Here is a 144,179-nt window from a genome sequence, read left to right as displayed (position 1 = left end):
GGGGATAGGACTGTCTTTTTTCATCAGACAGATAGAGAGCTCACTGTGCCCTCTGGATGAAATAGATAGGGGATAGGACTGTATTTTTTCATCAGACAGATACAGAGCTCACGGGGGCCTCTGGATGAAATGGATAGGGGATAGGACTGTCTTTTTTCATCAGACAGATAGAGAGCTCACGGGGGCCTCTGGATGAAATGGATAGGCCTGTCTTTTTTCATCAGACAGAGAGCTCACGGTACCCTCTGGATGAAATGGATAGGGGATAGGACTGACCTGGATAAAGTTGAGCAGGAATCTGACAGACTTCAAACATGTCCTGGATTCCAGGAGAATCCAGCCGTGGGTGACTGTGCTAATTAGACTGCAATGTGAAAAGAACTACAGTAATGTAGTGATTAGTATCAATCACATAATGCATTCTGTAAGCAACAGTATTATTCACTTCCTTTGGTGGGCGAAGGAAGACTAATTTCCATACATGAGTGCTACTTCCAATTACTGAGTGGTGCTTTCATTTACTTGGTTCAAAATAACATTTTGAACCAAGCCCTCTAACTCAATACTAGTCTCCTGTGACTGACGAAAACATCTGGTTCAGGTTGCCGAGATTAACCAAACAATAACCTAATTGTTATGATTTGAATGTCACTGCATTAACACAGTTCTTTCATCAGAATATAAAAGACAAATGCCGACACCATGCTGTCATCAACCATGTCATCCTGTTGGTGCTCTCCTAGGCCCACAATGACTGGTATCAGACCAGGGCAGAGTGATCAACTGCTGCCATAGTAAAGATACCTTAATAGAAAATGACTTAAGTTTAAGACACTCAGTAAAATACTACTTGAGTAAAAGTCTAAAAGTATGATTGTTTTAAATATACTTAAGTATCAAAAGTAAATGTAATTGCAAACACATACTTAAATATCAAAAGTAAAAGTATAAATAATTTCAAATTCTGTGTATAAAGCAATCCAGACGGCATCACTTTCTTGTATTTTTTATTTACAGTGGGGCAAAAAAGTATTTAGTCAGACACCAATTGTGCCAGTTCTCCCACTTAAAAAGATGAGAGGCCTGTAATTTTCATCATATGTACACTTCAACTATGACAGACAAAATGAGAAAAGAAAATCCAGAAAATCAAATTGTAGGATTTTTAATGAATTTATTTGCAAATTATGGTGGAAAATAAGTATTTGGTCACCTACAAACAAGCAAGATCTCTGGCTCTCACAGACCTGCAACTTCTTCTTTAAGAGGCTCCTGTGTCCTCCACTCGTTACCTGTATTAATGGCACCTGTTTGAACTTGTTATCAGTATAAACGACACCTGTCCACAACCTCAAACAGTCACACTCCAAACTCCACTATGGCCAGGACCAAAGAGCTGTCAAAGGACATCAGAAACAAAATTGTAGACCTGCACCAGGCTGGGAAGACTGAATCTCCAATAGGTAAGCAGCTTGGTTTGAAGAAATCAACTGTGGGAGCAATTATTAGGAAATGGAAGACATACAAGACCACTGATAATCTCGCTCGATCTGGGGCTCCACGCAATCTCACCCCGTGGGGTCAAAATGATCACAAGAACGGTGAGCAAAAATCCCAGAACCACACGGGGGGACCTAGTGAATGACCTGCAGAGAGCTGGGACCAAAGTAACAAAGCCTACCATCAGTAACACACTACACCGCCAGGGACTCAAATCCTGCAGTGCCAGACGTGTCCCCCTGCTTAAGCCAGTACATGTCCAGGCCCGTCTGAAGTTTGCTAGAGAGCATTTGGATGATCCAGAAGAAGATTGGGAGAATGTCATATGGTCAGATGAAACCAAAATATAACTTTTTCGTAAAAACTCAACTCGTCGGGTTTGGAGGACAAAGAATGCTGAGTTGCATCCAAAGAACACCATACCTACTGTGAAGCATGGGGGTGGAAACATCATGCTTTGGGGCTGTTTTTCTGCAAAGGGACCAGGACGACTAATCCGTGTAAAGGAAAGAATGAATGGGGCCATGTATCGTGAGATTTTGAGTGAAAACCACCTTCCATCAGCAAGGGCATTGAATATGAAACGTTGCTGGGTCTTTCAGCGTGACAATGATCCCAAACACACCGCCCGGGCAACGAAGGAGTGGCTTCGTAAGAAGCATTTCAAGGTCCTGAAGTGGCCTAGCCAGTCTCCAGATCTCAACCCCATAGAAAATCTTTGGAGGGAGTTGAAAGTCCGTGTTGCCCAGATACAGCCCCAAAACATCACTGCTCTAAAGGAGATCTGCATGGAGGAATGGGCCAAAATACCAGCAACAGTGTGTGAAAACCTTGTGAAGACTTACAGAAAACGTTTGACCTCTGTCATTGCCAACAAAGGGTAAATAACAAGTAATAAGTATTGAGATAAACCTTTGTTATGACCAAATACTTATTTTCCACCATAATTTGCAAATAAATTCATTAAAAATCCTACAATGTGATTTTCTGGATTTTTTTTTTCTCATTTTGTCTGTCATAGTTGAAGTGTACCTATGATGAACATTACAGGCCTCTCATCTTTTTAAGTGGGAGAACTTGCACAATTGGTGGCTGACTAAATACTTTTCTGCCCCACTGTATATGCGGATAGCCAGGGACATGCTCCATGTGTTTAGTGAGTCTGTCAGATCAGGGCCAGTAGGAATAACCAGGGATGTTCTCTTGATAAGTGTGGGCATTAGGTAATTTTCCTGTCCTGCTAAGCATTCAAAATGTGAAGAGTACTTTTGGGTGTCAGGGAAAATGTATGGAATAAAATGTACATAATCTTCTTTAGGAATGTAGTGAAGTAAAAGTAAAAGTAGTCAAAAATATTAATAGTAAAGCACAGATACCCCAAATAACTACTTAACTAGTACTTTACACCACTGTACTGCAGTCTCACACACCAGAAATCCCCCCAATTATCCTCAATACAGACAGTCTAATCCTAGATTATTTTTACAGAAACTCTGGCATTTAATCAATGATCTGGGTTCACAATGGTTTAACCCCCATTACTGTAATTTCACACGAAGCATATTTAAACGGCCAAACATGACTATGGAATCTACTTAGCCAGCAGTGGAGTTCGTTAGTCTTGGTACGTTTGGTTTTATCTCCTTTTGCAAATCTGTTTAGAGAGGTCCCTGAACACCTGTTTCAAGCCGTAAATAGAGTATCCCATGCATTTTTTTCTAAAGACAAGGTCTAACATAAGGTGTGAGTGATGAGGGCAGTTTGGATCCTCTGCTGTCTGGAGGATGACATTTCAGGACATTTTGTGCACAGAGGCCCTCAGACCAGTGGTGGCAAACACTAAAAAGCCCAAAGTGCCACATATTCAACCTCCTGCCTGCAAAGACATGTACTACAGTAAAGAGATGTAATGCTCAGCGCTACGATAAATACTTGATTCACAATCAGGATCTGTCTGGCCCAACTTTTTAAACAATCATGAATCGGGTCCTTGGTGTGCAATTGCGGCAGCTGTGGATTGTCAATGGAGTGAAGGAGGGCAGGAATCAATGTGTTACTGTCTAGGACACAGACAAATAGAGAGACAGACAAACAGACATCTCAGCTAGCCATGGAACCGCTGGGACACTATGTGATTGATATAAGTGATGATGTGATAAACCACACCCCCTTGTAGAAAAGCAAATGGCATGAAAAGGCTTTAACCCCAAAATAGAATCCAAATAACAGTGAGACCACCGGGCTATGCACAGGACAGAGACAAATAATGAATCTAAAATGAAGGATGTAACAGGATAAACATCTAGCATAATTCATGTTTTAAGATTGCCAATCTGTTGTACTGTATCTAATCAATTATTAACGTATCTTATTAAAATACCAACTACTGACCATCAAGCATCAGGTTAGGTATTTACAACAATCACATTTATTTACAATAACAACAAAAATGGTAACACACTCAAGGTCGTGGCATATTATGGATATTCGGCTTGAGGGAGTTGAATATTGGCACAGAAACCCATGGATAAGCCATGACAATATCTATAATATAGCATGGCCTTGAGGGCATTGTCAGTTCTATAAAACAGACCCACTGTCACATCCTGACCTTAGTTCCTTTTTTTTATGTCTCTATATTCGTTTTGTCAGGGTGTGAGTTGGGGTGGGCATTCTATGTTTTGTATTTCCTGTTTTGGCCTGGTATGGTTCCCAATCAGAGGCAGCTGTCGATCGTTGTCTCTGATTGAGAACCATACTTAGGCAGCCTGTTTTCCCACTATGGGTTGTGGGTAGTTGTTTTCTGTTTTGTGTTGCTGCACCTTACAGGACTGTTTTGTTTTCGTTTCACTCTCTTTGTTATTTTGTTTAGTGTTTCTGTTCCAATAAAATAACATGAACACTTACCACGCTGTGCATTGGTCTGATCCTTCATACTCCTCGTCAGAAGAGGAAGAGGAAGAAAACCGTTACACCCACCAATACATATTAATCGTGCCAATTTATTCAATTTTTATTTTTTTTGTTTTGTTTGTTTGCAAATTTATTGAAAATGAAATACAAAAATATCTCATTTACATACACTACCGCTCAAAAGTTTGGGGTCACTTAGAAATGTCCTTGTTTTTTTGTCCATTAAAATAACATGAAATTGATAAGAAATACAGTGTAGACATTGTTAATGTTGTAAAGACTATTGTAGCTGGAAACAGCTGATTTTTAAAGGAATGCTTACATAGGAGTACAAAGGCCCATTATCAGCAACCATCACTCCTGTGTTCCAATGGCACGTTGTGTTAGCTAATCCAAGTTTATAATTTTAAAAAGGTTAATTGATCATTAGAAAACCCTTTTGCAATTATGTTAGCACAGCTGAAAACTGTTGTACTGATTAAAGAAGTAATAAAACAAGTCTTCTTTAGACTAGTTGAGTATCTGGAGCATCAGCATTTGTGGGTTTGATTACAGGCTCAAAATGGCCAGAAACAAAGAACTTTCTTCTGAAACTCGTCTGTCTATTCTTATTCTGAGAAATGAAGGCTATTCCATGCAAGAAATTGCAAAGAAACTAAAGATCTCATACAACGCTGTGTACTACTCCTTTCACAGAGCAGAGCAAACTGGCTCTAACTAGAATAGAAAGAGGAGTGGGAGGCCCTGGTACACAACTGAGCAAGAGGACAAGTACATTAGAGTGTCTAGTTTGAGAAACAAGTCCTCAACTGGCAGTTTCATTAAAGAGTACCCGCAAAACACCAGTCTCAACGTCAACAGTGAAGAGGCGACACCGGGATGCTGAGAGTTCCTCTGTCCAGTGTCTGTGTTCTTTTGCCCATCTTAATCTTTTATTTTTATAAGCTAGTCTGAGATATGTCTTTTTCTTAGCAACTTTGCCTAGAGTTAAATTGTTTGGATATGATTTAGAAATAAACACACCTGCTTATATAAGGCCCTACAGTTGAGAGTACATGTCAGAGCAGAAACTATACCATGAAGTCCAAGGAACTGTCCATAGATCGAGATTGAATTGTGATGAGGCATATACTGTATTTGAGGAAGGGTATACATTTTTTGTAGTGTTGAAAGTTTCCAGGAGCACAATGGTCTCCATCATTGGGAAATTGAAAAAATATGGAACTACCTAGACATGACCATCTGACCAAACTGAGCAACCTGGCAAGAAGGACCTTGGTCAGGGAGGTGACCAAAAACCCAATGACTGACTGAACTACAGAGTTCCTTAGCTGAGATGGGAGAACCTGCCAGAAGGACAACAGTCTCTAGAGAATATTACCAATCTGGGCTTTATGGAAGAGTGGCCAGATGGAAGCCACTCCTGAGAAAAAGGCACATGACAGCACACCTGGAGATGGCAAAAAGGCACATGAAAGACTCAAGAGCATAAGGCAAAAAATGTACTCTTTGGCCTGAATGCAAAGAGCTGTGTCTAGAAAAAAACATGAATGGAACTAAATGCAGGCAAATCCTTGATGAGAATCTCCTTCGAGTGCAAACGACCTTAGACTGGGGGCGAAGATTTACGTTCCAACAGGACAATGACCCCAAGCATACAGCCAAAGCAAGGTGGCAATTGCTTCAGAACAAGAATGTGAAAGTCCTTGAGTGTCCCCAGCAAAAGCCCAGACTTGAATCGCATTAAAAATCTGTGGAAAGACTTGAAGATTGCTGTTGACCACCGCTTCCCATCTAACTTAAGAGCTTGAGAAAATCTGCAAAGAAGAATGGAGAAAATCCCCAAATCCCGATGTGCAAAGCTGATACAGACATACCCAGGATGACTCAAAGCTGTAATCGCCGCCAAAGGTGCTTCTACATAGTATTGACTCAGGGGTGTGAATACCTATTTAAATGACATATTACAATTTCAATACATTTTCAAAAAAAATCTAAACATGTTTTCACTTTGTCATTATGGGGTATTCTGTGTAGATGGTTGAGAAAAAAACACATATTTAACCCATTTTGAATACAGGCTGTAACACAACAAAATGTGGAATTAGTCAAGGGGTATGAATACTTTCCGAAGGCACTGTGTATGAAGAGACTCTAGTATTACCAAACCCTGGAGAGGAGTAGAGAAGAAGAAGACAGAACAAACACAGGAAACAGGATCACACTTCACCTGAGAGAGACCAAGAGAAACAAGTCAGATACATCTCCATAACATGGCAATCACAACCCTCTGAAAAAAGCAAAAATGGAGGGGAAAGATAAGACCAGAATTAAAAGCGACATGACAGTAGGTCTCAAAGGCCCGAGCGATTATCAGCAAAAGGCCCATTGTCGACAGCCAGACTCAGACAGACAGAGCTAGTCCTCCTCATTTGAGCTCACAGACACTTTCTTCTGTGCTCAGTGCTCGGGTCTCTTCATTGCTCTCAGGAGTTTGAAGCCATTTTGCATTGTCGAAGTCATTACATTCTGCAACTTCTGCGCCCTGTACATTATGACTAGGCTCCAGGCTCATCTAGATGGTTCTAAAATAACCCCAAATCAAACTAATCCCAATTGATGGGTAAAACAAGTCCTGTTACAAATGTAACCTTGTTTCTCTGAAGGAATGGAAGAGAATCAACCCTAAGACTGGTAATTGCCTACCTTCATGCCAAAACAATGAAAGTATGCCATGTAATCCACAGCTTGTTCAACAGGAAGGCCCTCTAGTCATTCAATATACGGTTTGTTTTTATAAGTAGTGGGGATCTACTGTTCACAAACAAAGTCACATTTGGAATGAAAGACAAAAGTGTTGGACTGTGTTGCACAGCTACATCATGTGGGAATCAGAGAGCTGAGTCATGAGCTAGTTTGCAACACAACACCCTGTCTGAATCTGTGAAGCCCAGTGCTTTATATAGGACACAGCTCGCACACAACGCCCACCGCAATCCTACATGCTCCATGGTTTCTCCTGAGCTCAGCACGCCAGGTGACATCTTAGCTTTTCTGTTAACATAGAGGGATTTCCTGCTGTATCACATTTACCAGCTAATTTGTCTTACAATAACATGGAACCTGAAGAAAAAAAACATCTATACAACAGTTTAGCCTAATGCAGCCCTAGAGTATGCATGGACATTTTATGGTAAATAGGTTTGCTTAATTTAGCTCTCTGGGTTTCTATCGAAATAGCAACTAGGTTAATTAATAAGTGTGCGCTGTTTTGTATGGTCAAGGTGAAGCTTCATTCAGGTTTATCGTCAAGAGGAACAGAGCAGGCCTTTTAGAATAGGCTGACATTCCATAATCAACCTGCTCAGGATAACCGTCTGTAGAAGCTGTGAATCGGGTAACTTCCACATGAAAGAGTGCAGGGGGTAATTTTCACATGAAAGAGAATGAAAAAGTGGACGGAGTACAACATCAAATCAAAGGTCAATCAAAAGGATGTCTGTCAGTGGCTGAATAGCTCTTGACAAGTCCAACTGACAGCAGCTTGGAATCATGGGATATCATAACAACTGTCCTGTTTTTGAAAAGTCAGGACTGAAATCAGGTGGTAGCTACCACTCATGGACTATTTAGGACATGCATAAACAGGGTAACTCGTACACACACAGACAGACAGACAGACAGACAGACAGACAGACAGAGAGACAGACAGACACACACCATATCACTTTCATGCTCTAAAAAGCTGTCTTTGAAGGTTGAGGCGTTATATAGGTTTCTCCTCATGCATTTCAATATCACTGATAGTAGAAAGAGCCCGGGGCAAATTACATTAGTCTTGAAAGAAGAAAGGATGAAGTGTGGGGAAGTCATTAAATATTCAGGCCAATAGGCAGGAGAAGATCAGAACCTGCTGCACACCTCTCTGTACCCCGTATTTTCTTGGTATTGGTACGACCGTGAAAATATGACCCTGTTGTTTTTTAACCACATGAGACCCCTGATGTGAAACCAGTTGAACTGAGCACGGAGAAGAGCATGAAAGGAGAGAATCAATCTAGCTATTCAAAAGGAGACACCCGGGCATTGATATTGTTAAGTTCAGGTCAAGATTGTGAAGTTGAAGCTTTTAAAAAAACAGGTTTTTCACTACTCCCTAGCTCAGACAAAAAGAATGCAGGTGCTCAGTTGCGAAAAGTAGCCTCCTCCCAGCTACCTGAAACGCTGCTACAAAAATACAGCCACTTCCTTCGGGGAGTAATTTTATTTTAAACTCAGTTTTTTACTGCCCGTCTCCTCCTGACAAGTTAAAAAAAGACAGGCGCACCGGGAAAAAGCCACAGTGAAGAACTGTTGCTTGTTAATAAAACCAGATGCAAGTGTGTCAAAGGCACAAAAGAAAATGACATAGTTCATAGCACAGCTATTTCTGGAGCCATATGTGCCCAGCTATAACAGGTATTTTTCTAGACCCCAGTGTCATCCTTAATTGTTGTGAACTGTGTGAATGTATAGCTATCTACACAATAAGAAACATCATACTGCTGTTGGAATACTGGTCGGGTCATGTACTGTATGCCTATGCTATTTCAACACCTTACCTTGAGCCGTCAAAACTCATGGGCCTCATGCTAATTTTGACATCCATGAAAATCATCTTTGTAACCCAAGATGTACACAAGAGGATTCATCATAAACATAAGCGTTACTCCGACGAATTGAATGGTGTTTTGATGATTGGGATTTATTTTGCAAAAGGAGTGTCATATAAACATGACAAAACTGAAAAACTTCATCAGATACCTTGATGTAGAAATACAAAAATGCAATATTATCCAGGAATTATAGGGATCTACCAATAGCTGACATGTGAAGCTCAAGCAGCAGATAAAAACCTTCACCACAGTTGTTTTTCAGATGTCATGTGAAGCAAATGTGTAAGAGAAGGCTTCCTGCTATACTCTTAGATCCCTGTGCTGTCCCATCTCCCAGTGTGTGTCAAATAGCACTGTGTGAGTCTCTGTGACACCAGGCCTGACAGTAGGCCTGACACCAGGCCTCCCAGGGTGCATTTGTGCAGGAATCAGAGGGCATGGAGCCTTTGAAGGGCTCCGGCTGGCTGGGCCGGCCGTTGTGCAGCCCATCGGCAGTCATGCAGAGCTGGTCCCCTTTATCTCATTATCTGAGCTCCTGCTGTGCACCTGAAGGGAGGTCAAATCAAAAACCCAAAAGCGTGGAGCCAAGCCTCTTTGCTGCACAGCTATACACTGATTTAATAACCTCAGCCAATGACAGTATAGACATTCACACAGCATACAGGCTTGGACTTAAATAATACCCTGGGTAACATTGGACAAATTATAATAGGAAGAGCTGGGAGCAGGTAGAAATTCAAAGACATAAGGAGCACAGAAGTATTCTTCCATTGTAAACCCATTGCTGAGACACATTTGTTGCTCGGGGGTCTCTAAGGTGTATGTGTCACGCCCTGATCTTAGAGAGCCTTTTTTATTCTCTATTTGGTTAGGTCAGGGTGTGACTTGTGTGGTCAAATCTATGTTTCTATTTCTTTGTTGGCCTAGTATGGTTCCCAATCAGAGGCAGCTGTTTATCGTTGTCTCTGATTGGGGATCATACTTAGGCAGCCTTTTTTCCCACCTTAGATTGTGGGATCTTGTTTGTGTATAGTTGCTTTCTGCACTGCATGTAGAGTTACGTTCGTTTTTGTAATTTGTTGTTTAAAATGTACGCCTACCACGCTACACCTTGGTCCAATCTCTCTCTAAACGATCGTGACAGTATGGACTAACAGACATGATCAGAATAAAAGTTAATGTAGCTGCTACAAATGCATAATCCAGAAAATGCATTTATTAAGAATCGTTGGAATAAAGAGGGTATGCAAGAGAGATTATATGATCATGTGCAATGTTTTTATTCCATCAACATCAACTAAAATGTACACCCAGTATGACACTGGTAACAGTGTCAGTCTCGCTCAGTGTCTCAGGTTGCTTGGCAAGTGCTGTAGCCTGTAATGTAAGGTGTATTTCACACATCCTACATGTTGTGAGACAATGTGGAGAGACAGACTGTAAGAAACCCCTCAATTAGAGCTCCATGTGTTAGTGAATCAGTTTCCATTGCTCTGCAATGAGTCTGGATCTGAGTCCTTCCCTGACGATTTCTAGAACGCAAACACATTCTAACCGTTCTGATTGGTCCCAGAAACCAAAGGGTTAGGTCAGACATCAACACAAACGACTTCAGCAATGGTAGTCTCAGACTGAAGTACGTAGCGAACATAAAGCTGTGGAAGAATTCAGTTTGAGTAGTCAGGCAACTACTCCACATCAGACAGCGCAATCATCTTTCTTATTTCCTGTCCCTGAGCCCAAACACAAGTCCAAAACAACCACAAGCCACTCTTTGAAGAGTCACATTAGTGCTTCTGAAATTCCAGGGAATCTTCATTTAATGTTCTTACATGTTGCTCTAGGCACACTCAAAAACGTAGAAAGTACTCACTAACTCCTTTGCAAAAGCCCTATGGCTGAAATGCCTACTGTTACATTTAAGAATGCACTTTTAAGTGAAGGGGAAGGGGGGGGGGGGGGGGGGGGGCTCAAACTGCATGCATTTTTTGCACAGCCTAAGGTGAACAAAATACTGTATCACAATGTCTCGTAATTATTCCAGTTTTCAAAGTGAGAAACAAATAGGTTTCCATCAGCAGAACAGCAGCATTGAAGCCCTGGACCAGTTAGCCTGGGTCTTGATTAAAGAGCCAGATGAAAAGGGTAGAGGGGGTGGACGTGGGGTCCCCGGAGTTCTGTAACCATCTGAAAGCACATTAAAGTCCTATTCATTGATAATGAGCAGACAGAACCCAGTGAATCCCTCTGTGGAAACGTGATACCAGCCTGACCTGTGATCTTTCTTGCTCTCGCAGATAATACACATATTCTGTTGAGATGCACAACTAAAGGTTACAGCACACGCTTGAACCCACCCACCCACTCACTCACACACACGCATGCACAGACACACGCACAATTAAAAGTACCCTGTAAAAAGTAGTTTTGGCAGTTGCATGTCTTGGATGATGGGGTAAAGGCTTTATGCCTAAACAGAGGAAAGCTTACCATGTGTCCATAGGAAGATTCGTTTTTTTTCTGGGGGACAGACGACTGATTCCAAGACTGAATCCCACAGCATCTGTTCTGTTCCCCCTCAGAAACACTGCAGTACAACTTATTTGGTTACAATGCCAGTGCATTCGTCATCATTTAGGTTTTAGGCATTCTTACCATTTTGAGTTGAATGATCTCTAAAACGTAGACCTACCCTGCTAAAAATGGTAACGCCTTTTCTTTAGCCTCTCCAACAAAGATGAACGGAGAGCTGTAAAATCTCAAAGGACAGGTGTGTTGAGTCATTTGGCATTAGGCAGTCTAATTTAGGCTTAATATTTTGTACATCCTATAACAGAGTGAGACAGCCAGGTGCCTCTTGTGACGCTCTGTTGACAGTCTTTCTTATTTTCCATTTTGCTTGTCAAGTTGGGCAGAGTCTAAACTCATGCAGCTTATAACAAATTTGACCCTCTTAAGAGCTACATTCACTCAGTCAATGCGCTCACAGCTCTGACGTTCTTACCTCGACCACTTTCACACACCTACCTTGAGCAAAAATCCTTACATGCATTTTCCCACACATTCAACTTGGCAGGGAAAGTTTTGAGATTGGTATTTGTTTACATCTAGGGACAAAAATCAAAGAAAACACTACCATAGAACTTGATGATTAAAGTAGAAACAATCCTCTCTCTTTTTGGTAACAACAAACACAGAAGCAGAGCACACACGGTCTTCCAGGTCATCCACTGGCAACGTACACTAACTATTACCCCATCTTAGTTTTTTTTAATTGAAAGCATCCAATCAATCCATGCCATCTGAACTCAACCATCCGTGCCATCTGAATGTACTGTGCAGACTCTACATGGCAAGCTTCTAGCTCTATCATGGATCTCATGGCCCACGTTGCGTTCTGTGTGTTTATTTTCACCCCGTTCCTCTCAGCTTATCCCTCAGCAGATGGGCGCTAGGCGGATGAGGAGATTTGCTCCCACACTGACTCATCACACCTGCCGCCCGGCGAGGCGCCTGCCTGATACACACAGATGACACCATACGTTGTACCATGGGCGTCTCCCGCCCTAGCTGGGAGTATGACTCTCCTGGCTCCACGTCCATAATAACATACAGAACATATAGAATTAGGCCTATTCATAGGTTGCACCTCCGTCACCCGGTCGCGTCATGCCATTGTTCTGAACGTTCTCAAGCCGCCCTAAAGTCGTGACAAGACCAGTCATTCTGGACGGAAGCTAACTACTGTTTAGTCTAAATTACACTATAGTGCTTGGAAATACAATGACATTGATAAAGTAGTCGAATGTTTAGTACGGAAAACTTTTCCAGCATTATCATGTTGTCAAATTTACTTTAGACAGATGGCAATGTTGTCATTAGCTAGCTAAGTTCGTCAAAAATAGCTACCAAGGCTAAAGGTAGCTAACTAAAATTCGGTGTCCTCCCCTCAAACTTAGCTAACACTATACTGCATCTAAAGTCAATCTGGCAACATCAAAATTATGACAAAAGGTTTTCCTTCTAATTATTTGCCTCCTTTTGAATGGCATTGTATTTCCAAGCCACTGTAATGCAATTTTGATGAAATCTTCATCAGCGCTCATTGACGATGCATTGAGTAGAATGCTCAGTTGGGCATCAGTCCAAAATGAATATTCAAAACAATATTGTGACAAAGCATGCAACCCATGAATAGGATCTCTGTGACCACACCTCCCTCTTGTCCCAGAACTTTCTGGAACTCCGACCTAAAAGACACAACCCAGGATCTACAAGTTAAGGGCTCACACACCAATATCGTTTGCTGGCCGAGAGTACTTAACACATCTGAATGTAATTTGCGAACCAAGTGTGCACAGATTTTATATGTAGAATCGCATCAAAAATGTCGGCAGTCAGACATCTACAGTGGGTGGTCCAGCGTGCTGAACGATCGGCAGACGAACACTAGATCCACATTCGGTGAGATATGTGTGAGCCTTAAGAGAATTTTGAGATTAGTTTGGGATCCAAACTGACATATATAATCTTGTCTAAAATGACTAGATAACATCAAAGACCACTCTTCTCAAGTCTCTCTCACAATTGTTGTCCATGTCAAACATCACCCTTTGATCTTACAGTTGTAGGATCTTAATTTGAGCCAGTTTTCTACAGCAGGAAAATAATCCTGCAGCAACAGGAAATGTGGACATTGGTGTAGGGTTTGATACATTTTTCGTAAGGGAAACGAAGTCTGAAATGTCAAAGGGGAAATTACAAACTTCAGAAGCTTTTTTAAACTTCAAATACACTACTACATTGCAGGAAAGTTTTCCTGCAACACACTGATCAAATTAAAATCCTACATATGTATGAAGATCAAAGCCAGCTGGCAAAAAAAGATTCTGCCTTGGTGCACAATTTTGAAAATATGTTCCTAGAAATGTTCTCTACACCATTTGAAAGCCCCGAGCCTGCAATGTTCATCAAGGCAGTGAGAGTTGGGGACCGTACGAAACTGTCTGACTGAATCTGTTCCCCACAGCATACGAACCAGTCATAACCACTGACTCTTGCTTAACATCACAATATCTATCCATCAGGGATATCCACCAGTAGGTAGAGGGAAAGATGGTGACCCTGACAAGTGGTCCCCTTAGGGGTGTGATTGGCTAATATCCCCTGATAAGCACTTGTAGCCCCGGGAGGCTTAGTGGGTGCAAGTGGCTCCAGTCTGGCTGCAGATCCCCAGGTGAACTCTGATTGGAGAGTGGAGACCACAAGCTGCCAGCCCTGGGAAGAAAAGTCTCTCTGCTCATTAAATGGAATGACTAATGAGACTCACAGCTAGACAGTGACAGAGTAGCAGCTATCGCCTGCCACTCTCAATTTCTCTCTCTTTCTTGCCTCCTAGTGCCAGAGAATGAGCCTGATAAACAATCCTTGACTTCAGCCTGGCAAGTAGTCTAAACAAGGCCCCCAACCTGCATTTGACACTGACAGTAAATTGTGTATGTGTGTCTGTGTGTGTGTGTGTGTCTCAGCAGAGTGAGATACACAACACAGAGATAAAATATTTCTTCACTCTACAATTATACAGTATCGCTGTTGAATCATTTCCCCACCTGTTCCTCTCAATCACTACTTTGATGATTGTTGGATTAAGTTCAATCATGAGTCACAGTGATTACATACTTCAATTCACAAGTGTTTTCATACACTGGCGCTGTGGTTGACTCCAATAATACAAATGTCAAGAGCAACCTTTTGAAATAAGGGATGTATTCATGACCTGTAATCTCCCCCCAAGTAGAACACAGCTTTCCTGACAATGCCACCTTGGTAACCGGCATGTGTTATCATCTAGCTCGACTGATGGGGCTTTTTGATTATCAGTAGCAAACTCAGTGAGTGGACATCTGCAGTTGCTGGCTGCTCGGTGGGTGACATATCACGTCTCCTGCTCCTCCTACACACGCCCTCCTTAATGGCACTACGACAACATCTGCTTACCTCACACTCACACACTGACGCATACACTTAGACAACACTGAGACAATACTGCCATTCTGCCCCCAGGCAAACCACAGGCACTATCCCCATAGGAGGGACGGTGTTGGGGAGGAGAGATCCAACTTCTAGCTAGCCTACTAGTTCAACAAAACGGTTTGTTTATAACCACAGCACTGGACCCAATTTTATTTAAATAGGTCACATCAGGGCACCAGATTTGCTAAATGAGGCAAAAAGATGGAATCCATTTGGAGAGTTGCTATTAGGAAGTCCAATGGCTGCATCTGTCATAAGGGGGACGGAGGTGACGAGGGGGGGGGGGGGGTCAGGAGTCAGGATCAGATCCACAGCTGCAGCTGGACTGTATGGAGTCACTCCTCTGATACTGTGGTGCTGGTGGTAAGGGATGAGAAGAGTTGGAGGGACGAAACGAGAACATTTGGGCCTAGATATGTTTTTATATTGCTGTATGCTTTCCTGATTTACAACATCAGCAGTGGAAACAGCATTGTCAAATATATCTACAGTTTAAATGAGCATTTTAGACAATCTTACAAAATAAAATGCAGGCAGCTGTTTCCTCTAATGAATAATTAGAATAATGTATTTGATCGTGTTAAAGTCAAAGACTGCTTTCATGTTTAGGGCTCATATCGTTCTCTCCTCTAATGTTCCAGACAATAACCAGATCCCCTGAGATGCTCCAAAATACCTACGGACTGTCTGGATAGAACTAGATCAGGTTACAACGTCTGAAAATCAAGAGTTAAACTCTAGGTTAAGTGCCAACGCAGTCGAGTAATAGTATAATAACCTGTTAATAGATTTAACATTCACAAAATAATAACTTAAACCATACATGTACAGTCCCAGTAAAACATTTGGACACAGCTACTCATTCAAGGGGTTTTCTTAATTTTTTACTGTTTTCTACATTGGAGAATAATAGTGAAGACATCAAAACTATGAAATAACACATTTGTAATCATGTTGTAACCAAAAAAGTGTTAAACAGATTCTTCAAAGTAGCCACCCTTTCCCTTGATGAGAGCTTTGCACGCGTTTTGGCATTCTCTCAACCAGCTTCATGAGGTAGATAATTTGTGGAATTTCTATCCTTCTTAATGCATTTGAGCCAATCAGCTGTGTTGTGACAAGGGAGGGGTAGTATACAAAAGATAGCCCTATTTTGTAAAAGACCAAGTCCATAATATGGCAAGAAGAGCTCAAATAAGCAAAGAGAAAACGACAGTTCATCATTACTTTAAGACATGAAAGTCAGTCAATGCGGAACATTTGAAGAACTTTGAAGCACCATGAGGACCACCACACAAAAGGAAGACATAGAGCCTCTGCTGCAGAGGATAAGTTCATTAGATCTCAGAAGTTGCAACCCAAATCAACTCTTTACAGAGTTATAAAGAAAAGCCCTTGAATGAGTAGGTGTGTCCAAACTTTTAACTGGTACTGGTATGGCAGGGTATCCTAGTGGTTAGAGCGTTGGACTAGTAACCGGAAGGTTGCAAATCCCCGAGCTGACAAGGTACAAATCTGTCATTCTGCCCCTGAACAGGCAGTTAACCCACTGTTCCTAGGCCGTCATTGAAAATAAGAATTTGTTCTTAACTGACTTGCCTAGTTAAATAAAAAAAATTAAAAAATATGTACGGAGCCTAACATTAGCAGGGTGAATAACACCTTGGGGAAAAGGGATCTCTAAGAGGTCAAATCACAGGCGTCAGGCATCATGTCACCAGGGACGGCTAGATAAGATGTTGGTGGAAGATGAATATATAAATGGTTCATTTGAAATTCTAACAGGATACAAATGTTCACGGTAACTAAAATCAACCTGCAAGGAATTGCTTACAGCCCGCTGCCATCTCACCTCAACACCACTCTCATTCAGCAGACATTAAATTGCAGGCATACTCACTCCATTTGTGCCACCACCAGCAAGTTGACAAATATAACGAGCACCATCTCAACCCTGATTACTGCAACACCCTCAACCCCCGCTGAGTCCTGCTAACTGTATCTCCAGGAACGTCTGTTTCTATTACATATTCAGACGGTGACCTCTACACACATGCACACTTTCTGACTTGACAGGCGAAGGATGCCGTCTGAAGATAAGTGTACACAACAATCACCTTGATGATTCTTCACGGGACTAGACCATGAAGAAAACCCCGAGAGAGGAAGGAGAAGGAGAGTAAACAAACCCAGAAAGAAAAGCAACATCATTAGCCCTGGAAATGAAACAGTGGGAAGAAGTGTTTACAGGGATTTACCTGGAAGGGAGGCACTTGGCTCAGCTTCCTCAACAGATAATCTGGAATAGATCGGTTTGGGGAAATGATCAATATGGTACAAGATACTGGGGATTGCCAATCTGTGTGAAGGTTTTGAGGTGTTTAGCTCTTTCCCTAACCACATGTGGGAGGAAACAGGAAATGAGAACAAACTCTCTGTATTTAGCCTTTCATCAAACACATGCACATTGTAATAACCAAGGAAGGGGAGAAAATCACTTGATTTGTGACTTTTATAGACTGAGAAAGGGGAGAAAAGCACATCATAGTCTACATTGGAAATATACCCATCAATCTGTGCCGTACATACACTGATGCTCTGTTCTAACTAAAGAGTCCCTTAGAAAGCAGGTGCTGATGAATATTCTGAAGCCACTACCTGCTCAGTTCCGATTGTGATCTGATTGGCCATTGATGACTGCCGACCATGAATATTTATAGAATCAGACACAATAAAGGATGAAGTCTTCAGCCAAGCTCCTTTGTACTAAGAGACAGGAAATAATTGCAAAGAAAGTAAGATCAATCAGACTTCATATTGTCTACAGATGTAAAACACATACAAAAAGGACAAAAGGCAAGAATTGTCTAATATTGACTTGATGCAGAACCAGTGGAAAAGGATGCAGCATAAGATGGAAGTGAGAGTTTTACTCTTTAGCGAAGTTCTGAAAGCACACCAATTTAAACATCTACAAATATGTGCAATTCCGACTTGTCACAGTTCCCCCAAACATATTTCCCAGTTATTTGTCTTCAACAAACTCTTAACCCCCCAAAATATAATTTTTCTATCAGCCTCGTATCTAGCCTCCTCACTCAAAAAAATCATAAATAGGTGATTCACCTCTGAAAAGCTGCAACCACCGAGGTCAGATACCATGCAACAGCAGCACGCACTGACGAATACACAAGACAGGTACACACCACCATTCAATATTCAGACTGAACTGTACTATAGTATGGCTCTTGTACCAGAGTCTACTACGTGGACCATCCCCAGCACATCTCATACAGTATCTGACACATTGAGAGTCCATGAAAATACAGTTTTCAACAAAGTAACCCATTGAGTCTATTTATGGTGTGACTTTGAAACAAGACTATCGAAAAATGGGGAATTCATTATAAGCATGAACGAAGCTAATGAAATGGGGGACGAGAGAGCTAATCAGTTTGTTACTCCCACTCCCGTCTGATTTATTGGCACGCGTTGTATCTACAGGAAGTGTTTAGGTCACAAGACACTGCTACTCTGTGTCTCTGAGAATGGAAAAGGCAGTGTTTATTCACTCTCCATTCTATTCCTTCATAGTGCCTTATCTACTCGATTTATTTTCAACAAATTAGCCTTGCTGCAACGTGTACTTATCATTCGCAACCACAAAGTGCAACAACATTGGTGATTTCCCACGAAATGCAGTCTATTGTTTCCTTTTGAAATGATGTGATGTTAGGTATTGTGTAGCACGGGAGTAAGGAATCACACTTACAATACTATTAATTAAAAATGAACTATTCTATCATAACAAATGTTACTTTTGTGACTTTCTTTTACACACAACCCAAAGTATACAGTAATTTCAAAAGTATACTGTCTAACTACTGACTGATGTTAAAGGGTTGAAAGAGAAATATAGGGGAAGGTTACTTAATCTTCTATATCGTCAGTAGCTACTGTTCCTCACGCAGAGAAAAGGCACTTACATTTAGTAACAGGGGGTGGTAATGTTCCTCTTGTGCAGACACAGCTGAGCTACATTTGGAAATAAAGAAAGCTGTAATTATTGTCATTCTCTAATGTAGCTCCCCCTTAGCTAAACCTCCCGACCCACACAGCAGTAGGGAACACTCGTAAAAAGAAATATACAAAAATAACAGTAGCTTTCCACTGGCTATGTTTCTTGCATTATTCCTTACACTTCACTTCCTGAACTACATGAAGAGATAACTTCACTTTAATATTTCATCATTATATACCACAATGCACAACACACAAAAAAAAACCTGCCTAGAAATGCAACTTAATGGCACGTACTATAGATCTGATTTACCCTTTGAGAAGCAGTCTCTTCCTGGACGATGTACTTGAGCAGTTTAAAGTGAATGCAAGTTAACTATTCAACTAGACTAGAAAGAGGAGCCATTTTGTTCTCAATGTTACTTTCGTTATTGTCAGAAATCTGTACACATACATGGATACACTTAGTGGCCAGTTTATTAGGAACATCGTGGCTTGCTATATAAAGCAGGCATACAGGCATCCAGTTACTGTTCGATTGAATGTTAGTGAAAGATTAGTGGAATCTGTGTGGGTAGTTGGACAGGTAGGATGACTGACAGTGAAGGTGAACAGGTGGTCGGTCACGTGTCAGGTGACAGAGGAATGGATGAGACTGAGGCAGGAATTCCTTTAACCATAAAGTGGTATATTTACTGAGTAGTCTTCATGGACGCACAGAACTTCTGGATCAGATGGAGTTAAGGAAGAGAAAGCAGCGAGATCAGATGGAGTTGAGATCTTAGGGCATTTCCACCTGACCTAATTTAAGTGCCACTGGCCCAGCTGAGTAAGTGGCAATGAATTAAAGGATTATCGTCAAAATTAGTGACCTAAGCGACTTTGAGTGTAGTATGGTCATCAGTGCCAGGCGCGCCGGTTCCAGTATTTCAGAAAAAGCCGGCCTCTTGGGCTTTTCACGCACGACAGTGTCTAGGGTTTACAGAGAATGGTGCAACACACAAAAAACATCCAGTCAGCGGCATTCCTTTTGCAAAACAGCTTGTTGATGAGAGAGGTCGAAGGAGAATGTCAAGAATCGTGCAAGCTAACAGGCTGGCCACAAACAGGCAAATAACGTTGCAGCACAACAGGCATCTCGGAATGCACAACTCGTCAGTCCTTGTCACGGACGGGCTATTGCAGCAGACGACCACACCCGGTTTCACTCCGATCAGCTAAAAACAAGAAGAAGCGGCTCTAGTGGGCATGCAATCACAAACACTGAACAATTGAGGAGTGGAAAAACATTGCATGGTCCTTCGAATCCCGGTTCCTGTTGCGTCATGCTGATGGCAGCGTCAGGATATGGTGTAAGCAGCATGAGTCCATGGCCCCATCCTGCCTGGTGTCAACGGTACAGACTGGTGGTGGTGGTGTAATGGTGTGGGAAATGTTTTCCTGGCACACGTTAGGTCCCATGATACCAATTGAGCAACGTTTCCATGCATCAAAGAATTTGGGTTGTTCTGGAGGCAAAGGGGGGTCCGACCCCATACTAGATGGGTGTACCTAATAAACTGGCATAATTGACACCATATACCCATAATTCAAACACATTGACTAATAAAGGATGGGATTGCATCAACAGGTCATTTGCTGTAGTTTTAGTTTCACGTCCCCTGCTACTTGTACCGTCAGACTCCCTCTTTGATCCATCTCAGTGAAACTCTCTTTCCTTCCCGAATTCTGCTGAGGTGGGCTTCCTGGGAATGAAAACAGTCTTCTAAGCCGAAACAGCAGCATGCAGGATGACTGGCGTTATGATCGACATCAGTGGGAGCGTGGGGAGAGGGTGATCCTGTAGGATGGTTTTAAATGGGCAAGCTACATTCTGGGGTGGCAGGGTAGCCTAGTGGTTAGAGCGTTGGACTAGTAACTGGAAGGTTGCAAGTTCAAACCCCCGAGCTGACGAGGTACAAATCTGACGTTCTGCCCCTGAACAGGCAGTTAACCCACTGTTTCTAGGCCGTCATTGAAAATAATAATTTTACCTTAAATAAAGGTAAAAAAAAAAAAAAAATCTAGAGAGTGTCACACTATTGTTGTGAGGGCCTTGAAGGAAGAAAACAACAATAGTACCACAGAGGGCGGGTTGTTTCTCTATTAATTGGCCCTATGATGGGGCTGACGTGTGATCATCATCACCGTGATAACTTCATGCTTTAGTTTTGGGCATGCCAGCCAAATAACTGACACTGTAATTACATTAACATAATCATGACTCAAGGATTGAGGTAGAAGGAAAGGTGAGGTAGGAGGAAAGGGACGAGGAGGATTTGATTGATTCTTGGATGAACATATCTGAATGGATAGTGTGAATGAGTGACAAAGTGACATACTGTATTTACTTCTAAATAAATATTATCCATTACACAAGCCCTGTGATTTCTAGCATGATTAGGTCTTCTTTATATGTTAAAGCTGCAATATGCAACTTTTTGGGAAACCCAAACAAAATCACATAAAAATGTGAGTTATAGATCTGTCATTCTCATTGAAAACAAGTCAAGATCTGTTCTGTGTGAGCTATTTCTTTGCTTCCGTGCTTAAGTTCCATTTTGCGTCCTTTACTTTATGTTTTGTACACCAGCTTCAAACAGCTGAAAATACAAAGTGTTTGGTTATGGAAAATATATTTCACAGTGATTTAGATGGTACAATGATTTTCTACACTATAAATGTTTGTTTTGTCACATAAACTGAAATTAGGCGAACTACTTGAATTTTTGCAACCAGGAAATGGCGCAGGTAGACAATTGGGTCTTAAGGTAGAAGATTGGGTCTTTCTATGTTTAAAAGCTTTGGACTCAATATAAATGGGTTACAGAATCATAATAACAGTCTGTGTTTTATGTCATCCAGGGGGGGGGTCGACTCAGTAAAAACATAATGTAATGTTATTCATCACCCTGGGCAACGAGTTGACGGGGGGTGTACGGAGGGGGGTGTTGCGTTTGATATACAGGCTAAGAAAGTAAATCATTTTCCAGCTCGCTATGGCATTAATTATAACCCTTCCAGCTCATTCAAGTGCATCCCTCTCCATACACAGCGGTGGCCCTGAATATTCATACTGTTCATAGAACAGCCTGCCTGATCATTGTGTTGGGCTGCCAAAGACAACACACCACATCAGGTCTGATGGTAGGATATTAGGATGCACTCCAGCCAAGGCAGGCACTGGGCCCTGCCACTTTCTAGGGGCCTACAGGCCTTACGACTCTCACTACTGCCATCTCTTAACTTACACCCCAACTTGACTATGTTTCAACTGAGGATCTGCCAATATGACATTACAAACAAGATCCTTCCTTATTCCATTGCACATCTTCATGTGTAGCCAGTGTAGCATCAGATAGATATAATGATGAAGGTTTCCATGATCACTGTACCTTCTTCCACTACACATTAATGTGCCTGTCTGCCTGAAGCAACCCAATAGGGCTGCCAGGACAAGAGGAGTAATACAGTGAGTATGTAGGGAGAGCATATGTTCAGACAAGCCGAGCCACGGTACCACACGGCCCTGCCGTAGCCACAAGGGATGCAGGGATATTCATTATCATGGTTGGAGGTTTCGGAGTCGCTTGCTGGGATGCTAATAAGCCAAGAGATCAAAGAGAGGATGCTCAGTGAGAGCGGCTCCCGCAGAACTCTGTGGCCCATATTGCTGCTCTGTTCTGGGCTCCCACCTGCTCCTCTCTCCCTCCACCTGGTCCCCCCAGCCCACCACACACACCCAGGCTACCAGCCAGGATAGAGACAGCCATGCCAAGGGCACCCATCAACAACCAATCGCTAATTCCCTGTGTTAACAGGGTAACCTGCGCTGGAAACACAACCCATTTCCACATGAATAATTGCGCATTTGAGGTGGTTTTAGCTCTCGTTTGAGGGATGAATATTGACCCATAAAGTACTATGTTTAATACCTTGTAATGTGCCTTGTGTACCCAAGGCCATTTGTGAAGTTAGAGGCACTTCACAGTTTTCTTACACTTGTGTTCTGAAGAGCTACAGCACTTGCCTAACGACAGGAAGAGGTCTACACATTTCCAGATAGAAGAGGTCTACACATTTCCAGATAGAAGAGGTCTACACATTTCCAGATAGCCTACAAACATATGTTTATCCACCAAAGCTTTCATCAAGCACTTGCACCCTCTGGTGAGGGGATTAGACTTTTTCTGACAACAAAACAACATTTATATAAATAGCATGAGAAAGTGAACACAGGCGACTGGAAAGTGCCAGAAATCAACTGGAAATAAACTTTAATGATACATTGTAAGATTCAATTTGTTCAAAGTTTAATCTGGATCAAAACCACTGAGTTACTGCACTTAAGCGAGACAGAACCAATTTTCTGGGATGTGGGCCTTGGATGAGACTTTGTCAGATCAATGCGCCTTTAAACAAATCAATGCTCTGCTGACTTAGACATGAAAGGTGTAATATAAAAGCCTGTGTGTGTGTGTGTGTGTGTGTGTACGTATGTGCGTGTGTGTGTGCATATTGATGGGGGTTAAAGATAGAACGGTTCAGCTGGTTGCATTTCACTTGAACTTTGTTATCAGCAACATCAATGGCAACTTTCCCTTTCCCATGGTCATCCATCTGTCTCTTTGGAAATGACTTAGCATTTTCAAAACTGACTGTTAGCGAGACAAAAGACCGGCTCTAAATAGAACTGACGTCAGCACTGAACATGATGAAAACAAATACTAGGCTAACTAGTGAGGGAGCGAAGAATGCAGAAAAATCTGTAGCAAGATTTAACTCTGATACAGCCCAAAAACTTGGGTGGAAACAGCACACCCCTTTGGAGGGCAGGGCTGATTGTGTATAGGCTAGTAGACATAAGTAACGTCGGTCTAAGCAATGTTTCATTACTGAAGAATTGAGACTCAAAATGTCATACTCCAATTGTATATTTTTTCCCTCTAGCAGGTCCGTCATCATAATGAGGGTCTGGGACAAGGAATGACCCTGGCTTTCCTCTAACATCCTCATTTGCATTAGGCCAATTTCTGAAGTATTCCTTGTCTGTGATTTGACCTATTCAGACATGACTCCCTAGTGTCCCTAGTTCCCTAACACATTAGTGAGTGTGTCTCTCTGTGACTCCTCAGAGGTCCCTTTCTCACTGACAGGACAAGCGTGTTAAGTGATTCGACAGCTCGGTGCATATGCATATCAGATGAACTTCAGTACACGGGGCTAAAAGGGGATAAAATGGTCTTACAGGTGAGCTAAACGAGTTTCCATTTCTCTGTGTAAGTCAGCCAATCTTTCACCGTGAGTGAATAATTGTTAGCGTTAAAAATAAAAATGTGTTTATTTGTTGCATTTCCTCATGTCCTGAATGAACTGGAAATGGTTTAGAGCAGTCAGACCCTTACTGGCTACAGTAACATGACACATTTACTTGGTTGGCTGCCTCGCTTGGCTGGGTGCCAATCATAGAGGAACGCCACATGTAAACTAAGTGTTTGTGACATGAATCAGATAACCCTGTCACACAGACACCCTCGTCATTTTACAACTCAAGTCAGCCAGGGTTGCAAGCCAGAGGGATACTCACTCCAGGAATATATCTCCAACTGTCAGAACCTATTATCGGCATGTATGAACAAGATCGATTCTGACGTAAGATATGACACTGGCTTAAGCTGAAGGACAGGAGACAAGTGAATGCAAGGACTGGTATGAAATTACTGTGCGACGTGTGTCACACCAGATAGTGGGAAATTCACATTCACCCACGGTCTCCCTAACTTTTTAAATGTATCCTGAATGGTAAGCAATCTTCCCCATAGAGAATATTCCAAATGGCATCTAGGAGTGGCTCTTTATTGAGAAAAGAGAGGAAATAATGTCAACCTTTTAAGCACGCACACTCATTTACTCATTAATTTAATAAACAGCTGGCTTAATAATGGCCATACGTCTGGGTACACTCATCAGACACGCTTCACTTGGTAGATAAAGAAGGATGAGCGATTTCTGAAATTGCTCTACACACCTTGGGATGCTTCAAATAGGCCTACCCTACCCATAATGCAAATGTCCTTCCAGAACTCTTGGAGATAACTCGTCTGAATAAATGTATGACTGAACTGGAATTGATTCCTGTCCTATTTTATTCTGTTCTATTTCAATCTAAAAATAGTGTGTAGACAACGTTTTATGAATCAGGTCCTCTCTCAGGACTGATTTGAATAAGAATAGTCCCCTTGCCTGTGTGGGTTGATTGGAAATCCAAGACGTTCAGGTCACTCGTAGTGATAACAGACTCAGAGAGAGCTGAAACCTGGAATTACTTAGCAAGAGCGGTAAATATGAGAGGGGAACTTCAACCATAGGTATCTGAAAACAGCCTGTGACCAAATTCAATTTCATGAAACACTTTTTCTAAATTGTCCTGCACACCCTACATTCAAAATATATTTGAAGGGAAGTTGTTCCCTGAACCCTGTGTAATTTCAAAGTCTAAAGTAAAAACCTTCTTATCTTTACTGGTAATTAATTTCCCTCTTTGAAGTGAAAAAAATGACATATTTTCAGAGACTCACTCCTATAAGAAAAATGTGTGAAGAGATGTACAAACTGAGACAAGCATCTATAAAGTGCACAAAAAAAATACAGTCACAGATTGAACATTCAAACTATAGCCTAGTACCGTAACTATCATCAGAATAGCCTTTCAATTTTGGGGGGGGAAAACGTGTTCCATATATTCGATGACAGGAGGACACATTTTAGATACTAAAAGAAACACTATATAGGAGGATCTTAATTTGAGCCAGTTTTCTACAGGAAAAAATAAATAAAAATAGAAGTAAAATAATCCTCCTGGGGGAGCTGAGGAGTATTTTGTCCTCTCTGCTGACCAGTATTTTTCTCCGCTCATGAGTAATAAAGGCCTAGATCACACCCCAGTAATCTCAGCTAAACATTGTCATAAGGCCCGTGCTTGAGTGTTCATAAACCGATAGCAAATGGTAAAGCATCAATATTTTTGCAAATCCTCAGTCAACTGTAATCTTAAATCAGTATTGCGTTGACTTACAAATGTAGGGTATAGGCTAATCATTACTGACGTAAACCTTATATCACTTGTGACCATAGCAACATCTGCATAATGGATTATCTGCTAACATCTGCCCACTGCACTGAAATAGTCCTCTACTGTAAAATTGAATGAAACTACTGGCCCTGTTAGGTATGGAAGCCCCATCCTGCAAAGCAGATACTCCACTGGGGATAGAGCACAGTACAGTACATCACAGCCCTACCAAGACCAGCCTGAGGGTGGAACAGGGGGAAGAGAGCTACTCTCTCTATGTATTAGTCTCATCTCAAGTGTGTTACACCAGAAAGTAGCACCACAGGAAACAGTGTCTATCAAGTCAGATGTGGAGAGCGTAACAAAGTTCCACCACTGAATGGACCATGATGAGGCTTGGAGCCTCTGGGCAGGCATAACTTTTTATCTTCCTGCTGCGTAAGCAAGCTCTGAAATAGTCTGATCAGAGTCTGTGCCTTCTTTGACAGATTTCTTTAGGATGTATAGGTGTTGACATAATTCCAAGGTACTTCCAGATCAGAAAGGGAGATGCAAATAAGATGCTCTATTCTAGGTGGTGCCCAAACTGCTTATTATTGATATTAACATATACTTTACTTTTTGTCCTGGTCAATTGCATTATGTAGGATATGCTTTGAAACATAACACAGAAGTAAGAATGATTTAATTAGGGGTTTCTACTTTCCAATGATGCAAATTAAATCCATGTACTGCCCATCTCCTGGGGTCTGAGAGCAGGAAGAGATGTCAGGGATGCATCCTCTCCCACACAGCTAATTGACCGATTCAAGGGGCCTAATTGGGTCATCAGCTGCGTTGATTTGCTGTGGTTACAACGATCTGAACGGCTGAGTTCCGGTGCCTTCCAGATGTCAAGACAAAGCCAACGCACATCTCTCATTTCCTGGAGCTATCCTCACCAGGGCTGGAAGGGGGGCTGAGACGGGGTATTTATAGCTGGGTGACACCGCTGCAGGGGCGGCCGGAGGGAAAGGAGGGGGGTCTTTAACTGTCATCAGGACTGAGGTGGTACTGAATGCCAGGGTTTAGACCAGTTCTCCTTAACACGATATTGGAGCGAGAGTCACTTAGATGGTATTCTAATCTAAAATACCTCCTAACAGTGGATGGCACTGTTAACCTGGTGGTGGTGTTGCATAACAAAAGAAAGAGAAATGGGTAAATGGGCTATGGGGGCATTCAAAGTCAACACTGACAGAACGGAGAGGACTCAGAGCAGGAGAAGTTTCCCCCCATGGTTTTACATTGGTTTTGCTGTCTCCTCGTGTCTCAGAGCCCTGTGTAGGCTGTAACTGTTTTGCATTTCCTATTACTCGTTCTTTGAAGTTAATTTTAGCTAAATTGACATAGGGGAGATTTTAGTAAGTTTAGCCATTTTTTACATTTAGCATCACTCAGTCAACTATAGTATTCTTTACAACAAAGATATCTACATATGTTTCAGGATGTTGTGTATCCCAGGAAATGATCAGAATTCATGTAAACATTAGAGTTTAAAAACATAGCTTGTCCAAGAAAAGTGGTCTCTTGGCAAAACTTACCCCGCCTTGCATTATGCCTGGGAAGAAAAGGTTTCAATTTGCTCAACTTCCCATTGTCTCAACATCTTAAAATGATCTACTTTGATTTAGATACAAGCAATAAATTCATTTGGCTTGGAGAAAATCAAGCTTAACACTTTTTCCATAAGGTTTCTTCCTTCACAGACTCCATGAAATGATGACCTCATCCTAAATATTTGGTCAAATTATTCATTTTGTGTATGGTTTCCTAGACACAATGGTGGCTGCTCAACAAGCAGCAGCAACAGACAAGAACTAAACTCAAAAGAGTGCAAAAGAAAGAACAAATAAAACATTTATCATATATAGGCCTCTTCCTTGTTGAATGCCATGACATGACTCCGACTCTTCTGTGTCTTCCACAAAGGCTTCATTCTACTGGTGAAACGACAGCGTTTCCTTCACACTTTTATGACAGCGCAAGGACAGAAGAAAACAATTCAATTAAATCCAACCGCGAAATAACAGTGTCAAGGGAAAAAAAACAGGTCCTCTTTGTTTCGTCAGGGGAGGGGTGATTTCTATGTGGTGGGCATCCTTTTGCTGATGTGGAAGAGAGAGAGACAGCATCCCTCGGGCTCTCTCCTAGCTGTGACTGTCCCCAGGGCTGGGCACAACTGCTGTGCTGTGTCCCCCATGCTCATAGCACATCATGCAATAAATTAGTCCAACAGGAGGGTCTGACAGCATTTATGCCCCAAAGGCCCACTGCACCAAATACAGAAGGTGGGAAGCTATATAGTCTGTAGTGTTATTGCTCTGTCAGGCTGTTATCAGCCTATAAAACACTTAATTCCAAGGTTCTGTTAAACACATGCAGCTGTTCGGTTTTATGTGGATGCTTAGTGTTCACAAGGGACAGTGGTACATCTCTGGAATCTGGTTATGGGGAAGGGTTGACTAGGGTTATCAGACTGAGTAAAATCTGTAGACAACATGCTCTTAATGGATCCCCAAGCACTGTCTGCTTATCACATGGTGATTTAATGACTGACAAAAGGGGAAGTGGCTGTCATGGGTCCCACAGAATAATTGTTGCTCATTACTTATGGTAACACACACAATCCAGGGTTTCATTAGACCTGCCAACAGCAACAGTGTCCGTGAGGCTCTGTCTGCTCCATCGGTCTCTTAGAAACTCTGAGCTTTAAGGGGCCGTTAGTAGTTTGGAAATGTGAATGCCCCCTCCTTTTTCAATATAGGCAGTATGCAAATTCATACTGTAGGCTACTATGTGCACTCATATGGCCTTATGAAAAACCTTCTGGGGACTCAATATTACATTGACAAATTAATCTCATCAAGAAGCAAAATACTGTAATAAAAAAGGATCTGAAAACAGAGACTGAAAGGGAAATGTAACACTCCATGTTGCAGTTCAATCTGTAACACCAGGGGCTTGTGTTTAGAACACTGAAGTCATATGTTGTAAGCAGAGGGTGGATGCCAATCAACCAAATGGTGGCTGGTTGTATCTATGAGGGTGCACCTCAAGCATGCCTACTTAATAATGTGTGAAAGTATGTAAATTAGTCTAAAATGGGAAATGTCTGCCTATATGAAGTTTTGCAAATTCATTCTTCAGAATATTACATTTTCCTAATAATTATCTCCCATTGTCCTGTACAGCATACTAATGTGGGATTCTGTGTTTTACATTATAGCCATTACCATATATATATATATATATATATATATATATATATATATATATATATATATATATATATATATGATTAAATATTATTTGATGTTGGTTGTGTGAAGTATCTGCATTTGTGCACTTGAGCATCATCATGAGATTAAACAACTGCTTGCTACATCTATTTGCCTGTTTGTGTGTGTGACAAGAACTGAGTAACATTGTGTGACCTGCATGTTGTAAAACTGTATATAACAGCCCAGCAGATGCTTTGTCCTTGTGTTTGTATGTAACAATATTGAGCACATGGTGTGACTTGCTGTATCTTACAAAGTTGTGGTTAATCAGGTATAGGGAGGGGGGGTCATCACGAGGTTTAACTGAGATGTAAAAATACTGAACAACACAATAGCAGGAACTGAGCAACTGTTATAATTAGTCTGCGATACCAGAACAGTAAGAATCTATACATCGACGGAGGGAGGACTCCAAGAAGTGCCAAGAGGCAGGGACCAGCCTGAGCGCCTGCGATAGGCTGAGCAAGTCTAAACCACGCTCAGCCTCTACTGTGATAGACATAGTTCCAACCCGTCTGTTGGCCTATCACAATATAAGAACACTGTTTACGTACATCCTGTCAGTTCCCTGTTCTGCCCTGCATGGTATTACAGTGAGCCCGTATGTACGAAAGTTGCATTTGCCATTTATTGCTTAATTAATAAAAAATATATAGTATACAATCGGTGACTCATTGTCATATTTATCCTGATACCAGATTCGAATTAACGCAACTCTAACACTAATCAGGTAAATAAGTGGGATGTATCAGGTCAACTGTAGCTCAGTTGGTAAAGCATGGCGTTTTGGGTTCGATTCCCGGACCACCCATATGTAAAATGTATGCACACATGACTGTAAGTCACTTTGGATAAAAGTGCCAGCTAAACTACATATATTATGATATTCTGTATATTATATACACTAGTATTATACTATATAGTATTATTATATTAAATGGGAGATGGCTATTGTGGACAATGAAATGTCCTGAATGTGCTGTAATGTAAAAGCTTTTTCCATGAACTCTGCAGCACCATGACAGAGGTAAGATAAGAACACTGTTATTAGGGGCTATTAGAGGTTAGATTCTCACAAAACGAATGACTCTCTAATGGACTATTATCAAAGGCCAAAAAGAGGTTGCTTATACTTGGCCTGTTTCACTACATGTACAGGTGGGTAACCTGTACGAGTGTGAAATGTGTTTTTTGCATATCCCAACTACCCCTGAGACACATACCTTGCTTGCCAACCCATGTACCATACCCAGCAGTGCTATAACATATGTCCATTTAACATAGAACACAGCTTGTCCACAATTTACGTCATGGCCTATGAGCATAGAACACTACTGAATAAAAGGACATAAATTGGTCTTGCAATTTTACAGTCTAATTGGTCTGCGTATCTAAGCATAACATTTTGTGTTTTATGCACCCAACAAGCAGAGAGCAACGAAGCCTCCTGTACTCAACAGACATTCTGGGTATTGAAGAGTGGAGGTACAGTATGAGTAATCATGGGCATACCCTGACTAGTGGGTCTGGGGGGATTCAGATAGGAGGCTTAAAGATCAAATCAGCTGCTAATGTGCTAATGAACATTTCAATCAGTCTAGCCTACTTATAAAAACACATTTTAATACCAACCCTCAATGCTTTGTACAGATAGGGCTGTCTCCCATCATGCATTGGTTGAGTTTGCATTGTGTGGAAAGGTTTTTTGTCAAGGGTGGATGAATGCCTAGGAAACCGTTAGAGGGTATAAAACCTTATATGAAAGGCAGATTTATTTTTTTCTCTAACAATCAGACAGACTCCATACCATTCAGCGTCAATGTAAAATAATCACACCTCAGATTTGGGTTATTTGTTGCTCTCTGAATCATGCCTCTATCAACGCTTGATTGATTGCCTAATGGTTTAGAGGCACAGGTTACAGCATGTGACAAGGGTTAAAATCATCCAGGGATATGAAAGTGTATGTGAGAAATGTATTAGCTAAGGCTTACATGGATTCAAAGTGGGCTACATTTGACCAATTCATTTTACAAACCCATGTACCATACCCAGCAGTGCTATAACATAGGTCCATTTAACATAGAACACAGCTTGTCCACAATTATGTATCTATTAATTTCCCAAATGAATTGGGTTCCTAATTGAATAGGGTTGTGTGGATCTCCTTTCTAATCTGACCAGCAATCCGCTTGTCGTGGTACCAACACAGGGAAACCATGAAAGAGAGAGCATACATAGAGTCACAATCATTTTCATCACACCATGATCTACCTCCCAAGCCGAGTATGAGGCTGAATGGCATGATTTCAGTCACTAATGTTTCAAATGGCTTTGGCTCACACAGCTGGACATTTCAGAGCTCTTGAATGGATATGTCTCTGTCAGACGTTTTCATACCGAAAACCGGGAGTCAATTTGATTGTGTAAACTTGCCTCCATCCAGTTAGATGGAATTAATTGGTGCCAATCAATGTTCCCTTTAAACTGCGCGTGTGCCAGGCCGCACAGAGACTCAAGAGAGTGAACTTCACTGAGTTCGCCCCATTTGTTTAGACTATATAGATCAACACCTGGGAGTGTGTTTTCTGTGATCGAATCAACATTATATCAGCAAAACAAAACAAATCTAACTTTGGAAGATGTAGTCTTTGATTTTGTTGTAGGTAGAGCCAGAGCGCAAAGGAGTAAAATTCTATTGGCGGGGGTAGGCCACGAGCGGTCTTTCAATCACCCGCGATTGAATGCCCTTTTCAGATCAGAGCGCCGAGCCGCGCATGTGCACAGTTGTTGATATTCTTTGCTAGTTAGCGAGTTATTAGGTCAGCCATGGGGAGCTACTGCTTCCTACAAGAGCACAAAACATGTAGGCTACATTTCAAGTAGTCTTTGAAAAGCTTACGTCTTAATTAAAGGGGCAGTGTTGTATTTGACGCAGGCTTGAATGTGCAAATAAGCCAATAGGCAGAGAGGTAGCCTACATTGTCTAATTCGCTACATGGTAATAATAATTACTGTTATTTTGCAAAGTGGTTTCTTGCATCATACAGTACAATGCAATTTACAGTCACCTATTTGGCCCATAGTGTTACAGACCCTAGTAAAAAAAATCATGAATCAATGTCAAGCCCTTCATATTGTAAAAACGTTCTTAAAAGTCTCATACAATGTAGGCCTGCATTGAATACCAAATATAGGCTACATTATAGAAATTAAAAGCTATTTCCATGTAAAACATGTTATGTGATTTGCTCCATTGGTTTTGTTGGTAGGCTTACATTATGCTTAAATAGCTACAATAACCTATTGGCTACTGTCTAAAACTGTAAGGGTACAGCCTCAGTGTTCACTGTAAATGCGCGCCAGAATTTGCATAAAATTTCCGCTCACAAGAAAGTTTCCGCTCACAAGACCTAAAATTTGCTCAGTGCCCCAAAACATTAGAGGGAACATTGGTGCCAATAAGTCATTTTGCTTGAGATTGAGGCCTGCAGGTTTCATCTAATGCCTATAGGCCTAGTGGGATGTACCCAACAGACGGCGTGTGATATGGACTCATCTCAACAGCAGACCAGTGGGTCAAAGTAATGTTTACTGATTCAAGCGTTTAAAATCACACAGGTTAGTTCATTCCTACAAAGTATTTTCTGTGCTACAGCTTCATTATGCTTTACCTTTGATTCAGATGGGAATCATGGCCCTTTCTGACAGTTTCTCTCCATTTTGAGACGGGTTGGGGCATCATTTTCAATTTTACAGGAACATCCTTTTCAAGTGAATAATCTTACGTCTTCAGGGAAGATTAGTTTTATCTTGAGGGCAGAAGAATCTTGCCTTTCGAGGGGATTATTTCATGTTCTGAGTCGATTAAAATACTTTTTTTTGTAACAAGATAATACAATTAATCCCTGAAATAATGAAAAAGTTCCATGGTTATTTCATATTACCTTGAGGTAAACTCATCTTAGCCTATGTCTCCCACGGCTCCACACAAAGCCACTAGCCTAACTTTTATTCAGTACTGTCCTATCACTGTGAAATAGAAATAACATTGTTCCACTTCACCTGTGTAGCTGTAGAACAATCTACTGCAAACCAACTTTTTACGACACATTCCTGGACTTTAGCCCCTCTACATACGTAGCCTGTATAAAGAGAAAGGAAATGACTGTAAGCTTCCATGCCCCCTCTCACTCGTCAATGGATTGGGTTTGATGTCATCTCTTATAATAATCATCAAAAGTACCTGGCGGAATGGTAATGTTATTTTATGAAATTATACCTATTATCTGCTCCCTACATCTGGAGAATCCAATATGCCAGCAGCATATGTAATCCCAGGGAAGACGACATGCTATATTTCATACAATATGGCTGTCACGTGATCTTAAATGACTTGTGCCATTAGGCTACCTTCAACAGCCCTGCACTATACAAAACCCCCACATATAATGTATTTAGTTAGCCTACAATCTGTATAAGAAGGCAGCTGTAAAAAAAAAAAATATGTCTGTGCAACTGGCAAAAAATAATATTTTCCCTATTATTGTAAAATATAACATAGCTTTGCTCCAAAACCAGCGATCAAAACAGTGTCAGCCTGCACGATTACAACAGTTAGCCTAACAGAGGTAGGCAGTATTCTCTACTATTGGGATAGAATTTGGAAGGCAGTAGAGTGCACTTGCCCCTCTGGGCATTCATTCTCTGACAGACAGTCATGAGCAGCAGAAGGAATAACAAAAAGATAAGGAAGATGCAGTATTGTAGCTATCAGCACGGATTCTCCAACACACACCGACACGGTGCCCTTCAGGTCTGTTCACCACTGCTGAGGAAGTTCTCAACTTTTCCACTGCTAGTTATGTGACTGAGGAGTTTATCTATTCCTCCTGTATATAAACACTGACTCCCAGCAGAGCCCGAGACATTGCTCTACATTCACTGCCACTGCAGCTGGGGCTCTGTCACTTACTATGAAGCCTCCTGTTCTCCCGGTGCTGACAGACCTGGGAAGGGAACCTGTGTGCTGGTTGAGAGCAGGGGAGTGAGCCAATTAGAGATGTTTGTCTGGGGAGCAGGAATTGTTAAAGACGCACTATGGGAGATTTCCCTCCGGTACAGGGATTTACACTCCTTCATGAGACCCATTCCCTTCATTTCTTAAAAATAGGATACTTAAATAAGCTGGTATATCTTTTTGCGACGGCTCATTAATCATTCTAACAGCATAAAACTCAACAATGTTTTTCCATGTTATTCTAATTTGACACCACGCTGTAGCAAACAAGGGCCTCCTCTGCTAGAGCAGAAATGGAAGCGCTGAATCAAACTTGAATGAAACATTGCCATGACAGAGTGTATGTGATAAGGTGGCTAACTTATTGGACTAATTCAAAGTAAAACAATATCTCAAAACATGTAAACACCTGCAAACAGATTGGGATAACTGGATTGTATGCTGAAGGGTCTTTTCTTTCAGAGAAAGTGAGCTTTTGGATTCCTTCGACATGTCTCATATGCCTAGGTAACAGAGCAGCAGTGTTCTCTAGTGGTGAAAGAAGTGAATAGCACCACCAATTATAAACATTAAACACACTGCTTAAATATTAGGGATGCTTTATCTTTCTAACAACCTTCGGGCAAGTCTCATGTTGTTCACTATCATGGAACAATCACATTGTGAAAGGAGAAACTTGTTGAGTTCTGTGACAAAATGATGACTTTGTGTCTTAAAACCCTGATATACCTACTTAAGTCTAGGTTTAGGATATAATTGAGCAACTAAAATGTTCAGAGTGACAAAACTATGTAATTCAATACCTGCCAGTATTAGAGAAGCCATTGCACAACATACCCATGTCTTTTCTTAACCGCCAGTCTGTCAAAGTCCAGGACTGTCCAGCCAATGGTCACGTTTTCTGTTAGATTTGATTGAATTTGGACGTCCTTAGGCACACGTCCGGTTCTGGGTAGTCCAGTAAGTTCACGAAACCAAGCTACAGAGAAAGAGAATAAAGTGAAAGTCAACCCACGTTTAACATCAGAGTCTGTTTGCTGGTCAATGTGTGTGCTGTGAGATAAGAAACAGCTACATTTCCCTTTACCTGGGATAATGATTGGCTAAAGTGCACTGAAAATAAATACTGGGCTTTTACACACAATGCAAGTACAAACTTGAATCTCTTTTTGTAATACATTTCAAAATGCCAGGTTCATTGCACCAGGTTTGTCTTATCTCTCAGCCATGCTGTCTGTATCAGTCAGAATCTACAGTAAATGTACTCAGAGACAGGACCCTGGCTTTAGTAAACAGCAAAAGGCTACTTGAAAGTCAGACCACCAGACCATATGTACAGTAGACATTCCTATAATATGAATTTTAGGGGTATTAATGATGTTATGTACTATGACAACTGAGGTCATGGGAAAAAATGCATTTTGTTTATTAAATTCTTGAACATCAAATAGTTAAGAATGTTCACTCAAAATGTACTTATAAAGATACTGATAGGTTGGCATAGGTATAAAAAAAAAAAGAAGTATAATTGAGAGAGATAAGACCATAGTCTCATTGAAAGACTGATGATGATGCTGGTCATAGGGTATGAACAGGTTAATTCTGAGAGTTCAGTGGGTCTGACTTTTTCTAGAAAGACTAGGTAGGGTTTCCCTTTCCAAACACAAATACACACGTCCTTCGTTTAGTGGGTGGCTGTCTGTCGGTCTACCTCAGTCAGAATTGCTGAAATATAAGGTAGGGGAAACTATTCTGAATCATTGAACGTTCATCTTTTAAAATTGCACATAATAGAAATGAATGTACACTTCATAGTAGATTTGCATATTTTAGTCATGAATGTTTGCAGTAAATATTTTTTTGTATTTGTAGTATTGAAAATAGGCCTAGGCATTGTCTATAATATTGATCTTAAATTGGTTCATGTAAAATCTGAATAATCTGAGTACAGAGGTTAATTGATTGGCTTACAGGGAGGACTTAATATGTGAGAAAATACATGTTTATTACAAAGAGAATAAGCATATTAAGTAGTTTTAGATAAGGAGCACCAACATTGAGCTTACTTCCTCTGCTCTCTACCCCCAGCTGTTACTGGTGTTGTGGGTACTGGGGACATCACTGGTGTTGCCAGACCCTGACACAGGGGGAGAGAAACCTACTGAGGAGCCCATTCCTTGTTCCAAGGGCTGCACCTGTCTACATGACGACTAGAGTCTAGAGCTCATTGTCTACTGCAGTGCACGCAACTACACCCAGGCCCCCTCTGACGTGCCTGTCTCCACTCGCTCCCTCTGGCTGGATGGAAACCTGTTCACCACTCTGCCTGCCACCGCTTTCAAGGATCTCAGCAACTTGGATTTTCTGAATCTACAGAGCGGTCAGCTGGTGTCCCTTGACTCCCAGGTGTTCAGAGGGCTTAAGTCGCTAGCTCACATCCACCTGGAGCGCAACCGCATCCGTTCGTTGCCAGGCACTGTCTTCCAGAACACGCCTAACCTCGCCTCGCTTAGTCTCCATAACAACCAACTGTCCCGCATTGAGGAGAAGTTGTTTGCTGGCCTCTCACATATGTGGCTTCTCAACTTGGGGTGGAATTCAATAGCAGTATTGCCTGAGACTGGGTTCCATGACCTGCATGGCCTGAGGGAGCTGGTGCTGGCTGGGAATAGGCTGGCTTACTTACAGCCACAACTCTTCCAAGGTCTTACCGAGCTGAAGGAGTTGGACCTCACTGGAAATTACCTGAAGGTCATTAAGGCTAATGTGTTTATGAAGCTCCCCAAACTGCAAAAGCTTTACCTGGCCAAGAATCAGATAGTGACGGTGGTACCCAGAGCCTTTGTGGGTATGAAGTCCCTCAGTTGGCTGGATCTCACAAACAATAAACTTTCAGCGCTCCACGATGAGACTTTCCTTGGTCTTCACAGCCTCCATGTGCTGCGGCTCTCCAACAACTCCATCAGTGGACTAAGGCCCAGAACATTCCGTGACTTGCAGTATCTTGAAGAACTGTGTCTGAGCTACAACCGGATCCAGGCCTTGGGGGACAGGATCTTTGACGGGCTTGGGCACCTGGAGGTTCTGGAGCTGGAGCACAACCAGGTGCAGGAGGCCCGGATGGGCACCTTCATGGGCCTCTCTCACCTGGCTGTCATTAACCTGTCTGGCAGCTGTTTCCGCAGTCTTCCAGACCAAGTGTTCAAAGGTCTCGCCAAGCTCCACAGTCTTCACCTGGATAAGGGCTGTCTGACCAGGGTCACGACCCAAGCTTTCATTGGACTATCGGGTCTGCGACGGCTCTTCCTTCAAAACAACAACATCTCTGTGGTGGAGCGCCAGAGCTTCATGGAACTCTTAGACCTACAACAACTAGACCTGAGATTCAACAAGCTCGAGGTCTTAACCTCCCACACCTTCTACGGCCTGAAGAACCTGGACTATCTGCTGCTGTCCAGCAACCTGTTCCGTCAACTTCCCTCTGAGGCCCTCATGCCCTTGAAGCATCTCTCGTGGCTGGACCTCTCAGCCAACAGGCTGGAGATCCTGCACAATGGTACCATGCAGCTGCTGCCCAGGCTACGCTATCTAAACCTGAAAGATAACACTCTTAGCAGCATTCCACCAGATATCCCAGACACCCTACACCAACTGTGGCTGACAGGGAACCGTTGGAAGTGTGACTGCAGTGTCCTTCCCCTTAGAGACTACAGCTTGAGGAGACAGCAGACGGTGCCCCGGCAAGTGGAAACCCTGGCTGAGGGAGAGGAACCCCACACTGTTGTCACCATCTACAACAATATAACATGCAACAGCCCTCCAGGCTTGGTTGGCCATGACCTGAGGGATATCAGCAACGAACATTTCAAGAACTGCTGAAGGGGTCAAAGACGCCAGACATTTGGAAGACAATAATTTCGAAATAATTGTTATTAGCCTACAATTTTCCCTGTACATTCAATGATTTAGGTTATATTAATAATGTCTCAAAATATGTAATGTAACAAATTATTTTTGCTACTGTGGTAATTATGCCCTACATGTTTCAAGTATGTATCTTTTGCATCATACACTTTTAGTTAGTTTCATATTTCATGAAATCAGACGCACACAAAAAAAATGCAAGTAAGCCTACTAGAATACACAGTGTACAGTACAGTACTCTTTTAGGACATGTTTCAAAGCAGTCCAACTTTGAATGGGTGACTATTAAACGCATCCGTTGAATAAACACAAGTCATGTTTGTTTTTGTCCTCTGAATAAATATTTAAGAGACAGATTTGCTCAACAAGGAATTGGTCACACAACCAAATATAGATATAGGCCCTATGTAAACAATATCCGCCTTTACAAATTAAAGGTGCAGAGGCCCAGCTATTGAGGTGGGCCATATGTGTACACAAGGCAAACACTTCCTCCTGTACCACAATGGGCCAGAACTCTAAGCAGAGGGAGAAGTAAACTTTCAGGGCCTACATTAAACGACACTGTAACATTTTCATTTTGAAAAAGCGGGCAGGAGCAATTTTACAGCAGCCCATTTCCAACACAGCTCTGACTGCAGGATTCATAGACCGCAGAACTTGAACGGTTCATACATTACTTAACTCGCAGTCGATCACCGATGTTGACATGTTCATGTTGACCATCTTTCCCCAGGTCCCATCCCTTCTGCACTGCAACACGTGCTCCTCCATAATTTATATGAGCTCCTCACTCTCGTAGTTCAGTTGTTATGGTAACCAACAGTTCGCTAGTTGTTGTTAGCAGCTATTTAATTTTAGCTAACTTAGTGTAGCTGACTGCTACTGCTTTCACATAAGAGTGGTCTATCTTGATGATTATAGATGCATTAGTTTATGTCAATATGGACACGGATCCTTCAACGCGTTGGAATGCTCTTTTTGACAGCTTCAAACCCGTCAATTGATTCAGATGAGTTTGATTACTGCACTTAGTTTTAACTAACAACAAGTGCAGCAGTAAGACAACGTTAGCTAGCTAGCCCTATGAAAAGCCCTTAATTTGTATGAACTTTGCTACTTACTTGCTGTTCTACTAGAGTTGTTTATTTGTTTTTGAATTGTGTTTGCCAGAGTAAATGTAGATAAATGTGTCAAACGTTAGCTGAAATTTGGCTAACCTTACAGTTTAAAAATTAAGAAGACATATCCATCTTTCGGCGACCAGTAGCCCTTCTTCCTAAACACACAGAGGGCCTAGAGTGTCTTGTCATTGGAGTACTCTGAAAGAGAGGTAACTTTAAGTAGCTAGGTAGCTGAGCAAGTTTACACCAATTGCTGAAGAGTCCTTCGCAAGGTTACTGTGTGTATATGTGTGTATCCAAAACAGGAGCTTCAAATATCTGTGGCACAGTCACAACTGTGTTGGACAGAGGAGACCGTTTGCCCACATAGAGAGCCTACAACTGAACCCCATGGAGTTTATCAAGCCACTGAATTAGCCCAGCAGGGCACACACCAGGAGCCCAGTCCCATAGGTAATAAGGTAAATGAGATATGCAGCCATGACTCTATTAGAAATGCAGCTTGGGCAGGAGGCCATCCATGCAGCAACGATCCCGTGGAGATGAAAGGGGACACCTCAGCGCACCACGGCCATGGCACACTAAACAGACAAAAACCAACTGAGTCCACATCGCCACACCCTTCACATAACACAGCTTGTGAAGACAACACATTGGAGTCACTCAATGCTTTGAGAAAGACACAGAGAACAGATCCAAATGGCTCTATGAAAAAGCCACTACAAGATAGTCAAACTATTTTGTCTTTTGAGGTGAGTTTAAGTTTCCTGTTATAAATTGAGAAGGTACTACATAATAGCTAATGTATTTGTTGACCTCTGGACATTTTCATTCTACAGTTAGATAGATACTGATGAAGTTTTATGTCCTACAAATCAGTACCTTTGTGTTTTTACCAGCCACTGGCGCACTGGGATCTGGACCAGATTCTTCTGACTCTTCAAACAGATAGACTCTTTTTAGGAGGCAGTGTGTCTGACGAACCTATGGAAGTACAACCAGGTAGACAATAGGGTAACTCTAAGGTATCACTGATATAGCTACTGCTGAACAACTAGTAGATGTAGAGTAACCAGTGTGCACCTAGCTTGTCATTCACACTCAATGGTATTATCATAATGATGTCATCAATTCATTCTCAATTTGGTCACAGATGGAGACAATGTAAGGTCACAGGATACTATATTGGAGAGGCTGGCTGCTTTCTGTAGGACACAGTCATGTGGAGATGCTGAAGAGAAAAGAGAAACTGCCACAGATAAAACTTCTGGTGTGCCTCAGAAAGCACCTGTCCAACATCCTACCAATTTCAGGTAAAATATATCATCAAGTTGTGTGGGTTTCACATGATTATGAATAATGTAATTAATTAACATGAACGTTTTGTTTACTGTCCAGACAAAATGGTGGATGGAGAAAGTCTTTCAAAAGGATGGCATTTGAGTTAAAGCCAAGCCAAGCCATTCATATATCCTTATGTACATATTCTTTATCCCCTTACACTGTGTACAAGACAGTAGTTTTGGAATTGTTAGTTAGATTACTTGTTATTACTGCATTGTCGGAACTAGAAGCACAAGCATTTCGCTACACTCGCATTAACATCTGCTAACCATGTGTATGTGACAAATAAAATTTGATTTGATTTGATTTGAAGCCGCCAGGAAGCGCCCCACCATTTATATTGATTTACGTAACCCTGAGCCTCCCGCGAACACAACCAGACCATGTAACAGCACTTCATCACAATCCATGAAATGGACCAACCTCAACCTACACGACAAAAACCAATCTGATGAGAAAACAGACAGAAATATACGGTCTGGTTTACTGAATGGAAAAGAGTAAATATTGCCTTGAATAACTGACCCATTGTAAAGCTCTAAACATTATTACATAGGGTTGTAAATATACTATAATGGCTCTGTGGCTGTGAACTATGAATTCAGTTTAACTCCTTCCTGAGTTCATGTTGTTTTTTCTTCTCCCAGGGAAGTAACTGGAAAGAGCCTGTTACTCAGAATGTTACGCGAGGCGAACAGAAACAGGAGAGAGCCGGACTGGAAAGATCTAGTTCCAGCAGATTCTACATGCAGAACCCCCAGAAGAGTGGCCTTGAAGGACAAGCTGCCTGAGGCTAACAATGAGATAACATCTCTGCTTCCAGAGGTGGACAACCAAACCACATCTCCCACAATGAAGCGTGTCCAAAACTGTCCGCCAGTTGAGAGAACACCTGCTATTCAGCAGAGTGCTACTTACCGGGCAGCCAAAGAAACAAAGGTAGATACGATATTCATTTTAGGAGACTTTGTCTCAGATACTGTATCTTGAATCTTAGTCACAGTAGCTCACACAGGAGGTTGGTGGCACCTTAATTGGGGAGGATGGGCTCGTGCTAAAGGCTGGCGTGGAAAAGTATCAAATACTGTACATCAAACACATGGTTTGATGCCATTTCATTCGTTCCGTTCCAGCCATTATTATGAGCTGTCCTCCCCTCAGCAGCCTCCACTGGTGGCTGAACACCTGTTTTGTGACCTGTCAGTGACCGAAACAGAGAGCACAGCGCCAGCAACAGCTCCAGAAACAGCTGGAAAGCTTTAGACCAACAAGGTCTGCCGGAGACAGGGAGACTGCCGCTTGAGAAGACTGATGTTCTTTATGATACTGTAAGTCCATCTGGAACAGAGACTCAGTGCTCACAATTCAATAGATCTCCACTCCGTCTTCTTTGGCATTGTCATAAATTGAGCGCTACCCCTACATGTATAATCTTTTTCATTTTTTTTTTTTCAGGAGGCCTCTCACCTACAATCAGTTAACACTCTGCCTGCTGATATGGAGGATAAGGAGTGCTTGCTGCTGACTGTATGCCTCTCCAGTCCAGGCCTGGTAGCCAGCAGCAGTCATCATTGGAAAGCACCAACAGTGGAGTCAGCCACAACCAAATCCCGTATATACAATGCTCTGGTTGCTTGGTTTTTGTCTTTGGTGAATATTTATTTGACTAGTCCTTGACAGCGTCATTCAACTGAGATCATCTGATTATTTTTACTCTGTTTGAGATCGAGTCCATGTTTTACTGAGGCCTCTAACTTGTTAGGTTGGAGCACCAGGCCCTCAAGGTGGTGATGATAGGGCTGCTGTACCTTTTTGGGTGGCTGGCCTACAGCAGCTGTGGACAGAGGATGGACTGGCTCTACACATCTGTGCTGTGTCCCACGGAGAGGGCCTACAACTTGTCCGAAAACCCCGGGTGAGAGGAATAAACATTGAGATCCTGTCTCAATGACTTATTTTTAGTAGTAGTAGTATTCAAATTCCTAATTCTATGTGAATCCTCTTTTCCTCCACCACCTTTTCTGCAGTTAAGTGATTTTCCCTTTTCTTCTTCATAGATGGGTGTGGATAAGGGTCATAGTGTGTTCCAGCAGCGTGTCTGCAGGTTCCTCTCTCAGACCCCCCTCAGAGCCATCACCCATTGGCTGCCGCAGCTCTGGAGCCTATTAGACCAACAGGCCTATCCCCCAACCATCCACATACCTGTCTCCTGCCTGGACAGATTTATCTCTGTCAACTCTGACAAAATGGTTGGTAGTAGGTACAGGTGAATGCTTAGAATCTGAGATTGACTTGATGATGTGGATGTGTTCCCTGTAATGTGCTGTATCTTTGTCCTGTGTCTCAGGCTGTGAAGAGGAACTTCGGTCTGAACCCAGGCTTCTACTGGCAGACTGTGGAGACTCAGGAACTCAGCTGTCAGAGGCCTGAGACCATGTGCACTCAGCTGCTACACACAGAGGTAAGAACATGTTATGTCTCAGCTGTTCCAAAGCTCCTTGGTATCATCTAACCTCAGTGTTAATACCCCATGATCATGACTGTTGGTATAGGATGAGGAAATCAACCATACAGTTTTTTTCTTCTTCTCCTCACAGATAGCTGTTGCCCTGGGATACACTTATTTGTTCCTGCATCCCCTGGTGGTTCACCACACCCTCCAGCTTCTCCACAACTCAGGGTTGGATGTTTGTGGCCTCCGCCTCCTTTACTCCTTCTGGCCTTCTGACCAACAGCGCCGGTAAACGTCTATCGACTAATGAACTTCTATTCTGTTATATTCTTATCTATTTTGCAGATCTTCAGTGGCCTAGACTGGAATAATTCAGTAAGTTATAGTAAGTCTGTCTCTGATTCAGGCAGGGTATCCTACGGGCAGGGAGATAATGGGGTCGATCAGCCCGTCCTTGCCCTGGCTGTCCGAGAGCCTCACGCCCACACCGTGTGGCCGAATGTAACAGGCCCTTCAGACCCCCTGCTGGCTAGGAAGACAGCCCCGGCATCCATCAACGCCCTGCACTACATCAGCAAGAACTTGCCCCTCCTCTACTTCCCTCGCCTGGCCAGCAGTGTGCACAGGGAACTGGTCACGTGGTTCGCAGGGAGAGTTCCAGGAAATAATTCCCAGAACCCTGACCAGGCTCCAACTGACAGGTGTGTTTGTAGTCCAGAGCCGTCCTGATGTCTCACAACCATCACTCAAACATTACAAATAGAAAAACAAACATATTACTACTAATAATGATAATTTATTTTACTTTTATAGCGCTATACCTTACATAAAGAATCTCAAAGCGTTGTAAAGCAACAACAACAAAAAAACAAGCAATTTAAAAAACAACATCATTAATCATCATGAGTAGATGGAAGGTCAAGAGACTGAAGGTTTACTCAGTAAATACTGATTGATACATTTGTTTTAATCTTTTTGGGCTCATATATATATATATATAACATACACAACACAAACAGTAGTCAAAAGTATTTCACAAAAAACATGATTTTCTTCCAACACTCTCAGCTCTGCCCCTGGTAATGGAGAGGGAAGCAGCCCCTTGTATTTAACCAGGTTCTCTACCACCCTGTGTGCTACTGTTAAAGGTAACTCAGAAACAAGTACACACTTGAGGTCAACAATGTCAGAGTTATGGCTTAATGCTTTACTCTAGTCTAGATCCCAAGTACAGTAGTTGGAAGTTTCAAAATGTCTTACTGTGGATCTGACTCTTCCCTTCCCACCTCATAGTGGACGTGTTCTTGATAGTGTCCCCAGCGGTGGCGCCATGCTGCTACAGCCGGGTTCTGTCTGTGTGTGAGGGCAGAGGGTTCAGTCTGAGGGGGGTCCAGAGGCTGCAGCTCCCCACCAAACAAACCCAGGCACTGGGACTCACCAGACAGCAGGTAATGACCCCACCTCCAACACACTGTCTCCAGATCAGTCACACCACACTGAATTGACAGCAAAGTGCCTGAGAGGAGCTGGCAAGATCAATGTTGACTATGCCCTTAAAAGTTTGTCTTTCTCTTTGACAAGGTGTCAGTGTTCTGCAGTCCGCCCACTGTTACTGTGGATGAGAAGAAGGTTGAGCTGTCTTCCCACTGCCTGGTCTTACTTCTGAGGAGAGAGAGTGGCCTGCGTCACTGTGCCATCCTGCCTGCAGGTATAGCACTTAACCTATAATACCTAATATCTCTGCTTCTATCACCTCAAAAGTACACTGAGTGTACAAAACATTAGGAACACCTTCCTAGTATTGAGTTGCACGCCCTTTCGCCCTCAGAACAGCCTCAGTTCGTTGGGGCATAGACTACAAGGTGTTGAAAGCGTTCCACAGGGATGCTGGCCGATGTTTATGCCAATGCTTCCCACAGTTGTGTCAAGTTGGCTGGACGTCCTTTGGGTGGTGGACCATTGATACACACGGGAAACGGTGTTCATAATGATTTGTCCACTCAGTGTCTATCCTCTCCTCTACAAGTATGCCCATCTATTTGTGATTATTCCATGTTTAGGTGTTCCTAATCTTTTGTCCACTCAGTGTATAAAAACATGTCTTCCCATTTGATGCTGATAGGCACTTTAGAGGCATTTGAGCTTGTGACATCAATGTTCAGTCTATTGACACTGATTCCTCTTTTTGTCAGCCCTTGTGAAAGAGTTGGAGACACAGAGGTTGTTGGGATGTATCCACATCAGACTGTCAGATGAGGGAAAGCTGGACCCGAGCAGCTGCTTTCACATGTTGCCCTACAGAGAGAGCCTGCTCCATAGCTTTGGTAAGGGAAGAGTTAACACAGTCTGTCAATGATGACCCCCTCCCTGGCTTCCTGGTCTAATTGAGTTTATGTTCATGCTTGGTTCTCAGGTGGACGTATGTGGGCCGTACCCAACCCCTGCAATGTGGTGCGGTCCAATCACAATTGTCCATCCAACCCAGAGCTGGAGCAAGTGGTGGTGCTTACGCTGGCTGGAAGGGACATCAGTCTGCTAACACAGGCTCTGGACAGGGGACACAACAGATACTTTACCCCACATTATCCATTCCCACAACACAGCCCATGTAATTAAATATATTTCAAATGCATAATATTATTCATAATTCCAATATTGTACTTGCAATTCAGCTGTAGCACTGAAATCCTCACCTACCTAACCTTGCTCTGCATTTCTCTCCTTTCTACCTTGTTTCTCCATCAGGCGATGTCGGGGAGGAAGGATTCGAGCTGCTGGCCATGAAGTGGCTGCCCACATTGTCTCGGCAGCAGGCGCGGGAGGTGAGCCCCTATGAGGTAGGTGACTGGCTGTGGCAGAGCAGCATGGTGGGCCTGGCTTCCTCCCCTGCCCTGGTGTGTGCTCTGAGGAGGGTGGACGCCTTCGCCACATTACGGCGGCTCCTGCCATGGGACTACCCCGGGAACCTGAACATACTGTTGTCTCCCACTCCTGAACTGGCCTTCAGACAAGCATCCCTCTTCTTCTCCCTGGGAGACATGATCCCTGGTAAAAATAAAAAATAAACTATTTCACTACTACCCTATATCTGGGGCAATCATGTCAAGGATAGCTGGATCTATGTGGATTTTCTCTCATCTTCTCTCACCACCTCACATTAATGTAGCTGGTATGTGTCACCTGGTCATCAGCACATTCAAACGACTCTCTCACCCACCTCCCTTCTGACTTATGTTTAATGTTCCTTACAGGTTCCCAGCGTGAGTCATTGTTAAACTGCATGGTGCAGGGTGAGTTTAGAAATGGGTTTATTTGGATGAACTTTGACCTTTTAAATAACATGATGTAATGTAGGACGTTTTAGTGAACATTGGTTACTTGCAAAGTCGATTACTTCAACAATGGTTACAAAAATGTACAAAAGTTGAAAATATTTAAGCACCTTATTTGCCACTCTTGTCTGTTTCCATCAGGTCCCCAGCCGCTGGTCAAACTGTTCCTGTTCAAGCCTGGAGTGTGGAGCCATGGGGAAAATCCTCAGCAAAGTCCAGCGGAGTGGCTTCACTGTGGTGGGCCTGCATATGCTGGTTCTGGACAATACCACAGCTGTGTCACTGGCATCTGCTGCAGAGAATCAGGCAACTCACTTATTTCTACCTACCTAAACCAGGCCAGTGGACAGATTGTTATATTGTTTTTAATGCATTGGCTCAGCTCAGTTTTCCTCTTGTGTTTTCCTCTAGGACTCCTCTGCTGTAGAAGCCCATGTCCAGTACTTGAGCTTTGGGCCTTCCCTGGCTTTGTGCCTGCAGAGGGAGAATGCTGTGAAGAGGCTACTGGACGTGCTGGGACCTGAGGACCCTGCCCAGGCCCGCGCTCAGGACCAATTCCTCTGGAGGGCCTGTTACAGCTCAGACCATCTACACAGCGGCATCTATGGTCAGTCAGTGCCCCTCGACCCCGCACGATACTGGGCCACCTTCCAGGCCTTGCCAGACAACATAGATCAATCAGTTACAGAGTGGCTGAGACTGGCTTTGAAACAAGGCTTTAATGTTTCAGATGTAATGTTAGTAGCTCATGATGAATGATATAATACTATGTTGTAGGATCGAGGAGCTATCAGAGAGCTGTTCAGGATGTGAAGAGGCTGTTCCCTCAGGGCCTATGCTGCACAGAGACCAACACCATGAGACAGGAGCAGGTACATCACAGTGCTACAATAGACATGATTTACTATTCCTAGATGTATCATATGCCCTGTGTTAAATAAGGAACACATTGTGTGTCTGTTGTCACTCACTGTTCTGTATCACAGATACCCAGTGTACACTCAGACCATTTGGCTTGTCTGGCCAAATGGTCAGACAAGCCATCTTTATCACACCTTATGGCTTCTGGACTGAATGGAGGTGAGGTCTAGTTTTGAATGTTTTAGCCTAGCTGAATCTTTGTTGTTGAATCGCTTATTTACTAGTTTTATGTGGATACAAAACGGGTCCCTTAATCATTTACTTTTTATTGGGACGTTGCCTATGATTGGTCTGGGGCAACAGTTTAGTTGATGTGGTATCAACACATCAACTTTGTAAATGTGGCCGTTTGTGTGTGGGTGGCAGCAGGGCCCTCGATCCGCAGTGCTCTCTGCCAAACCACCTGCCTGCTGCTGCCCTCCAGTGTACTGGGCCCAGCCCCCATCCACCTGGACCTGCTTGAGCAGCTGCTGAGGACATGCTGCACCTGGTGGCCGGGAGGATGAGTGCCCTGGACGAGAACCAGAGATGTCACATAGCTGAGACACTGATGCTACCCTCTGAGGGATGGGAAGGTGAGGAGTGGGTATCTGCTATGTCGAAGGAGTTTGATAGTTGCGCAATAGCAGCATGCAGTGGTCACTCACTGTAACACTCTGCCTGTGGCATTGACTAGCTCCTCTCTCAGGCCTGAGGGCCCTTGTCTTATCGTTGTTCTACAGAAAGATAACACTGTGACCTGCTTTGACTCCATGCTTGAAAGGTAAGGAAATAGGCTACTCAAACATGTACCGGTTAGTGTTTTGCATTTATTCTTCTTTGCATCATAATGGAATGCATAGATTAATATGCTATGGTTTATTTATTTTGCACTATAGTATACCAATCAGCATTCAGGGCTGGAATCACCCAGTTTATAAAAATAAATATATGATCTGTAAATACACTGCTAAAAAAAATAAAGGGAACACTAAAATAACACATCCTAGATCTGAATGAATGAAATATTCTTATTAAATACTTTTTTCTTTACATAGTTGAATGTGCTGACAACAAAATCACACAAAAATTATCAATGGAAATCAAATTTATCAACCCATGGAGGTCTGGATTTGGAGTCACACTCAAAATTAAAGTGGAAAACCACACTACAGGCTGATCCAACTTTGATGTAATGTCCTTAAAACAAGTCAAAATTAGGCTCAGTAGTGTGTGTGGCCTCCACGTGCCTGTATGACCTCCCTACAACGCCTGGGCATGCTCCTGATGAGGTGGCGGATGGTCTCCTGAGGGATCTCCTCCCAGACCTGGACTAAAGCATCCGCCAACTCCTGGACAGTCTGTGGTGCAACGTGGCGTTGGTGGATGGAGCGAGACATGATGTCCCAGATGTGCTCAATTGGATTCAGGTCTGGGGAACGGGCGGGCCATTCCATAGCATCAATGCCTTCCTCTTGCAGACTGCTGACACACTCCAGCCACATGAGGTCTAGCATTGTCTAGCATTAGGAGGAACCCAGGGCCAACCGCACCAGCATATGGTCTCACAAGGGGTCTGAGGATCTCATCTCGGTACCTAATGGCAGTCAGGCTACCTCTGGCGAGCACATGGAGGGCTGTGCGGCCCCCCAAAGAAATGCCACCCCACACCTTGACTGATCCACCACCAAACCGGTCATAGTGGAGGATGTTGCAGGCATCAGAACGTTCTCCACGGCGTCTCCAGACTCTGTCACGTCTGTCACATGTGCTCAGTGTGAACCTGCTTTCATCTGTGAAGAGCACAGGGCGCCAGTGGCGAATTTGCCAATCTTGGTGTTCTCTGGCAAATGCCAAACATTCTGCACGGTGTTGGGCTGTAAGCACAACCCCCACCTGTGGACGTCAGGCTCTCATACCACCCTCATGGAGTCTGTTTCTGACCATTTGAGCAGACACATGCACATTTGTGGCCTGCTGGAGGTCATTTTGCAGGGCTCTGGCAGTGCTCCTCCTGCTCCTCCTTGCACAAAGGCGGAGGTAGCGGTCCTGCTGCTGGGTTGTTGCCCTCCTACGGCCTCCTCCACATCTCCTGATGTACTCGCCTGTCTCCTGGTAGCGCCTCCATGCTCTGGACACTACGCTGCCAGACACAGCAAACCTTCTTGCCACAGCTCGCATTGATGTCCCATCCTGGATAAGCTGCACTACCTGAGCCACTTGTGTGGGTTGTAGACTCCGTCTCATGCTACCACTAGAGTGAAAGCACCGTCAGCATTCAAAAGTGACCAAAACATCAGCCAGGAAGCATAGGAACTGAGAAGTGGTCTGTGGTCACCACCTGCAGAACCACTCCTTTGTTGGGGGTGTCTTGCTAATTGCCTATAATTTCCACCGGTTGTCTATTCCATTTGCACAACAGCATGTGAAATGTATTGTCAGTGTTGCTTCCTAAGTGGACAGTGTGATTAACTTGGAGTTACATTGTGTTGTAAGTGTTCCCTTTATTTTTTTGAGCAGTGTATTTATAGAGGTCTAACCTTGCCAAAGTGAGGAAAATGCTAATTTATCCCAGCACTGAAAAAAAGTAAGCTTGTTCTAACTGCGGAAACATTGTGTTGTAGTACCAAATAATGGCAAATTGGACCCTTATGTTTAGTTAACAGGATCAAGTGACCTTGATAAAAACAGATTGTGGTGAATGTCTATGAAGAAAGCACCATTGATAACAAGCACCTCTGAGAACATCTCATCTGTTTTGGCCCTAGCCATTGCAGCTGCTGTGCTATCTATTTGATGTACTGTCTCCTGATAGTCATCATGCCATTGTACCACAGTAATCTGAGTGAACCTTAATTCTATAGTGCATTACCAAGAGGGCCAACCTATTTTCTGGAATTCTGTGCCAATCTTTGATTATAATCCATTTGATACATTCCAATACTGTATAAAGAAAATATGTATTTAATTGGTTGTAGTAAGAAACCTTATGTTAACCCCCCCAAAAGAAAAAGGCTATTTTCATATGAAGAAAATAAATGCTGGTTCATGTTTCAGTTATTGCAAGATTATACTTGTCATGGGGCATTAATCGTTGGAGTTTAGTGATCTAGAAGTACATACCTTCATTACTACCTTGGTTTTAAATCCATGAAACAAATACTCAACACGTTTAAGATCAAAAATGGTTTTAATTCCCAAGATACAAATTGTGAATTCTGTAAACCATTGCATAATGTTGCAGTACAATTGAACAAGTTAATGATACTCTACAAGCAAAAGATTCAATACCTTCTACTTAATTTTTAGTAAAAAGCCAAATCAGGCCATTCTTTGATTCCATAAAGAGGATGAACTTTAACACAGGGGAACTCCCATTGATCATTTCTATGGGGTAGTTGAATACTAATTCAATATACAATGTCCTATTTGTCCATAATTTAACAAAATAAGGGACATGTTTCTCATTCGTAATACAAATGTCTACTTCCATCGACATCAGCGTAAATACATCTATGAACTACAGTTCACAATTAAAAACCTTTTATCCTACAGTCGTAACTGAAACCCTGAGAAAATAAAATGTATTCCCCCCTCCCCTTAATCATTACACTGATAAATACAGAGACCGGAAAACTGCATGTGTCGTACATTTATTTCATTGTATAGCAATTCACAAAACTAGATGCTACATCATAGCTAACGGATGAACTGCTCTCCATTTTATTCCAGTGACCTATTAAATATCTCATTTAGAACGGTACATTCAATATTTCAGGGTTTCTATGTTAAATGAACATTTTGAAGTTAACTATTGGGAACAATTAAATGTTTTTACAAAAGTTCTGCTGCAATATGCATTTTTTTTTTCATACTAAAATTGGAACAGCTTCATACATTTATGTACGTACAAGATTGCATAAAATCTTCAGGTTCCATGATCACAATATTTAATAAAACAAGGAAACAAACACTTCACAAGAATGCAAAATAGATTATGCTAATCCACTGCAGAGCATTGTTACATCTCAATTACATTTACATTTACAAAACAATGAGTCCTACTTGGTGCTTTTCTTTAACAGTAATTGTCTGTTTTTCTTGTGCCAATAAAAAGATGAGTACAGAAATAATCATATTTATTGGTGGTAGGTATAGTGGCATGTTATGAGTGATATGGCAAATACAGACTGAGATGAAGAAGCAGTATTCATCATTCTAAGGTTGCCCTAAGCCTCCCTTATGAAACATGCAGTCTTGTTCAAAACGGCCCTTCTCTGAACACTTATGAATGCAAGCTCTTTACACAGAATTCTTAACTTTTCAGAGCGACAAAGCAAATTTTACCATTCGAGAATCATTAAGTGATAATATCGAAAAAGCTAATCATCTGAGTGGTATCCACCACAGATTTTAATTGGGGGAGATTATGGTACATACAATTATCTAAAGGCACTAGAATTTGGATTATTTTTCAGTTTTACTGTAATATAACAATTTACCCTCATTAAAGAGCAATACTCTTCAAATGCCAGGTAAAATATGACATTAACATCAAAAGGCACAGATTTCTAACATTTTAAAAAACGAAATTGGTCCATAGTAAAAGAACATTAGTTTAATATAGCCATAACATTGAATGATTTAGAGCCATATTTATAAAATATGAGCTTACATTTTTTCTTATTCAGTGTAAAAGGAAGATGTATACTTAGTATGCCACATTGAAGAGGGCTTAAGGACCAAGAACAAATGAGTGATAAGAGTTGCTCCTTAAACTTACTCACATCTGTATCTGCCATTGATGCTGGTTTAAATAAATAAAGTTGTCATTTCACCTGTCAATGACTCACTCATATCTAACCAATAAACAAATGATACACTATCGCCATCTTTCCAATGACTGCAGTAAATTGTGAATTAACAAAAGAAAAACACCAGTCAAATGAAAACAAAAGCACATTAGTCAAAGTATAATCTATACTCCTGACAGCATACAAGTAGTGCACAACCATCAATATTTAAAACTGATTAAGAGATTTTAGCTGTAAAGTGAAAAGACAAACATACAAAATAGTACTCATCACAGTGGCACCTTAATTGGGGAGGACGGGCTCGTGGTAACGGCTGGAGCGGAATCGGTGGAATGGTATCAAAAACCATTCCATTCACTCCGTTCCAGACAATATTATGAGCCGTCCTCCCCTCAGCAGCCTCCACTGGTACTCATCTATATGGCCACTTAAGAAGCTTAACATGTCACTAACTTCTGAAATTCCTTCACTGTAGACAACTGCCAATTAGAATGATATGTATGCTGCTGACCACAGTCATTTGTTTTACAAAAAAGGACAGTGATGCCATTAGTTTCTGTAAATGCACACCAAATCTACATTAGGTGTTAGGTTTGGTTTGTTTCAAATTAGGTTAACAATTTTCTTAGATTACTAAAATGATATATTTTTTTTTTAATTAAAAGGAAACATAATAGCAATAAAGGTCTTTGGTAAAACTACAAATGGGCTTCAAGTCCATTACTATTGTCAGCAAAAGCAGTTGGCATAGTTCTTTCTGTCATTGAACCATTGAAGAGAATGTTATACTAATTGTACATTTCAATACATATTTTAAAAGTAACTACAAGAACAAACTACCACACCACTTTGGTTCATTTGAGTCAAGTCCACATTAAGTTGGCATCACAGGAAAAATACAAAAAATCTGTGATATTAAAAATTGGGGAGAGCATTTACTGTAGCCCAGTAGCTTTATTAGGATTCTCCAACCAATTTAAGAATCGAGACATTCTATAGCAGTACATTGATTGGCCTGTAATAATGTTTCGAAGATTCACAAAAGTACCCGAACTTGTGACTGACTAAAACAAAAATCAAAACATTTTAATCTAATGAGTCTTTGTTTAAGTGGTACTTTACTTGAACTATAACATTATAGAAGTTATAAACTTGGTATACCAAATGTTAGACGCCATAACACAGTCTCTGAATGTTAGGTAACAAGAGTCATTGTTATGACGCCATTTTGATAGAGATAGAGAGATATATATATATATATATATATATATCTCTCTATATCTCTCTACACACACACACACACACACACACACAGTGGGGAGAACAAGTATTTGATACACTGACGATTTTGCAGGTTTTCCTTTTTTAAAATCATAGGTACACTTCAACTGTGAGAGACAGAATCTAAAACGAAAATCACATTGTATTGCATGGCATAAGTATTTGATCACCTACCAACCAGTAAGAATTCCGGCTCTCACAGACCTGTTAGTTTTTCTTTAAGAGGCCCTCCTGTTCTCCACTCATTACCTGTATTAACTGCACCTGTTTGAACTCGTTACCTGTATAAAAAGACACCTGTCCACACACTCAAACCTCTCCACAATGGCCAAGACCAGAGAACTGTGTAAGGACATCAGGGATAAAAAAAATTGTAGACCTGCACAAGGCTGGGATGGGCTACAGGACAATAGGCAAGCAGCTTGGTGAGAAGGCAACAACTGTTTGCGCAATTATTCGAAAAGTTCAAGATAACGGTCAATCACCCTCGGTCTGGGGCTCCATGCAAGATCTCACCTCGTGGGGCATCAATGATCATGAGGAAGATAAGGGATCAGCCCAGAACCACACGGCAGGACCTGGTCAATGACCTGAAGAGAGCTAGGACCACAGTCTCAAAGAAAACCATTAGTAACACACTACGCCGTCATGGATTAAAATCCTGCAGGTAGAAGAAGGATGAGTACAACCCCAAGAGCACCATCCCAACCATGAAGCATGGAGGTGGAAACATCATTCTTTGGGGATGCTTTTCTGCAAAGGGGACAGGACGACTGCACCGTATTGAGGGGAGGATGGATGGGGCCATGTATCGCGAGATCTTGGCCAACAACCTCCTTCCCTCAGTAAGAACATTGAAGATGGGTCGTGGCTGGCTCTTCCAGCATGACAACAACCCAAAACACACAGCCAGGGCAACTAAGGAGTGGCCCCGTAAGAAGCATCTCAAGGTCCTGGAGTGGCCTAGCCAGTCTCCAGACCTGAACTCAATAGAAAATCTTTGGAGGGAGCTGAAAGTCCGTATTGCCTAGTGACAGCCCCGAAACCCGAAGGATCTGGAGAAGGTCTGTATGGAGAAGTGGGCCAAAATCCCTGCTGCAGTGTGTGCAAACCTGGTCAAGAACTACAGGAAACGTGTGATCTCTGTAATTGCAAACAAGTTTCTGTACCAAATAATAAGTTCTGCTTTTCTGATGTATCAAATACTTGTCATGCAATAAAATGCTAATTAATTACTTAAAAATCATACAATGTGATTTTCTGTATTTTTGTTTTAGATTCTGTCTCTCACAGTTGAAGTGTACCTATGATAAAAATTACAGACCTCTACATGCTTTGTAAGTGGGAAAACCAGCAAAATCGGCAGTATATCAAATACTTGTTCTCCCCACTGTGTGTGTGTGTGTGTGTATGTAAGTAAAATGTATTACTGCTTGAATGTATTGTGTGAGAAATTAGGCTGATGTCTGAACTGTGTATGCACAATAACATTCAAGAATCTAAATGCATTACAACTATATGTATACACCTTTCTCTCAGCAGCAACAAAGCTTGCAAAAGTGAAGTGATCGACTCTACAGTATGCTAGACTGACAATACAAATATATCTGGCAGTGATCTAGATTTGGAGCTGGTTAACGTATGACGATTATAAGACATGCAATAAAATTGTTTCACCTGCCATTTTAACTTGATAAACATGAGGGATCACAATACCTTTTTTATTTGAGGAGAAACAAGTTTTGTTTTTCTCTGAATTACCATCCATGTAAATGTAAACAATTGTATTTCTCAATTTTTCAAACTAAGTTACAAATCGTGTACCTGGGAATATATAAGGTTCTTTCTACTGAACATACTAATTGCTGCAAATATTAAAAGGACCAAGATATAGAGTGAGGGAAAATACATTTTGAACACAGTAGAAGGTCATTTCAATTAGATTAACCTAGCTAAGCACATTACACTGTCATATTTGAAAACACAACTTACAGGTTCAACACCAATGATGCATCTTACAACAAACACCAGTCTAAAATGTATAGCGGAGCCTGTTTTTATCTGGTTTACAAACTAGACCAGAGTTGTTTCCTTGCTTGCATACTCCCAAACACAATCAAAAATGGTCATTTGAAATTATACTGAAGCCGCATCAAAAAGCACCATTGCCTGTGTAGACAAGGAAAATATATTGTTTTATGTTTTGTATGCGTGAAGTCAGGACACAGGCACTGACAAGATGTATATCTTCATACAACTATAATCTGAGGAAATACTTTGACATAGGATTGGGCAATACACATGATGCAAAGTAACAAAATTAAGTAGATATGTGCAGAGGCTTTGACTACCTGTGTCTGCTTTTACAACAATCCTCTAAGAATCGATGGTCATGGTTATCATCTAAGGCAAGGCACTTGAGACTAGAGTAGAAGCCAAGTATCAGATATGTTCTAGACATGTTTGAGAGCTAGTAGGAATCCTATCAAATTCACCATGTCAGACTTATGTACATCAAGACATGCTCCTCTAACAACTACATAATGAACAATTCAGTAATCACTAAAAGACACAGTAATTGATTTCCTAACTGCTTTAGCATAAATGTGCCTTACTGATATTACAGCTGCTGGTTATGCCTAAAATGCATTCAAAAGTGTGTACTTTTTTGATGGAAAGGTATAAATTAAAGAATGAAAAGTAGAAACTATTGTTTAGCACTTTTCTATGAAAACTAACAAGATATATAGAACTATACCATGATTTAACAATAGGAAACATGAAATATTATAGTATGTTTCACAGTACACACAAAAGCTCGATACATTAGCATATTAAGAAAAAAAATATATAAATCTAACAAAAACAGCTCAAAGCGAATTTCTAAAATACCCTTTAACAAATTCCCAGGTCAACAAAGTGCTTTAAGAGAAATCAATCTTCACAAAGATGGTTGCAATACTACTAATAATGTTTGACTGATGTGTTTCAGTGATAAAGTCAAATTAGGCCCACTTGATGGATGCCCAAACTTTTTGGAAAATGTAAGTGATCCTTTACAATACAAAATAACATATTACATTTAAGTACTTGATTTATCAAACACTATTTATGTAGTTCAAATTAAACTATTAATTGAATTACTATATGAAATAGTGAAACAAAATGCTATTTATAAAATGTAAGCATGTATTAGTAGTTCTTCAAAGGGCAAATTCCTTAAGTAGTACCTTGAATAATTGTACATCACCACTTCAATATTTTTGTCTTACAGTATGGACATTCTGATTTACTAGGTGCACAGTTCTTACAAAGTACATAATGTTGGCAAGGCTGCAGGACTATGCAACGATCATGCGTTTGGCAAACTATACATTTCTTTGACTGAAGCTGATATAATACCTGTGTTGGGAAGAGAAGAGGTTGTATCAGAAACTACTCGCAACATAACTCAATACAATGATTCCTAGCAAGATCTTTAAAAAATAATATATATATAGATATTTTTTAATGCTTCACTAGGCTAAAGTCTGCCATAATGTATATCCTGATCACTATAAATAAGAATGTGCTTAGTATCTGGCCCGTCTTACCCCGTCTATAAGGTCTAGATCAGTGCGCAGCTGGCTCTGGATGGAGTGGAGCTTTGGTAGAGGGAGCTGGTCCAGGTCTCCATAGCTTCTAAGCAGGGGTGTGCCAGGGGAGCGACACAGCACGTCAAAGTCCCCCTGGAGCTCCTTCAGCTTGCGCTCCGTGTCCTCTCGCGTCTGCTCTGCCAGCTGCCGCTCCGCCTCGGCTGACTTTGCTTGTTCTTTTGCATCATGGGAGTCTTTCTGCCAGGCCTCACATGCCTGGAACAGACAGACATGTCAAATATATAATTGGTTTAACAAGGGTCGGGATGTATCGCTTACGGAGACAGTGCCTTTAGTTCATGTCATAGTTCTTGCATGGGACTAGTGACTGACCTGCTTGACCTGGTGCCACGCGTCTTCCCATTGCTTGATCTTCCTCTTGGCCTCGTCCAGCTCCCTGAAGAGCCGGTTCAGATCAGCGCTGCTGCTCACAGTGGTGGAGCCCAGGCTGCTGAACACTGGTGATGGGCTGGGAGAGAAGTTGCCACTCACAAAGTCCCATATGCTGCTAGCTCCCCCATTCAAACCTATAAGGTGGGATCAGGACAATTGTTTCATGTCAAAGCACAAAAACAAAAAAAAGTGTTGCATTTATAAAATTGTTGACGATGCCTCATAAGTAAAAGAATAATGCTTTCTCTTGCATGTTTGTCAAGATTGCTAGTAAATATTATATTGTTAACTTACCCAGAGAGTTCTGAGAGGAGGTAGGTGTTCCCAGAAGGCCATGCTCAGGTTTGGTTAGCAGGCCCTGAGGTTGTGTCTGCTGTGGAGCCATTCCTGACAACAGGCACTGGGACAGGGACTGGGAGAGTGAGCTCAGAGGGGAGGCAGAGAGCGATGAGTTGGAATTCAATGAAGAAGACCGTGCAAGGGAGCCAGGAATGTTGACCGGAGCGGATCCTCCCAACATCCTTTGACCTAGAGGGCAACGGGAAGCATAAATCAACTTCGCAATTTAAAAATGCAGAACACACAAGTCAATTGTGTTCAATGTTTCAAAAAAGATTTGCTTACTTAAACCAAGACTGTTGTTTTCTTGCTCCTCAAACTCTTTATCAAGAGAGGCAACATTGATGTCACAAAAATTCAGGTCAAGTGCAGAACCTGAAAGAAAAGGCAAGTAGCTTTTTTTATTAGGAAAATAAGTATTCCTTGTATAAAGAGGTACATTCACCCCTCAAACAAGTTTGTACAATACAAGTACACTTACCTATAACTGACTCCACAGTATTGCTCCCAGGATAGAATGGGGTTGCTTTTGCATTCATTGTTGATAAGGTGGTGGGTGAGGAACTATCTGATCCAATACTAGAGGCCAGGCTAGATTCTATACTGGAGGTTATGCTGGATGTCAGAGGGTTCATCCCAGAGAATACACTATTGTGTGTCTGTAAAAGAGGTGTAAATAGCAAGGCTGTTTCATTAATAGTGTCATTTTGAGCAATACTTAGCTTTACTACATTGGTGCTCGGTTAAGAAGACAAGCCACAGATACCGTGCCTGGTCATATGCTTTAGATGGGAGATCATGAATAGGCCTTTTTATCAAGTCGATTGGACGGATCCCAATGACTTTGAAATTATAACAGCAAAACCCCTTTGCCTCCACAGGAATACCTTTAAATAGAAAATGTTCTACATATCACTAACAGTGTTTCCCCTATGTTTATTTTCAGCATAGGTGGCAAAATTGCAGTTTTAAATCTAAGTTTCTGCAATTCTACACATTTTGCCATGGCTTATGCTATCAGTGACTCAAACATGAACATATCAATGGGGGTCCCATGCCATTTTTGGAATTTTATACTCTCCCTGACTGTATAGTTTTTATTTTTGGTCTTATTTAAAAAATATATATAGCTCCATTATCTTTCTATATGCTTTATATCTGGTTTTGTCATTTAAGTTTACACTTAAAATGAAAATGATTCTCCATAAATCATATTTTTTGGACTGGCAATAAATTAATATAGGGGAAACACGGTCACTAGCCTCTAGAAATACAAAGGCAACAACAAATGCTTAAGTTATTCACCTGCTTGTCTAGGTCCATCATCTTTTGATCGATATGTCCCTTATAGTTCTTTATCTGAAAACAGACAGCACATTCACATGACCCAACACTTAAACCCAGCAATTGGCTGGGTCTTAGAAAGCCAACACCTTTCTTAAAAGTGAAGAAAATTCAGTTAATAAATCAGTTATCTGCAGCCCTATCAAAAGAGAGAACATTTCTAATGTCATCACCACAACCCATTAAGACAGTCTAAAACTAAATAAGCAGACATTTGTTTTATAACTAATATATAACATGAATACAAGTCACATATCCAAACAATGTCTAATCTAGGTTCATAAAATGTTAAGCACAACACGGAATTTGACCTGGAATGGGTAAACTATTATTTATTTTTGCCTTGGTTGTTAATTTCAGTATTCACTAAGTCATCACAAATTTATAGAAAATGACAACATAAAAAAAGTGACTGACAAATAATTGAATATAGAAATACATCAAAAGAATGGAAACTATGACCAAAGTGTGTATAGCAGTGGGTCAGGCCCTACACTAAGCTGAGTACAGGGGTCTTCCCATAAGAACGGGGAAAGAGAGAGAGCAGTCTTATTGTAGTACCTGATCCTCGCGTTCAAAGCCCGGCGCTTTGGGATAGTTAGACGTCAGAGATGACACACTTGACGCGGTGGACTCTGAACATAAGCTACCATTAGTTAAGCATTTGGACCTGCCGATGGGTCCGATTGGGGACAATGAACTGTTGCTTCCTGAGCTTGGCGTTACAGTCGGACTATTAGAATATGAAACCTGAGGGAGAGAAGTACATATGATCTTAATAGGGTTTTAGAGCCAGCCAAACAAGCCCAGCTTTCTTAACGAGGCCAGAGAGCAGATGATAACTGAAGATGTTTAGATGGAATATTGGCTTCAGAGAGAGAAAATTTCACTGAATTGTTAAAGTTTGGTTTCTGTTGAATCCTATATTAATTTGAATTACGCTGTATATTTCTGGGTGCACTAGTACTACCAGAAACAAAATGATGTTACAGACTAGTGAATTACAAGGCAAGTACAGAAAACAGAAGAACGGAAACATAAAATGACAAGAATATACAAAACAAAGGTGTAACAAATAAGGAAAGTTAACAGCTTAAATGTATTTTCAGGGTCTAATCTATAGACGGCATGTTTTTCATTCAAACCGAGATGCCTTTGTAAAAGACAGTGGAGAGAAGAGAGGGAGTAGTAATCAGATCACATACATTCCCCACTTGGCCGTTGTTGATGCTGCTGATGGAGTGTGCACTGCTGCCCCACTCGCTGACCGGACACTCTGAATACTGCTGAGAGCCCAGCTTGGCCTGGGAGCCCGACTGCATCGCTGTTAGCAACGAGTTCATGGTCTCTTCCGTGGAGGGAATTCCTGAAAAAATACACAATCACAGACAGGAGGTTAAGTTTGAGAAGTTGCCAACAAGCAAGACAGCGTTGACTTATTTTGAGGAGCTTCACTTACTTTCTACATGCGCAAACGCACAGAACGGCCCTCTAGGACAATAACCAGTTTGCCTCATGTCATTGCATTTGGTGGATTTGTAGATCTGAAGTGAGAAAGACAGGTTCTCTGCTCATAAATGTGTGGCATTTTCCCAAAACAAGGTTTGACAGATTCCCCATCGCAAGAGACAAAATGTGCTAAGCATTTATAAAAGTGTCAAATGTCCCACTTACCTCTGGGTGGAACTGCTGTTCAGTGCGTGAGTGACAGTATTGACAGCTGTCTCCACTGTCACACTTCGATGGCTCGCCCCACTCATCCCCATGTTTCACATTGGGACACGGAGTTGACCTGACACATAATTCAAGGGGTTAACTACATATTACAGAATTATTACACAGTTGTCAAAGGCATTCTCTTTGTTGTTACAGTCCTAATCTCCTACCTGTATTTGAACTTGCGTGGATTTCGTCTTCTGTCTCTACTATTGTGGTAGTGAGGGCAGGCATAGCCCTGTCTGCATAGTCGTGGAGGCTTGGTGCACTGCTCTGTTTTGTAGTTCGCTAAAACAAAATTGGTGTCTGGAAGGAAAGCACACAATGAGTATGTTGCATGTAAACAATAAACGATTATTGTGGATAGTCAGATTAATATAATCTCTTGATTTAAAACATTTACATGCTTTTCAAGAACAAGTTCCCTAATAATCCTGTTTACATGGACATTTGAAATCAGGCTACCTGACGGGACTTTGATGAATGCAGAAAAAAAAAGATTTAAAAAAAATATCAAAATAAATGCTCTACCAGCGAAAACATTTCGATTCTTAGTCCAGGCAAAGTTTGTATGTGAAAACTATATTTAATATGCATACTCAAAAGGAGGAAGCTTGTACACACCTCTGAACTCTGATTAAAGCATTTACATGTCCTAATAATGAGAACGAGTGCACCGAAATCCAGGTGTTTTAATCGGCGTATGCTTACTACCATTATGATCTTACACCAATTAAGATCAGCAGAGTAAGGTGTTAATATGACTAATGCCATACTCTGCCATAATCAGTTTAATATTGATTTATTCATGTGCATATAAACATACTCAGTGTAAGACATTCTGTTATTGACCTAATGCCAAAATATAACACAACAGGTCAAGGAAATCCAATCAATAGAAAAATAATGTGGCACTGGGTGACACCGCCACCAGAATCAATGGGTCTGCTGCTCACCTTGCCACCGGGGGTCCTCTGTAAGAGTCTTCTCTATCATGGCTTGGCTGGCCAATACGCCAGGCTGTAGATCAGGGATACCCTCTCCAGATCCCAACTGGCCATTCTGGAGGGCTTCCTGTGCCTGGATCTCTCTGTGCACATGAAGAAGATCAGTGAGAGAGCTACTACACAAAACAAACAAAAAAAAGAAAGAGACAAATGTAGAATATTCAGGCAATGCCTTGCTCTTAGACTTGTTCTGCTCAACAGTTGCTAGGCAACGCTTGAGCGTACCTCTGATACCACATTTACTGTTGTTTTTGTTGAATTATTTCAAGCTCCCACTCCTTAATCAAAATCAAATCAAATTTATTTATATAGCCCTTCGTACATCAGCTGATATCTCAAAGTGCTGTACAGAAACCCAGCCTAAAACCCCAAACAGCAAGCAATGCAGGTGTAGAAGCACGGTGATGTCATTCATGGGACGTTGGACAGGGTATTGCTATTTTCCAGTGACGGGTATTTAAAATGTGAACACATGATTCATAGTAAAATAGCAAATGTATGTTATTGTTACGGTTAAGTCCATTGCTTGCATTATACAGATTGGCCTACTTTTTGTATCCATCTAAGATGTGGGGGGATATTACTTCAAATATACCACTGAATCTTTCATCCCTTTAAAGAAATAACAATAACACTTTAATTTAACACTTTAATTGTTTGCACAGTAAATGGTACTCAACAAAACCAACATCAACCCTGGCAATAAGTACACTATGACTGATGTCTATGAAGATAAAATTGTAGTTTCATCTGCTCTTAGCGCAGCCAATTTGAGAGGCATCAGGGAGACTAATTGAGCTAAGAAAATAGATGAACACGCTTCATTCTCCCACTGCCATGTATGGGCATGTACTGGAGTGGATACAGACTTATCACTTCAGCGGAGACAGCTAGACGTACCATGTTGAATCAAAGTAACACTAACAATGGTAGAGAAGGGGTTGACAGCTTCAAAAATATAGTCTACGGGTAAATTTAAGAATTTCATTAAAACTATGATGTACGAATGGAATCAGTTGGTACATTTTGTCAGTGCATGGTCAGACCTTGCATGATTTATCGTTGTGTACTCAGCTAACTGGCTTAACAAGCCTATTCACATGTTTGTTGATGGTATGACACTGTGAGAACAGAGTGGTTACTAAAGGCATGATAGATCACCTGATATCATAGACAGGGGGGCGGAGATCATGTGGGCCATGGGCAAAGGCGCAGTGTAGGCCGTTCTTCACGCAGTGCCCGCGGGCATCAGTTTCATGGATACAGGTACCAGTCTTGTAATAACGAAGATGGTACTTGCGCTCTGTGTCACCAGTGGTCCGGTGCAAGTAAGGACAGCTAGACAGGAAAGGAAGCGATGATTAGACAAATGCAGACTTCCTCATTAAAATTATCAGGATTTGATGTGACAGAGATACAATCTGCATAAAATCGGTCTCTATCCTATGTTTCTAGAATTCTATGCTGTGCTTTTCCTAAGAAGTCATTCCACAGATTTTAATTGAAAGGAAACAGACCGAGGCTAAAGGAATGAGTTACAGAGCATAATGAGATATCGGTCTTCCTCCCTGTATTAGTGGCAACCGTTCTTCTTGGTGCTTAATATGCACATCAGACAAACAAAAATGTAGCCAATGCCCACAGTGGGAGTCAGAGGAATGCAACGCCTTTTATAGATACAGCGCTCTCACAGGCTTTGATGTATGGTGAGGAATTGAACAGAAATAATACATCGCTATGAATGTGCTCAAATTCACATTGACAACAAATAATTTCCTCAAAAACAGCAAAAAGCTTTACTCCTTAGCAGTAACCATGGCAACGGATGTGATGTCACGAGAAGAGAGCAACCACTGGTAGAATGAGGAACAGAGAGTGCAAGTGCTCGCTCTCAGGCAGAGTTTAAATATTGTATAGAACTTTCAATATAACAGCAGGTTGAATTGAGGAACATCGTTTACTTTCTGCTGTGAAATTCCAAATACACTGATATAGGAAACTGGAACTCAACCTCTCAATGATAAACCACTATAAAGTATTCAGTATGCTACACATTTGCCACAAATACTTTCAACATCACAGCTAGTCTCTACCTCTAGATATCATTAAACTGTGGATCTGATCAACACACTTTAACCAGACCGGTGCCATTGATGATTGTCATTGAACTAGTGAGTGAGACGTCTTGAGTTACTCAATTTCTTTATGGTGCTCTGACACAAATAGGCCCAAATTATAGAAGTGGCTTGAGTATCATGTTTCAGAGCTGTTCTTCTTAATGTTGAACAGCATCTTTCTCAAGATATAATCTAGAACATCAATCCTGTCTTATTAAATAGGCTAGGTTGTTAGCTGTATAGCTTGCTTCCTTTCAGTGAACCTTTAATTCTGTTAATTTTGTAGGGAGACTTGTAAAATCCATAACCAACACATTGGGTGGCCGGTAGCCTAGTGGTTAGAGCATTGGACTAGTAAGTGAAAGGTTGCAAGAACGAATCCCTGAGCTGACAAGGTAAAAATCTGTCGTTCTGACCCTGAACAAGGCAGTTAACCCACTGTTCCTAGGCCGTCATTGAAAATTAGAATTTGACTTGCCTAGTTAAATAAAAGATCAAAGAAAAATATTAACATTAACATTTCCATTTTAACTGATAGAGCTGTCAGTAAGTATACTAACAAGTACATCTGCTCCAGTAGGCCAAGCATAAGCATTTTGTAATATTACTCAGGACAGGTTAGTAGGGCTGGGAAATGCCGGGGACTTCACAATTCTATTTCAATACTTAAGTGCTGATACAATAAGGATTGCGATTGGCTCCCTATTGAAAAAGAAGATAGCTTGTTCTCTATGAAGGAAAAATACTGGAGATTTGGTGTAGGTACCAGCAACTATAGCATAAATAATATTGTGAATAAGATATATCGTCAAAAATAATATCCTGATATGTAAGTTCCCCCTTCACTACAGGGTAGCATTCTTTTTTGTGTGTTTTTTTCTACAATAACCCTGTGACTTTGTTACACCTGGTAACTGAATACTGTAGCTTTTATTTTAGTTAGATGCAGATGAACTGCTAATTTATTAATTTAATTCATCCTTCCTTTGGTGTCTATCCGCACCACCACAAGCCTTCTCATATGTAATCTCAAGTGACAAACTGTATCCGCCCAACCTGACACGCTATATCATGTCAAATATTTTAGGCTATTACCATTTGTTTATGCTATCATGTAGGCTCATAAGGCCTATTATTTGTTACTTTCATTTTCAGTAGATTGATGTCACACCAGTAGTGAAAACTACAGTTCTAAGAATGAGCTGCATACCCCAAACATTCAAAATATGTTCCTCTGATTTTGTTTTAAAAAATAAAGTGAAATTAGCTGATGCTTTGAGGGTTGGGCCTGAAAATGCTGCAGTAGCCATTAAATAATAGAGCAAGAATATATAAAGACTTACATACTCCATTTCTACCCCTCAGTATATCTCTATTAATTACCATAAAAGAGTAGTTATGTTTAGGCTGAGCAGATACTTGAATTGTACTTGCATGAAACCACACGGAAAAGTATCAATTCATGCTTCTTAGGATTCAATGAACATAATGATAAAGTGCAAGTGGTAAAAACCAGACAAATCAATGTATAAGTACTTTTAACAACATTTAAGGATACAAATACAAAGCAGAAACTCATTCAAAGCGATCTCATTTTCAACGGACTCATGAACAATAAACATTGCTTGTTCAACCAATGGGAGAAGGCTATGTGCAAAGGCGGTTCAATCATGAGCAAGAAAACAGGGGGTGTGTTCATCGTTTCCTCGCAAACTGGAGGAAGAAGCTCAACCCCACTCTACAACTCAAAACAGACGTGTCCAGCGAGAATTACAAAAAAACATCCATGAAATGACAATGAATGTGGTTGAATCATTCAATTGGTTCCGCATTATTGAGAACGTCTGTCGTCCCACTTCGGGGCCATAGGAGGCCATGCGGATCGACATTAGCTCGAACAATAGACAAGTCAACAACACCATGTGCAAGCTAGGTAATCACCAAGCTCGTAGTGCGAGCTGAATTCTGTGCAACGAGGATCATTCACTTCAGGAATTCGCATGAATCTGACTTCCTACTGAAACAATGCTAATATTTTATGGATGCTGCAACACCGTTATAAGTGCTCACTAAACTGGCAACCTGCACAAATTGAGTTAATTCTCAACCGGAATGAACAACAGCCACAACATTGATAAGCATGATACAGTAACAACAATCTAACCAGACAATAATAATTCACAGAATAAAAAAAATTGAAGCTTCACACTTACTCCTCTCCATCTGGGCAAATGCCCGTAGTCTCGTCATATTTTGTGCAATAAACGTCAGGGCTGTAGTTAAAAGTTCCATCTCTTCTTCTAATCGGTCGTCGTCGCCTCTGGTTGAGGAAATGCCAATGAAAACATGTAAAGGGTCTATGTTGTGTGCACTTGTGCTGCAAGAAGAGGGGGCACTGTTCGGTCCTAAACTCCTTCAAATATCTGCAAAATGGAAAGACAAAGGCGTTGTTAATGAATGACACCACCTGACATCGTGTAAAAAAGTATCAGTCCAAAGCTCAAGGGGAATATCACATCTAACTTTGATATAATTATTACAGCTTCGCTATTTGAAATTTAAAGAAAAACATATCTATGCTAAAGGTAAGGAGATAAACGTTTACACCATCTACAACGAATATTTGATTGACACTAGCTAGCGATGTAGCTGCATTTTACAATCACTCGAACTGATAAAACTACTTGGTAGTGATAGCTAGTAGCTATCTACCTTGACCATTCACATACAATCCACGCAAGATTTTCGACGTTGCCTTCTATCAAACAACCAGAACGTACGTCAAAACATATGCGTAGACAGACAGCAAATAAGGCCGAGGTGGAAAGAGGAAAAGGATAACACTGCTGGCTGGCAAACCATTCAACTTCGCTAACGTTACCCAGTCCACGCTAGCACGCTGACTGGCTAGCTAACGTTAACCACCAACCAAGTTCCTGCGAATTCCGCTTTTTAATGTTACGCCTCTTTTTTATGTGGAACATTTTCACGGTCACACAATACAATTATACACACGTATTTGTTAAAATTCAGTTACTGTATCAATTTGAATATGTATATAGTAAGTTAGCGCTAGGCTAACTGCGTGCATTGGGAAGAATTTACAAAAGGAAAAGCACCATGTTTTACTGCACTACGAGTGAAGAAATATCAAGCAGTCCAACTATAAAACAATATTCTGTACATAAAAGAAGCACGATATTTTAAGGAATACGTCTTTGTCCATTTAACGTTTGCTTTACTTACGTATAGTGGGTTGGTTTCTCGGTTTGAGGAGAAGCGTTCGCCGCCGTTTTCGAAACCGACGGCATTTTCAGTCAAAACAATGAAACGCGCCTGCGCGAACTGTTCCGTTTCGTTCCATTTACGTACGGAGTGAGATTTGTTTCTTTATTCTGTAAATGTGTCTACCACGATCCGTGCGTATATTCAACATAACTCACAAATAAAACTTTGATGTGTGAATATATTAAAATAAAACTATAGTCCAGAAATATGTATATACATTTCACAAATTAAACCATAATCTGTGAAACTATAAATATTTCACAAATATTAACCATAAATCAAGAAATAAATATGATCTGTAAATATATTCAACATAGCTCACAAATAAAACTACAATTTGAACAAAATGTACAAAGATTTGTGCGCAAATATTCAGAAATCCATAACATTTACAACTGTGGAAAGTGTATTTGCGCATTCAAAAAGTGCATGTGGATCTGTAAAAATAGCAATAGTACAAAGTTACATAACAAGCAAAGCGCACTGTGCACATCCTCGAATCACATTAAAAATATGCTTACCAAAATCATCATCAGCAACACCATCACATTACCATCATCATCCCCATGTTATGATGACCAAGGACATTGATACCAGTTCCTGTTCACAGACTTACTTGCCTGCCTGCAAAGGGCCATTAGGGGTAAAGGAGTGTTTGTACAGGTTGGTCTTGACAGCTGATTCAAATAATCAATTTGACCAATTACCCTGAATCAGCTGTGTAGTCATGCTAGGACAAAACCTCAAAAAGTCCACCTCTTTGGGTCCCCAGGACCGTTTTTGGGAAACGCTGCTGTGGGTCCTTGGGCGAGTCAGCTGTCAGATCAAACAACTAAGGAAAGGTTTGAAATAAATGGGAGATTGACTAGTGGGGAGTTGCAGTAGGGTCAGTAGCTGGTCAAGCGTTATTGTCAGGTTAATCATTTTGACAACTTTGCCTTTTATTGAACAGGCAACATTGCCCAGCCACTCAACGATGCAACACAATACAGAGATGTATTGACAGTACTCAGACACAGAATGCATGTATTGACTAGGAAACAACATTAATACATTTATCTAAGGATGCACAACAAATTACTTGGCTAGACTGCAAGCCTAAACGGAGCAGAAAACAGTAGCTGGCTTTCTAACATTTCTAATCAGATAATGTTACTATTTCTCAAAACCTCCACACCAGTCGGGAAAGAGTGATTTGTCCTGCCAAAGCATCAATCGCCCTGTTAAATCCCTGAAAGACAACAGATTGACAAAGATGATTTGCAACATTTCAATTTAGCTTGCTAGCCAGATCACCAACTCAGATTTTTTTTACTGAGTAGTTCTTCATAATTGACACATTCCTGAATTTAACAATTAACTATTAAGCAGTGTTGTAAAAATACTTTAAAGTACTATTAAAGTAGTGTTTTGGGGTTTCTGTACTTGACAAGTTTTACTTCACTACATTCCTAAAGAAAATAATGTACTTTTTACTCCATACATTTTCCATGACACCCAAAAGTACTCGTTACGTTTTGAATGCTTAGTAACAGAAAATTGGTCCAATTCACACACTTACCAAGAGAACATCCCTGGTCATCTCTACTGCCTCTGATCTGATGGACTCACTAAACACAAATGTTTAATTTGTAAATTATGTCTGAGTGTTGGAGTATACCTCTGGCTTTCCGTAAATACAATTTTAAAAATGGTGCCGTTTATTAATAGAAGGAATTTGAAATGATTTTTACTTTCGATACATATGTATATTTTAGCAATTACATTTAACAAATACTTTAGACTTTTACTCAAGTAGTGTTTTACTGGATGACTTTTACTTGACTCATTTTCTATTAAGGTATCTTTACTTTTAATCAAGTATGACAATTGGGTGCTTTTTCAACCACTGCTAACGTTAGTAAATTTAATTTAGGTGGTTTGTCTGAACAGGTGACGAGATCGCCTGCTAGCTGTCGATACACACACTCGGCATTGCATGCACCCAATGGTCAAATGTAATATTCATACGAAAGTCCTTTGTTGAACATTTTAACATCATTTGTTGAATAAATAAACGTTATACTCACATTTCATGAAGCTGTTCTTTCTTCTAGCTAAGAACAAGAAGTGCACAGTCGTGCTGTAAATTCATCATTGCTCGTCACGTGACAAAGATTATCCAATGAATAAAGATAGCCGACTCATCTGAAGCTACATTTGTGGATTGCAGTACATGGACAGGTGAGGGAGAAAATCTCAAAATTCTGTAAACACAGAATACAGATCCACAAGCACTTTTTGAATGTGCAAATGTACATTCCACATATTTAAATGTTAGGGATTTCTGAACATTTGCTCACAAATCGTTCTACATTTGTTCAAATTGTAGTTTTATGTGTGATCTATGTTGAATTACACTGCTCAAAAAAAATAAAGGGAACACTTAAACAACACAATGTAACTCCAAGTCAATCACACTTCTGTGAAATCAAACTGTCCACTTAGGAAGACAACAGGTGGAAATTATAGGCAATTAGCAAGACACCCTCAATAAAGGAGTGGTTCTGCAGACGGTGACTACAGACCACTTCTCAGTTCCTATGCTTCCTGGCTGATGTTTTGGTCACTTTTGAATGCTGGTGGTGCTTTTACTCTAGTGGTAGCATGAGACGGAGTCTACAACCCACACAAGTGGCTCAGGTAGTGCAGATCATCCAGGATGGCACATCAATGCGAGCTGTGGCAAGAAGGTTTGCTGTGTCTATCAGCGTAGTGTCCAGAGCATGGAGGCGCTACCAGGAGACAGGCCAGTACATCAGGAGACGTGGAGGAGGCCGTAGGAGGGCAACAACCCAACAGCAGGACCGCTACCTCCACCTTTGTGCAAGGAGGAGCACTGCCAGAGCCCTGCAAAATGACCTCCAGCAGGCCACAAATGTGCATGTGTCTGTTCAAACGGTCAGAAACAGACTCCATGAGGGTGGTATGAGGGCCCAACGTCCACAGGTGGGGGTTGTGCTTACAGCCTAACACCGTGCAGAATGTTTGGCATTTGCCAGAGAACACCAAGATTGGCAAATTCGCCACTGGCGCCCTGTGCTCTTCACAGATGAAAGCAGGTTCACACTGAGCACGTGACAGAGTCTGGAGACGCCGTGGAGAACGTTCTGCTGCCTGCAACACAACATCCTCCACTATGACCGGTTTGGCGGTGGGTCAGTCATGGTGTGGGGTGGCCTTTTTTTGGGGGGCCGCACAGCCCTCCATGTGCTCGCCAGAGGTAGCCTGACTGCCATTAGGTACCGAGATGAGATCCTCAGACCCCTTGTGAGTCCATATGCTGGTGCGGTTGGCCCTGGGTTCCTCCTAATGCAAGACAATGCTAGACCTTATGTGGCTGGAGTGTGTCAGCAGTTCCTGCAAGAGGAAGGCATTGATGCTATGGACTGGCCCGCCCGTTCCCCAGACCTGAATCCAATTGAGCACATCTGGGGCATCATGTCTCGCTCCATCCACCAACGCCATGTTGCACCACAGACTGTCCAGGAGTTGGCGGATGCCTTAGTCCAGGTCTGGGAGGAGATCCCTCAGGAGACCATCCGCCACCTCATTAGGAGCATGCCCAGGCGTTGTAGGGAGGTCATACAGGCACGTGGAGGCCACACACACTACTGAGCCTCAGTTTGACTTTTTTTTTGGACATTACATCAAAGTTGGATCAGCCTGTAGTGTGGTTTTCCACTTTAATTTTGAGTGTGAGTCCAAATCCAGACCTCCATGGGTTGATAAATTTGATTTCCATTGATCATTTTTGTGTGATTTTGTTGTCAGCACATTCAACAATGTAAAGAAAAAAGTATTTAATAAGAATATTTCATTCAGATCTAGGATGTGTTATTTTAGTGTTCCCTTTATTTTTTTGAGCAGTGTATTTACAGATCATATATTTATTTTTATAAACTGGGTGATTCCAGCCCTGAATGCTGATTGGCTGACAGACGTGGTATATCAGACCGTGCACCACGGGTATGACAAAACATTTATTTTTACTGCTCTAATTACGTTGGTAACCAGTATATAATAGCAGTAAGGCACCTCACTCCGCGATGCGTCATGCATAGGAACAGCCCTTAGCCATGGTATATTGGCCATATATTGGCCATATACACATTGACACATGGTCAATATTTGTGAAATATCTTTTACATATTTACAGGTCATGGTTTATTTGTGAGTTACACCGTAACTTTGTAAACGTACACCTTGTAAATTTACAGCATTAGAGTTGCAAGCTTAATACTGTAATTTTGTTTACAGCAGAGATGCTGTAATATATTTTACAGTACTATTTTCCTTATTGTAAAACATATTACAGAATCCCTGCTGTAAATTTAGAAGGATGCTGTAATGTTTTACAGTAAGGAAAATACTACTGTGAAATATTTTACATAATCTCTGCTGCAAAGCATAATTACAGTATTAAGCTTGCAATTCTGGTGCCAGGATAATGCTGTAAATGTACACTGAAATTCTCTCGGAAATCTAAATGTTAGAAAAACAATACATTTGTAGATAAAATACATGTATTCAAAGTGGTAAAAAACAAATTAAACAACAGAATTGACAATATAAGTAACAACAGTTAACCAAATAAGAACATCATTGCAACACTAATTTAATGGGGAGAGAGCGACAAAGAGAGGGAGTTAAAATTGGGATTGATCATAGATCTAGGATCAGGGGCAACTCTATTTGGGGTAAGGGGGTTCAGAGGTGAGGAAACACATTGGGACAGTTTGGGCAGGAGAGCATCCAGAACAGAGAAGGCAGTGCAGTATCAGGTGCTCCTCATGGGGCTCCCTAGCAATCCTACTCAGTTCTGATTTGTCAGCTCTACTCAAACCCTAGGTCAAGCATAGAGCAAGAAATAATATAATGAGACAGAGAGCACCAGAGCTGTTACTCTGTAGGTAAAAACACAGGTGAACAAGGGACATGTCAAGCTGGTATCGTATGTGTGTGTTCTTACCTCACTAGAGGTCTTCATTCAGAACAGCTGAATTCCTCTGGGCCACCTTGTCATGCACTTTGTCCCATCTTTAGGGTTCATCATCTTGGGTTGATTCGAACCAGGAATCTGTACAGACATACGGTATATCCAATATAACTTCTGAAATCAATTGAGGCATTGAACAAATACAAAATAAGACAGCTAGATAAACCTACTTCAAATCATAGCTAACTAATAAGATATTGCTACAGCCTACACAATACTACAGATTATTTTACCAGACACACAACATTTTCCTTTCTTTTGGTGCCACCAAACATTTGCATACTACTAGTAAACTGAACAGGTTTAACTAATACTGTAACATTATGGAACAATGTTGTTTAAATTAAACCAATAGTTAGCGGGGAGAGGCTATACGGACACTCCTGGCCTGCAAAACAATGACTTACTGCATGTTGAGCAGCTGAGAGCCGAGTGATCAAATCAAATTGTATTAGTCAAATGCGGGTGTAGACCTTACAGTGAAATGCTTACTTCCAATCCATTAACCAGCAATGCAGTTTTAAGGAAAAAAGTGTGAAGTAAAAAATAGATAAGTAAAAAATGTAAAATAAAAGTAACAAATAATTCAAAAGCAGCAGTAAAATAACAATAGCAAGGCTATATACAGTTGGTACCGGAACAGAGTCAATGTGCGGGGGCACCGGTTAGTCGAGGTAATTGAGGTAATATGTACATGTACTGTAGGTAGAGTTAAAGTGACTATGCATAGATAATAAACAGAGAGTAGCAGCAGTGTAAAAGAGGGGGGGCAATGCAAATAGTCTGGGTAGCCCTTTGATTAGCTGTTCAGGAGTCTTATGGCTTGGGGGTAGAAGCTGTTAAGAAGCATTTTGGACCTAGGCTTGGCGCTCCGGTACTGCTTGCCGTGCGGTAGCAGAGAGAACAGTCTATGACCAGGGTGGCTGGAGTCGTTGGCAATTTTTAGGGACTTCCACTGACACCGCCTGGTATAGAGGTCCTGGATGGCAGGAAGCTTGGCCCCAGTGATGTACTGGGCCATACGCACTACCCTCTGTGGTGCCTTGCAGTCGGAGGCCGAGCAGTTGCCATACCATATCAGTCTCCTGAGGGGGAATAGATGTTATTTTAGTGTGTTTGGACCATGATAGTTTGTTGGTGATGTGGACACCAAGGAACTTGAAGCTCTCAACCTGCTCCACTACAGTCCCGTTGATGAGAATGAGGACGTGCTCGGTCCTCCTCTTCCTGTAGTCCACACTCATCTCCTTTGTCTTGATCACGTTGAGGGAGAGGTTGTTATCCTGGCACCACACTGCCAGGTCTCTGACCTCCTCCCTATAGGTTGTCTCATCGTTGTCGGTGATCAGGCCTATCACTGTTGTTTCGTCGGCAAACTTAATGATGGTGTTGGAGTCTTGCTTGGCCATGCAGTCATGGGTGAACAGGGAGTACAGGAGAGGACTGAGCATGCACCCCTGATGAGCTCCCGTGTTGAGCATCAGTGTGGCAGATGTGTTGTTACCTACCCTTACCACCTGGAGGTGGCCCGTCAGGAAGTTCAGGATCCAGTTGCAGAGGGAGGTGTTTAGTCCTAGGGTCCTTTGCTTAGTGATGAGCTTTGAGGGCACTATGGTGTTGAACGCTGAGCTGTAGTCAAAGGTGTTCCTTTTGCGCAGGTGGGAAAGGGCAGTGTGGAGTGCAATAGAGATAGCATCATCTGTGAATCTGTTGGGGAGGTATGCAAATTAGAGTGGGTCTAGGGTTTCTGGGATAATGGTGTTGATGGGTCACTAGCTACGGGTCACTAGCCATTTAGGCAGGTTACCTTGGTGTTCTTGGGCACAGGGACTATGGTGGTCTGCTTGAAACATGTTGGTATTACAGACTCGGCCAGGGACAGGGTGAAAATGTCTGTGAAGACACTTGTCAGTTGGTCAGCGCATGCTCAGAGTACATGTCCTGGTTTAAAGGTCTGTTGACCAGTTTAAAGGTCTTACTCACATCGGCTGTGGAGAGCGTGATCACACAGTCATCCGGAACAGCTGATGCTCTCATGCGTGCTTGCCTTGAAGCAAGCATAGAAGTTATTTAGCTCATCTGGTAGGCTCATCAATCAAATGTATTTATATAGCCCTTCTTACATCAGCTGATATATCAAAATGCTGTACAGAAACCCAGCCTAAAACCCCAAACAGCAAGCAATGCAGGTGTAGAAGCACAGTGGCTAGGAAAAACTCCCTAGAAAGGCCAGACCCTAGGAAGAAACCTAGAGAGGAACCAGGCTATGAGGGGTGGCCAGTCCTCTTCTGGTTGTGCCGGGTGGAGATTATAACAGAACATGGCCAAGATGTTCAAATGTTCATAAATGACCAGCATGGTCAAATAATAATAATCACAGTAGTTGTCGAGTCAGCACCTCAGGAGTAAATGTCAGTTGGCTTTTCATATCCGATCATTGAGAGTATCCCTACCACTCCTGCTGAAAACAGCAGGTCTGGGACAGGTAGCACGTCCGGTGAACAGGTCAGGGTTCCATAGCCGCAGGCAGAACAGTTGAAACTGGAGCAGCAGCACGGCCAGGTGGACTGGGGACAGCAAGGAGTCATCATGCCAGGTAGTCCTGAGGCATGGTCCTAGGGCTCAGGTCCCCCGAGAAAGAGAAAGAAAGAAAGAAAGAGAGAAAGATAGAATTAGAGAGAGCATACTTAAATTCACACAGGACACCAGATAAGACAGGAGAAATACTCCAGATATAACAGACTGACCCTAGCCCCCCGACACATAAACTACTGCAGCATAAATAGTGGAGGCTGAGACAGGAGGTGTCAGGAGACACTGTGGCCCCATCCGATGATACCCCCAGACAGGGCCAAACAGGCAGGATATAACCCCACCCACTTTTCCAAAGCACAGCCCCCACACCACTAGAGGGATATCTTCAACCACCAACTTACCATCCTGAGACAAGGCAGAGTATAGCCCACAAAGATCTCCGCCATGGCACAATCCAAGGGGGGTGCCAACCCAGACAGGAAGACCATGTCAGTGCTGTGCCACCAGAGACTCTGGGATCGCGCCCAGGCTCTGTCGCAGCCAGCCGCAACCGGGAGGTCCGTGGGGCGACGCACAATTGGGCTAGCGTCGTCCGGGTTAGGGAGGGTTTGGCCGGTAGGGATATCCTTGTCTCATCGCGCACCAGCGACTCCTGTGGCGGGCCGGGCGCAGTGCGTGCTAACCAAGGTAGCCAGGTGCACAGTGTTTCCTCCGACACATTGGTGCGGCTGGCTTCCGGGTTGGAGGCGCGCTGTGTTAAGAAGTAGTGCGGCTTGGTTGGGTTGTGTTTCGGAGGACGCATGGCTTTCGACCTTCGTCTCTCCCGAGCTCGTACGGGAGTTGTAGCGATGAGACAAGATAGTAATTACTAACAATTAGATACCACGAAATTGGGGAGAAAAGGGGGTTAAATAAAAAAAAAAAAAAAAAAAAGAGAGATCACGGTCCAGAGTAACCCTGAGGTCCTTTTATTTGAGATGACTGTACAACCATCATGATTAATTGTCAGATTCAACAGGGACCTAGAACAAGCATCTCTGTTTTGTTTGCAGTCATCCACTTCCTTATTTCTGAAACACAGGCTTCTAGCGAGGGCAATTTTGGGGCTTCACCATGTTTCATTGAAATGTACAGCTGTGTGTCATCCGCATAGCAGTGAAAGTTAACATTATTATTTTGAATGACATCCCCAAGAGGTAAAATATATAGTGAAAACAATAGTGGTCCTAAAATGGAACCTTGAGGAACAGTTGATTTGTCAGAGGACAAACCATTCACAGAGACAAACTGATATCCTTCCGACAGATAAGATCTAAACCAGGCGAAAACTTGTCCGTGTAGACCAATTTGGGTTTCCAAATCTCTCCAAAAGAATGTGGTGATCGATGGTATCAAAAGCAGCACTAAGGTCTAGGAGCACGAGGACAGATGCAGAGCCTCGGTCTGACGCCATTAAAAGGTAATTTACCACCTTCACAAGTGCAGTCTCAGTGCTATGATGAGGTCTAAAACTAGACTGAAGCATTTCGTATACATTGTTTGTCTTCAGGAAGGCAGTGAGTTGCTGCACAACAGCTTTTTCTAAACATTTTGAGAGGAATGGAAGATTCGATATAGGCCGATAGTTTTTTATATTTTCTGGGTCAAGGTTTGGCTTTTTCAAGAGAGGCTTTATTACTGCCACTTTTAGTGAGTTTGGTACACATCCGGTTGATAGAGAGCCATTTATTATGTTCAACATAGGAGGGCCAAGCACAGGAAGCAGCTCTTTCAGTAGTTTAGTTTGAATAGTGTCCAGTATGCAGCTTGAAGATTTAGAGGCCATGATTATTTTCATCATTGTGTTAAGAGATATAGTACTAAAACACTTGAGTGTCTCTCTTGATCCTAGGTCCTGGCAGTGTTGTGCAGACTTAGGACAACTGAGCTTTGGAGGAATACTCAGATTTAAAGAGGAGTCCGTAATTTGCTTTCTAATGATCATGATCTTTTTCTCAAAGAAGTTCATTAATTTATTACTGCTGAAGTGAAAGCCATCCTCTCTTGGGGAATGCTGCTTTTTAGTTAGCTTTGCGACAGTATCAAAAATACATTTTGGATTGTTCTTATTTTCTTCAATTAAGTTGGAAAACTAGAATGATCGAGCAGCAGTGAGGGCTCTTCGATACTGCATGGTACTGTCTTTCCAAGCTAGTCGGAAGACTTCCAGTTTGGTGTGGCGTCATTTCCGTTCCAATTTTCTGGAAGCTTGCTTTAGAGCTCGGGTATTTTCTGTATACCAGGGAGCTAGTTTCTTATGACAAATGTTTTTAGTTTTTAGGGGTGCAACTGCATCTAGGGTATTGCGCAAGGTTAAATTGAGTTCCTCAGTTAGGTGGTTAACTGATTTTTGTCCTCTGACGTCCTTAGGTAGGCAGAGGGAGTCTGGAAGTGCATCAAGGAATCTTTGGGTTGTCTGAGAATTTATAGCACGACTTTTGATGCTCCTTGGTTGGGGTCAGAGCAGATTATTTGTTGCGATTGCAAAAGTAATAAAATGGTGGTCCGATAGTCCAGGATTATGAGGAAAAACATTAAGATCCACAACATTTATTCCATGGGACAAAACTAGGTCCAGAGTATGACTGTGGCAGTGAGTAGGTCCAGAGACATGTTGGACAAACCCCACTGAGTCGATGATGGCTCTGAAAGCCTTTTGGAATGGGCCTTTGGACTTTTCCAAAAATAGAATATTATCTACTATGACTACAAGGTCCGATAGGAATTCAGGGAACTCAGTGATGAACGCTGTATATGGCCCAGGAGGCCTGTAAACAGTAGCTATAAAAAGTGATTGAGTAGGCTGCATAGATTTCATGACTAGAAGCTCAAAAGACGAAAACGTTGTTTTCAATCAGGGACATGTTGAAAATGTCAGTGAAGACACCTGCCAGTTGGTCAGCACATGCCCGGAGCACAGGTCCTGGTAATCCATCTGGCCCTGCAGCCTTGTGTATGTTTACCTGTTTAAAGGTCTTACTCGCGTCAGCTACAGAGAGCGTGATCACACAGTCGTCCGGAATAGCTCTCATGCATGCTTCAGTGTTGCTCGCCTCGAAGCGAGCATAGAAGTGATTTAGTATCGTCTGGTAGGCTTGTGTCACTGGGCAGCTCGCGGCTGTGCTTCCCATTGTAGTCTGTAATAGTTTGCAAGCCTTGCCACATAAGACGAGCGTTGGAGCCGGTGTAGTGTGATTCAATCTTAGCCCTGTATTGACACTTTGCCTGTTTGATGGTTCGTCGCAGGGCATAGCAGGATTTCTTGTAAGCTTCCGGGTTAGAGTCATGCACCTTGAAAGCGGCAGCTCTACCCTTTAGCTCAGTGCGAATGTTGCCTGTAATCCATGGCTTCTGGATGGGGTATGTATGTACAGTCACTGTGAGGACGACGTCCTCGATGCACTTATTGATGAAGCCAGTGACTGATGTGGTGTACTCCTCAATGCCATCGGAAGAATCCCAGAACATGTTCCAGTCTGTGATAGTAAAACAGTCCTGTAGTTTAGCATCTGCTTCATCTGACCACTTTTTTATAGATCGAGTCACTGGTGCTTTAATTTTAGCTTGTAAGCAGGAATCCGGAGGATAGAATTGATTCAGATTTACCAAATGGAGGGTGAGGGAGAGCTTTGTACGCGTGTCTGTGTGTGGAGTACAGGTGATCCAGATTTGTTTTTCCTCTGGTTGCACATTTAACATGTTGATAGAAATTTGGTAGAACTGATTTAAGTTTCCCTGCATTAAAGTCTCCGGCCACTAGGAGCGACACCTCTGGGTGAGTGGTTTCCTGTTTGATTATTTCCTAATACAGCTGACTGAGTGCGGTTTTAGTGCCAGCATCTGTCTGTGGTGCTTAGGTGACTTCGTTCTACTATTGCAGTGGGGTCGCTGTTGAGTACATTTCAGGGATGAATGTAGCACATGGGGATGTGTGAAACTTATCCTCAACCTGAAGTGTCCCCACTTGTGCCACCAAATAGCTAGGGCCGGATTTATGATCTCAGGTAAAGCATCCGAGCGAGCGAAACATCCCCCCTCTGTCTCCGTATGTGTAGACCATGTATCTGATGCTGTCTGGACATAAGGAGTATGGCATGTCATAATGTTTTTGGTCAGACAGCTTCAGATACAAGGGCTACATATAGTAACACAGAGCAGCGCTGTTTCGCTCACTAGTTTCAGCAAAGAGGGAGAGGTGAGGCGAGAGGGCACACTGTCACCAAAATCTGTCCTGAATAAGCTCAATGCGTTTCAATGGGCATAATATGCAGATCTAAACTTGTCGCCTGCATTCCCTTAGTTTTTGAGGGGGACTGTGTTGCACGGCCTGCTGCTGGCCTTTCACTCCACCCCTCCATAGCCCCAAATGCAATACACTGTATATGGAATACTGGGGTGGAAAATACTCAGTAGGGTCTCTACTAACCAAATGTTTACTTTTTGAGGGGGACTGTGTCGCATGAGTTGCTGCTGGCAATACATTGTGTGCCTTCTGGCCCCTAATACAACACACAATCCAAGTGTATAGTGTGTATGTTATGTGTTTGTACCTGTATGTGATTCTTCAGTCCTCACTGTTTTTAAAAATCTGATTTTACTGCTTGAGTAAAAAAACAAGTAGTGATCTCTCCTCTATTTTGAGTCATGAGAGATTGACATGCATATTATTAATGTTAGCTCTACGTGTACATTTAAGGGCCAGCCGTGCTGCCCTATTCTGGGCCAGTTGTAATTATGCCAAGTCCCTCTTTGTGGCACCTGATCACACGACTGGGCAGTAGTCCTGGTGTGACAAAACTAGGGCCTGTAAGACCTGCCTTGTTGATATTGTTGTTAAGAAGGCAGAGCAGCGCTTTATTATTGACAGACCTCTCCCCATCTTAGCTAATGATGCATCAATATGTTTTGACCACAAGTTTACAATCCAGGGTCACTCCAAGCAGTTTAGTCTCCTCGACTTGCTCAATTTCCACATTATTCATTGCAAGATTTAGTTGAGGTTTAGTGAATGATTTGTCCCAAATACAATGCTTTTAGTTTTTGAAATGTTTAGGACTAGCTTATTACTTGCTACCCATTCTGAAACTGACTGCAGCTCTTTAAGTGTTGCATTGATTTAACTTGCCGGCGTGTATAGTGTTGAGTCATCCGCATATATGAAGACACAGGCTTTACTCAGCCAGTGGCAGGGCATTAGTAAAAATTAAGGGGCCTAGACAGCTGCCCTGGGGAATGTCTGATTCTACTTGAATTTTGTTGGAGAGGCTACTATTAATTAAAGAACACCCTCTGTGTTCTGTTAGACCGGTAACTCTTGGAGTTACCTGCCTAACTCTCAACTAAGAACTTTCTTATCTAAGAAATGTATTGTAAATGTTCATCAATCTGGCTTTAGACCTGGTCATAGGCCTGGATCACGCTGCGTGTAGTGGTTTAAAAACTACCTGACACACAGGAATCCCAGACACATCAGGAATACCAGATACATGTACAAATATTCCCATATACTCGATGGTCGATATTCACGCCATAAGAAGTCATTCCCCTCGACCACACCCACAAATTGGGGGAAACAAACATTCTTTCCCGTTGACCCTATGTAAAAACATTTATTTTCTGTTATACAGAAATAACAAAACATGCTGAAAAAATGCTGTGTTGTTGTACATGTAACTTCTCAAAAATCACGACCTACAGTTCGCAATGCTCCCATGTAGGGAAATAGATCCTGTGAGAGGAGCGCTGTGGCTTCAGGCTATTCAGTGTGGGAGAGTGGGAAAATGTGAGAACTGTGTCCAAGTAGTCTACACGTAGCTATGTGTGTGGAAAACATTTAATCACAGGTAAAGCATTTAACTTATTTCATATAGTCAGTTTGTTTGGGTTAGTTGGTCTTGGCTAGCTTAACGTTCTGGTCAGTAGCAAAAAGGTGGTGTTTTTGTTGTGAGACAATGGGGTAACCACGGGTCATTTTCCCCCAAAGCAGGTGGGGCCGCGACATTCTATCTAATACCGACTGGGAGTATACTGTAGGTACAGTTTAAAACATTCCCACCCCTATCGGATGACTCAAACTCCTGATGTTAAAGTTTAAACACTGAGGTAAACACTAATGCTTAGGCACTATTTAAAAGCTTATTCAGTTTAGAAGGGTTCTATGTACAGTAGAACCCTCTTGCCTTCCAAAGAATCCTTTTCCTACCAAAAAATCATTAAAGAACCCTTTCTTTCGAAAAGCGGTTCTTAGGATGAAAAAGGTTCTAGGTGAACCTTTTGCCTTATAAAGAACCCTTGTCTTCCAAAAAGGGTTCTTCAGATGTAAATGGTTCTTGGTACAACCCTGTCCCTCCGCAAATAACCTCTTTGGAACCCTTTTTTCTAAGAGTGTACTAATTAGATCAGTATCTTTCAATGTAATAATACTAACTAACTCAAGATTTGATAAAAGTGTTACAAAAATCTTTAATTGCTTTATTTTCAAACATGAATTTTAGGAGTCAGGGTGTGGGGCAGCCACCTCTCAATAGGAATGGGTATTTAAACAATGACGTTGTACTATATTAATTTAACAATGTTTGTAATTGACTTGGAATTCATTAGAATATATTATGATATAAATACGTCTTCAAACGTTGATTTATTTACTTTGAAATGTATCTGTTTTTTTAAATAGTACTTTGATTGGGAACAGCAATTTGAACCACTTCTGTAGAATCACCAATACAAATTATACAATTTAATGTGCTTTTCCTGACTTGAGTTTGCTGAAAATCAGCCAACAGATCATTCAGCCAATCGATAAATTGGTGGAATTGTCTATTGATTGAGTCCTGACACAGTATACGAACACAATCTATGGTAGTGACAAAGGGCAGTAGGCCAGATTCAAACCTATATGGACACTTTTAGCCATGTGTGCAGCAGGGCTGCGGAACTACCACTACACCAGCCAGGTGTCAGTAAGTGATCTAAAACGCTGCCTTCGGGATCAGTGTGGAGAGAAACATTTACAGTAAATCTGCAACCGCCATGTTTGTACATAATCATTGTTCTTTATTAAAACATAGAAAAGCCTATTGATATAAATGAAATTGGAATACAACAGTTGTTAGAGCCATTTTGTATGCGAAAAGAAACATGTTAAAGTTATTATTCACAGTATGGAAACTGTTTATATGAAAATATAATGGGTTAAAGCTAAGATGCATCAGTGGAATCCATAGAGGTAGAAAGAGGACTCCAAATGGATAGAACCTGTTTCAGAATGAACATTGCCATTGAGGGCTTTCACCATTTTAACTGTTTTGGACTTCCTATGGGTTAAATTAAGGAAGGATCACATAATTCCATCCAGGTAATCAGGAGGGATCAGCCAATGAATTATACTCCTGAGGAAACATTCCAGAACTGCAGGTAGCAGTAAATCCCCAACCTTGGCTTTATACCTGTTCAGACAACACACTCCAGGTGGCAGTATGCACCCTTTTAGTTTGTTTACTGACTCATAAAAGTCTAATAAGAAGAAATGGACTACTTTAAAGTAACTGTCCAATATTAATGTGAGTAGACCGCTGATTGGCCAGCTCATCCTCCTCAGGAGGATGTCATCATCCTCTATGAGGAAATAGCAAGCATTTTTTTCTGGTTGAGATACAAGTTTGAGGTTGGGATTTTAAAATGTTTTTTCTCCAATTTCTGCTTTGGCCACAAATTAGTATAGGATGAGCCAACACCATTATTTGGGTATGTGTTATCAGAACATTACATTTTAAAAGTGTGACTATCACTGGACAGTTACTTTAAAATTGAGATAACCCTCAATTGCACTGCCCACCCTGTCTCAGAAGCCAAACAGATACAATGATGAGCCTTCTTTATGCCTCTATGGTGGAACCAAATTAGAACAGGGGATAGATAGAAGCCTGCTAGAAAAATGCCTTCAAAAAACTAGTGTGATTAATACTGTTTCATTTGTGGATTAATACCTTTGGATTTAAACTTTTAAACAATCATCTATTTTACCTTAATCATTTTGCGTACCTTTTTGAGTTAGATCCCAATTAATATTTATAGTAAAACTGTCTATGCTTACATGGATACCATGCTTAATTTATTAGGTGTGACATACCTGGATTTACCCGGACTGTATGACATACCTAGACATTCTGTGAGTAAATAAAATGGGATTTTTGTTGCAACCAAGAAATTATCTCATGCCTCTACTTGGAAATGCATTGGGGCCTTCTCTGTATGGTGTCTAAGGAAGTGGCTTATTAGAATGTTGGGACATTGTTTGAAGACACAACAACAGTGTTTGTTGTTAGTAGCTCATTCTATCAGCGAAGACACACTCTATATTAGGTTTAGTAAAGCATGCATACAAAATAGCATTTGATTAAATGCAGAAGACACATTATCGGTTGAATGCATTCAGTTGTGCGACTAACTAGGTATCCCCTTTCCCTTTCCTTTTGCTTTCGGTATTTCAGGGAAAGACAGACAGGTAAGAACAGTACAAGTACAGTACAATTAAAAGGGCTGTGTAGCTACAGTATTTAATGCAAGTGAAGTGTAGCCTTGATTGATAAAGTGTAAAAATTTAAATAATGCACGCAACTCTGAAGACAACGCTGATAGGAATACATTGCATAGAGTTTGTGAGGGCCTGAGTGTCAAGACTTCTGTCGCCTTATCCCTTGGACGAAGACAGGCATAGTACTCAGCTGCCCCGTAGAGTAACTCCTAAGAGAAAGGCTTCACAATTTTCATTGAGATGTAGTTCTGGAGAAGAAAGAGAAAATATTTAATTAATAAAACACATATTTTACTTTTATTTAAAGTAAGGTTACATCCTCTGTTATATTCATATGCAGGATGCATTCGTGGAGAGGAATTATTGCAATATTGTACTCTATTATCAGATCAAATAAATGCAGTTATGCTTAATTTGACCATATTATGTTGCAATTCAGCATATCAAAGGAATGATGCACATTGCCTGTTTACACTATATGAGTGAATCACATACAAACACAACACATGTATGCACTATCTACTCACTATAGTTGCTATGGATGAAAGTGTCTTCTATGTGGCATAGATATATTCGTATTATCGATTACAAGGACATATATCTTACTGGTAGGGAGTACAGCAGGATCCCAAGGAACAAGAGCACAAGCAGGAGGACTATCAAACCAATGAAGATCCATTTGAATCTGCGCCATATGATGAACCTCATGGTCTTGCATGGACTGGTGAACCAGAAGAAGGAAGTGTCGGGGCGACTGTATGGAGAGAGAAACAACAAAGCACATTTTTTTTAGGGGGTAGGCCTAGGCAAGCCCAGTTTGAAATGAAGACTCTTATTGGGTGCCGTGTTGTTACTGAATGTTATAGCGCTATGTAGTTTGTATGTTAAAACATTCTACTAACAGTATACGAGCTACAATGTTATTGTCATAGGTGGTTGAAAGGTGACTTGTGGATGTTGTCTTACTTGGGAAAGTCTAGTTTGGGGTTCATGTTGGGTTCGTCCCGGCCCTTCCCAGCAGGCCTCTCTTCTACCTCCCTCTCTTCCACTATTTCCAGGGTCATCTCCACTTTCCCCTATGGGAACACAGAGACAGTCATAAACACTCCACAGACTTTCTCATCCATATTCTATGTGATCTATAAACACATTTAGCCCTAAAGCTTGTGACTTCAGACATCCATTTAATGTCATTATGTTTATCAATACTGTGCAAAGGATCAAAGTGACTAAATACTGTCACCTATGAGCAGGCATTTCTGGCTAAAAATTAATCCACAATGACACCGGATCCACTATTTTGAGGAATGTTGAGGAAATCTGAAATCTGAATGTTTATGTTGAGGAAATCTGTATTAACTTATTTTACATTTACATCTTAGTCTTATCCAGAGAGGCTTTCATTCATCTTAAGGTAGCTAGGTATGACAAGCACATACCACAGTTACAGTAAACACAAAGTGCAATTGTTTAATTTGGTAGTGTTCCTCCATTGATTTTGGGGGCACAAAGGTAGTCTAGCGGTTAAGAGATTTGGGCCAGTATCTGAAAGGTCGCTGTTTCAAATACCAGAGCTGACTAGGTGAAAAATCTTACGTGCCCTTGAGCGGAGTTCCTGTAAGTCGCTCTGAATAAAAACGTCTGCTAAAGGACAATTTTGTTAGTCGCTCTCATCCAGGTATCATATGAACATGGCATAAGTAATGGAACAATTTGTAGCACTGCAGTAAATTAGCTTTAAAACGGCAAAATATTATCTCCGCCCGATGGCAGAATTGCAATATTTTCTGTATTCATGGCAAAATGGGAAAATTAACTTCGAATTTGCAATTTTTTCTCTCAGTTTCCCTACAACAAGACTTACACCCAGAATGTGCTTCCTATCCTGCTCGATCATACAGGGCCACCACCCCCGCACAGACTTCTGGGAGAACAGAGAGTTGGGCGGTGGTTGTTTGGAAGGTGTGGAGCCTGTAACCCCTGGTAACATTTTCAGACTGCATTTCTCAGGGGTCTTGGCAGGGGGGATCAGATGAAGCAGATCCAGCTCAACTGTGCCTGTGTCCCAAATACAACACAAACTGCATTAGCAATCCCTTTATTTCACTGTTTCCTTCCCACATTTCCTATTCACCGTTATATGTTATGTACTGCAGACCTGGGTTGAAATAAGTTTGGGTTTCAAATGCTGATGGATGTTTCTTGTTATTGTCTTCATGGACAATAAACATAAATGAATTCAAACCAGTCAGTCAGATTTTTGGAGACATCCGGCGATGAGAAAAAGAGAAACACTCTGTATCAGTTAGTTTAGATCAGAGGAAATAAATGTATCTTACCCAGATAGTCATCCAGTGAGAATTTGTCATTGTCCCAAATCTGGACGATCAACTTTGGAGGGGTCCGAAACTCGGTTTGGTCCAGATTCCAAAAATGCTCCTGACAACAAACCAAACAAACACATTTGGATATAAGTCTGGAGCTCAACATCTACCCAACATATCAGTTTCTGAAACTATTATTTACTGTCAAACTTTGACTTAATTTGTCAAAATGTTTCACTTTAGGGCATAACTGTAAAAGAGAATGTGTTAGCTCAGTTGGTAGGGCATGGCGCTTGCAACACCAGAATAGTGGGTTTGATTCCTGGTACCATACATATAATGTATGCACAACACACATGACTAAGTCACTTTGAATAAAAGTGTCTGCTAAATAAAGGCAATAAATAATACAATAAATCTCTTCAAACGCACTTTTCTGGAAACGAGGCAAAGTTGCTCTGCGGGCAGGTAGTCGAAGCCAAAGACAAACCGCCAGTTGAAGTTGCCATCACCATCCAGGGATCTGTAATGGACGTCTGTCTTCTGCTTGTCCTCCTCCATACCTGGCATCCATCTGTAAATAAATATACTTTAAAATGACTAAAACCACATTTAAACAGTGTAGTAATGATAATGGACCTACATTCATACAGTTTCTTGACTGTTTCCAGCTCGCTATAATCACCAAAATGAAAGCTAGACAGTCAGTGAGCATCGGAAATTCCCAAAACAATGGATAGAGCACTATTTTTTGCAAGTTTTGACGGCAAGGAATTATAACAAATATTCAGTGCGTCCCTTCAGACCTCGTTGAGCACTGAATGCGGCCTCCAAGGCAAAATGAGTTTGACACCACTGCTCTTGCGCCTATTGACTCAATCAACCATACAACATTATTTCTATATCAATTCCCTGTTTACTGTATGCCACCAATCGAGTCGGCAATGGGGTACACTCTCATGCACTCTGCAATGAAAAGATTTCAACATAATTATGAAGTCAAAGTTGGTTGTGTGTATTTTTTTACATTTGTTTTGGACACCTATGTTTTCCTGCTAGAACCAGCACCAAGATCTAAAGTATGTGGACAGCTGTGCACATGGTTTTCACTTATTTTTTGCACACTTAAAATGTAGGGTTCACTGCCCTTGCTTGATCAGCAATACAGTATGATCTGTATGAGTAGCCAATCACTCAATACTGTACCATTGAGTAGACAATCATGCTCTGCCGTACCCTTTGACGTAAATGTCACTCATATTCTCTCCGGTGATGCTGGTCTCATCTAGTATGACATCAGTGGTGTTCCAGACAATAGCCCGCATGAAGTACCTGTTGAAAAATATCACACGCTTAAAAGGCTCAATCTACCATTTCAATAAACAGCCTAACACTGCCACTTTGTTTGGTAAATGTAAAGGTGTGAGGTGGGAATGTAACCACCAAGTTCATAAGCAGAACTGAGAATGCAAGAACTGACAGTCTATGAGATTGACACAATTCACGCACAGTCATCCTGATTCCCATAGCCTTATGAGTCACCAACATACACATTTGAAGTCTGAAGTTTACATACATCTTAGCCAAATACATTTAAACTCAGTTTTTCACAATTCTTGACATTTAATCCTAGTAAAAATGTCCCGTCTTAGGTCAGTAAGGATACCACTTTATTTTAAGAATCTGAAATGTCAGAATGATAGTAAAGAGAAGGATTTATTTCAGCTTTTATTTCTTTCATCACATTCCCAGTGGGTCAGAAGTTTACATACACTCAATTAGTATTTGGTAGCATTGCCTTTAAATTGTTTAACTTGGGTCAAACGTTTCAGGTAGCCTTCCATAAGCTTACCACAAATAGTCGGGTCAATTTTGGCCCATTCCTCCTGACAGAGCTGGTGTAAATGAGTCAGGTTTGTAGGCCTCCTTGCTCACACATGCTTTTTCAGTTCTGCCCACAAATGTCCTATGGGATTGAGGTCAAGGCTTTGTGATGGTCACTCCAATACCTTGACTTTGTTGTCCTTGAGCCATTTTGCCACAACTTTGGAAGTATGCTTGGGGTCATTGTCCATTTGGAAGACCCATTTGTGACCAAGCTTTAACTTCCTGTGACCAAGCTTTAACTTCAATATATCCACCAAATTTTCCAGCCTCATGATGCCATCTATTTTGTGAAGTGCACCAGTCTCTCCTGCAGCAAAGCACCCCCACAACATGATGTTGCCACCCCTGTGCTTCACGGTTGGGATGGTGTTCTTTGGCTTGCAAGCCTCTCCCTTTTTCCTCCAAACATAACGATGGTCATTATGGCTAAACAGTTCTATTTTTGTTTCATCAGACCAGAGGACATTTCTCCAAAAAGTACAATCTTTGTCCCCGTGTGCTGTTGCAAACCGTAGTCTGGCTTTTTTATTGCGGTTTTGGAGCAGTGGCTTCTTCCTTGCTGAGTGGCCTTTCAGGTTATGTCGATATAAGACTCGTTTTACTGTGGATATAGATACGTTGTACCTGTTTCCTCCAGCATCTTCACAAGGTCCTTTGCTGTTGTTCTGGGATTGGTTTGCACTTTTCATACCAATGTACGATCATCTCTAGGAGACAAAACGCGTCTCCTTCCTGAGTGGTATGACTGTTTCGTGGTCCCATAGTGTTGGTACTTGCGTACTATTGTTTTTACAGATGAATGTGGTACCTTCAGGTGTTTGGAAATTGCTCCCAAGGATGAACCAGACTTGTGGACGTCAAAAAAAAAAAATTCTGAGGTCTTGGCTGATTTATTTGGATTTTCCCATGATGTCAAGCAAAGAGGCACTGAGTTTGAAGGTAGGCCTTGAAATACATCCACAGGTATACCTCCAATTGACTCAAATTATGTCAATTAGCTTATCAGAAGCTTCTAAAGCCATGACATTTTCTGGAATTTTTTAAGCTGTTTAATTTAAAGGCACAGTCAATTTAGTGTATGTAAACTTCTGACCCACTGGAATTGTGATACAGTGAATTCTAAGTTAAATAATCTGTATGTAAACAATTGTTAGAAAACTTACTTGTGTCATGCACAAAGTAGATATCCTAACCGACTTGCCAAAACTATATTTGTTAACAACAAATTTGTGGAGTGGTTGAAAAATTAGTTTTAATGACTTCAACCTAAGTGTATGTAAAATTCCGACTTCAACTGTATATATTTTTAAAAGCATTAATGATTTGCGTACATGTAATATACTAACTATTACTCTTGTTAAAAATATGAAATGGTATTACAATTGGTGAAGAGCACATTATGACTTGTTTAGGACTCGAAACTCAAAGTTTACGACTTGAGACTTGACTTGAGACTTGTCGGTCTTTACTTGAGACTTGACTCGGAATTGCCTGTCTTGACTTGGGACTTGACTTGGGACTTGAGTGCTAAGACTTGAGACTTACTTGTGACTTGTAAAACAATGACTTGGTCTAACCTCTTATCTCCTATTTGGCACGTCTCTTCTGTTGCAGTTCATAGCAGTACTGACAGATGTGTTGACATGACAACTGAGTAGAAGTTTTGAATGACTCTTCCCCCTTTTTTTCCCCATGCTGGCTGATGACCTAGCTAGCCATTAACTAGCTAACACAATTGAAAGAGGAAACCTATAAGTAACTTTGCTATAGATGGGGAAAACACTAATTATATTTGCTGACACCCTGCAGTCAAATTTTGTTACCAATTGAGCCCCCCCCCCTCCGCGATGATGGTTACAAGGTGGTACTTATTTAAATTAGGTAAGAGAATAAGACGTTACCATTGGTGTATTAAAAGGAGGTGAATAAAAATGTATGTGATGTCACATAAAGCCTCAATTAACCCTGCCTCCTGAGTTCAAGTTTTTAACAGAGGAAGAAGCCAGTAAGTGTGATCATACACTTCATCAATGTACCACCACCAGTCGTTTCTCATACTTTGGTCATCCTACTTTGATCTGGTTTCATCCAATTATCATCAAATATGATGAAAAATATGATTTTGACTGTGCAGGTTCTTTATTTTTGAATGAATGTAATAAAGGCCCTCACTTCTTGGCTTGGCGTGGAGTAATGTGGCAGGGAGGTCCCAGTAAACCCAGGCTCTTGGGGAAGATGTCCACCCACATCTGAATCTTTCCCTAACAATGGGGAGAGTGAGAGCCAATACAATTGGTAAGTATTCCCTAGACCAGCCTTTCTCAAATCTCTCCTTGGGGAACCCCCAGAGCTAGCAGAGCTGATTCAACTTGTCAACTCAACACCAACATCAAGCCCTTACTACTTGAATCAGGTGTGCTAGTTCAGAGCTACAACAAAATGGTGAAACGTCTGGGGGTCCCCGAGGTGAGGTTTGAGAAGCACTGCTCTAGACAATGTCATGTTGTCACACAACAAACAAACACCTCGTATAGACATAACTATTTTTTTTTCTTGAATAATGTGGCCTGATAATACAGTACAATGTTTGGACGTTTCATGAGGGCAATAAGGAAACACTTTATAATAACTATAAGCATTTCATTATTTCTAAATGCATTTTTTTTTTTACATGCTTCTAAACTTTACGAAGCACTTATTAACATTTACATTGGCTTACAATGAAAGTGTTATCAGGAAAAGGGAAATAAGGTACTAACCTGGGACAGTGTAGGTTGGTAAGTACTGTAGAGAGTCCTGGTTTCCACATGCTCTGGCACCAGACCCTGTTTACTGAGGACATGCAGGGCCATCCTCTCCCTGGCTGGACCCAGGTGCTGGTGGATGACTCTGTTGGCCTCTAGCGACAGGACACACAACTCAAGTCAGGAGACAGAAGTTTGGGTTGACGTTCAGATGACTAACACATTCACTATGTTGTGGTTGAAGTAAAATGCCAAGTGTATTTAAAAAAAAAAGAAAGCACTATTCTTTCTTCTTTATCTGTGGAACTCCTCTAATAGAACTGAATGTACCTCAGATAGTTGAATACTAACTTCTTGGGCAAATCTCCCATTGAAATGGATGGTTTACATGGAGGTCTAAAGTGATTTACACATCCCTCAAGTTATTAACACAACTCTTGCCAAGCTAACAACGTGTGGTTTGCTACTTAATGGTTTTCTGTACCAAAGTCCAGCAGGCTGTAGTCTCTCCCTCCGAAGGAGAGAGTGCTGCCGTCAGCAGAGGTGCTGGGTGAAGGGATTCCTCTCAGTCTGGCCAGGTTCTCCAGGATCTGGGAGGGCTTCAGCTGATCCCTCCACTGGTTGGTCCCTGAGCTGTTTTGTAACGTTATATAATTATTATAGCATGCAATACAATAGCATTCTCTAGTGGTGGCTGGATTAGGCCAGAATAAAAGTTGAGCTGAACTGGGCAACTACAGGCAATTAAAAGGCATGAATCATAATTTCAACGGATCAGAGACACAGTGGGAAAGTTGGATTGTTAGACCTGTATAACGGAAAGTCGTACATTCAGTCGTACAGACAGTTGTACAGACAGACAGACAGACAGACAGACAGACAGTGTCACGCCTGTTTCCGCTCCCCCTCCTTGGCGCTCGAGGGCGTCAGGCTACCCGTCATCATACGCAACTGTTACCATCCTTACGCGCAGCTGCGCTCATTGGACTCACCTGGACTCCCTCACTTTGTTGATTCCCCCCTGCATATACACAACCTTTCAAAAGTTTGGAGTCACTTAGAAATGCCTTTGTTTTTGAAGGAAAAGCACATTTTTTGTCCATTAAAATAACATAAAATGATCAGAAATACAGTGTAGACATTGTTCATGTGGTAAATTACTATTGAGCTGGAAACAGCAGATTTTTTAAATGGAATATCTACATAGGCGTATAGAGGCACAATATCAGCAACCATCACTCATGTGTTCCAATGGCATGTTGTGTTAGCTAATCTAAGGTTATAATTTTAAAAGTCTAATTGATCATTAGAAAACCCTTCTGCAATTATGTTAACACAGCTGAAAACTGTTGTGCTAATTATAGAAGCAATAAAACTGGCCTTCTTTAAACTAGTTGAGTATCTCACTGGCCAATAAAAAGGCAATTTTAAGATGGGCAAAAGAACAAGAAACTGGATAGAGGAACTCGGCCTAGAAGGCCAGCATCCCGGAGTAGCCTCTTCATTGTTTACGTTGAGACTGGTGTTTTGCGGGTACTATTTAATGAAGCTGCCAACTACACACTCTAATGTACTTGTCCTCTTGGCCTCCCACTCCTCTTTCTATTCTGGTTAGAGCCAGTTTGCGCTGTTCTGTGAAGGGAGTAGTACACAGCGTTGTACGAGACCTTCAGTTTCTTGGCAATTTCTCGCATGGAATAGCCTTCATTTCTGAGAACAAGAGTAGACTGACGAGTTTCAGAAGAAAGTTCTTTGTTTCTGGACATTTTGAGCCTGTAATCGAACCCACAAATGCTGATGCTCCAGATACTCAACTAGTCTAAAGGCTGCCAGTTGTATTGCTGCTATAATCTTTTTTTTTGTTTTCTTTTTTTATTGTTGAATTTTACCCCTTTTTCTCCCCAATTTCGTGGTATCCAATTGTTGTAGTAGCTACTATCTTGTCTCATCGCTACAACTCCCGTACAGGCTCGGGAGAGACGAAGGTTGAAAGTCATGCGTACTCCGATACACAACAGCCGCACTGCTTCTTAACACAGCGCACATCCAACCCGGAAGCCAGCCGCACCAATGCGCCGGAGGAAACACCGTGCACCTGGCCACCTTGGTTAGCGTACACTGCGCCCAGCCCGCCACAGCAGTCGCTGGTGCGCGATGAGACAAGGACCTACCGACCAAGCCCTCCCTAACCCGGGCGACGCTAGGCCAATTGTGCGTCGCCCCACGGACCTCCCGGTCGCGGCCGGTTACGACAGGGACTCTGATGGCACAGCTGGCGCTGCAGTACAGCGCCCTTAACCACTGCGCCACCCGGGAGGCCGCAAAAGGGTTTTCTAATGATCAATTAGCCTTTTAAAATGATAAACTTGGATTAGCTAACACAACGTGCCATTGGAACAAAGGAGTGACGGTTGCTGATAATGGGCCTCTGTACGCCCATGTATATATTCCTTCAAAAATCTGCCGTTTCCAGCTACAATAGTAATATACAACATTAACAATGTCTACACTGTATTTCTGATCAATTTGATGTTATTTTAATTGTTTAAAAAAATTGCTTTTCTTTCAAAAACAAGGACATTTCTAAGCGACCCCAAACTTTTGAACAGTAGTGTATGTCTGCTCCTCTGTGTTGTTCCCTGTAGTCGCATTGTTTGTTGTGTCGTGTTTATGTCCAGACGCTGTTCTTGTTCCGTTACATCTGTATTAAATGGTTCACTCCCTGTACCTGCTTCTAATCTCCTGCGTTGGGCGTTACAGACAGACACACGGACACGTGCACACTCACATGCAGTAGGACTGCGGTAGGCCGCAGTAGGCGCCGAAGCGAGAGAGGAGTCTGTTCTCTAGATCAATGACCGTCTCTCCCACTTTCTCATCTCGGGTGAGCAAGTCATAGTCGTACACGGCTATCTTCAGGTCTTTGTCTTGAGGGAGGAAACAGGACAGCTCAAACATCCTGACACAGGAGGAAGAGACGAGGTTAACTTGGTCAGGTACACTTCTGTGTGCAATATTGATTTCACTTGGCTGAAACAACTTGATACATTTCATGATAACTCATTCATCCATCCATTCATTAATCCATTCATTAATTCAACAGTTTCAGTGGCATTTTGACCGTTTTCTATTAGTGAAGGTTTTAGTTAAAACTACTACTGTAGGCCGTCATTGTAAAATAATAACTTGTTCTTAACTGACTTGCCTAGTTAAATAAAGGTTAAATATAAAATAAAAACATGTTTACCTGCCAAACTCTGGATTGAGGGTGTTTGGTTTGTAGTCATCCCTGTCATCTTTTGTTTTCTTCCCCAAAGAGATCTTGATGTAAGGGTCACACTAAAAACCAAAAACACAAATGTTGAAATATGGTATGTGTGGGAAAAGGCTATATAAGTCATGCATTTTAATGAGAACTGTTGGTTGGTGAGGGAGAGGGGCAAACTTATGTATATGTGCAGCAAAAATGCTCAGCTGAAAGTTGAAATTAATCCAGCGTTTGACATGCGCCTGATCCAGGATCGCGTTGGAAGTGTTCTCAGTGTGTAGAGTCTCTTAGAGTGTGTTTGGCGTCTACTCACCATGCCGTTGTTGTCTTTAGGCTGCAGGTCCATGCATCGCACCACGTAGATCCTGACCAGGCACTCCTGCAACCCGCTCTCAGGCAGCTCTCTGAACTGGCGTGGCGGGGCTGGCATCTCTGGGTCATCAGATAGGGGATACACCCGGAACGAGCCCTACAGGACAGGAGACACCAGCAGGGTCAGGGGTCAAAAGTCAGGCAAGGTGTCAATAATTAGGCTGGGTTCACATGTAAAGTGGAGAAAATAAGGATTTTTTATCATTGGTTCTATGTAATGTTGTTTCCCCCCCCCCACCAGCTGTATGTGCAGGGCTTTAAAAAGCCCCCAGTCCATGTCTCCTTGTTATTGAAAACAGGCTCTGGACAGAAGTCCCTTGAAAATACATCTTAACAGGATGATATGTACACACGAAGGATCATACACTCCTAAAAGAAAAAGAGGTCTGTGATCACCTTAAACTCTCCGACCACTGAAGGGTCGTCGTCCTCATCCTCAGTCTTACCCCGCTGCAGTCGGAACGTTTTACAGAAATCTGTCAGCCCTCGGAAATCTGGGACCTCCTCCAGCTCCCCGTCATATACCTGGGAAAACACACACATCACACTGTTATACACATGAGGACACATACCGTAATATGTTGAGGACAAACATATCACACAACCTGAACACACACACACACACACACACACACACACACACCAAAATCCCTCGATAAAGATGACCAAAAAAGACAGTATAAAATAAATAATACAAATACTGAGCTATATTGTTATTTATTCTAATACAATTGCTCAGGGAAAGAGGCTTTGTTAAACAAGTAATGAGAACAAATCTTTAAAAGATAGGGGTCAAAATTATTGGCACCCGTTTTCAATAGTCCAATACTTTTCCTAAAATGTTTTATAACATTTTAGACCATTCCTCCATACAGAATCTTTCCAGATCCTTGATATCCTTCCTCTACACTTATGGACTGCCCTCTTCAATTCAAACAACAGGTTTTCAATGGGGTTCAAGTCCGGAGAATGAGATGGCCATTGCAAGATGATGATTTTCCAGGAGTTGTATGGAGGAATGGTCTAAGGTCTGTTATTAACAAAATCTCTTTCTCTGAACAATTACATTAAAATAAAATAACAAAACTCACCAATTTCTTTGAGCATACAATATAGCTCAGTATTTGTATTATGATTTTATACAGTCTTTATTGCTTATCTTTATCAAGGGTGCCAATAATTTGGGACCTGACTGTATGTACAACCCTGATACACCTGAGGCGATACACACAATTCACACCATCATACATATAAGAAAACACACATTTCTCACAGCATCACCATTATACAGGTTGTCGTGTAAAACCCAGGTGGGTGTTAAATATTGATGGGAAAAGTCCTATGAACAATCCTTGTGACCATTGTAAGACAAAAGAGATTTAAAAAACAAACAAACAGGTAAACTGAAACCTTTCAGTCTCGGAGACAGAAGTGGTAGAACGTTCTCACTGTACCTTCAGGGTGTCGTATCCTTTTTTGAGGTACGGCCCACACTTCTCGTGCTCTCCCACAGAGGCATAGAACTTACTCCACCAGTCAACTGCCTCCTCCTCCTGCAAAACAGGGAGACTCAAATAAGCCTCAATAACAGCACATTCAGACTCTGTCAGAAGTGTACAAGCCATCAAATCCTTGATTCCTTCCATCCTTGATAATAGGTATTCATAAAAGAAAGGAACAATCTCACCTTCTCTTTGTGGAGCTAAGAAGAAAAACAGAATAACATCATCAGAATGTGTAACCACACAACACATTTTTGCTAGCCTGATCCCAGATCTGTTTGTACTATCTTGTCAACTCTTTGTCACTCATTGTCTGGCCAAGCTATTTTTACAATACAGCAGAAACAGCCTGGCACACAGGCTACAGTCCTGGTACATTTCTGATATAACAACACAACACTAAGACAAGCTCATACTGTAAAGTCCTTTATGAGTTTTACAGTAGCTACCTCAGTATTAAGGATGGGCCTATCCTCCATGTTAATGATGATGTCTCCTTGAGTTGCTGCCATCATGGCCACTAATACAACAACACACAACAGAAAAGAAGGGGGGTAGTAGTAAATAGAGGTGGGGGGTACAGTACTTCAGCAATGTTGCGTGTGGGTGTGTGTGTGTATCTGTGTGCGCATTCGTGCATACGTTCACGCGTATTTGTGTGCGTGCATACGTGGTTCTGTTTGTATGTGTGTACCTTTGGAAGACATGGCCACCTCAGCATTGGTGACGTAAGGGTCACAGCGGAACTCCTCCAGGGAGAGGGTACACTGGCCCACAATGGGCTTCCTGCCGAACGGCCGGTGGTCCATCACCTTCAGAACGATGGGAGGGGTGTACATCTCCTCTTTGGGTAGAAGCTGGGGGAGGTGGGGGGGGGGGGGGGGGGGGGTTAACCTGGTTCAGACAACTCACAGTGTTACCAGTGATACAGAAACTAAATTTTACATATACATATTAGACATTTAACAGACGCTCTTAGCGACTTACAATTAGTGCATACACTATAGGATCAAATCGAAGACAATCAATCAATTAAACAGAAAGCATAATATCAATCAGCTTAAATGCAGAGACATTTAAACTGGTTTATCTTAATGGTTGTCAAACATCAATAATTGGGGTCCTTAAAGCTGGAATCTGTAGTGCTGATACTTCCACGTCCGTTTGAGATATTACAACAACAAAGATGTTATTTCAAACAACGAACGCTGTTATTTTGGTTCTGACATCATTGCAGGAACGATAGAACATCAGAGTATGTACTAGAATTGTATTTTTTTTACCATGATGATGGATGCTCATCTCCTTCGTTACAAAAACATTAACAAATGTGCCTGAGGTGACCGCAGATTAGCATTTTTTGTCATGAATCATTTTCTGGAGGCAGCTCTGCAGCGTGGTCACTAGCTGGCACAGCCACAAAGTCCTAAAATCCTGTTTTAAACCTAACCTTAACATTAACCACACTGCTAACCCTAATGCCTACCCTAACCTTAAATATAGACCAAAAAGCTCATTTTAGTTTTCATGAATTTTTTCAAACAGAGCCAATTTTGATGTTGCAGCTTGCTGAAAGGTTGCTTGATCGAGTTGCTGAGTTGACAAGGTAAAAATCTGTCATTCTGCCCCTGAGCAAGGCAGTTAACCCCAGAGCACCGAAGACGTGGATGTCAATTAAGGCTGCCCTCCGCACCTCTCTGATTCAGAGGGGTTGGGTTAAATGCAGAAGACACATTTCAGTTGAATGCATTAAATTGTACAACTAAGTAGGTATCCCCCTTTCCTATCTAAGGGGAAATTGCTCAGTTCTGCCTCCAGGACAATAAACGTTAACCTACGGGGCGACGCCAGTGACGCCTTTCGTGGATTTTAGCTTTAAGAATTAGCCTGGTCCCAGATCTGTTTGTGCGGTCTTGCCAGCTCCTATGGTCATTGTCAACGCCAAACACAAACATATCTGAGACCAAACTAGTTAAGTATCACCTTGGATACAAATCTACAGTATGTATCCATTTTATGGTGTACAGTGAAAATACCGGTAAATACCACTGAAATATAGTACATTCATGTCACGTTCATTCAGTCACTTTGTTTACATCAAGAGCATTTGTCTTTTCCTTCCAGTCCCTGATATTAATAGTATATCTCATGGAGAGAACTGTTATACAGTACACTGAGTTTGAAGGGAAGTTGCAGTACCACTTTAAAGAAGAGGACAGACCCGGTGAAGTTGGGGTTCTTCTTGATGTTCTTGATGACGGCAGTCTGGATGACCTCCCCCCCACACTCCACCATGAGACTGGGAGAGGTGACTGTGGCCAACTGGTAGGTCTTCATGTTCCTCAGACCCCAGGCTAAGATCTAGGACACAAAACACACACGCACACACACACATCTGAGAAAGAGAAACACAGAGGAGAATGTGTGGGTGTCTTCATGTGTGTGAATGTGTGCTTGCGTGTGTGTGTGTATGAGTTCATGCATGCACAAGCGTGCATGTGAGTGTGTGTTTGATGGTGTTGCGGACTGCCTGAGGCCTCACCTCGATGGCGGTAAGCTGTACGACAGGCCTGATTCCCTGAGGGACCATGTAGAGCGTCGCTCCTCGTCTGGGGGGCACCAGGGGCAAGTCACTCTCATTGGCCTAAAAGTAATACACATCAATCAATCAATTAAATGTATTTCATATTGTGATGTTCACAAAAAAAGTACTCTACAGTAACTCGACCTGGACTGGAGTTGATGGAAGTTGCACCAACTACTGACAAAGTCAGATATTTTCCACCCACCTGGCGCTTGAGGTTAGGGGTAGAGCAATCTGATCCTAGATCTGTGGTTAGGAGCTACTTTCACCTTAAAAACACTGCAACACGGGGCACTATCCAGCTAGCCTATTTGCTTCATTGGAAGTTGTGGGAACGTACTTTTTTGGTTTCCCATTTGTTCTGATAGAGAAGCCATAAGAGAAGCCACGTTCTTAGAACGTAAGTGAAAATTTAAGTTGCAGGGAGGTTCTGAGAATATTTTATTATGGTTCTCTGAATGTTTTCTAAACTTTCTGAGAATGGAAATTCTAGGTTATTTGAAGGCAATTAAATAACGTTCTGAGACTTTAAATAAAACTGCTAGCTCAGTTTGGGTTAACTGTTTTGAACTCCAAGCACAGATAGGACACATACAAACACATTTATTTTTTGTTGTGGCACAGCGTCAGCGAGATGCAAACCTATGAGCTTCCGTTGTCTATTCATGGAATTAGCCCACTGCACCACCAGGTTGGAGCTAGCATGCCATATTTTTTTCCAACTCATACAAAGCTGTTCATTTTAGTCTATTCAAACAGACCCCATTTCAAAGGAAACAAGTACTCATTAAGAGCAGGTGTGGCCAATTAGTGGGCGTGGCCAACACACCTGAACACACTTAACAACTTAGAGGATAGAGAGTTTTGTTGATGCTGAGAAGAACGGAATGTATATGTTTTTAAGATACATTCTAAAAACGTTCTGTGCACGTTACAAAAAAAAGTTTTCTTAACGTTCTCCGAACAATTTGAGAACATGCCTTTAAATAGAACCACGAGGAAACATGTAGGAAAAGTTATTCTGAAGTACTGAAATTCCCACAGAAGAATGTTGTTTCTTAACGTTCTCGGAGCTATTTCGGAACATTCCCAATGTCAAACAAATTGGAGAATGTTGCTAGAACATTACCAGAATATTAATTGAATGTAACCATCTTTGAACTTTTAGGAAACGTTCTGTTAAGGTAATGAAATACCAAGAAAATATTTTTTTTTGTAAGGTTCCTTAAATGTGTGGAAAATGTTCCAAAGCCAATTAACTATCCCGCACCATTCCCTGGAAAGTTGCGGGAAGGTTGTATGCAAAATAACCATAGGACTACAAAGGTTTCACCAAGCTCTAAGAAACATATGGTTCTCAGAACATTATGTGCTAGCTGGGTAGTACTTTACCTTGTCTTTCAGCAGCAGCTCAGCAGCCACCAGCATCTCTCCCGCGTTGCGGCCTTTCTTGGTGACGGGGAACCACAGCAGTTTGGGGGAGACCACCGTGCCGAGGTTCAGCTTCACCACAGGGGGGCACGTACAGCGACCCATGGCCTCGTCTTTACCCTGAGAGTCGGACACAGCACAGGGATATGTAGTATCTACTTTTACATTTTAGTACATTTAGCAGACACTCTTTTTCAGAGCAACTTGCAATCAGTGCATTCAACTAAAGTAGGCAAAACAACCACATATCCAGATAATTTCAAGTAAAACCTTCAAAAATAACTAGCTAATAGTACAAGAGTAACAGTAAAGAAAAACACAAACACAAGTTATTTTGCTATTTTTTTGTCTCAAGGACAGTACACTCATCCAAGATGCTTCCAACATACACGCTTAAAAAAAACACGAATAACAGATAGCTAGACAAGTATCAACTGCTTGCACTAGTCAAAAACAATGGAACCGAAATATTCTTGAACTTACAATATGACACTGCTGAAATAGACAGGGCTGGATGTGACTTAACAGGGCACAGGTGAATAAGTCCAGGTGAACAGGCAGTGGATGGAAATTGACGGGTGTAATGCATTGACTTGACTCAGACTCACAGGATTCATTGAAATGTACTTAGTGGTGGTCACACACATTGAACACATACATGTACATAAGTGTATCACAGTGCTCGGCTGGTATTGCACCACTAAATGTCGCTAATACACTACAACTGGTAGGGTAAGTGAGGGTAGGATAGGGTACATACCACCTGGTCACTGTCGTAGAGCTCCAGCACCACGTTGGGGGGGTTGTGTGCAATGGTCTGGGGGTCTCCATAGATCTCAATGTCATTAAAGATGAGGGTCTGGTCCCAGGTGGGGTTCAGAGTGGCTCTGATGACCTCCGTGGTCTTACTCACATGGAGGAAGGACACATGGGCGTAGGGATCTGAAGCAGGAGACCAGAGCACAAATGGTTTGGATGTAACATCCCGCTTGGTAAGTTGAAAAAAAGTGAGCTCTCCATTTATCTACATTTTATGATGTTCCTCACCTGAGAAGCTGTCCCTGTCCATGGCGATGAGATTCCTAGCCTGATAGACATACACCCTCAGATGGTACATATACGACCCTGAAGAGAGAGTGATAGTGATTTAATGTAATCTGAAAAGTGTGGGCCCAGACTTCCTGAGAGGAAGAGCAGTGGAGTGGAGGAATCTGAGGAGAAATCAACATTTAGGCTGTGGCCAGAGAGAGATTCTCCGTAAAAAACAACAACATTTGGGCCAGTGTTTTTTCAAGTGGAGTCATACCTTCACGAACAAAGGAGATGATGAATGTCTATCTGTCAACAAAAAAATGCTGATGTTGTCCATCTTGTTAAGTACGCAACTCGTATGCAAAATGTGGAAATTATTTGACTTTTTTTGATGGAAAAACCGGGACCAATGCTTATGTGTTTTTCATACTCTTTCATCTATCTCTGTGTGGCCACAGCCTTAATCACTTAATCAGAGTCTGCAATCAGCTGGCATGGGTCAATGTTACTCACGGTCAAAGTTACAGGAAACGGTGGGTGTGTTGGCACCAAACAGTCTGGCAGCGTCCTTCTTACTGGCCTTCTCATCAACATCTACCCCCTGTAGACAAAACACAGAGGCTGAGTTTACAAAGACACCCCCAGTCTGATCTCTTCCCACTAATTGGTCTTTGGACCAATCAGATCAGCTCTTTTGCCAATAAGTGGGAAAAAGATCAGAATTGGGCTGCCTGTGTAAATACAGCCAGAGAGACAGAGACCAGTTCAGAACAGGACTAGCAATGCCTTCATTAGAGAGATGGGTAATTCTAGAGTGGTGAAAGTTGAATACATTTGTCTTTATTTTATAGTTATTACTTTAGCATGATCATCCATTAGGAAAATATGTGCATTGAGCTCAAGCTCATCATGACATGACATCAAGACATAATAACACAACCATGGCCCAGTCCAAAAAAAATGAACCCTAGACCCTACTCCCTAGACACATAGAAGATTTTAAATTATTGGACCCTGCTGGAGCTATAACGATATTGCTTAAATCTATCCAATCCTCTTGAATCTCCATACGTATCCAGGGACTAGGGGTTTGGGTTTGTTTCGGGATAGGGCCCATGATGGTACAGCAGCACAAATAGCACACCACCGTGAATAAATAAATAGGGCATGAGTCAACTCTTGGTCTAATCTGTGCCTTTTGAGTGCGTTGCCAACCAGGATCACTGGGCAGGAAGGAGCAGATGGAGGAGAATAATGAGAGGATATTATAATCAAGATAACACACTAAAAGGCACTTGGCCAAATTCCATTTTATTATCATGGACTGGGTTTCCCAAAGCCTTTTGATGGGTTCTGACTTTTAGATATGAAATACACATATTCATGTCACTGAGGGAGAGAGGGGAATGTATAATGTTTACATTCTGTCAGGATATGTTGTTCTTAGCCATCAGGGATCCTATGGTAGGAGAAGAGACACAGTCTGGTACAAGTCAACATGACAGCCGTGAGTTGGGGAGGTGTGAGCAATTTGGGCAGAGGTCAGGTTAGATGAAGTGAGGAAGAACATAAATGATTCATCTTCTAGAAAGCAACAGAGGTGGATTGGCTCTTCCGATGTGTAACGAGGGGCTCAGCACAGTAGAAATGGTTAAATACCAGTGCTTGTGTGAATATGTTCCCTGTCTTACGCAGCTGTATGAAAAAATGAGCTTTAATAAGCGTCTGTGAGTTTTTTACTCTAGAACCTAACACTGAGTTTTTTTTATCTAGAACCTAACACTTTATAACTAAAGTAGTACTTTATTTGTCTCCACAACCCAGTCACACAGCTGAGAGAGCAACAATTATAAAATTGATGATTGATAGTCAATCTTCTGCCCGTGAAAAAACAACATTTGTAAAATGAAGCACTTTTGATGTACTTTGATGTGTGACTTGAGAGTCTACTTTAAGTCTAGCCTTCCTGTGTAGTCAATTGTTTTTGAACTCAGAAGAAGTTACTAACCAGCGCCCCCTCCAGTCTGAAGATGGCTGATGCTCCTATCCCGTCTGACGGAGCCATCTTGCGTCTCCAGCGGCGACGGCGGAATGTGTCAGACGAACGCTCCTTCCTGTGGAACTTCCAGCCAATCAAGGATGAGTATTCCCAGCCTTCGCCGGGATCCCGCCTCTGTAGAGTCAACAGAGAGGCAGTGGGCAGTGTGTAAGAACTAGAACTTTAGCACTTGAAATTGACATACAGACACACACATGCTTCCACTCTACCCTGCACACTAAACATTTTCCTCCTCTCTTCTTCTATAACCTCTTCCTTCTCCTTCATCCTCCTTTCCCTTCTGGGTTATGAAGGAGGATAATTCCACTGCTTCTTTACCTTTCTCATCCACAGCCCTGTTGCTGTCGAAGCTCCAGTCATCCTCCCACTTCCAGCCAGCAGGACACTCTATCTCCCCTGGACTCTGGCTCTTCTGCCCATTCTACACAAAACAGTCACAGTCAGTCACTTCCAACATTACACAGTGGCTGTATATCAACATGTGACAATGACACCACATTACAACATCAAAACAATACAGAGACGCACTGTTTATAAAAGTAGGGAAGTAGCACTCTATTTTCCCCTCTGGGTATTCTGTGTGGGAGGGATTGATTCACATTGGTTTCTAGTCTCCTATCAAGTATTTACAGTGCCTTGCGAAAGTATTCGGCCCCCTTGAACTTTGCGACCTTTTGCCACATTTCAGGCTTCAAACATAAAGATATAAAACTGTATTTTTTTGTGAAGAATCAACAACAAGTGGTACACAATCATGAAGTGGAACGACATTTATTGGATATTTCAAACTTTTTTAACAAATCAAAAACTGAAAAATTGGGCGTGCAAAATTATTCAGCCTCCTTAAGTTAATACTTTGTAGCGCCACCTTTTGCTGTGATTACAGCTGTAAGTCGCTTGGGGTATGTCTCTATCAGTTTTGCACATCGAGAGACTGAAATTTTTTCCCATTCCTCCTTGCAAAACAGCTCGAGCTCAGTGAGGTTGGATGGAGAGCATTTGTGAACAGCAGTTTTCAGTTCTTTCCACAGATTCTCGATTGGATTCAGGTCTGGACTTTGACTTGGCTATTCTAACACCTGGATATGTTTATTTTTGAACCATTCCATTGTAGATTTTGCTTTATGTTTTGGATCATTGTCTTGTTGGAAGACAAATCTCCGTCCCATTCTTCCAGAATGGTCCTGTATTTGGCTCCATCCATCTTCCCATCAATTTTAACCATCTTCCCTGTCCCTGCTGAAGAAAAGCAGGCCCAAACCATGATGCTGCCACCACCATGTTTGACAGTGGGCATGGTGTGTTCAGGGTGATGAGCTGTGTTGCTTTTACGCCAAACATAACGTTTTGCATTGTTGCCAAAAAGTTCAATTTTGGTTTCATCTGACCAGAGCACCTTCTTCCACATGTTTGGTGTGTCTCCCAGGTGGCTTGTGGCAAACTTTAAACAACACTTTTTATGGATATCTTTAAGAAATGGCTTTCTTCTTGCCACTCTTCCATAAAGGCCAGATTTGTGCAATATACGACTGATTGTTGTCCTATGGACAGAGTCTCCCACCTCAGCTGTAGATCTCTGCAGTTCATCCAGAGTGATCATGGGCCTCTTGGCTGCATCTCTGATCAGTCTTCTCCTTGTATGAGCTGAAAGTTTAGAGGGATGGCCAGGTCTTGGTAGATTTGCAGTGGTCTGATACTCCTTCCATTTCAATATTATCGCTTCCACAGTGCTCCTTGGGATGTTTAAAGCTTGGGAAATCTTTTTGTATCCAAATCCGGCTTTAAACTTCTTCACAACAGTATCTCGGACCTGCCTGGTGTGTTCCTTGTTCTTCATGATGCTCTCTGCGCTTTTGACGGACCTCTGAGACTATCACAGTGCAGGTGCATTTATACGGAGACTTGATTACACACAGGTGGATTGTATTTATCATCATTAGTCATTTAGGTCAACATTGGATCATTCAGAGATCCTCACTGAACTTCTGGAGAGAGTTTGCTGCACTGAAAGTAAAGGGGCTGAATAATTTTGCACGCCCAATTTTTCAGTTTTTGATTTGTTAAAAAAGTTTGAAATATCCAATAAATGTCGTTCCACTTCATGATTGTGTCCCACTTGTTGTTGATTCTTCACAAAAAAATACAGTTTTATATCTTTATGTTTGAATCCTGAAATGTGGCAAAAGGTCGCAAAGTTCAAGGGGGCCGAATACTTTCGCAAGGCACTGTAACTAAGCCTCTCTATATATGGGATTCATTGAAACAAGCACGATTGTGGTAAAAGGTAGCTAGCTGTCTGTGTAAACTCCCCGACATCAAAACAATAGGCATCACAGTTTGAAAACATCAAGGCTACGCAGCTTAGCCTGAAATCCAGACCTGTTTTCATTCCTAGTACTCGATGTCATATGCCAAACAGTCTGGACATTTGGCAATTTCAACGTTCAATATCCAGAATTTTAAGAACAACTATAAATACTGTTATTAAGAAACAACTTTTATTTTATTTTTAGCTACAGTTCTTGGCATGACAAGGAGAGACAAAAAGTGGAATGGTACTCAGGCTATATGCAGCTCTCTTGACAAGGGAAACATGACATAAAACAAGACAGTGAGTGATATGTGCATAAAATTAATCCATGGAAGAGCACCTGTCGCTATTTAGTCTAGTAGATCAAATTGCATAAGAAACAGACTAAATGGCTTCAGTTTCGTTGGCCTCTTTTCGTAAGAAAATTCTTCAATTCTCCTAAAGGGAGAATTAATGTGACACTGAGGGGTCAGCTTAACTTCTCAGTGTTACATATTTTTTCCCTCTTCCCTCTTGTAGATAGAGGGGTCTGAGTACAGGCGACAGGGTTGTCTCTAGCAATAGTGTGTGTATCTGTGTGTGTTGCTCTGTCTCACCACATCTGTGAAGGGGTCGGCAGCAGCCTTCCACTCCCCGCCAATGAAACGTGTCTCGTTCTGGTAGACTTCGTCTGTGAACTCTGTGTGCCCCGCGTCTGCTTCTGTTAGCAGGCTGAATAACACAGACACACACGTTTGTTTGACTATCCTTGTGTGGACCAAACAATTGATTGCCATTCAAAATCCTATTTTCCTTAACCCCTAACCCTAACTCCTAAACCTAACCCTAATTGTAACCCTAACCGTAAACCTAACCCATAAGCCTAAAATAGCCTTTTTCCTTGTGGGGACCGGCGAAATGTCCCCACTTGTCAAAATGTTCCTGGTTTTACTATCCCTGTGAGGACTTCTGGTCCCCACAAGGTTGGTAAAAACCAAACACAGACATACACATCACAAATAGCGGGCTTGATCCCACTAACCTATCGAGTACTGGCAGCTGGAGCTTAGACGAGGAATGCTCACCTCTAGTGGAAAGAAGGTAGGATTGAACCACTGAAGAAATGTCTTGAAAAAGGTCAAATCAATGAGGTAACTGTCTGGGGAAAGGTCAAATCAACCAAATCATTGAGGTAACTGTCTGGGGAAGTGTTTCTATAGGAGTACTATGAGGGGGCTGGTGTTGTGCACTCCTGACTCAGAGGCAAACAATGAGGACTTAGGTGGAGTGGATGAGGTGGAAATGGGACTATTGGGTACTGAGTACTATACTCAGTACTATGACTCTCTGCACATCAACAGAGACGGAAAGAGGATGATTCCCTAACCACAACCACAGACAATGCCAGACCAAGCTAGATTCGTGTGGGTGGGCTAGTCCAACTGAAATGTAAACTACTGAAAACAAACAATGAAAACAGGAAGTTTCTACTTAAATTCAATTATTTATAGCGCTAGAGATCTCCTGCTCACCATCTATCAGGGTCCACAAACTTCTGTGTGTGTGTGTGTGTGTGTGTCTGAGTGAGCTTGTGTGAGTGTGTGTGGATATGAGTATAAGTATGCGTGTATGAGTGAGTATGAGTGTGTGTGTGTGCGCGCACATCGTACATGTGGTTGTGTGTGTGTTTAAGCATGCCAACAGGTCACTCTCACCCTCTCTCGGGGTCGACGAACCACTCGCCTTCCCACTCCCACGCCCTGGGGGGCATGAAGCGCTCCTGTTTCAGCTTCACCTTCCCAGTCACGTCAGAGAACTTATGCCGGCACACCAACCCTGTGGTGCCCCATTTCCCAAACACCTGGGCCTGGTTCTCATACTGAGGGTGAAGAGGGAGAGCGAGAACAAGGGGGTGAAGGAAAAGAGATTCATCAGCATAGTAAAGACCAGCCAAAAATACCAACTTTAGTACTGTAAAACAAAGCATTGCCACAAAACCCATGTGAATAACAATAACAATACCATTTCTGCGAACACACTGAAGGTTCCCTCTGAGAAGCTGTTGAACTTCTTCTCGTGGGCAGAGAGGCCCAGCCACATGTTGACACGGAGCTGGACAGGGATCTTCACGCCTTTGTTTTTGTCCATGGGGTACTGGCCGAAACAAACAAACAACAAAACTAAATACTATACATCGGGGTTGAACGGTACACCGATTTTCATATCTAGCACTAATCGACGTTAGCTACCTTTAGCTAACCGGCTAGTGTTTAAATTATATATTGAAATTATATATTGAAAATCCTACCTGGGTTATTTCGAAATACACTGGTATTTGGTATATACGGTGTATCGTCCAACCCTACTGTACATCACCTATGTGTCACGAGTCCGACCGAGGGTGGCTCCAATTCCCGGTCGGGTGTCGCTCGGCGGTCGCCCTCTTCCCAGCATAGGGCGCTAGTCGATTCAGGTGCAGCTGGGAACCTTATGGATTGCGGACTCACCCTTAAGTTAGGGGTTCCGCTGGTGCCGATAGATTCTCCTTTTCCCGTGCACTCCCTAGATAGCCGGCCATTAGGGTCAGGGATGGTCAGGGAGACCACGGTTCCACTGGACATGGTGACGCAGGGGAATCATAGGGAGCGTATCAGTCTTTATATTATTGATTCGCCTGCGTTTCCAGTGGTGCTAGGGATTCCCTGGCTGGCCCGGCACAATCCTAAAATTTCGTGGAGACAGGGGGTTCTCCAGGGGTGGTCAGAGGAGTGTTCTGGAAGGTGTTTGGGAGTTTTCATCGGTGCCACGTCGGTGGAAAGTCCAGACCAGGGTTCCACGGTGTGCATTCCCCAAGAGTATGCCGATTTGGCAATCGCTTTCAGTAAAGTGAAAGCGACTAAATTACCACCTTATCGACCGGGAAGGGATTGTACGATAGGTCTCCTCGAGTTTCTTTTTTGTGAAGAAAAAGGAGGGAGGTTTGCGTCCGTGTATTGATTATAGAGGTCTAAAACGCCATCACAGTGGGGTATAGTTACCCACTACCTCTCATCGCTACGGCGGTGGAATCATTTCACGGACTTCTTCACAAAACTGGATCTCAGGAGCGCGTATAGTCTGGTGCGTATTCGGACGGGAGACGAGTGGTTAACCGCATTTAGTACCACATCGGGCCACTATGAGTACCTCGTCATGCCGTATGGGTTAAAGAATGCTCCAGACGTTTTTCAATCCTTTGTAGACGAGATTCTCAGGGACCTGTGCGGGCAGGGAGTGTTTTTTTATATTGATGACATTCTGATCTACTCGGCCACTCACACCGCGCATGTGTCTCTGGTACGCAAGGTGCTTGGTAGACTGCTGGAGCATGACCTATACGTCAAGGCTGAGAAATGCGTGTTCTCTAAACGAGCCGTCTCCTTCCTGGGTTATCGCATTTGCACCTCGCGGGTGGTGATGGAGGGTGACCGCATTAGGGCCGTGCGTAATTGGCCGACTCCGACCACGGTAAAAGAGGTGCAGTGGTTTTGGGGTTTTGCCAACTACTACCGGAGGTTTATCCGGGGTTTTGGCCAGATAGCGGCTCCCATTACCTCACTGCTGAAGGGGGGCCCTGTGCGGTTACAGTGGTCAGCGGAGGCGGACGGAGCTTTCAACAGGTTGAAGGCGCTGTTCACGGATGCACCCGTGTTGGCGCATCCGGACCCCTCTCTAGCATTCATAGTGGAGGTGGACGCCTCCGAGGCTGGGGTGGGTGCCGTGCTATCACAGCGCTCGGGTACGCCACCAAAACTCCGCCCCTGCGCTTTCTTCCCAAGGAAGCTCAGCCCAGCGGAGCGTAACTATGATGTGGGGGACCGGGAGTTGCTAGCGGTGGTCAGAGCTCTGAAGGTGTGGAGACACTGGCTTGAGGGGGCTAAGCACCCCTTTCTCATCTGGACCGACCACCAGAATCTGGAGTATATTCGGGCAGCTAGGAGACTGAACCCACGTCAGGCAAGGTGGGCCATGTTCTTCACCCGGTTCCGGTTTACATTGTCTTATAGACCGGGCTCCCAGAACGTAAAGGCTGACGCACTGTCCCGCCTTTACGACACGGAGGATAGGTCCACCGAACCTACTCCCATCCTTCCCGCCTCAAGGCTGGTAGCACCAGTGGTATGGGAGGTGGACTCGGACATCGAGCGGGCGTTACGGGCTGAACCCGAGCCTCCTCAGTGTCCGGCGGGGCGAAAGTACGTGCCGCTTGGTGTTCGGGACCAACTGATTCGGTGGGCTCACGTCCTACCCTCCTCGGGTCACCCTGGGGTGACGAGGACAGTGGGGAGCCTTCGGGGGAGGTATTGGTGGCCTACCTTGGCTAGGGACGTTAAGGTTTATGTCTCCTCCTGTTCGGTGTGCGCCCAGAGTAAGGCTCCTAGGCACCTTCCTAGAGGGAAGTTACAACCCCTCCCCGTTCCACAACGGCCATGGTCACATCTATCCGTAGATTTCCTGACCGATCTTCCCCCCGTCTCAGGGGAACACCACGGTTCTGGTGATTGTGGATCGGTTCTCTAAGTCCTGCCATCTCCTCCCGTTGCCTGGTATCCCTACAGCCCTACAGACTGCGGAGGCATTATTCACCCACGTCTTTCGGCACTACGGGGTGCCGGAGAACATCGTTTCTGATCGGGGCCCCCAATTCACGTCCAGAGTATGGAGGGAATTCATGGAACATTTGGGGGTCTCTGTCAGCCTGACCTCCGGTTATCACCCCGAGAGTAATGGGCAGGTGGAGAGAGTGAACCAGGAGGTGGGTAGGTTTCTGCGGTCGTATTGCCAGGATCGACCAGGGGAGTGGGCACGATACATTCCCTGGGCTGAAATGGCCCAGAACTCACTAACGTGTCCCCTTTTCAGTGTGTGTTGGGGTACCAGCCGGTCCTGGCACCATGGCATTCGAGCCAGACCGAAGCTCCTGCGGTGGAGGAATGGGTACAGCGCTCCAAGGAGACCTGGAGGGCCGTCCAGGAATCTCTCCAACAAGCGAGTGGACGGCAGAAGAGGATTGCTGACCGCCACCGCAGTGAGGCCCCCGTGTTTGTACCGGGGGACAGGGTCTGGCTCTCGAGGGGGGGTACTGTCACAAGTCCGACCGAGGGTGGCTCCCCTTCCCGGTCGGGTGGCGGTCGTCGTCGCCTGCCTATTAGCTGCCACTGATTGTCTTTCCTCCCCCTCCTTGTGTGTTTATTGTTAGCACCTGTTAGTGAATCATTAGTTGGGCTTTATTAGACAGCCGGCATGCCTGTTTCTTTGTGCGGGATTAATTATTGTGACCTTTGGTTATGTAGTAGAGGAACGTGTTTGTTCCTGGTCGTGAGAAAAACTAGTTGAAAGGACATCAGTTTCTGATTATAATGACGTCATTTCAACCAGTTTCGCTTCAATATCCACTAACAATGTCTGTGGCATCTGTTTTAAGTCTATGTACACCTTAGTAATAACTGCATGAAGACTGTCTTAGTTCTGCTGCAGTATTCCTGTACTATTATCATACCACTATACCAGGCAATTAGATTCAGCAGCGGGCTGATTTTTGTCAGATCGGATGGTCGGGAGCTAGAACATAATTAGAATAATTTGTACACTGCAAATTGACCACAACTAATTCCAAAAAGAGATTGTATTTAAAAATAATAATTTCATACCTTGATTACATTGAGACATGATCTCGTCACTTTTTTTATTTGTGTGAATACTTGGGTACAGAATACCTAAATTAATATTTTTTTTACTGCAAAAAAAATAAAAATAATAAAACAATAATTTATTTATTTATATATATTTTCTTTCATAAAAACCGTTGAGTGGGGGTGGGGGTTAAAAAAATCACTTACGGGCTGGTTTCAGCTCCCGTGACACCTGTTACTGACCCCTGTACTATATGTAACCGATGTGAAATGGATAGCTAGTTAGCGGTGGTGCACGCTAATAGCGTTTAAATCGGTGATGTCTCTCGCCTTGAGACCTTAAGTAGATGTTCCCCTTGCTCTGCAAGGGCCGCGGCTTTTGTGGAGCGATGGGTAACGATGCTTCGTGGGTGTCAGTTGTCTATGTGTGCAGAGGGTCCCTGGTTCGAGCCCGGGTATGGGCGAGGGGACGGAAGTTAAACTGTTACAAATACTTAAGCAATAAGACCTGAGAGGGTGTGGTTTATGGCCAATATACAACAGCTAAGGGCTGTTCTTACGCATGACGCAACACGGAGTGCCTGGATACAGCCTTAGCCATGGTATATTGGCCATATACCACACCCCCTCGGGCCTTATTGCTTAATTATACCACTACTACTACTACTACTACTACAACAAGTACTACTAATATTACTAATACTAGTGATAATAGTAGTAGCATGATCAGTAGTCTCTGTTCTCCATCATATTACCTGCATTAAGATAGTATGGGTCCTGCCGTAGAATTTGCCTACCATTATCATACTGCTACACTTACTACTACTACTACTACTATTATCACTAGTATCAGTCTGTTCTCCATCCTAGTACCTGCATGAAGATGGTCTGTGTCCTGCCACAGTATTTCCCACAGGCCTGCTCACTGTAGGTAGAGTAGAGGATCTGATTGGCTGGGAGACGGGCGTACGCCACCCTCCTCTCTCCACGCAGCATCCAGATCACCACGTCAGGCATACTGTTCTGGGGCTGAGGGAAGAGCGAAACACAGGTATGAAAGAGAGATTATTAAGAGATGGGCAGAGAGAGTTTTCCGTTTATAGTAGTAGAGAGAGAGAGAGAGACAATTCAATTCACAGGCTGGTACGTGTGCTCAGGGTTCAAATTGAGTGGGCTTGGCACTCCCATAACAAGTCATGGCACCCTCAAAATAAGGGCACGCCCTTACTTTAAAGACATTCCAATAATCAATGTGCTATTTAACCCTGAATGTTGTGAGAATGTCAATGTCTTGTTGCTCCTGACCTCTTCTGCAAGCTGTTTCAGTCTCTCCAGCCAGTCCTCGATGTCTGTCAGAGTGGCAATAACGTTGGTGGCCTCCTCCTTCAAGCGTTTGGCCATCTCCCTAATGCTGGCCACCGCCGAATCACGCAGCTTCTTAATCTGGACGTCCAGAGCCGTGAGGTTGGGCCTGCCCTCAAGCTCTGGTACCTGAAAGCTATCAGAAGCTAGCACGAGGCTACAGAAACTATACTGAAGCTATCAGAAGCTTTAAAGCTAGAAGAGCCTATATGACGCTATAGGAACCTAGCATTATGCAATCAAAACCTAGCATAACGCTATCAGAAGCTAGGGTTCAACTATCAAAACGTATCACGAAGCTATCAGAACCTAGCATGAAACTATTACAACCTCACATTAACTAAAGAATGTCAAGCTAGGGTGAAGCTATCACAACCAAGCACAAAGCTCCCTGAACCTAGCATGAAATTATCACAACCAAGCATTAAGTTATCAAAACATATCATGAAGCGATCTGAATCTAGCATGAAGCTAGGATAAGTTAGAAGGAAGCTAACAGAACCTAGCAAGAAACTATCATAAGCTGAGATATGATCGATGAATGTCTTACTTGCTCAGATCCTCAATCATGTGGTTGATGAGTTTGAGCCAGATCTCAGCCAAGCGCGCCTCTGAGGCTTTGGCAAGGATGGCTGTTCTCAAAGAAGTGAGGTTGGATTCCTGGAAGAAATGACAACAAAATAATAAAGTTGCAACAACTGAGAATTATCCCATGATTGGTTGATTTATTATTTGATTGGTCGATTTGTTGGAAGTGTTTCTCACCAGTCTGTCTGCGATGTAGAGGATGATGTTGACTGAATCCAATTGGTGGCTAATGTCTTCCCAGAAGGATGTGAGGATGACAACAGGTTTGGTGCCAGCCCAGGGCAGGTAATAGTAGTGGTTACCTACAGGAGAAACAGAACTAAGTCATATCCAGGTCAAGCTGTAGAGTGGTACCTGCACAACTTGACAATTTAGTCCTGCTGTATGGGGATGTCTCTACTGCACTGGGAACACCAATGCACAAGTATTCGGAAAGTATTCAGACCCCTTTATACTTTTCCCACATTTTGTTAGGTTACAGCCTTATTCTAACATTGATTAAATTGTTTTTTTTCCCCCTCATCAATCTACACACAAGACCCCATAATGACAAAGCAAAAACAGGTTTCTGAATGTCCTTGAGTGCCCCAGCCAGAGCACGACTTGAACTCGATTGAACATCTCTGGAGAGCCCTGAAAATAGCTGTGCAGCAACACTCCCCATCCAACCTGACAGAGTTTGAGAGGATCTGCAGAGAAAATTGGGAGAAACTCCCCAGCTAAGCCAACCTTGTAGCGTCCTACCCAAGAAGACACAAGGCTGTAGTCGCTGACAAAGGTGCTTCAACAAAGTACTGAGTAAAGGGTCTGAATACTTATGTAAATTTGATATTTCCGTTTTTTTCTTTTTAATAAATTAGCAAACATTTTCTTAAAAACTGTTTTCGCTTTGTCATTATGGGGTGCTGTTTCTAGATTGCTGAGGAATTTGCTTTATTTCATCCATTTTAGAATAAGGCTGTAACGTAACAAAACGTGGAAAAAGTCAAAGGGTTTCAATACCTTCCGAAGGCACTGTATGTTTTCCTGTTTTCATATGCATGACTGTGTATAGTTGGTCTGCCTTGTGCCTTTAGAATTAATAGATAAACAAACACATGCTCTCGGAGTGCTAAAAAAAGCTTTATTTTGTAAACATTCAGATATCAGGTCTAATCAAGGTCTAATGTGTTGGCGCTGGGCTGGAACAATAGCTAGCACACAATAGCTAGGAGGGTACCTATCAGGACTGAAGAACACTGGTGTGTAGTCTAGGTTTTCTCACCGTCAAACACAGCACAGCTGTATTGGGTTGTGGATGCCAGTGGCATGCAGGTGGAGTCCAGCTTATTGCCGTAGTTGCCAATGCTGACCTCGAACTGGATTGGCTCACCGGGCTCCTGGAGCATGCAGGAGCTGTGGAACACAGCACACAGCGAGAACTTCCTTCTCCGCTGGTACTTCTGAAAGCACAAACAAGAGGTCAGGGGTGCTTTATTCCATTGTACATTCATTAAAGGTGTGTTATTGCGGGACTAAAACAAAATTGGATTTGGAAACACTGGTTTACACACAAGAAATCTGGATGGAGGGTAAACTTTTCCCTTCTAGCTTTCTCTGTATCCATTTCTCATCAGTTCTTCTCTATGTTTTGCAAGTTTCGTACCAGGGTTGGGGTCAATTCGAATTGAAGGAAGTCAATTCCGGAAGTAATTTGAATTACTTTTGAAGTAAATAGCTTCTACCTTACAGTTTTTTGAGAAGTCATGGAAAATATATGCCCTTTTTGAAATGATTGAACTGGAATTTCAAATTACTTCTTGATTTGACTGCCTTCAATTGGAATTGACACCATCCCTGTTTCAGACCTTTATTAATACACGAAGCAACAATATCCCAGCTATGACAGGGTCCCACCCTCTCTGTGTACCTGGGCCATCAGGATGTCATCACTGGAGATGTTGTCCAGCTTCCTGTCAGCTTTGCCATCCAGTTGAGTGGAGAGCTCGATGAGGACTCTGCCCCTGTAGGCCACCCCTTCACCCTGGTTGGTAGACAGACAGACAGACAAAACAACACAGTGATACTGTAATTGTGTTGCTACACAAGATGTTCTTATCAACACAGGAAATTACTTGAGAAAGAAAATTGAGAAGGAAAATTCAGCTTAATGACAATTGTGTTAGACAACTTGTGCTTTAAAGCTATTATACAAGTTGAACTAGAACCAGACAATCTGGATTTGAGGAAGGGGAGTATGAAACGTGGCAATCCCACGTGCTATACATTGAAGAGGGGTGGATACCTGTATGTTTTTATGTTTTATAGAATATATAAGTTTGCCAAGAAACTCAGCAGAAAATAGAATACTTGTAACGGCGTTCGTCTGTAGACGGAGAAGCGGACCAAAAAGCAGCGTGGTGGTTACTCATGTTTCTTTAATGGAAAATCAACGATACATGAAATAACTTAACTCTACAAAACAACAAACGGAACGTGGAAAAACCTATACAGCCTATCCTGTGACAACAAGGACAGGAACAATCACCCACAAACACACAGTGAAACCCAGGCTACCTAAGTATGATTCTCAATCAGAGACAACTAATGACACCTGCCTCTGATTGAGAACCATACTAGGCCGAAAACATAGAAATGCCCCAAAACATAGAAAAACAAACATAGACTGCCCACCCAACTCACGCCCTGACCATACTAAATAAATACAAAACAACAGAAATAGAGGTCAGAACGTGACAATACTGATCTAAACCAGATGTTCCTTGCCTATATAAGCTAAAATGTATTTTTGTCTAAGAGAGAGCAATGCTGGCTACGTCCAGAAAATGTCTCCCCTGCACATGTTACTATTGAATAAACCCCGGGGGAATGCTTCAAAGTTTTCTTGACTACAAGAGAAAATTTTCTACAACAATTTAAATTCTGAATCTTAATAATTACATGTTCCTGTGAGAGAGATGTGCATGTGAGATACGCAAATATTTACAATAAGAAATAACAAAACATCCTGCCAGAGCTGAAGCACTTGTCCTCAACCCCAGGGATGGTCTTACCTTGCCAGAGTTGAGTTCCTCGTACGGGTCTGGGAGGCCAGTGAACTCCCTGGGACTGCCGTACAGGTTTAGGTAGCAAGGCCCAAACGCTGGGAGGAAACCCACCTCCGCCTCCCCACTGCTCACTGAAATAAAAAGGCAGGTTCTCTTTGTGAAATGGTTTGAATTCATGTCATGTTTACTCCATTGCCAAGGACAGTGTAATTGTGGCCTGGCGGCGAGACTCAAACGACGAGACTCAACAAAACAAATCAAATGTTATTGGTCGTGTGTACATATTTTGCAGAGGTTATCGAAGAAGTAGTGAAATGCTTATGTTTCAAGCTCCGACAGTACAGTAATATCTAACAATACAAAACAATACAGACAAATACAAAACAGTTTAAAGAAAGAAACGTAGAAATATCAGAATGAGTTTGGAATAGAAATATACTGTATATACTGTATGTATGTATATAATGGTGTGTATAGACGGTATGGACAGTATATGAATAGACAACGTGTGTACAGCAGTAGTTATACAGGATGAGCCTTGACTAGAATACAGTATATACATATGAAGTGGGTAAGACAGTGTTCAAGTGACCTGTGTCAAATCAAATCAAATCAAATTTTATTTGTCACATACACATGGTTAGCAGATGTTAATGCGAGTGTAGTGAAATGCTTGTGCTTCTAGTTCCGACAATGCAGTAATAACAAGTAATCTAACTAACAATTCCAAAACGACTGTCTTGTACACAGTTTAAGGGGATAAAGAATATGTACATAAGGATATATGAATGAGTGATGGTACAGAGCAGCATAGGCAAGATACAGTAGATGGTATCGAGTACAGTATGTACAAATGAGATGAGTATGTAAACAAAGTGGCATAGTTTAAAGTGGCTAGTGATACATGTATTACATAAGGATACAGTCGATGATATAGAGTACAGTATATACGTATGCATATGAGATGAATAATGTAGGGTAAGTAACATTATATAAGGTAGCATTGTTTAAAGTGGCTAGTGATATATTTACATCATTTCCCATCAATTCCCATTATTAAAGTGGCTGGAGTTGAGTCAGTGTCAGTGTGTTGGCAGGCGCCACTCAGTGTTAGTGGTGGCTGTTTAACAGTCTGATGGCCTTGAGATAGAAGCTGTTTTTCAGTCTCTCGGTCCCAGCTTTGATGCACCTGTACTGACCTCGCCTTCTGGATGATAGCGGGGTGAACAGGCAGTGGCTCGGGTGGTTGATGTCCTTGATGATCTTTATGGCCTTCCTGTGACATCGGGTGGTGTAGGTGTCCTGGAGGGCAGGTAGTTTGCCCCCGGTGATGCGTTGTGCAGACCTCACTACCCTCTGGAGAGCCTTACGGTTGAGGGCGGTGCAGTTGCCATACCAGGCGGTGATACAGCCCGCCAGGATGCTCTCGATTGTGCATCTGTAGAAGTTTGTGAGTGCTTTTGGTGACAAGCCGAATTTCTTCAGCCTCCTGAGGTTGAAGAGGCGCTGCTGTGCCTTCTTCACAATGCTGTCTGTGTGAGTGGACCAATTCAGTTTGTCTGTGATGTGTATGCCGAGGAACTTAAAACTTGCTACCCTCTCCACTACTGTTCCATCGATGTGGATAGGGGGGTGTTCCCTCTGCTGTTTCCTGAAGTCCACAATCATCTCCTTAGTTTTGTTGACGTTGAGTGTGAGGTTATTTTCCTGACACCACACTCCGAGGGCCCTCACCTCCTCCCTGTAGGCCGTCTCGTCGTTGTTGGTAATCAAGCCTACCACTGTTGTGTCGTCCGCAAACTTGATGATTGAGTTGGAGGCGTGCGTGGCCACGCAGTCGTGGGTGAACAGGGAGTACAGGAGAGGGCTCAGAACGCACCCTTGTGGGGCCCCAGTGTTGAGGATCAGCGGGGAGGAGATGTTGTTGCCTACCCTCACCACCTGGGGGCGGCCCGTCAGGAAGTCCAGTACCCAGTTGCACAGGGCGGGGTCGAGACCCAGGGTCTCGAGCTTGATGACGAGCTTGGAGGGTACTATGGTGTTGAATGCCGAGCTGTAGTCGATGAACAGCATTCTCACATAGGTATTCCTCTTGTCCAGATGGGTTAGGGCAGTGTGCAGTGTGGTTGAATGGTTCAATGACTATGTACATACAGTAGGCCAGCGGTCTCTAAGGTGGTCTCTAAGGTGCAGGCTAGAGTACAGGGTGGTAGCCGGGCTAGAAACAGTGACTAAGTACATACAGTAGGCCAGCAGTCTCTAAGGTGCAGGCTAGAGTACAGGGTGGTAGCCGGGCTAGAAACAGTAACTAAGTACAGGGCAGGCTACTGGGCAGAGGCCGGCTAGGGGTGACTATTTAACAATCTGATGGTCTGGAGAGGGTAGCTGTTTTTCTATTATTTCCCCCTGTTTTTTGTGTGTTTTTTTAAACATGGTAATACAACGTGGTCTGGTGCCTATGCTACATCTGTAGTCAAACTTTAGTATTTGCAAATGCTGCCCCTGTTTGACAAAAGCAATAAAAATAAAATGTCTGATTGTCACACACCAGAGAGGTGCAGTGAAATGTGTTGTTTTATAGGGTCAGCCATAGTAGTAAGGCACCCCTGGAGCAAATTAGGATTACGTGCCTTGCGCAATGGCACATGGTCGGCTCGGGTATTCAACAAGGGACCTTTCGGTTTCCGGCCCAAGACTCTAACCGCTAGGCTACCTGCCACCCTATAGGGAGGCCTCATACAAAAAGATGATGGTTCTTTACCTTCAGATGACAGATTGGTGCAATTTTCTGCAGGTGTATCTGTTTGAAGGAACAGATGCAATGTGGATGAGACAGGGAACACACACTCACACACACACACACACACACACACAAAGAGTGTGAGAGTGAGAAAGAGCGATACCATACCTTCAATCTCACCACCAGATGAGGCTATTTTGGTCAGGTTTAGAAATGTGGTTCCTATCACATCATTCCTGGTCAGACGATCCCTGTGTGTGCAATAGTGCAATACGTTGTTAATAAACGCTCCTACGGTATCCATGTTTTAACTCAAAGTAGCAGCATTTAAAAGTGACGGTATACATGAATGTGGATAGTGTAATAAACAGTAAACCGTTATAACACTTGTTTGAAAAAGTCTTACCAGTCAAATACAGTCAACTTGATGCTTTCACACATGGATGGGAACTAAAGAGGGAAATGAGAGCATGCTGTGTTTGTCTGGCTTCCCTTCATTTCATCCATTTGTGTTACTACATGTAATACGAGAGAGCTAGTTCACACCTTGACCTGAAGGTTGATCAGCTGGTTCCACTCAGGATTGGCATTTTTCTCGACGATTTTGGTGCACAGCTGAAACCAAAACAATGTCATCATTAAGAAACATCAAACCAAAGATCTGAAAATATTTGCCTAATGACTTGCATTTTGTCTTTCTCTTGCATTCTAGGAGTTCTAAGTGTTAGCTTTACCTTCTTGCCAGCGAAGCTGACCTCCAGAAATGGATCAACTAAGTTTTTCTTATCGCCTTCCCCTCCAAATACTTGTTTCACAGTCTGTACAAACGCATCATCCACTGTAAGGTGGAATGAATGGATATTAACATACACCAACATGAAAAATAACAGATGTTAAATCAACGTTTTGAAAGAGTAGGCCCACTGATAACAATGTTGGATTAATCACTTGGTGTTTGCAGATACGTGCAATCAATATGGTGTTGGCTGTTCAAACTAACTTCTGCCATATTGCTTACACGTTTCCTTTACCTAGAAAAATATATTCCCAATGGGGTAGGGGGTAAGGGGAAAGTGGTAGGTGGAAGAAACAAGAGGTTTTGGGATAAGGAAAGGGGCTGTTTTTGGACTGGACTAAATTATACTTTTCTGCTGAGGGAGGAAGAAGGGTGGAAGATGGAGAAAGAAGGAATATACACGTACTCTGAGGCATGTCCTCTGCACGGTACACCTTCAGGTTGAGGGTGACCAATCTGAGTGTTACCCCAGCCGGCACCAACAGATTACTCTCTATGTCATCTTGCTCCTCGTTCCGCTCTCTCTTCTCAGTCTGAACACACAGGAGAGGAGGGAGAGGAGAGGAGAGGAGAGGAGAGGAGAGGAGAGGAGAGGAGAGCCTTGATGAAATATGGTGTGTTCTATGTAGTTGTATAACATACTGATATTGTATGCACATTCTACTAAACTCAACCCTTTTTCAGGACCCTGTCTTTCAAAGATAATTCATAAAAATCAAAATAACTTCATAGATATTCATTGTAAAGGGTTTAAACACTGTTCCCCATGAGTGTTCAATGAACCATAAACAATTAACAACATGCTGTGGAACAGTCGTTAAGACACTAACAGCTTACAGACGGTAGGCAATTAAAATCACAGTTATGAAAACTTAGGACACCAAAGAGGCCTTTCTACTGACTCTGAAAAACACAAAAAGAAGGATGCCCATGGTCCCTGCTCATCTGCGTGAATGTGCCTTAGGCATGCTGCAAGGAGGCATGAGGACTGCAGATGTGGCCAGGGCAATAAATTGCAATGTCCATACTGTGAGACGCCTAAGACAGCGCTACAGGGAGACAGCGCTACAGGGAGACAGCTGATCGTCCTCGCAGTGGCAGACCACGTGTAACAACACCTGCACAGGATCGGTACATCCGAACATCACACCTGCGGGACAGGTACAGGATGGCAACAACAACTGTCCGAGTTACACCAGGAACGCACAATTCCTCCATCAGTGCTCAGACTGTCCGCAATAGGCTGAGAGAGGCTGGACTGAGGGCTTGTAGGCCTGTTGTAAGGCAGGTCCTCACCAGACATCCCCGGCAACAACGTCACCAATGGGCACAAACCCACCGTCGCTAGACCAGACAGGACTGGCAAAAAGTGCTCTTCACTGACGAGTCGTGGTTTTGTCTCACCAGGGATGATGGTCGGATTCGCGTTTATCGTCGAAGGACTGAGCGTTACATCGAGGCCTGTACTCTGGAGCGGGATCGATTTGAAGGTGGAGGGTCCGTCATGGTCTGGGGCAGTGTGTCACAGCATCATCGGACTGAGCTTGTTGTCATTGCAGGCAATCTCAATGCTGTGCGTTACAGGGAAGACATCCTCCTCCCTCACGTGGTACCCTTCCCACAGGCTCATCCTGACATGACCCCCCAGCGTTCTGTGCGTGATTTCCTGCAAGACAGGAATGTCAGTTTCTGCCATGGCCAGCGAAGAGCTTGGATCTCAATCCCATTGAGCATGTCTGGAAACTGTTTGGATCAGAGGGTGAGGGCTAGGGCCATTGCCCCCAGAAATGTCTGGGAACTTGCAGGTCTCTTAATGGAAGAGTGGGGTAACATCTCACAGCAAGAACGGGCAAATCTGGTGCAGTCCATGAGGAGGAGATGCACTGCAGTACTTAATGCAGCTGGTGGCCACACCAGATACTGACTGTTACTTTTGATTTTGACCCCCCCCCCCCCCCCTTTGTTCAGGGACACATTATTACATTTCTGTTAGTCACATGTCTGTGGAACTTGTTCAGTTTATGTCTCAGTTGTTGAATCTTGTTAAGTCCATACAAATATGTACACGTTAAGTTTGCTGAAAATAAACACAGTTGACAGTGAGAGGACATTTCTTTTTTTGCTGAGTTTAAAAACGATATAATCAATGTTACATTAAGTACAATGGTAGAGAATGTAGAGAAAGACAGGTGAGGTGTGAGGTGACATAGCATAGTGACACAGCAGTCGTACCGGTGGCTCGTCTCCTGTCCCCACGATGACCAGGCTGACCTTCAGGTAACCTTTGGCCCCCGAGCTAGAGTCCCCAGGGTCACTCAGGAGAAGCCACTTCCTCATTATGGCGTGGGCTGTTGACCATAAGAATATACACATTCCAGACACAGACACACACAAAGGATGTCTTTGAAGATAATTGAAGGTTAATATAATACTCTGTTTCCCGTGTCACTCTTCTGTAAAGAGGAACTTACCAGGTTCGTCATATATGTACCCAACATCCAACTGTTAAAATTAAAATAAAGTCTGGTTACAGATACACCACACAACTGATTTTAACCAGATTTCAACCATTTTACTTTTATTTATTTTATTTCAATAAAAATACAAATTGAAAACTCAATTAAATATCAAACAAATATGGATATTGAGGTTATTGCCTGGAAGGATGATTACAGTAATATATTCAATACTGTATAAATACATTGTAGTAGTGTGCATTGTAGCCATACCATATTTGAACAAAGGATTCCTGTGATTTATGTGTGTATAATGGTTTCTGTCATTGTTACGAAAGGCAAACATAATAGATTGGATGTAATTGATATATTGCCCTGTAAATAACTAAATGAAATGCACTTTTTTGTAAATTAGGATGTAAGGATATTTAAATGTCTATGTCACCTTGAACTCCCCCATTAGACTGTCTGCCCTGAGGGAGAAGGAATCATAGACCTGCAGAGAGAGAGAGAGAGAGAGAGAGAGAGAGAGAGAGAGAGAAAGAGAGAGAGAAAGAAAGAGAGAGAGAGAGGAGGGGATTAGTGATGTTGAAACAAATCCATCCCTTAGTCCTAAACTGCTTCATAGTTTACCACAATCAAAGAGTTTTAAAATGATTGATTTACAGTGAGTGTTCAAAACATTAAGAAAACCTGCTCTTTCCATGACATCAAAACAAAAATCAAATCAAATGTATTTATAAAGTCCTTTTTACATCAACAGATGTCACAAAGTGCTTATACAGAAACCCAGCCTAAAACTCCAAACAGCAAGCAATGAGGTTGTAGAAGCACGGTGGCTAGGAATAACTCCCTAGAAAAGGCAGGAACCTAGGAAGAAACCTAGTTTCCAGGCTCTGAGTAGTAGCTAGCCCTCTTCTGGCTATGTCGGGTGGAGATTATAAGAGTACATGGCCATTAAGGTCAGATTGTTCTTCAAGATGTTCAAACGTTCATAGATAATCACACTGCTGCAACAGGTCAGCACCTCAGGAGTAAATGTCTATTTATTTTTATTTTTTTGTTGTTGAATTTTTACCCCTTTTTCTCCCCAATTTCGTGGTATCCAATTGTTGTAGTAGCTACTATCTTGTCTCATTGCTACAACTCCCGTACGGGCTCGGGAGAGACGAAGGCTGAATGTCATGCGTCCTCCGATACACAACCCAAACAGCCGTACTGCTTCTTAACACAGCGCGCATCCAACCCGGAAGCCTGCCGCACCAATGTGTCGGAGGCTATACCGTGCACCTGGCAACCTTGGCTAGCGCGCACTGCGCCCGGCCCGCCACAGGAGTCGCTGGTGCGCGATGAGACAAGGAGATCCCTACCGACCAATCCCTCCCTAACCCGGACGACGCTAGGCCAATTGTGCATCGCCCCACGGACCTCCCGGTCGCGGCCGGTTACGACAGAGCCTGGGCGCGAACCCAGGGACTCTGATGGCACAGTACAGCACCCTTAACCACTGCGCCACCCGGGAGGCCCAGGAGTAAATGTCAGCTGGCTTTTCATAGCCGAGCATTCAAAGGTGGGGGGGACACTGTGGACCTGTCCAACAATACCCCCAGACAGGGCCAACCAGGCAGGATATAACCCCCACAAAGCACAGCCCACACACCACTAGAGGGATATCAACACACCACAAACTTAACTACCCTGAGACAAGGCTAAGTATAGCCCACAAAAATTTTCTCCACCACATGAGCCCAAGGGGGCGCAAGACCAGCAAGAGGAAGATCACTTCAATGACTCAACCCACTCAAGTCAATTTTTGCAAAATAAGCCTGGCGCAACATGATGCACCCGTAAGGACTTAAAGATCGAGACCAAGTCTGCGTCTCTCACATGGATAGGCAAACCTTTCCATAGAAATTGAGGTCTATAGGAGAAAGCCCTTCCTCCAGCTGTTTGTTAAGAAATTCTAGGGACAATAAGTAGCGTACGTGCAGGTATGTACAGGCAGGACCAAATCGGAGAGATAGGTAGGAGCAAGCCCATGTAATGCTTTGTAGGTTAGCAGTAAAACCTTGAAATCAGCCCTAGCCTTTATAGGAAGCCAGTGTAGAGAGGCTAACACTGGAGTAATATGATCACATTCTGGGGATCTAGTCAAGATTCTAGCAGTCGAATTTAGCACAAACCGAACATTATTTAGTGCTTTATCCAGGTAGCCGGAGAGTAGAGCACTGCAGTAGTTTAATCTAGAAGTGACAAAAGCACGGATGAGCTTTTCTGCATAATTTTTGGACAAAATGTTTCTGATTTTTGCAATGTTACGAAGATGAAAAAAAGCTGCCCTTGAAATATTCTTGATATGTTCATCAAAAAAGAGTTCAGGGTCCTGAGTAACGCTAAGGTCCTTCACAGTTTTATTTGAGATGACTGTACAACCATCAAGATCTCAGCAGATCAAACAGCAGATATCTTTGTTTCTTTGGACCTAGAACTAGCGTCTCTGTTTAGTCCGAGTTTAAAATTAAAACATTTGCCGCCATCCACTTCCTTATGCCTGAAACACAGGCTTCCAGGCGAGGCAATTTTGGGGCTTCACCATGTTTCATCGAAATATGTTTCGTCCGCATAGCAGTGAAAGTTGACATTGTGTTTCCGAATAACATCACCAAGAGGTAGAATATATAGTGAAAACAATAGTGGTCCTGAAACGAAACATCCACAGAGACAAACTGATATCTTTCCGACAGATAAGATCTAAACCAGGCAAGAACTTGTCTGTGTAAATCAATTAGGGTTTCAATCGCTCCAAAAGAATGTGATGATCAATGGTGTCAAATATGAGCATGAGGACGGATGCAGAGCCTTGGTCTGCACCACCTTCACAAGTGCAGTCTCAGTACTATGATGGGGTATAAAACCAGGCTGGAGCGTTTCTTATACATGCACATTATTTGTCTTTAGGAAGGCAGTGAGTTGCTGCCTTTTCAGTAGCAAGCATAATAAGATTGTGGTCCGATAGTCCAGGATTATGAGGAAAAAAACATTTAGATCCACAATATTCATTCCACGGGGCAAAACTAGATCCAGGGTATGACTCGTGCAATGCGTAGGTCTGGACATGTTGGACAAAATCCACTGAGTCGATGATGGCTCCAAAAGCCTTTTGGACTTTCCATGCGAATATTGAAGTCAAGAAAACTTTGAATATTATCTGCCATGACTACAAGGACCGATAGGAATTCAGGGAACTCAGTGAGGAACGCTGTATACGCCACAGGGGGCCTGTAAACAGTAGTACAACGTGATTGAGTGGGCTGCACAGATTTCATGACTAGAGGCTCAAAAGAAGACAGTGCAGTAATTTGTTTTGTAAATTGAAATTTGCTGTTGTAAATGTTAGCAACACCTCCAACTTTGCCGGATTAGCAGGGGGTATGGTCACTAGTTTAACCAGGAGGAGTGGCCTCATCTAATACAGTAAGTTAATCAGGCTTGAGCCATGTTTCAGTCAGGCCAATCATATCAAGGTTATGATCAGTGATTTCCTACACTTAAATTGCCCTTGCCAAACGACTGCCTCTGAAGCCGAGCTTGAAACTTGGCTATGCTCACCATAAGGCAATGGTTCTCCTGTATTTTTTTGGCCGGAGGAGGTCCTGCAGCTCTATGTCCAAATATAGCATCCGGGGTGAAAAATGTCAATTAAAAAAGTTGTGTGAGGACAAAACTAAGACATTGGTAAATTGGTTAAATACAGAGTTTGATTAAATAGTTCAAAGGTTTGGCAGGTAGCCAAGTAGCAACAAAGAGTAGAGCAGTACGGAGACAACACAGAAGTGACATAGTCTAACGTAGTCTTACCGGGTGAGTCCAGGTTAAAGTTATGATCCCTTATTGATGTCACTTGTTAAATCCACTTCAATCAGTGTAGATGAAGGGGAGGAGACAGGTTCAAGAAGGATTTTTAAGCCTTGAGACAATTGAGACATGGATTGAGAGTGAATGGGAAAGACAAAAATGCCTTTGAACGGGGTATGATAGTGGGTGCCAGGCGACCCGGTTTGTATCAAGAACTGTAACACTGTTGGGTTTTTCACGCTCAACAGTTTCCCATGTGTATCAAGAATAGTCCACCACCCAAAGGACATCCAGCCATCTTAATACAACTGTGTGTGAATGTGTGCGTGCTTGTGTGTGTGTACCAGAAGAAGCTGGTGGGAGGAGCTATAGGAGAACGGGCTCATTCTAAAGACTGGAATGGAATTAATGCAATAGTATCAAACACATCAACCATATGGAAACCACATGTTTGACTACATTCCATTAATTTCATTCCAGCCATTACAATGAGCCCATACTCCAACAGCTCCTTCCACCAGCCTCCTCTGGTGTGTACATATGTGTGCATCTCTCTCGTTCTGTCTGTCTGTTTGTCTGTCTGTCTGTCTGTCTCTATGTATGTGCATGTGAGTGTATGTAGGCATTCAGGACATGTTTAATATTAATCGTAGTTGATAACATCGTTTCAGGAGGAGAGCTTTAAGCTTCAGACAACACATCTAATCCACATCTGGAACTGTTGCCTCCACAATGCGCCTCACACCTCCACCGCACCCTACACCGCCATCTTGCGCCCTCTCTTGCCTTCCTGGCATTCGCGGCTTCTCCAGATGTGCCATTCCGGCATCTGCGACCTGTATCCCTCGTCCGCCTGAACCATGGAGTTCTTTTCACCGGGCTGGGGGTGATCTACCCTCGTCCTAGTTGCCTTGCCATTCTTCAACTCACCTCCAGTTCTCAGAGTGACGACGACGTGGCTCCCTCTTGACCTGCTCAGGTTGACGTGGCTGCCTCTTGATCTGCTTAGGTTGACTTGGCTCCCTCTTGACCTGCTCAGGTTGAAGTGGTTCCCTCTTGATCTGCTCAGGTTGACGTGGCTCCCTCTTGACCTGCTCAGGTTGAAGTGGCTCCCTCTTGATCTGCTCAGGTTGAAGTGGCTCCCTCTTGACCTGCTCAGGTTGAAGTGGCTCCCTCTTGGCCTGCTCAGGTTTAAGTGGCTCCCTCTTGACCGGCTCAGGTTGACGTGGCTCCCTCTTGACCTGCTCAGGTTGAAGTGGCTCCCTCTTGACCTGCTCAGGTTGAAGTGGCTCCCTCTTGACCGGCTCAGGTTGACGTGGCTCCCTCTTGACCTGCTCAGGTTGAAGTGGCTCCCTCTTGACCTGCTCAGGTTGAAGTGGCTCCCTCTTGACCTGCTCAGGTTGACGTGGCTCCCTCTTGATCTGCTCAGGTTGACGTGGCTCCCTCTTGACCTGCTCAGGTTGAAGTGGCTCCCTCTTGACCTGCTCAGGTTGAAGTGGCTCCCTCTTGACCTGCTCAGGTTGAAGTGGCTCCCTCTTGACCTGCTCAGGTTGAAGTGGCTCCCTCTTGACCTGCTCAAGTTGAAGTGGCTCCCTCTTGACCTGCTCAGGTTGACGTGGCTCCCTCTTGACCTGCTCAGGTTGAAGTGGCTCCCTCTGACTTGCTCAGGTTGAAGTGGCTCCCTCTTGACCTGCTCAGGTTGACGTGGCTCCCTCTTGACCTGCTCAGGTTTGTTTCCCCCGTGACTTCCTATAACTGCTCTGTGTCCAAATCCCTACCCCACCTGACTCCTACTAGCCGGGACTAGCTTGTTGCATGCACTCTTGACCAGTCATGGTGGCCGCCACTCCACGACTCCTGGGTTTGCTAGCCTTCTCACTCCCCAGAGTGTTATTCCCATCAACGGCAGCACTCCTTTTGGCGCTAACCAACTTTAGCCCTTCGTGTGACTTCCCACAACTGCTCTGTGCCCAAATCTCTACCCTACCTGACCCCTACTAGCTGGGACTAGCTTGCTGCATGCACTCTTGACCAGTCATGGTGGCCGCCACTCAACGACTCCTGGGCTTGCTAGCCTTCTCACTCCCCATAGTGTTATTCCCATCAAAGGCAGCATTCTTTTTGGGGGCAACCAACTTTAACCCTTCATGCAAGTTTCAAAACACTCATTCGACCAACATGGTAATCCATTGAAAGATGCACCAAGACCTGAAAAATAAGCTCACAGTCACGAAGGTAGCCTCAGAGCAAGATGATGCTGAAGCTACAGACCTAGCTCCATAGAACTACCTGGCTAAAGACTTGGAGGATATTCACTGGCTCCTGGAAGAACTGCCATAAGAGAACAACTACCATCTCTCTCTCCACTTCTATCTTTCCCTATGCTGGGCGGTCCAGATCACACCTTGGTCCATGACCAGGGCCTTTCCCTGCACTGGGAAGTCCAGTCAAACCTAGTCAATAACTGAGGGTTGGCCCTACCAGAAAGGGGGTTCAGCACAACCTTGGTACACGACCAGGGGCTTGGCCTTCCTTACACTACCTTCTCACCCCTTCCATTCCCTTTGGCTCATTTCGCCTCCTCTGTGCTAAATGCACCATCTGACACTCAATGTGCTCCACTCTAGAGCATGTCTACAGCAAGTACTTCAACCAGGTTGAGTAGGTGATAAAGCTTATTCACCGAAGTGCAACTTGGTCAGATCAACAGTAGCGACCTCGTTGTCAGAAAGTCTTTTTCACTCTTGTATACTGGCAGGGGGGCCAGCACAACCTTGGCTTGGGGCTGATCCTGTTGGGGGGCCAGCTACCAACCACAATCACCGACCAGGGTCTGGCCTCCCCATCACATCCAGGCTTCCTGCACAATGGTGGGCCAGCACAACCCCTTCCTGCATGTTCATCAGATCCATGCTCACACAACCTTGACTTATGGCCGGGGGTTGGCACTGCCAGCAGGCTCAGCACTGTCTCAGTCCATGACTGGGGGCTGATCCTGCTGGGAGGACAGCTACCAACCCCGATCCCCAATCGGGGTCTAGCCTCCCTGTCCACCATCCACGCCAAAACCCCCATACCATACTCCAACTACTACCCCTTCCGACATGTTTGTCAGATGGAGAGAAGCCAAACTCGTGAACACACTGTATATAGACTATACCCAGTCTAAGAGGGAGTGTTGTACTTACCCGAATACTGATACAGTCATCTAAAAGCTCTGAAGGCAGGATGTTGACATTAAAGAAGAATATCTGTGGAGAGGGTTTATAAATATGTTGATATATACAGTATTTTCATGGTTTATTTATGTACATAGTAAAGAGTTATGCATAACCATGACCATTTTCCATAGCTTTCTATACTCTTGATTTTGAAGGAAATTCATACAGACATACTGTAGCAATTGTATAGTAATTGACTAGAAAAGGTTGAGAAAATGCATGTGAGAGGTCAAGGGGGATAGATAATGTATCTAATGGAGGATTCTGCTTTAGATTTACTCAAACATATCACTGTTGCAGAGAGAGAAGAATATCCAAATGAAACTCACTGAAGCAGGAGAAGGAGGAGTGCATCGAGAGAGGGATCAGCAGGACAAGATAAAAGAGGAGCAGGAGTCAAATAGACAATCAATCAATCAATCAATCAAATGTATTTATAAAGCCCTTCTTACATCAGCTGATGTCACAAAGTGCTGTACAGAAACCCAGCCTAAAACCCCAAACAGCAAGCAATGCAGGTGTAGAAGCACGGCGGCTAGGAATAAACTCCCTAGAAAGACAAGCGTTTAAAGAGGTGAAAAAGACAGTCAATAAAAATATGAAATACTGAAACAAAGATGATCTCAATCAGAGAAGTGTAACTTTGCCCTAGTGGTTTTGATTTTTGAGTATAAGAGCAGTTTAAAATGGAGTTATGAGGAGATTACCTCATCAAAGAAGGGGTTGTTTCCTCGTCTGATCCTGGTTCGGTGGGTCTGTCCGCACACATTCACTTTGACAACCGGTTTGATGTTGTTTCCCGGCAACTGTCGGCCCTCGATAACCCGAACGCGAATCTGGTCATTGAAGACAAGAGTATAAGAGTTGAACTAACACTGAGTGACTTCAACAAACACAAAGTTCCTTAATTACGCCTTTTATTTATTTAATTTGTCAATAATAGGAGAGGTCAAAGAGGCGCTGTTCTACTTTAAAATGCACATCTCCTTCCTTTTTTCCTTCCTTCCTTGAAGCAATCACTGATCTGTTAGTGATTGGATTGATGCATGCATAATTATCATATTGCTGTCACCTCTCATGCCTATACAGATTAGTGATTACCTCAAGTAAGATAAAATAGGATGAAGGACACATTTCATAAGTATTTAAACAGGACCCCATACTACCATCCAGGGCTGCATCTAGTCTTCCCTCCCACTGATCTGAAAGAACTGGAGGTTGAAAGCCACCATCCACCATACTGCTTTCATCTGTCCTGTGGTTTCAGATCAGTGCAAATGAAGGAAAGAGAGATGAGGAGGGGAGGATACTTTAAACGTTTGACATGCACTTCATGTCCTAGCTATGTACTCTACCTGGAAGTCCTGGGGCTTGTTGGCCAGGGCCCGGTGTCTCTTGCGGCTGGTCCGGACAGGCCTCTGGTTGGGGTTACCAGGCTGACCAGGTGTGGGTGGAACTCCAGGGGTCCCCACCTGAGCCCCAAGGGATACCTCCTCCCCATCCTTCCCTTCCTCACCCCCACCTGGTAAGCCAGAACACACACGCACGCACGCACGCACGCACGCGCACACACACACACACACACACACACACACACACACACACACACACACACACACACACACACACACACAGAGAGAGAGAGAGAGTATTGTACAACTAACCTTGTGGGGACACACAATTCAGTCCCATTTAAAATCCTAATGTCCCTAACCCTAACCCTGACCTGTGCCCTAACCTTAACCCGAAAACATTACGTTAACACTAAACCTAACCATAGCGCCTAACCATAACCCTAAAACTAACCCTAGCTCCTACCCCTTATTCTAGCCCTAACACTAGTTCTAAAATAAACCCTAAACCCCCTAGAAATTGAATTTGACCTTGTGGGGACCTACAAAATGTCCCCAGTTGGTAAAAACATTTTAGTTTACGATTATTGTGGGGACTTCTGGTCCAGGTGACTTGTGTTCAGCATATTGTCTGCTGAGTGTACTTGTGTCGTGTGTATATTTAAAAAATATACAAATATACATAAAAAAAATTCATACCCTACCATCCCTACCCTGATTAGAGTAAACTAACAGACAACAAAACTTCTACTGCTACTTACAGCTATTTCCCCTCATATCTACAGTACCTGTAGCTAAATAATTAGACATATAGAAACATTCCTAATTTCCTCAAGTGCTGGATTTTTATCCACAGCGCCAATCCACCATTCAATCTGAACTCCAACCCTCCGATGTCCACAGAGTCACCCATCTTTCCCAGTATAATGCCATTTTGCTATTTCCTTTTGCAATACATCCATCCATTTGACTATGATGTCTTATGAGAGTCCTGAACCTCCCTATTTGTAACATTTCTACCAATATTGCCCCATAAATAAATACTTTACCCAGGAGTTAAATTATATTTCCCATTGACAGATCGTGGTTTTTCAGATCACCTAACAAAACAGTTTGCAGGACCTTCTGCAATCTGATATTATGACATATCAACCATTCCCGGACCTGACTCCAAAAGCGAGCCCCCGATGGAACGTACAAAAAAATATGTTCGGTTGATTATGTTTCCTCGTGGCAGTCTGCCAAAGGCTGTAAGTGTTGTTTGTCTTTTCAATTTGCATCCTCCATTTCCATAAACAGCAAGCAGCCTTTCACTTGTGTCATGAACACAGACAAGCCAGAACCACTCCAATACTTCCTACCAACCAAAGCCTAAAACCACAACATCACACCACCTCACTAGCCTGGTTATCTGGGTAGTATTCATTAGAGAACAAATGGTGAGAAAAAAAACTCTGAAACAGGTAGGGACTACCTGGACTTGCCCAATAAGAAATGCAACCTTTGTTTTCCGTTTTCAAACGCTTCCTGTTGTGTGCCCCAACCCTGGTTACCAGATCTGTCTGTACTTTAGTCAACTGCTCATTACATGACATTGAACGACGAGGAGTTGGCTAACAAACATACAAATCTGGGAACCAAGATACCACTGCAATACCAAACCAAAACATACCACTGAAACAGCTGCATACCTTTCCCAAACTACATGTATAAGAGTTTATTTACATTACTGGCATACCAAAGACAATGGAACTGATCTCATGAGAGAAGGACACCATTTTGCTTAACCAAAACAAAAGATGGCGTGCACATATTTGTTATGTTAAACTGACCTGTGTCCCCATACGACTGGTCTTCATCAGTTTGATTGTTAGGGTTAGGAGCTGTGCTAGCTGGCGGCTCATAACCAATCATCAAATTAATGGTTGCCTAAAAAAAGATGGGATTAAATGTCAACATGCTGCTTCAAGACAATGTCTCAATGTATTGACAACTTTAACTTGCATTATTTTACATTGACATATGATGGTCAATGATCAAGACGTTTTAACCTAGTTATTATATGCATGGGGTAGTTCTGACTGGGACTCAGGCCTGGGTCCAGCAACTGTCAACCCAACACCTTAGCGGTTACGCCAAGAGACCTGAACCTCTTGACGAGGTCCCCAGGTGTTGGGTTAAGGTCGCTACTCCAATCAAATCAAATTGTATTGGTCACATACACATGGTTAGAAGATGTTCATGCGAGAGTAGCGAAATGCTTGTAGTGTAGCCAAATACTCGCTACACTAGCCCCTCCCTTCAGGAGAACATCTCCCCAAGCTTCTTTATTCCAAGTCCTTCATGTGTACACGCCTTTTCCGATGACCTTATGGGCACCATCCCACTACTTACACCAATGTAGGGAATTTGTGTGTTAGTTCTGACCAGGACTTGAACCCGGGTCCAGCGATTGTCAACCCAACACATTACTGTTAAGCCAAAAGCACCGAACCTCTTGACAATGTCACTACAATAAAGTGTATTATTGGTTACACTTCGTTTACTTTTAAGAATAAGCCAATTATAAATGCGTATACATGTTTATAAATCTTGTTCATTCTTGAAGCTGTTAATTCTCAATGACACAAGTGTGTAGCCATAGAGATACTCACCCCAGTGTCCTGTTTCTTCTCATTTACCAGGGACATGTTCTTTGCTGGGAGGGACTTGGTGTGACCATGAGCCAGGTCTAGGAGAGAGATCTTAGCTGAGCCAATATATCTGGAATAGAGGTCAAAAGTCATGAGCACCACCTGTATGTATGTGACATGAATCTTTCTTGTGGAAACGCATTCAGTAACATAATAATATCATACACAGATCACTTAAACAAATGCATGTATTATACTTGCTGGTCTACTGCATAAAGAGGTGTAGATTTCCTCTGTTGTTTGTGTACAATTGTTGATGGGAATTTATATGAATGACTAGAATAATCCCCCCTGAACCCTGAAGCCGTATAATCGTATGAGTATGAAATTGATTAGAATTATGTATGACCATAGTCTGTACAATATGTCTATAAACCTTATTTGAATAAAAGACAGACTGTCTGAGCAAGATTCAGGGCCGACCTTGGCTGGGGCCACTGAGAGTACTTCCCAGTCTCCCTATCTTGAGGGAGGAGGGGGAGTAAGTCTCACGGAATCCCGTAGCAGGGCATTGTGTGCTAAGGTTGGTGAGAAAGTGTGCGCATATGGGTGTGTGAGGGTGAATGTGTGTGTGTGTGTGAGGGTGAATGTGTGTGCGTGTGTGAGGGTGAATGTGTGTGCGTGTGTGAGGGTGAATGTGTGTGTGTATGTTTGTGTGAATGTGTGTGCGTATGTTTGTGTGAATGTGTGTGCTTATGTTTGTGTGAATGTGTGTGCGTATGTTTGTGTGAATGTGTGTGCGGGAGAAGCCAGTATAAAATGAATTGTTTTGTACAACAGACCAGCGCTCTCGTAAATAAACTTTCTGACTATCGTAGCTGGGCCTCCATCTGATTCAGTTCAACCAGTTTCCTACAAATTCTGGGTTTCAGGCTGAGTACTTAATTGAATTGGGTTTATGAACATCGAGAACATAATTCTCCTGACAACAATGATGTATGTAATTTTATATGTATGAATATATTCGTTTTTTGACTAATCACAGGCAGTATCCAGTTCTCATTTGTACTTCTTTCAGAATTGACAAACCTAGCAACAAGTCATATAGAGCAATTATATTTGCCACACAGATCTGATGAAAGTCCCTTATGGGGGAACTGAGGACTAACTAGGAAGGTACCAAGGGTTCTTTATTACACAACGATTAAGAATCATGTTGCATTGCTTAATCTCAGTTATTCCTGTTATGTTTACAAAGCCACCACCGTGCCATGCAGCCACAATTTAAAGAAGTGTGTATATGTCAACATATTGTTGATACCATTGAGGCACTTTGCTTGTGCTGGACTGGAGGGACTCAAGAAAAATAAAATGATAGGATTGTAGCGAGACGACGACTTTCCTGTAACTGAGTGATCTTAATAAGCTGTCACAATGACAAACATCAGCCTAGCATAGCTTATTTTGGCAATCATTAGAGCCTTCCCCGGAGAACACTGGGAAAAAAATGTAATCTGTGCTCTGTAGTGAGGAACAACACTCGATCCCACAGACGAGGGCAAAGAATCATGAAAAGGGAGGACGAGGCAAGACTAACCGCTGGGAGCAATTAGCATCTACCACAGGTATGCCTGTAGTCTGGCCTTGTGTGTCAGGCTGAGGGGAGGAGAGAGACAGGAGAGAGAGAGAGAGAGAGAGAGAGAGAGAGAGAGAGGGAGAGAGAGAGAGAGAGAGAGAGAGAGAGAGAGAGTGAGAGAGAGAGGAAGAGAGAGACATTTAATTGAGAGAGAAGGAGGGAGGGAGAGATAATTGAAAGAGAGCATGGGAGAGAGAGGGGGGATAGAGAGAAAAGACGAGAGGAGAGAAGAGAAGAGAGATGGCAGGGGGAGAGAGAGGGAAAGAGAGAGGAGAGAAGAGGGTGGGAGAGAAGAGAGAGGGGGGAAGGTGGGATGTTGTCATGCCTCTCCCCTCTTGGCTATGTCACCTCAGTGTTGAAGTAATTTGTCATTCCACACAGAGAGATAAACAATCATGCGTTAAAACAGGTCCTGGAAATGACGTTGAACTAGAGGGTCAGCGGTAGAGATCACACCTTGGCATTGAAAGCAGGCTACTCTGAAGCTGAGAGAGGAACGCTCTTTGAGTATTTTGTTTTTTATTCCTCTTGGAATTTTACACATTTCACATTTTTTCTTGACTCAATTAGTTGGCAGTTGACTTTTCAAAGGCGAGCAGCCACATGCAAAATACCCAGTGCTGAATATTTTCCCCCTGAGGAAATGAGTTGACTGTTACTGACTAATAATATGGAACACACACTACCTGTCAGCACACTAGTTGGCTATATTTATGCACTGGGTAGTGGCTAGTTCCTCTTTTATGAGTCTAAAGCAGTTCCACACTATGAAGTAAAATAATACAGCATAATATGGAGTTCTTTCTTTTGCTGATATCAAAGGCCCTGCTGCTAACTGTGCCCGTCTATTTGTGCTATCATGTCAACTCCTTGTCAATCAATGTCATGCCATGTTTGGATTGACAATGAGTAATGGAGTTGGCAAGAGCAGGCTATAGTTTACTGCCTAGTCTCTAGCAGAAAAAACATACTGTGTGTATCCATGTTTGTATATAATTTATTTTTATTTATTTTTTATTTTTTTTTGGATGTTGGATATGGAGTATTCGAAATGCCTCAACAGGACAAATGATTGTATATGGTGGTCACTAGGAGATATCCACCCCCCCCCCCCCCTTATTGAGTGTGTGTTTATACTAGATGAGTCAACCTCACCCACATACACACATATCTGCAAAGGGTTCTCAAGCTTACTCAAACCCCCATCTGCCAGTGACAAGCCTGTGCAAGCTCTGTAACTTTGCTTGTGTTTGAGTCTGGACTCTGCCAGTGCCCCCCACCCACATTATAGAAGTTCAAAGATGTGAGTCACTCTCATTACCATAGCCTTCTCTCTCTCTCTCTCTCTCTCTCTCTCTCTCTCTCTCTCTCTCTCTCCCTCACTCTCTCCCTCTCTATCTAGATTAGAGTTCCTGCTGAGAAGTGGTGAAAAGCATGCTGCTAAATAGAGGCTGCTCATTACGTGACTTAAAAATATCACATTGGAAATGGAACAGCAATGAAGCATCAATACAGCTCAGATATGTTTCATCAATATAAAAGCACTAACATATGAAGTAAAAAGCATTTTGATACCTGTTTCTCTTGATATACAGTAGACACATAAGAGACCATTTTTGAATCTATTGAGTTTGAAGTGATTTGTGCTCATGGTGAAGCAATAGTCGTTTGGAGAGAGAAAACGGTTCCATCATAGTGAGCGATGAATCCTCCTCACATAGCACAGCGAGTCTGAACACGGAGGCAGGTACAGGGTGGAAGTGGTAGTAAGGGGTTGTGCGACTTCAAATCACCCCTCACTTTTCACTTACCAACGTGGTAATCATTGAAGCTCTGCGGTAACACAATTTTCCTCAACACATGTTGTCATGGCAAGAGGAGTTCCTGTAGTAGAGGTTATGTGGCCCATTGCAATGGAAAAACTTGAGTTTTTTTAAAATGTAATTGTAGATCAACTAAGTTCTCTTTCAAAAACTTGTTTCTGTAAGTCCTTCGGGACGGGGTCACAAGGACACCCCAATCACACAACCTATGAGGCGCCCCGCCCTCTAGCTCATTAATCGTTTTCTTCCTTACGGAGATCACAAGCTCTCTCTACACTCTCCTCAGCACGACTTGTCTCGTTGTTTTCCGACTTAATTGTGAACTCGCCACCGATATAGTCAAATGCTATGGGAGCTGACTACATGTGAGATACCCATATTTGAGATAACGAAAAAAGTATTTGAAAGAGCACTTGGGTAAACACTTCTGCAGTCAGAGATCCATAATGTTCCTTAAGGTCAAATCTTAAGGTTACTTGTGTAACCCCTGTTCTCTGATAATATGATTGGGTTATCTCAATATGCTTAAGGAGGAGCACATATGTTTGATAATGAGCTAGAGTATGGGACTTGATTCATTATAATAAGTGGGGTTCCCCACTATTCGCCACGCCTCCTGTCTGTTTACGACAGATGTTTTGTGATTGGAGCTTCCTTATGATCTCGCCCCAAAGGGCATGCCCCATATGTAAGATAGCTCACTCATATTATCACAGAACTACGGGGTTACGCAAGTAACCTGAAGATTTGACCTGAATGAACATTATGGATCTCCCTCCACAGAAGTGCTTACTCTAGTTTTTTACAACTCAGTTTAAACTCAGCACTGGCCTCAGGGTTTGACCTGAATGAACATTATGGATCTCCCTCCACAGAAGTGCTTACTCTAGCTTTTTACAACTCAGTTTAAACTCAGCACTGGCCTCAGGGTTTGAACGTTCCCTTTAACTCACTCTCTGTTTAACCTGTAATTACCAGACACTGTATTGTAATGACCAGGTTCACATACTAATGGAGGGGCACTTTGACTGAGAAATGACAAGAGGTCAAACTGAGTAAAACACTATGTCCCACCTCCTCCCTAGCAGCACTAGCAGCGTCCGATTAGCAGGAGGTGTGTGTGTGTGTGCGTGTGTGTGATGTGCGTTCTCTCACAAAACATTTGAGACATATACAGTAGCTACATGTCAGGTACGTACTTGTCTTTGCCGATAGTCTCATAGTCTTTCACAATCACGTCTATAAAGGAGGACGCATCCAATGGGGAGCCCTTTAGGTCGAACTCAAGCACCTGCAACCTCAAATAGAGTTAGCTCATAAAAAACACAACTTTGCCAATGTTAGTTAAATTATGAAACATGGGGGGGTACAAATGCTTTAAATCAAAGGGGAAGTGTTCACAGTTATCATTCCTCTAATAATAACTACTCCATGTTGAGTCATCAACAAACAGTAAACACAGCGGACAACATTTTAGCCTCATTCCCTAATTCATTCTCATATCCTCCTCCACACAAAACTTCACTCTCAACACCTTTTTCTACATTCCCAGAGACTGCCAGAGAGAGGATGGATTGTAATGTAAATGTTTATACTTACTTCATTCCACACGGGATTGAGTTCACTATCAATGGCCTTAGTTTTCTTATTTTCACCTGTAGCATTTACACAAAGTGGCAAGATTAAAACATGCAATATATGTTTTTATATATACCCTGCATATAACTAGGCAAGTCAGTTAAGAACAAATTCTTATTTACAAGGATGGCCGACACCGGCCAAACCCGGACAATGCTGGGCAAATTGTGCACCGCCCTACGGGACTCCCAATCACGGTCGGTTGTGATACAGCCTGGAATCAAACCAGGGTGTCTGTAGTGACACCTCAAGCATTGAGATGCAGTGCCTTAGACAGCTGTGCCACTCGGGAGTATATGCATGGGTAGAATATATTTCTCTGGGTCCAATGCAGACGTTTTTATCTGAATATCAAATCATTTCTGGGTAACAATTATGTTACTGTGATTGTTTTTAACTAAATGGTCAAAAAATAAACAAAAACATCTTCTTTGCAAAAATGCAAAGTTCTCAAGCAATCATTTTGCAAGGACTGTTTAGGAGTGGTTTAAGTGGGGAAGGGAAAACTAGCTGTTATTGGTAGAGAGGGTTGTTTCTTATTGGTCTCTTAACTAATTTACTGCCTGGTGATGTCACCAGGTAGGCCAAAATTCTACCCCACCAAAACAGGCTGACATTTTAGTGTTCTTTTCAAACAGCTCTTACACTAAAAGGACATTTTCATCATTTTCACAATTTCAATTTCCAACCTCATAATGGAAATATATATAAAACACAGGTATATCATGTTTTTAACTGCACTGGGCCTTTAACATATATAGGTAGTTTTAAAATGAGTAATAACTACAACGTCCCTGGGGCTGGTAACACAGTGAGCCAACTTACAGTGGCAACATATGGAACCATAAAAGTTGAATGTGCATCTTGGACTGACTCTTGTCCTAAAATATCCATACAAAAATTAAGCACAATTGACCCAGTTGCAGAGCTCTTCATGACAGGGGGAGAATGGGATGATTCCAACCCTTTATAAGGGAATGTGTTTTCCCTCTGTGTAACACAATACAGGCAACATTATTTAATGTGACTCATTGCCTTAAAGCAGGCAAAATGAGGTTTGGGAATTTCAGAACTAATGCACAGTACCATTGTTGTACCTTCAATGCAATTCATAGTAGTGTTGTGCCATTACATGCACACAGTTAATGATGCAGTACCTCCACTTTGAATACAAAGAGCATCATGTTTGTGTTTATTGAACATGTTAAATGTTTGGGGACTATAAAATCCATCAGAATATCATCTTATTGTGGAATATTGCAGTTGTTGGTTCAAAGAATAAATGATAGACAGAAAATTGGTCGACTAACCCAACATTGACAGCAAAGGGCAGAAAGGATAATATGACTTTAAAATAAAGAGAACTATAAAGTAGCCTAGCTAAAATAAAGTAGGCTACAACCCGAAAGCAACTCTGCATGTCTTCATCTTTGATTTATATTAGCCTACATTTGGAGAACGTCTTTGATCCAGATGTTTTGAACTTCTCAAGAATAGCCAACCCTCAAGGCATTGAAACCAAAGAGTAGATGTAGGCTAAATGCCACAGCAAGAGGCAACAAAACAATAACTCACCTTTGAACACTACCGCTGCTATGGGATCTGGGTTTCCGAGTTTCTTTTTGGGGATGCCTTTGGCTGATTCCACTACGACGCGCAACATTATTACGGAGTTTTTCAAGTCTGTAGTATAACTCCCTTATGAATCACAGCATGTTCCTCTGCCAAGGCGTCTCTTCACCAGCGCTCATTGTAACAGAGGAAATGCTCCTTTAGAGGAGGAGTGAAGTCACGAATTATATGGCTATTCACTGTATGAGTCAGCAAGGAACAAAATATTATGGATGTGTGTTAAAAAGTATTCCATCACGTCGTGTAGGCTATAGTCAAAATCTGTTAGGTTACTAGCCATCCTACTTGTTACATCTACTTCTACTTCTTGTGGTATTGTTATGAGTTTATAAACAAACTTGACGCTGTCAAAATATTGTTTTACTATAGGCCACTCAAAAAGGCTACAATTCGTCATAGCCTACGTTGAATGATTTACATGCATCTGGTAACAGCTTTTTAGTCTATCGTGGTTCAAATGTAGCATACAACGCCACCCAGTGGTGATGGGGTTGTACAACGCTGAGTGTGGTACCCTAAAATGACCACGGCGATTATCCTTTAAACAAAAGATATCCCATGATCATTCTTATCACAGCAAGAATACTACTGTTATTCCCCATACTGTTATTGTTTCACATCTAAGTAATTTTGATGGTTTAATTAGGCTATTTGAAATCTGATATGCGAACTTGTGTCTTTGAAAAAAACGAAACAAAAAAAATGTCAATGAGGGCTTTGCATTTTTGTAAGAATTTATGGGCAGTGAGTGAGCTCCAAAATAATTGGGACATTGACACGTTTTACAGATAGTCGGATAGTCCTGAATGAATCGTGAATGATGATGAGTGAGAAAGTTACAAACACAGTTAAATAGAGGTAGAATAAAAACTAAAAACAAACTAATATCATATCCTCAGGACATGCTAACCTCTCACCGTTATGATATTTGTGCGTCTGTAACTTTCTCACTCATCATTATTCTCGATTCATTCAGGACCATCCGTAATCATGGTAGCATCCACATTAATGGAGAAGTGTTTAGAAACATATTATATTCGTATTTAAAAGTGACTCCAAAATGACACAATCAATTATTTACCATATATTTCTATTGGGAATAAAATAATCTGCAATTACCAAAACAAACAGCAAATACATTCAACAAGTTTGTAGAGTCACAAGCTTGATTTAATCAATAGGGGACTATGTACAAAAAGAGCTGTCCTTTCTAAACGGTTTGTTCACCAGACATGGATGAAAATACCCTCAAATGAAAGCTGACAGTCTGGACTTTAACTTCATAGTCATTGTGTACTGGAGTACAGAGAGGAAACAACAACAAGAAAGTGTCACAGTGCTAATACTTTTGAAGCTCACAGTTGTCTAAGTCATGAAATGAGAATAGGCAATATTGAAATGCCCCTGCCTCAAATATCCTGATTTGTCATTTTAGTATTGTGCACAAGCTACTAGGCAGAAACGGTAAGCATAATTGCAGAATATATTGCCTATGTAGAGTAAAATAATGGCAAGGTTTTGTAAATCAGCCTCAACCACCTGAAGATTTTAATTTGATTTTTCTTAAATGTGGGATCATTTGTAGAATGACAAATGTCACATGAACATATTCAAACCCCAGTATTTGGGAAACAGATCAGGGTTGGCCAAACCCCTTGGAGAGATACCTCTAAGCAGGACTTTTTACACTCCTATTATTATTTACATGTTGGTATTTACACTTATGGATAAGGAGAGACTGCAATCCATCCTATAGTTAGACCATTATGTCGAATGTGTAATGTGTGTAATGAGCAAATGTGTGTCTGTTTTGTGAACATCTGGGAATACTTGGGCAAGGAAACGTTTCTGGTTGGTCTTAGGGAATGTAAAACAGTTAGGATGGGAGACTTTGACAACCGGATTGAGTGATGTAGCAGTAAATATGTTAGATGAACAACTGATGAGCATGGAGAGCCTCACAAGTTTGATAAAATCACATGATATATTTTCAATTTAATAACCTTATATATATTTTCAAATACGGCTATTTATTTACTTTGTAGCTTTTTGTCAGAAGCATTATTTTTTAACTGTCCCCTCCAAGTTTAGCTGGAATTTAGACCGAAAGGATTTTACAAAAGTGATTGGTTGACGATATGACATTGGCCCTATCACCTTGCGCTGCGCAGAATATCAGATCTCAACAAGGATTGGAGAAGTGTTTAACATCATCAGTAACACACCTATATGATGTATATCTTGTCTAAAGAGCAACGGGACTGCAAACAGAGATCAGTATATAATGATGAGATGCCCATGTCTGTGTCCTAATCGTTGGAATCGTTGTCCCAAAGGCAGGCGAAAAGCTTAGGTCCGAAATAAACACAAAGAAACGCATTGGCCTCATTTAGGACATATTTTGGCGATTGCTTCGCCTCTTCCTCTCTGCTGCAAAAGAGACAGATGTGAATGCCTAACTGAAATACGTAATAAATCATATTTTTTTGTAAATTAGTGGTGTTAGATTTTTTTTGATAAAATGCGGGACATGATTGTTTGGTTGCGGGACAAAGGACCAAAATGCAGGACTGTCCCACACAATCCGGAACATATTCTCACCCTACTGTGGATTCGACTTTTACTCGACCCTTCTTCCTGACAGCTAAAGGCCCGAAGCTTCTACTTTACGCTCCGTCTCTACTCTACTAGAGAACAGGCTACACTGGGGAAGGGTGCTTGTTTAATAAAATGAGATCATTGCTGAATCAACGTCTGCAAGATCACAAATCACAGTATTGTACATATCAGAACCGAATATAATAGCATAGTAAAACTTACTGTAAGACAAAAAACCCCACTTAATTTCAAATTAGATTTTAGAATGATTGTCTCAGCGTCATGGTTAAAAGTTCGGCCTCATGTCAAAATGTGTAAAATAGAGTCACAACTTGTCATTTTTTTGCAAAAAAACAATAATACATATATACAGTACCAGTCCAAAGTTTGGACAAACATACTATTTCAAGGGGGTTTCTTTACACCTCCAGGCTATGTAAGGGCTATTTGACCAAGAAGGAGAGTGATGGAGTGCTGTATCAGAGGACTGGCCTCCACAATCACCCGACCTCAACCCAATTGAGATGGTGGGAGGCAGAGTGAAGGAAAAGCAGCCAACAAGTGTTCAGCATGTGTGGGAACTCCTTCAAGACTGTTGGAAAAGCATTACAGGTCAAGCTGGTTGAGAGAATGCCAAGAGTGTGCAAAGTTGTCATCAAGGCAAAGGGTGGCTACTTTGAAGAATATCAAATATATTTCGATTTGTTTAACACTTTTTTGGTTATTACATGATTGTTATTTCATAGTTTTGATGTCTTCCCTATTATTCTAAAATGTAGAAAATAGTAATTAAAAAAATAAAGAAATACCCTTGAATGAGTAGATGTCTCCAAACTTCTGACAGGTACTCTGCCCTACCAAGCAAAAAGGCAGTAACTGCTCATTAACTGTATATTTATTGTTTGTTGTTGCCTGTTTTGCATGTTATTTTGGCATTAATATGTGTCACATATCAGTTTGCAAAGATTTAATATTGAGTTAATAAAGCCGCATACAAACATGGTCTCCTTTTTGCAGGTGTTTCAGTCTAGCTCAGTGTTTTCTGTTGTGGAGGGTCAGTCAGCAGAAAATACAGTGCGTAGGGGTTGGTAATCTTCTCTAGTTGCGCCGTGATTGGCTCAGTGTTCTGCCACTCATGGGGACACTACGTCACTGCAAAATCTACAGGGAGAGGTAGAATGTTCAAGCCCCCTTGGGTGTTACCATAGATTTACATTAGAAGTGCCCATCCAAGAAGGCTCAAGGTCGGTGGCCACAGATAAAATTACGTCAAATCACGTTAAATCTACCGTAGCTTTGATTGGACTGATCGTGTTAACATACTTTCAAAATGTTAGCTAGCAAGCGAGACAAGCAGTCATCATCATGAATCACGTCGACAATCTACTGGCAAATCCTTTTCAATCCTTGTCATATGAAAATAAATTATAGATAAAACGAATCGCTGTTCATCGGCTATTGCATTGGACATAAATATTAGACAACAATTTGAAAATGGTCAATTCAACAATGAGTGGTTTGGAAGGAATCAGTGGATAACTGCAAGCCTTGCAAAGCAATCACTATTTTGCTTCTCCTGCTATTCGGTGGAGAGGGTGTGTGGTCCAAGTCTGGGTTTAAGGGTCTCTTTTCCAAGCTTAAAATAATAAACATTCGCACGCAACACCATGGGCCAGAAAAGGTTGAATACATTGGCCATGCTGTCAATCCAGCATGACTTCTGCTGCGTTCGAAACAACTGGAAACTCGGAACTGGGAAATCCCAGACTTAAGTGATTTCAAGACAACTGGGAACTACGTTTTGAACGGGCCTCTCTAGAGCTCCGACCTGAAGATCACAAACGTCATGATTTGACCTTGTTCTTTTCAGAGTTCCTAGTTGTCTTGAAAGCACCATAAATCCAGAG

The 144,179-nt window shown here is 42.3% G+C and overlaps 2 protein-coding genes and 2 pseudogenes across 5 annotated transcripts; 2 read left to right on the top strand and 2 right to left on the bottom strand.

Annotated features, from left to right (window-relative positions):
* The first annotated feature begins 36,234 nt into the window (after nucleotides 1-36,234).
* LOC139421234 (insulin-like growth factor-binding protein complex acid labile subunit) lies at nucleotides 36,235-38,853 on the top strand. The gene is made up of 2 exons (XM_071171923.1): nucleotides 36,235-36,312; nucleotides 36,664-38,853. The coding sequence occupies exon 2, from the start codon at nucleotides 37,147-37,149 to the stop codon at nucleotides 38,452-38,454; it is 1,308 nt and encodes a 435-aa protein (XP_071028024.1). The 5' UTR covers nucleotides 36,235-36,312; nucleotides 36,664-37,146; the 3' UTR covers nucleotides 38,455-38,853.
* A 560-nt stretch (nucleotides 38,854-39,413) lies between these two features.
* On the top strand, nucleotides 39,414-50,500 carry LOC139422528 (dynein axonemal assembly factor 8-like; annotated as a pseudogene).
* A 4,953-nt stretch (nucleotides 50,501-55,453) lies between these two features.
* On the bottom strand, nucleotides 55,454-67,633 carry LOC139421233 (putative E3 ubiquitin-protein ligase UNKL). Of its 4 annotated transcripts, none has more exons than XM_071171918.1 (16): nucleotides 67,544-67,633; nucleotides 66,511-66,720; nucleotides 63,342-63,518; nucleotides 62,130-62,296; nucleotides 61,344-61,479; nucleotides 61,132-61,249; nucleotides 60,917-61,001; nucleotides 60,663-60,823; nucleotides 60,019-60,207; nucleotides 59,419-59,472; nucleotides 58,595-58,772; nucleotides 58,399-58,488; nucleotides 58,069-58,302; nucleotides 57,715-57,908; nucleotides 57,340-57,597; nucleotides 55,454-57,148 (listed from the first exon to the last, which is right to left on the bottom strand). In XM_071171918.1, exons 1-16 carry the CDS (start codon nucleotides 67,606-67,608, stop codon nucleotides 56,993-56,995), a joined length of 2,472 nt encoding a protein of 823 aa, XP_071028019.1. In that variant the 5' UTR covers nucleotides 67,609-67,633; the 3' UTR covers nucleotides 55,454-56,992. The 4 variants fall into 4 exon arrangements, with proteins under 4 accessions (XP_071028019.1, XP_071028020.1, XP_071028022.1 ...); XM_071171919.1 differs by having other exon boundaries at nucleotides 62,130-62,263; XM_071171921.1 differs by lacking the exon at nucleotides 60,019-60,207.
* A 14,596-nt stretch (nucleotides 67,634-82,229) lies between these two features.
* On the bottom strand, nucleotides 82,230-139,804 carry LOC139421232 (myoferlin-like; annotated as a pseudogene).
* Nucleotides 139,805-144,179: the final 4,375 nt, after the last annotated feature.

The sequence above is a fragment of the Oncorhynchus clarkii genome, chromosome 12 (genome assembly GCF_045791955.1).
Source record: "Oncorhynchus clarkii lewisi isolate Uvic-CL-2024 chromosome 12, UVic_Ocla_1.0, whole genome shotgun sequence".
In the NCBI taxonomy this organism is placed as follows: domain Eukaryota; kingdom Metazoa; phylum Chordata; class Actinopteri; order Salmoniformes; family Salmonidae; genus Oncorhynchus; species Oncorhynchus clarkii.
The sequence above is the reverse complement of the archived record's forward strand: the minus strand, read 5'-3'. Positions and strand labels throughout refer to the sequence as shown.

Coding starts and splice junctions, on each gene's coding strand:
- LOC139421233 (XM_071171918.1), bottom strand. CDS start 67,608: ATGCCGTCGGTTTCGAAAACGGCGGCGAACGCTTCTCCTCAAACCGAG. Junction 59,473..60,018: donor GCTTTGAACGCGAGGATCAG/GTACTACAATAA, acceptor GTCTGTTTTCAG/ATAAAGAACTATAAGGGACA. Junction 57,909..58,068: donor CTCCTCTCAGAACTCTCTGG/GTAAGTTAACAA, acceptor CCCACCTTATAG/GTTTGAATGGGGGAGCTAGC.
- LOC139421234 (XM_071171923.1), top strand. CDS start 37,147: ATGTGGCTTCTCAACTTGGGGTGGAATTCAATAGCAGTATTGCCTGAG.